The sequence below is a fragment of the Crinia signifera genome, chromosome 1, assembly GCF_055691185.1.
Source record: "Crinia signifera chromosome 1, ASM5569118v1, whole genome shotgun sequence".
NCBI classification, from domain to species: Eukaryota; Metazoa; Chordata; class Amphibia; order Anura; family Myobatrachidae; genus Crinia; species Crinia signifera.
In genome coordinates, this window is record NC_139217.1 from 464688348 (window position 1) to 464818624 (window position 130277).

The 130277-nt window shown below is 51.2% G+C and overlaps 3 protein-coding genes across 5 annotated transcripts; 2 read left to right on the forward strand and 1 right to left on the reverse strand.

Annotated features, from left to right (window-relative positions):
* Positions 1 to 342: 342 nt before the first annotated feature.
* LOC146023085 (elongation factor 2-like) lies at positions 343 to 59115 on the forward strand. Its single transcript, XM_083155335.1, has 15 exons — positions 343 to 429; positions 5031 to 5245; positions 9826 to 10007; positions 13584 to 13795; positions 13899 to 14080; positions 28444 to 28549; positions 28637 to 28750; positions 44303 to 44441; positions 44706 to 44901; positions 45455 to 45713; positions 46190 to 46297; positions 47000 to 47353; positions 47474 to 47656; positions 49050 to 49182; positions 58785 to 59115. The coding sequence occupies exons 1-15, from the start codon at positions 427 to 429 to the stop codon at positions 58976 to 58978; spliced, it is 2580 nt and encodes an 859-aa protein (XP_083011461.1). The 5' UTR covers positions 343 to 426; the 3' UTR covers positions 58979 to 59115.
* A 17900-nt stretch (positions 59116 to 77015) lies between these two features.
* On the reverse strand, positions 77016 to 105473 carry PIAS2 (protein inhibitor of activated STAT 2). 3 transcript variants are annotated; one of them, XM_083155336.1, is made up of 14 exons: positions 105310 to 105473; positions 100276 to 100747; positions 99769 to 99853; positions 97903 to 97953; positions 97720 to 97810; positions 94650 to 94784; positions 94371 to 94476; positions 92785 to 92858; positions 88990 to 89150; positions 88541 to 88674; positions 86994 to 87162; positions 86669 to 86805; positions 82561 to 82598; positions 77016 to 77844 (listed from the first exon to the last, which is right to left on the reverse strand). In XM_083155336.1, the coding sequence occupies exons 1-14, from the start codon at positions 105331 to 105333 to the stop codon at positions 77689 to 77691; spliced, it is 1833 nt and encodes a 610-aa protein (XP_083011462.1). In that variant the 5' UTR covers positions 105334 to 105473; the 3' UTR covers positions 77016 to 77688. The 3 variants fall into 3 exon arrangements, with proteins under 3 accessions (XP_083011462.1, XP_083011463.1, XP_083011464.1); XM_083155337.1 differs by having other exon boundaries at positions 77016 to 77841; positions 105310 to 105472; XM_083155338.1 differs by having other exon boundaries at positions 77016 to 77815; positions 105310 to 105471.
* A 6879-nt stretch (positions 105474 to 112352) lies between these two features.
* ATP5F1A (ATP synthase F1 subunit alpha) lies at positions 112353 to 121342 on the forward strand. The gene is made up of 12 exons (XM_083155339.1): positions 112353 to 112524; positions 113768 to 113846; positions 115071 to 115240; positions 115912 to 116085; positions 117081 to 117247; positions 117738 to 117886; positions 118082 to 118233; positions 118446 to 118670; positions 118751 to 118858; positions 118945 to 119089; positions 119173 to 119323; positions 121117 to 121342. Exons 1-12 carry the CDS (start codon positions 112465 to 112467, stop codon positions 121193 to 121195), a joined length of 1659 nt encoding a protein of 552 aa, XP_083011465.1. The 5' UTR covers positions 112353 to 112464; the 3' UTR covers positions 121196 to 121342.
* The last annotated feature ends 8935 nt before the right edge of the window (positions 121343 to 130277 follow it).

Here is a 130277-nt window from a genome sequence, read left to right on the forward strand (position 1 = left end):
ACCTGGATCATGCAGAGCACACCTGGATCATGCAGAGCACACCTGGGCGCTGCAGAGCACTCCTGGATCATGCAGAGCACACCTGGGCCCTGCAGAGCACACCTGGATCATGCAGAGCACACCTGGGCCCTGCAGAGCACACCTGGATCATGCAGAGCACACCTGGGCCCTGCAGAGCACACCTGGATCATGCAGAGCACACCTGGATCATGCAGCAGGCTCAGCATTGGCTGATGCAGGGTTTGGTCCTCTCTCTGCCAGCATCTGGTTGTCATGATTACAGAGCTGGCCACACCCCACATCCCCAAGTACCACCACGTGACCCCTCCCTGTCATCCCGCAGTGACGTCACCCTCCTCCTCCTTCTCCCGAGTCCTCCATCAGTGAGGCGGCTTCTCCCGGGGACCGGCAGACATCGGCGGCGCCATGGTGAGTCCCGGCGCGGAAAGGGCGCTGTTCAGGGTATAGGTCCCCTCGCCATGTTACCGGAGCCCTGCCCAGCAGCAGCTGTGACCCCGGGGCACCCTCAATGTCACCCCCATCTGCTCTGCGGCACCTGCCCGGCTCCTGCTGCGTCACCTCAGACTGTCCCAGGGTTGTACCACTCCTCCTGCCTATCTGTGCCATGATGTGGTACCACTACTGCTGCCTATCTGTGCCATGTGGTACCACCACTACTGCTGCCTATCTGTGCCATGTGGTACCACTACTGCTGCCTATCTGTGCCAGGGTGGTACCATTACTGCTGCCTACCTGTGCCATGTGGTACCACTGCTGCTGCATATCTGTGCCAGGGTGGTACCACTACTGCTGCCTATCTGTGCCATGCTGGTACCACTACTGTTGCCTATCTGTGCCAGGGTTGTACCACTCCTCCTGCCTATCTGTGCTGTGCCAGGGTTGTACCACTACTGCTCCCTATCTGTGCCAGGGTGGTACCACTACTGCTGCCCATCTGTGCCAGGGTGGTACCACTACTGCTGCCCATCTGTGCCAGGGTGGTACCACTCCTCCTGCCTATCTGTGCCAGGGTTGTACCTGCTGCCTATCTGTGGCAGGGTGGTACCACTACTGCTGCCTATCTGTGCCAGGGTGGTACCACTACTGCTGCCTATCTGTGCCATGCTGGTAACCCTGCTGCTGCCCATGTGTGCCAAGGTGGTACCACTGCTGCCCATCTGTGCCACGACGGTGGTACCACTGCTGCTGCCCATCTGTGCCATGGTGGTACCACTGCTGCTGCCCATCTGTGCCATGGTGGTACCACTGCTGCTGCCCATCTGTGTCATGGTGGTACCACTGCTGCTGCCCATATGTGTCATTTGCTACCACTGCTGCTGCCCATCTGTGCCATGGTGGTAACACTGCTATCAGTGCCTTGCTGATACCACTGCTGCTACCCATCTCTGCCATGGTGATACCACTGCTATTGCCCATCTGTGCCATGGTGATACCACTGCTACCCTTCTGTGCCTTGCTCATACAACTGCTGCTACCCATCTCTGCCATGCTAATACCACTACTGCTACCCTTCTGTGCCATGCTGATACCACTGCTGTTGCCTATTTGTGCCAGGTTGGTACCACTGCTACTGACTATCTGTGCCATGCTGATACCACTGCTGCCTATCTGTGCCATTGTGATAAGAGGGGGGCACACTGCTGTCTGTACCATGGTGATAAGAGGGGGGCACACTGCTGCTCTCTGTACCATGGGGATAAGAAGGGGGCACACTGCTGTCTGTACCATGGTGATAAGATGGGGTACACTGCTGCTGTCTGTACCATGGTGTCAAGAGGGGGGCACAATGCTGCTGCCTGTACCATGGTGATAAGAGGGGGTACACTGCTGCTGTCTGTACCATGGGGATAAGAGGGGGTACACTGCTGCTGTCTGTACCATGGGGATAAGAGGGGGTACACTGCTGCTCTCAGTACCATGGTGATAAGAGGGGGTACACTGCTGCCGTCTGTACCATGGTGATAAGAGGGGGGCACACTGCTGCTGTCTGTACCATGGTGATAAGAGGGGGGCATACTTCCACTGTCTGTATCGTGGGGATAAGAGGGGGGCACACTGCTGCTGTCTGTACTGTGGGGATAAGAGGGGGGCACACTGCTGCTGTCTGTACCGTGGGGATAAGAGGGGGGCACACTGCCGCTGTCTGTACCGTGGGGATAAGAGGGGGCACACTGCCGCTGTCTGTACCGTGGTGATAAGAGGGGGTTATACTGCTGCTGCTGTCTGTACCATGATGATAAGAGGGGGGCACACTGCCGCTGTCTGTACCATGGTGATAATAGGGGGGCACAGGGGGCACACTGCTGTCTGTACCATGGTGATAAGAGGGGGTTACACTGCTGCTGCTGTCTGTACCGTGGGGATAAGAGGGGGGCACACTGCCGCTGTCTGTACCATGGTGATAAGAGGGGGGCACAATGCTGCTGTCTGTACCATGGTGATAAGAGGGGGCACACTGCTGCTGTCTGTACCATGATGATAATAGGGGGGCACACTGCTGTCTGTACCATGGTGATAAGAGGGGGGCACTACTGCTGTCTGTACCATGGTGATAAGAGGGGGGCACACGGCTGCTGTCTGTACCATGGTGATAAGAGGGAGGCACACTGCTGCTGTCTGTACCATGGTGGTAAGAGGGGGCCACACTGCCGCTGTCTGTACCATGGTGATAAGAGGGGGGCACACTGCTGCTGTCTGTACCATGGGGATAAGAGGGTGCTGCTGTCTGTGCCATGGTGATAAGAGGGGGTCACACTGCTGCTGTCTGTACCATGGTGATAAGAGGGGGGCACACCGCTGCTGTCTGTACCGTGGTGATAAGAGGGGGGCACAATGCTGCTGCCTGTACCATGGTGATAAGAGGGGGGCACACTGCTGCTGTCTGTACCATGGTGATAAGATGGGTGTTAGCACTATAACCTCGGGTGACGTTGCTGGTGTTGGCTTAGTCACCTCAGTTTAGGTGCTGCTGGTGATGGGTGTCGGCACTGTGACCTCGGGTCATGTTGCTGGTGTTGGCTCTGTCACCCTGGTTTAGGTGGTGCAGGTGATGCGTGTCAGCACTGTGGCCTCAGGTCATGTTGGTGTCGGCACTGTGACCTCGGCTTAGGTGCCGCTGGTGATGGGTGTTAGCACAGGATACGGTCGATTGGTCGACCTAAAGATGGTCGACAGTCATTAGGTTGACACCACTAGGTCAACATACTGAATGGTCAACATGGTCTAGGTCGACAGTCAAGAGGTCGACATGTGGTTTTTCACAGTTTTTTGAGCCGACATGCGGTATTTCATGCCCTACATCCACTAGGGCACGGTGGGAGAATAAAATAGTGTGCCGAGCGCAGCGAGCCATGTGAGGGGACACAGTGCACTTAAAACTGTGTCCATGTTCAGTGAAAAAACAGTGAAAGACCCATGTCGACCTTTTTCACTGACGACCTAGACCATGTCGACCTAATGCTTGTGTCGACATAGGCCCCTGTCGACCTTCCAGTATGTCAACCTAATGACTGTCGACCATCTTTAGGTCGACCATACAATCCACACCTGTCGGCACTGTGACCTCGGGTCATGTTGCTGGTGTCGGCACTGTGACCTCGGTTTAGGTGCCGCTGGTTATGGGTGTCGGCACTGTGACCTCGGGCCACGTTGCTGGTGTCGGCACTGTGACCTCGGTTTAGGTGCCGCTGGTGATGGGTGTCGGCACTGTGACCTCGGGTCATGTTGCTGGTGTCGGCACTGTGACCTCGGTTTAGGTGCCACTGGTGATGGGTGTCGGCACTGTGAACTCGGGTCACGTTGCTGGTGACGGCACTGTGACCTCGGTTTGGGTACCGCTGGTGATGGGTGTCGGCACTGTGACCTCGGATCATGTTGCTGGTGTCGGCACTGTGACCTCGGTTTGGGTGCCGCTGGTAATGGGTGTCGGCACTGTGACCTCAGGTCATGTTGCTGGTGTCGGCACTGTGACCTCGGTTTAGGTGCTGCTGGTGATGGCTGTCAGCACTGTGACCTCAGGTCATGTTGCTGGTGTCGGCACTGTGACCTCGGTCTAGGTGCAGCTGGTGATGGCTGTCAGCACTGTGACCTCGGGTCATGTTGCTGGTGTCGACACTGTGACCTCGGTTTAGGTGCCGCTGGGAATGGGTGTCGGCGCTGTGACCTCGGGTCACGTTGCTGGTGTTGGCACTGTGACCTCGGTTTAGGTGCCGCTAGTGATTGGTGCAGCAGTTCCATCTATTGCCTGACATACACATAACAGAGATGCAATGCCAGGAACGATACCATACAAGACACGGTGCTCCCTGGCAGTGCTGGCACTGGCCATTTGCTCTCCTCTGTGAATCAGGTTATGGGCATTAATAATGCAGACACGGGATCTTCAGCTGCCCAGTAACCCTGATGACAGAAGTCACCATCACCCTGGGGCAGATTCATGTAAAGGCACTGCGGTACGTAGTTATCAATGGGTTAATGCACTTTGTGAGCCACAATCGGTTGGCCACAAATTTCACAGTGTAAAATCGTGGGTGACATTAAAGCGAGCATTGGTGGCTATTTTGTGCCAGCCCACCACCCTGATTTGTACAATGGCAACAGGCGGGCATTGCGCCAATGTTACATGTTATTTCTGCGGTAAGGGACCTCGATAAAGTGCCTGAAAAAGGGGGATATCACTCTGATCTCCCCAAATGACCACTATGAAAGCAGGTGAGGACCATCAGCAAAGCATTCCTGCTAATTCAATTGTTGCTATTTACCTTCATACAATCTATAAGCCGTCGCTGCTGCACATATGCGAGACGCCGGAATAAAAGGACCGCCACATCATCTTCCCGGTGGTTCTTGCAGCGCCGCTGTAGGGTGTGTGATGTGGGGCCCTCCATTGCGTGCCCCTCACCAGGCCCAAGGTGGAGTTTGTGTTGTCTCCTACCTGAGAGCTCCAGAGATTCCCTGTATATGCTATGCCTCTTCCCTGTGTACTTACCTCACTGTCTGTCTCCACACAGGTGAACTTCACGATAGACCAGATCCGGGCGATCATGGACAAGAAGTCCAACATCCGGAACATGTCTGTGATTGCTCATGTTGACCATGGCAAATCCACTCTAACAGATTCCTTGGTCTGCAAAGCTGGAATCATTGCCTCTGCCCGAGCCGGCGAAACGCGCTTCACAGACACGCGCAAGGACGAGCAGGAGCGCTGCATCACCATTAAATCCACGTAAGTGCCGCTGGCCTTCTTCAGGTTGGGTCACAAGTTATCGTACCATTGGATGTGCGGTTCCAGTGACGCAGTGTTTGTGTGTTCGGGGGCAGTGCCAGCATCACCCTCCAGCCTGTACACCCTCTGCCTTCTCGTATGCTCCATCCAGCCTATCACCTTCCTGTAAGAGATCCGTAACGGATTGACCATCTGGAATGCCAGTAGTACCGGTCATCCTGCCAGCTCTGCCTGCCAGGCTGCTTCGTCACTGCCTCGCCAGGTGATGTGAGAGTTGGTGCGACTGTTTATGTACAAGGCACACTACTGTGTGCACTATGTGTAAGCAACACTACCCTGGCCATTATGTGTATGTTGCACTACTGTGTGCACTATGTGTAAGCAACACTACCCTGGCCATTATGTGTATGTTGCACTACTGTGTGCACTATGTGTAAGCAACACTACCCTGGCCATTATGTGTATGTTGCACTACTGTGTGCACTATGTGTAAGCAACACTACCCTGGCCATTATGTGTATGTTGCACTACTGTGTGCACTATGTGTATGCAACACTACCATGGCCATTATGTGTATGTTGCACTACTGTGTGCACTATGTGTATGCAACACTACCCTGGCCATTATGTGTATGTTGCACTACTGTGTGCACTATATGTAAGCAACACTACCCTGGTCATTATGTGTAGCACTACTGATGGCATTATGTGTAAGTGACATTAACATGGGCCTAGATGTGTAAAAATCACTACTACTGAAGACATTATATATAAGGAACGCTGCTACTGTAGGCATTATGGGCCCGATTCTGGTTCCCTCGCAAAGGAAAATTCCTTCTCAAATGGACAAAACCATGTGCACTGCAGGGGGGGGGGGGCAAATTTAACATGTGCAGAGAGAGTTAGATTTGGGTATTTTGTTTCTGTGCAGGGAAAATACTGACTGCTTTATTTTTACACTGAAATATAGATCTAACTTTGAAGTAAAATCCCACCCAAATCTAACTCTCTCTGCACATGTTACATCTGCCCCACCTGCAGTGCATATGGTTTTGTCCATTTGAGAAGGAATTTGCCTTTGCGCGTGAACCAGAATAAGGGCCTATGTGTATAAGGGGCGCTACCGTGTGGCGTAATGTGTATAAGGGGTACTACTGTCTGAAGTAACAATACTGTGCTCGGCTGTGTGTCATGAATAAGGTATACACCCATTGTGAAAACACACCCCTTTTTTGTGTTGCGTGTGCTGTCTCTTTTGTACGGCATGTGATGGAGGGTGGGTATAAATGTAGTTTGCAGGGGGACGCCGGACACCCTAGCATCGGCCCTGGACAGGTTGCCTGACGTAAGATTGCTTGGAGAACCCATTGCTCCGGCTGTGACCAGATGCAGACTAGAATGTCTTCTACAACTGCCGGTCAGCAGAGTCAGTGCGCACGTCCTCCCCTCCCCCAGGCCGTGGCCGGCAGATACTGTGTCTCCGGCTTTCCGAGGAATACATTTCATCCCTTCACTCCACCTTTTTTTAGCTCCTCTTTGCAAGCTGAAGCCTGTGGATAGGGAGTCGGAGGCAGCGAGGGCAGATTATTTTTAGACTCCAGTTTCACAACCGGTGTCTGTGTGATAGCTGTGGTCCGTCACTTAGTGCTGAGACCTGGGGGCCGAGCGTCCAAATGTGCTGTATAAGAGAAACGAATAACCCCCCTGTCCCCACGCCCCATATGTCCCAGTCACACGACCAGTAGACTGTTTGCATTTTCAGATATACCCAGTGTGGGTAAGAGGTGGGCACGGTTTGCACCCTACAACCCCATAGTATGAGGTTTATATGTACAAGGGAAGGTGGGTTTGCTGCTGGGGATGTCGGTGTCTGGAATATGGCTGCTTGGCCATAATGCGACCGTCCTCCCAGTTCTTTGCCCAGCGCAGATCTGTCATTATTAAAAACCTAGAACGGGCATCAGATCACTCTGTAGTGCCCTCCTGAGTCACCCCAGAACGTCTTTAAGGGTTTATGTAGTGCTGCCAGTTTATGCAGCGCTGTACAGGAAATAGGGTTCCAGATGATTTACTAAAAACAGACACGTTCAAAATGTCGACCTGCATTATGCACATGGGCAAAATGTCGCCATTTTAAATGTGGGAAATGTTTTTTTTTGATAATTTTTTACATACATACATCCACGTAGGCATAGAAGGTAAAAAACGGTGTGCCCAGCACAGCGAGGCACCGAGCCCAGCACAGCGAGGCACCGAGCCCAGCACAGCGAGGCACCGAGCCCGCAGCGAGTCATGCGAAGGGGCGCAGTGCACTTATATGGCGACTTATGTCGATTGAGACACCCGAAAAAAAACAGGGAAAAAAATGCTTGTCGACATCGTGACTGTGTCGGTATTTGACTGTCGGTAAATCATATCATACCCCAGGGGGTACGAGTCATAGGGTTAACACCATAAAGGTCGACATACGTTAGGCTGACCACTAAAGGTCGACAGGGCTTATGTCGACACATGAAACAGGTCGACATGGCTACGGTCAGAAAGTCAACACAAGCATTAGGTCGACAATGGGACGGTCAACAGTCAAAAGAACGACATAAGGTTTCACAGTATTTTGCACGAATTTCGCTGCAAGTCGACATGAACCGTGCGGTCAGCATGGCGGCGTTAACCTGCTTACTGGGCTCCAAACACAGGCAACCAGGTCTGAATCGGGACCCCCGTCTTCGTACCTGTGCGGGGTTCCGCCTTATTGGCCCTGACAATAAGATCAGGGAGCGGACTTGGCCTTGGAACTTTTACCGTTCGCAGACGGATTCTCACATTAGCGCAAGGAATCAGGCTGCCGCGTTTATCTGTGTTATAAACCGGTAATAACTGTAGCAGAGAACGGGGCGATAACATGCGGCAGACTGAGACAGGTGTGTAACAGGACACCAGCTCCCCGGTGCCAGGCCGGCATGGAAACCACCATGAAACGTGTGAGGACAGCTGCACGTCACGTGTGTCCGTTCTCCGAGAGCCAGGTGTAATCACACAGTGAAGAACATGTGCACATCGTGTATAGAAGATCTGCAGTGTTTAGGTCAACAGGTTGACGCCAAATTGTCAACATGCATTACTGTAGGTCGACAGATACAAATGAAAGGTCGAAACAAGTGTTTTTTTTTCTGTGGTACTTGTTTCCTAGCACGGCCACAATCGTTGGGATCGTGTACCTTAAGTTAAGGTACACGATCCCAACGATGGACCCGATTTCCTTTGAAATCAGGTCCATTTTGCTTGCTAAGGTAAAAAATCGGGGGCATTGCGTCGGTCGGGACCATTAACGTTGGTCCCAACGCGACCGACGCGATGCCCCTGATTTTGCCATAGGCTTCAATGTTAGAATATTTTTTAACATTGAAATCGTGAGCATCGCGTCGGTCTTGTGCCATTATAATGGCACAAGATGAGATGGACTTGATTAAGTCCATCTCACATTGAAAAAAATTTGAAAAATGTGAAATGGGACAATATGACCCATTTCACATTATATATGGCCCCGTCATCACCCCACGATAGACGCCAACCCAAAGCGTGGCGAGGGGCGGCGGTGCGCGTCCTCCGACCTTTTCATTCCCCTACTATCCACGTCGGCGTGGAGTTGAGAATATATAGTATACGTCCCCAGGTATACGTGTCCCCTCGCGGGGCTCGCTGCGCTCGCCACACTATATATTCTCAACTCCACGCCGACGTGGATAGTAGGGGAATGAAAAGGTCGGAGGACGCGCACCGCCGCCCCTCGCGGGCTCGCCAAGCTTCGGGTTGGCATCTATCGTGGGGTGGGGTTTACGTTTTAAATTTTGGGGGTCTAGGGAATATTTTACATTGAATCCAATGTAAAATCGGGTCCCGGGACCCAATTCACATTTGATTCAATCAAAAGATCGGGTCGGTCGCGTCGATCGCATCGCATGCGACCAAATTGCATGCGATGCGATCGACGCGATTTTTCCGACACGACCACCCCGATATAAATCGGTGTGGCCGTGCTAGGAAACAAGTACCTTTTCTGTATTTTGGGGTCATATCTGTGTATGTTTGGTAATATTTCACCAACATCAGTAAAAACTTCTATCCTTTCACTTTCAACCATTGTCACTTTAACCGTATAAATCTGGTGACCCCAAGAACTGCCGACTGTCCATCTGTCGATCTTTTGTTACAGTTGACCTATATTGTCTGTCTTTCATGATGGTTAGCGAACGGATGGGTAGATGTAAGAGGGGCACAAGCCTCATACACACTACGCGAGAATTTAAAAGATATCACTTTGAAGGGCCCTTAAACATATAGGGCCTGATTCAAGACCAAGCAGCGGTCACCTCCCCTCACATGCAGCCAAAGAGGAGAGATATCGACCATCGAATGATTTCTCTCCCCTTCAGAAATAAAAGTCTAAACTGACATCAGACACTGGCCCCTGACAGCCATCGACCTGCCTGTGTTCCCGGTGTCCGCCCCCACCCGGCACCTCTGTCTTCTGAACATGCCGGTTGAATTTGCTACATACGGCCTTCTGTATTTGCATTGCAGGGCAATCTCCCTGTACTACGAGCTCCTGGAGAACGACCTGGCCTTCATCAAGCAGTGCAAGGATGGCCCCGGGTTCCTTATAAACCTGATAGATTCTCCCGGTCACGTAGACTTCTCTTCCGAGGTGACGGCGGCGCTCCGAGTTACAGATGGCGCACTGGTTGTGGTCGATTGCGTATCCGGTAAGTTCCCCAGTCCGGTGTATCAATGCTGATAGTATCGTATGCCTACCCTCTGCTGGTAACATACGCCGGGTCATCTGCGGTGCCCTGGGATCTCCCGACAGTCTGTTACACCTGGTCTGACACCCCCATCTTATAAGAGGCGTGGCTTTGTGGAAAGGGGCCTGACCTCACGGGGAGCGCTGCTGGCATTATAGGGGGTGTGCAGCTTGGCCTTCAGGAACTCTGCAGGACTGCCGGCTCCTCCTCAGTGACCGGAGCCAAGTGCTGCAGGTTAATGTCACAGTGCAGCACATGGCGCCTGTCACTGTGGAGGAGGAGTCGTCGTTTTGGTGTCAGAGAGCCTAATTCTGACTTGGGAGTAAAGCAAAACAACAATAAACTGCAGCAGTCTGCGCTGCAAGTGGTGCACATAAGTGTATTATGTTTGCATGCAGGATATATACTGCCTGCTTCTGCATGTAGCCCACACATGCTGGGCAGCTTTATGTTACACTGAACATGGACATGCCCCTCCCACATCTTTCTGTGCACATTACATCTGCCCCCTGCAGCGCTGCGTGGTTTCACTCAGGGGCACAGTTACTAATGCTGAGTACACACTAAGATGGCATGCCCGTAGATTCGAGGTCACACTGATCGTGGTTTATCCAAGTATACATATTGTACTTCAGATATATCTAGCTGGGTGCGGGCCGACATGATGTGTCAGTGAATGACGTTGTTCACGGATATATCATTTGTATCCACCCAGCACTTATATTGGGTTATATATTACGAATGCAGTCATTTTACAGACGGTCAAAATCCTGACATGTTCAAAATGCTGGCATTCATTACGCCGACATGGCCCAAATGCCGACTGTCAACATGACATTTAAAATGTCGACATGTCAGAGTCATGATTTTTTTCGTGATTTTTTTTTCTTTGAAACCGACTTGTTCTTACTTCATGATCTAAGTAAGTATAGAGTTAGATTATAGTAGTGTGCTGAGAGACGCTGTGTCGGAAGCACGGCAGCGCATCGGTACATATATACGGTGTTCTTGTCCACATAAACAACAAAAATGTTGCCATTTTGACATGGACAGCGTCCCCCCGCTTCGGGCAAGGGGCCTGGCTACACTCGGCACACTATTTTATTAAATCCAAAAATACACTGGTAGGCTAATTGGCTCCAAACAAATTAACCCTAGAATGTCTGTGTGTGCGTGTATATGTGGTAGGGAATATAGATTGTAAGCTCCACTGGGGCAGGGACTGATGTAACTGTTCACCTACTCTCTGTACAGCGCTGCGGAATATGTGTGCGCTATATAAATAACTGCTAATAAATAAAATCCTCCCACCACGCCGTAGTGGATGGTAGGGCATGAAATACCGCCTGTCGGCACATATTGGACCAAAAAGACTTGCGTCAACCTTTTGACTGTCCACCTTCCCATTGTCGGCCATGAGTATGTTGAACATTCAATGGTGTCGACCTACTGACTGTTGACCATAGGGTTTCGACCTAATGAATGTTGACCTAGACCTGGTCGACCCAGGGTCCGGGTACCTGGACGTATACTCTTCCCTCAGCATCATTCATGTAACCCAGGGGCAGATGTATTAAGCTCGGTGAAGTGATAAAGTGTCTGGTCTTTATCACCGGCCAATCAGCTCCTAACTGTCATTTTTCAAACCAAACCTGTAACTTCACAGTTAGGAGCTGATTGGCCGGTGATAAAGTACTAGCCACATTATCACTTCACCGAGCTTAATAAATCTACCACCCAGTTCCTTATTTGCTCCAGACAGAACGCTTATGATGAAGGAATCCCGTCTGTGCACGAGAGGATTATATTACACAGTGACCATCCAGTGACATTATCTGCAGCATCACTGACCCGGAGTCACGCACATAAACAACCAGCCAGGGATCTGTCCTTACTGCAGGAGCCAGTGTCTGGGCTTAGGACAGGGAGGGTGCCGGACGGGGTCCCGACAGTCGGAACAGCATGCCACACCTGGACAGGGATACATTCCAACTAGGGATGCCAATCCCGGGGCATTTTTTCAATCCCGGGATCCGGGATTGAAAAATGCTCAATTCTGGGATTCCCGGGATCCCGGGATTGGCATCCTTAGTTTGCTGGCATGTGCCCTATACCCACCCCCACACCGGCCGACCCGCAGATTTACTTACATTGGCAGGCGGGCGGCCGGGAGTGGTGTGGGTTCTGAGGTGCACGGTGCCGTCGGGCTCGTGCACCTCCTCATATCAGCACTGCAGCCGGGAGGAAGGCGCGGGCGGGCCGGCGTCGGTGAAGGGGCGGGCTGGCCGGCGCAGGAGAAGAGGTGGGTGCGGGCGGCCAGGAGGAGTGACACTGACAGCAGTGTGGGGCTGTGGGCGGTGTGCGTGGCCTGCACAGCGTGACCGTCACGCTGCGCAGGCCGCACGCAGGGGTCTGGAACAGTCGGGCAGCGTCTGAGCGAGTGTTCAGACGCTGCCCGGTATTAGACTGCGCATGCGCAGTCTAATACCGAAATCCCGGGATTGGATACTCCAATCCCGGGATTGAAATCCCGGACTTTTTAGGGCCAAATCCCGGGATCCCGCCGATTCCGATCCCGGGATTGGCCACCCTAATTCCAACCAGTAACATTCAGAAGATGCTCATATGACTCATAGGGGCAGATGTATTAAGCCTTAACAAGAGATAAATGCAAGGGTGATAAGGAGAGATAACGTCCAGCCAATCAGCTCCTTACTGACTTTTTTCAAACACAGGCTGTAACATGGCAGTTAGCAGGTGATTGGCTGGACGTTTATCTCTCCTTATCACCCTTGGATTTATCTCTTGTTAAAGCTTAATACATCTGCCCCAATGTGCCACCAGAGATCCAGATAGACGTCCTACTAAACCCGGAACCTCTTCCACAGTGCGATACGACAGAACGGTTATCTGTGTATAAACATAGGAACCACATTACTCTAAAAATACTTTAACAAAGGGTCTGATTCACAGATGGAGGCAGTGTCCGGGCGCAGTGGGGGGCCCATTGAGGTTCTAGGGGTCCATTTATTATTGTATGTTTGCGGCTATTGGGGGGGTATTCAATCTGGGGTCACGGCAGTCGAGCGGACCCTGTCCCATTCTCGGTCTGCTCAGCCGAGAAATCACAGGCGGGATTCAATGTCCCGCCTGCAGCGGGACGAGAAGGGGGCGTGGCCACGAGCTGCGGCCGGGAAGAGGAGGGCTGCGGTCGGGAGCGCGTCACTTCCCGGCCGTTCTGGGCAGAATGAGCCCACTGCTTGTGAAGTCGGGCTCGTTCTGACGAGATACCCTGTTCAATGCTGTCGGGGAAGACCGCATTGAATAGGGCCCCAGCAGCCATCTCCCCCATTGGGAGATGGTCGCCAGTGATTGAATACCCCCATAGTCTCAAATATTAAGTACCCCCTGTATGTAAGAAGGAGGGACCTGCTGCAATCCCTTCTTTTTGGGCTGGCAGCCACATCCCCTATAGGTTTCTATGGGGGATGCAAGGCTGCCCAATCATTCCGTCTTCTTTTTCTTCCTATGTTTAAGGCGTTTGTGTTCAGACGGAGACCGTCTTGCGGCAAGCCATCGCCGAACGCATCAAACCAGTCCTCATGATGAACAAGATGGACCGAGCGCTGCTGGAGCTGCAGCTGGAACCCGAGGAGTTGTACCTGACCTTCCAGCGCATAGTGGAGAACGTCAATGTCATCATCTCTACCTACGGAGAGGGGGAATTCGGGCCCATGGGGAATATTATGGTAATGTCTGGTCTGCATACAGTCAGTCAGTGCTCTGGTTGGTTGATCGTTCAGCCAATTGGAATACAGAGAGAAGTTATGAATGATTTCTGTGTATCGGCAGATTGACCCGGTGATTGGCACAGTCGGCTTTGGCTCTGGTCTGCACGGCTGGGCCTTCACCCTGAAGCAATTCGCAGAGATGTACGTGGCCAAGTTTTCTGGCAAGGGCGATAAGTCGCAGCTTCCCTCGGCCGAGCGAGCGAAGAAGGTGGAAGACATGATGAAGAAATTGTGGGGAGACAAGTACGTAGGCGCATTCCTGTTGCTATTGAATCTCCATAGACACTAATAGCATTTGCTCCACCAGACCCAGGTCTGAGTTTTTTACAGACCCGCCCAGAAAACGGCAATTGTCCGTCCCGTCCCCCCCCCCCCCCCTAACGCCAGCTACTTGTCAAATTGCGAGTAGTTATTTTTGCTATTTGGGCTCATGCAGGCGCCCTACAATCCGTAAGCATGCAAAGATATTTGATAATCGAACGGACTGCAAATTTGCACAATAGCGATCAGCTCTGAATCAGCCCCAACGTTCGGTCAGGTTATTTCAGCCTTGACACTACAGCAAGACAAATTCAAATCAGCATAGTAATTAAACGGTGAGGGGTAAATGTCCGGAGCTTGGAGACGTGATATCTATCCTCATAAAGACCGGTGTGCGCAAGGTGATAATGCTCCAGCCAATCAGCTGATAACTGTCAATTTACATATTGCAGCTGATTGGCTGGAGCATTATCACCGCACACATAACCGTATTTATGGGGATCGATACCACTTCTCCAAGCTGCAAACTTTTACCCCTGAGTCATGTCCTCCAGATGTAAATTAGTGATGGGGAAGAGGCGGCCCAGGGGCCTCGTACAGCCCTCCGAGCCCTCACTCATAGCCCCGATCTCTTCCTGCTTTGTTGTCCTGTTTGTTTCTTGTTGCTGGTAATCCTAATGTAAAAGGTCTACTGATCTGTTACTACAGATGGGTATATTCTCATTGATTTAAATATATTATATTTAAGTTCCCACTAAGATTAAGAGCAACTTTTGAAGATTGGTTGGTAGGGGCACCTACTGCCCCCCCCCCCTCCCCCCAAGGCGTGTTAAATTTATGTGTACCCCTCCTCTCTATTCGAAATATCCACAGTACTTATGAGTGGAGTGGAAAAGAGCAGAAAATGTGTCCGGTCAGGAATCGGGTCCCTCTGTGTCTGGCCGCTGGCTGTGTACTGTCTCCGGTAGCGGAGGAGTAGTGTGCGGTCAGGAATCGGGTCCCTCTGTGTCTGGCCGCTGGCTATGTACTGTCTCCGGTAGTGGAGGAGTAGTGTGCGGTCAGGAATCAGGTCCCTCTGTGTCTGGCCGCTGGCTGTGTACTGTCTCCGGTAGTGGAGGAGTAGTGTGCGGTCAGGAATCGTGTCCCTCTGTGTCTGGCCGCTGGCTGTGTACTGTCTCTGTAGCGGAGGAGTAGTGTGTGGTCAGGAATCGGGTCCCTCTGTGTCATGGCCACTGGCTGTGTACTGTCTCCGGTAGCGGAGGAGTAGTGTGCGGTCAGGAATCGGGTCCCTCTGTGTCAGGCTGCTGGCTGTGTACTGTCTCCGGTAGCGGAGGAGTAGTGTGCAGTCAGGAATCGGGTCCCTCTGTGTCTGGCCGCTGGCTGTGTACTGTCTCCGGTAGCAGAGGAGTAGTGTGCGGTCAGGAATCGGGTCCCTCTGTGTCTGGTCGCTGGCTGTGTACTGTCTCCGGTAGCGGAGGAGTAGTGTGTGGTCAGGAATCGGGTCCCTCTGTGTCTGGCCGCTGGCTGTGTACTGTCTCCGGTAGTGGAGGAGTAGTGTGCGGTCAGGAATCGGGCCCCTCTGTGTCTGGCCGCTGGCTGTGTACTGTCTCCGGTAGCGGAGGAGTAGTGTGCGGTCAGGAATCGGGTCCCTCTGTGTCTGGCCGCTGGCTGTGTACTGTCTCCGGTAGTGGAGGAGTAATGTGCGGTCAGGAATCGGGCCCCTCTGTGTCTGGCTGCTGGCTGTGTACTGTCTCCGGTAGTGGAGGAGTAGTGTGCGGTCAGGAATCGTGTCCCTCTGTGTCTGGCCGCTGGCTGTGTACTGTCTCTGTAGCGGAGGAGTAGTGTGTGGTCAGGAATCGGGTCCCTCTGTGTCATGGCCACTGGCTGTGTACTGTCTCCGGTAGCGGAGGAGTAGTGTGCGGTCAGGAATCGGGTCCCTCTGTGTCAGGCTGCTGGCTGTGTACTGTCTCCGGTAGCGGAGGAGTAGTGTGCAGTCAGGAATCGGGCCCCTCTATGTCTGGCCGCTGGCTGTGTACTGTCTCCGGTAGTATAGGAGTAGTGTGTGGTCAGGAATCGGGTCCCTCTGTGTCTGGCCGCTGGCTGTGTACTGTCTCCGGTAGCAGAGGAGTAGTGTGCGGTCAGGAATCGGGTCCCTCTGTGTCTGGTCGCTGGCTGTGTACTGTCTCCGGTAGCGGAGGAGTAGTGTGTGGTCAGGAATCAGGTCCCTCTGTGTCTGGCCGCTGGCTGTGTACTGTCTCCGGTAGTGGAGGAGTAGTGTGCGGTCAGGAATCGGGCCCCTCTGTGTCTGGCCGCTGGCTGTGTACTGTCTCCGGTAGTGGAGGAGTAGTGTGCGGTCAGGAATCGGGTCCCTCTGTGTCTGGCCGCTGGCTGTGTACTGTCTCCGGTAGCGGAGGAGCAGTGTGTGGTCGGGAATCGGGTCCCTCTGTGTCTGGCCACTGGCTGTGTACTGTCTCCGGTAGCAGAGGAGTAGTGTGCGGTCAGGAATCGGACCCCTCTGTGTCTGGCCGCTGGCTGTGTACTGTCTCCAGCAGTGGAGGAGTAGTGTGCGGTCAGGAATCAGGTCCCTCTGTATCTGGCCGCTGGCTGTGTACTGTCTCCGGTAGCGGAGGAGTAGTGTGCGGTCAGGAATCGGGTCCCTCTGTGTCTGGACGCTGGCTGTGTACTGTCTCCAGCAGTGGAGGAGTAGTGTGCGGTCAGGAATCAGGTCCCTCTGTATCTGGCCGCTGGCTGTGTACTGTCTCCGGTAGTGGAGGAGTAGTGTGCGGTCAGGAATCGGGTCCCTCTGTGTCTGGCCGCTGGCTGTGTACTGTCTCCGGTAGTGGAGGAGTAGTGTGCGGTCAGGAATCAGGTCCCTCAGTATCTGGCCGCTGGCTGTGTACTGTCTCCGGTAGCGGAGGAGTAGTGTGCAGTCAGGAATCTGGTCCGTCTGTGTCTGGCCGCTGGCTGTGTACTGTCTCCGGTAGCGGATTAGTAGTGTGCGGTCAGGAATCGGGTCCCTCTGTGTCTGGCCGCTGGTTGTGTACTGTCTCAGGTAGGGGAGGAGTAGTGTGCGGTCAGGAATCGGGTCCCTCTGTGTCTGGCCGCTGGCTGTGTACTGTCTCTGGTAGCGGAGGAGTAGTGTGCGGTCAGGAATCGGGTCCCTCTGTGTCTGGCCGCTGGCTGCATACTGTCTCTGGTAGTGGAGGAGTAGTGTGCGGTCAGGAATCGGGTCCCTCTGTGTCTGGCCGCTGGCTGTGTACTGTCTCTGGTAGCGGAGGAGTAGTGTGTGGTCAGGAATCGGGTCCCTCTGTGTCTGGCCGCTGGCTGTGTACTGTCTCCGGTAGTGGAGGAGTAGTGTGCGGTCAGGAATCGGTCCCTCTGTGTCTGGCCGCTGGCTGTGTGCTGTCTCCGGTAGTGGAGGAGTAGTGTGCGGTCTGGAATCGCTTCCTCTGTGTCTGGCCGCTGGCTGTGTACTGTCTCCGGTAGCGGAGGAGTAGTGTGTGGTCAGGAATCTGGTCCTTCAGTGTCTGGCCGCTGGCTGTGTACTGTCTCCGGTAGCGTAGTGTGCAGTCAGGAATCGGGCCCCTCTGTGTCTGGCCGCTGGCTGTGTACTGTCTCCGGTAGCGGAGGAGTAGCGTGCGGTCAGGAATCGGGTCCCTCTGTGTCTGGCCGCTGGCTGTGTACTGTCTCCGGTAGCGGAGGAGCAGTGTGTGGTCAGGAATCGGGTCCCTCTGTGTCTGGCCACTGGCTGTGTACTGTCTCCGGTAGCAGAGGAGTAGTGTGCGGTCAGGAATCGGACCCCTCTGTGTCTGGCCGCTGGCTGTGTACTGTCTCCGGTAGCGGAGGAGTAGTGTGTGGTCAGGAATCAGGTCCCTCTGTGTCATGGCCACTGGCTGTGTACTGTCTCCAGCAGTGGAGGAGTAGTGTGCGGTCAGGAATCAGGTCCCTCTGTATCTGGCCGCTGGCTGTGTACTGTCTCCGGTAGCGGAGGAGTAGTGTGCGGTCAGGAATCGGGTCCCTCTGTGTCTGGACGCTGGCTGTGTACTGTCTCCAGCAGTGGAGGAGTAGTGTGCGGTCAGGAATCAGGTCCCTCTGTATCTGGCCGCTGGCTGTGTACTGTCTCCGGTAGCGGAGGAGTAGTGTGCGGTCAGGAATCGGGTCCCTCTGTGTCTGGACGCTGGCTGTGTACTGTCTCCGGTAGTGGAGGAGTAGTGTGCGGTCAGGAATCAGGTCCCTCTGTATCTGGCCGCTGGCTGTGTACTGTCTCCGGTAGCGGAGGAGTAGTGTGCAGTCAGGAATCTGGTCCGTCTGTGTCTGGCCGCTGGCTGTGTACTGTCTCCGGTAGCGGATTAGTAGTGTGCGGTCAGGAATCGGGTCCCTCTGTGTCTGGCCGCTGGTTGTGTACTGTCTCAGGTAGGGGAGGAGTAGTGTGCGGTCAGGAATCAGGCCCCTCTGTGTCTGGCCGCTGGCTGTGTACTGTCTCTGGTAGCGGAGGAGTAGTGTGCGGTCAGGAATCGGGTCCCTCTGTGTCTGGCCGCTGGCTGCATACTGTCTCTGGTAGTGGAGGAGTAGTGTGCGGTCAGGAATCGGGTCCCTCTGTGTCATGGCCACTGGCTGTGTACTGTCTCCGGTAGTGGAGGAGCAGTGTGCGGTCAGGAATCGGGTCCCTCTGTGTCTGGCAGCTGGCTGTGTACTGTCTCCGGTAGCGGAGGAGTAGTGTGCGGTCAGGAATCGGGTCCCTCTGTGTCTGGCCGCTGGCTGTGTACTGTCTCCGGTAGTGGAGGAGTAGTGTGCGGTCAGGAATCGTGTCCCTCTGTGTCTGGCCGCTGGCTGTGTAATGTCTCTGGTAGCGTAGGCGTAGTGTGCGGTCAGGAATCGGGTCCCTCTGTGTCTGGCCGCTGGCTGTGTACTGTCTCTGGTAGCGGAGGAGTAGTGTGCGGTCAGGAATCGGGTCCCTCTGTGTCTGGTCGCTGGCTGTGTACTGTCTCTGGTACCGGAGGAGTAGTGTGCGGTCAGGAATCCGGTCCCTCTGTGTCTGGCCGCTGGCTGTGTAATGTCTCTGGTAGCGTAGGCGTAGTGTGCGGTCAGGAATCGGGTCCCTCTGTGTCTGGCCGCTGGCTGTGTACTGTCTCTGGTAGCGGAGGAGTAGTGTGCGGTCAGGAATCGGGTCCCTCTGTGTCTGGTCGCTGGCTGTGTACTGTCTCTGGTACCGGAGGAGTAGTGTGCGGTCAGGAATCGGGTCCCTCTGTGTCTGGCTGCTGGCTGTGTACTGTCTCCGGTAGTGGAGGAGTAGTGTGCGGTCAGGAATCGTGTCCCTCTGTGTCTGGCCGTTGGCTGTGTACTGTCTCCGGTAGTGGAGGAGTAGTGTGCGGTCAGGAATCGGGTCCCTCTGTGTCTGGCCGCTGGCTGTGTACTGTCTCTGTAGCGGAGGAGTAGTGTGTGGTCAGGAATCGGGTCCCTCTGTGTCATGGCCACTGGCTGTGTACTGTCTCCGGTAGCGGAGGAGTAGTGTGCGGTCAGGAATCGGGTCCCTCTGTGTCTGGCCGCTGGCTGTGTACTGTCTCCGGTAGCGGAGGAGTAGTGTGCAGTCAGGAATCGGGCCCCTCTATGTCTGGCCGCTGGCTGTGTACTGTCTCCGGTAGTATAGGAGTAGTGTGTGGTCAGGAATCGGGTCCCTCTGTGTCTGGCCGCTGGCTGTGTACTGTCTCCGGTAGCAGAGGAGTAGTGTGCGGTCAGGAATCGGGTCCCTCTGTGTCTGGTCGCTGGCTGTGTACTGTCTCCGGTAGCGGAGGAGTAGTGTGTGGTCAGGAATCAGGTCCCTCTGTGTCTGGCCGCTGGCTGTGTACTGTCTCCGGTAGTGGAGGAGTAGTGTGCGGTCAGGAATCGGGCCCCTCTGTGTCTGGCCGCTGGCTGTGTACTGTCTCCGGTAGCGGAGGAGTAGTGTGCGGTCAGGAATCGGGTCCCTCTGTGTCTGGCCGCTGGCTGTGTACTGTCTCCGGTAGTGGAGGAGTAGTGTGCGGTCAGGAATCGTGTCCCTCTGTGTCTGGCCGCTGGCTGTGTACTGTCTCTGTAGCGGAGGAGTAGTGTGTGGTCAGGAATCGGGTCCCTCTGTGTCATGGCCACTGGCTGTGTACTGTCTCCGGTAGCGGAGGAGTAGTGTGCGGTCAGGAATCGGGTCCCTCTGTGTCAGGCTGCTGGCTGTGTACTGTCTCCGGTAGCGGAGGAGTAGTGTGCAGTCAGGAATCGGGCCCCTCTATGTCTGGCCGCTGGCTGTGTACTGTCTCCGGTAGTATAGGAGTAGTGTGTGGTCAGGAATCGGGTCCCTCTGTGTCTGGCCGCTGGCTGTGTACTGTCTCCGGTAGCAGAGGAGTAGTGTGCGGTCAGGAATCGGGTCCCTCTGTGTCTGGTCGCTGGCTGTGTACTGTCTCCGGTAGCGGAGGAGTAGTGTGTGGTCAGGAATCAGGTCCCTCTGTGTCTGGCCGCTGGCTGTGTACTGTCTCCGGTAGTGGAGGAGTAGTGTGCGGTCAGGAATCGGGCCCCTCTGTGTCTGGCCGCTGGCTGTGTACTGTCTCCGGTAGTGGAGGAGTAGTGTGCGGTCAGGAATCGGGTCCCTCTGTGTCTGGCCGCTGGCTGTGTACTGTCTCCGGTAGCGGAGGAGCAGTGTGTGGTCAGGAATCGGGTCCCTCTGTGTCTGGCCACTGGCTGTGTACTGTCTCCGGTAGCAGAGGAGTAGTGTGCGGTCAGGAATCGGACCCCTCTGTGTCTGGCCGCTGGCTGTGTACTGTCTCCAGCAGTGGAGGAGTAGTGTGCGGTCAGGAATCAGGTCCCTCTGTATCTGGCCGCTGGCTGTGTACTGTCTCCGGTAGCGGAGGAGTAGTGTGCGGTCAGGAATCGGGTCCCTCTGTGTCTGGACGCTGGCTGTGTACTGTCTCCAGCAGTGGAGGAGTAGTGTGCGGTCAGGAATCAGGTCCCTCTGTATCTGGCCGCTGGCTGTGTACTGTCTCCGGTAGCGGAGGAGTAGTGTGCGGTCAGGAATCGGGTCCCTCTGTGTCTGGCCGCTGGCTGTGTACTGTCTCCGGTAGCGGAGGAGTAGTGTGCAGTCAGGAATCTGGTCCGTCTGTGTCTGGCCGCTGGCTGTGTACTGTCTCCGGTAGCGGAGAAGTAGTGTGCGGTCAGGAATTGGGTCCCCCTGTGTCTGGCTGCTGGCTGTGTACTGTCTCCGGTAGCAGAGGAGTAGTGTGCGGTCAGGAATCGGCTCCCTCTGTGTCTGGCCGCTGGCTGTGTACTGTCTCTGGTAGCGGAGGAGTAGTGTGCGGTCAGGAATCGGGTCCCTCTGTGTCTGGCCGCTGGCTGTGTACTGTCTCCGGTAGCGGAGGAGAAGTGTGCGGTCAGGAATCGGGTCCCTCTGTGTCTGGCCGCTGGCTGTGTACTGTCTCCGGTAGCGGAGGAGTAGTGTGCGGTCAGGAATCGGGTCCCTCTGTGTCTGGCCGCTGGCTGTGTACTGTCTCTGGTAGCGGAGGAGTAGTGTGCGGTCAGGAATCGGGTCCCTCTGTGTCTGGCCGCTGGCTGCATACTGTCTCTGGTAGTGGAGGAGTAGTGTGCGGTCAGGAATCGGGTCCCTCTGTGTCTGGCCGCTGGCTGTGTACTGTCTCTGGTAGCGGAGGAGTAGTGTGTGGTCAGGAATCGGGTCCCTCTGTGTCTGGCCGCTGGCTGTGTGCTGTCTCTGGTAGCGGAGGAGTAGTGTGCGGTCAGGAATCGGGTCCCTCTGTGTCTGGCCGCTGGCTGCATACTGTCTCTGGTAGTGGAGGAGTAGTGTGCGGTCAGGAATCGGGTCCCTCTGTGTCTGGCCGCTGGCTGTGTACTGTCTCTGGTAGCGGAGGAGTAGTGTGTGGTCAGGAATCGGGTCCCTCTGTGTCTGGCCGCTGGCTGTGTGCTGTCTCTGGTAGCGGAGGAGTAGTGTGCGGTCAGGAATCGGGTCCCTCTGTGTCTGGCCGCTGGCTGTGTACTGTCTCTGGTAGCGGAGGAGTAGTGTGCGGTCAGGAATCGGGTCCCTCTGTGTCTGGCCGCTGGCTGCATACTGTCTCTGGTAGTGGAGGAGTAGTGTGCGGTCAGGAATCGGGTCCCTCTGTGTCTGGCCGCTGGCTGTGTACTGTCTCTGGTAGCGGAGGAGTAGTGTGTGGTCAGGAATCGGGTCCCTCTGTGTCTGGCCACTGGCTGTGTACTGTCTCCGGTAGCAGAGGAGTAGTGTGCGGTCAGGAATCGGACCCCTCTGTGTCTGGCCGCTGGCTGTGTACTGTCTCCAGCAGTGGAGGAGTAGTGTGCGGTCAGGAATCAGGTCCCTCTGTATCTGGCCGCTGGCTGTGTACTGTCTCCGGTAGCGGAGGAGTAGTGTGCGGTCAGGAATCGGGTCCCTCTGTGTCTGGACGCTGGCTGTGTACTGTCTCCAGCAGTGGAGGAGTAGTGTGCGGTCAGGAATCAGGTCCCTCTGTATCTGGCCGCTGGCTGTGTACTGTCTCCGGTAGTGGAGGAGTAGTGTGCGGTCAGGAATCAGGTCCCTCTGTATCTGGCCGCTGGCTGTGTACTGTCTCCGGTAGCGGAGGAGTAGTGTGCAGTCAGGAATCTGGTCCGTCTGTGTCTGGCCGCTGGCTGTGTACTGTCTCCGGTAGCGGAGGAGTAGTGTGCGGTCAGGAATTGGGTCCCCCTGTGTCTGGCTGCTGGCTGTGTACTGTCTCCGGTAGCAGAGGAGTAGTGTGCGGTCAGGAATCGGCTCCCTCTGTGTCTGGCCGCTGGCTGTGTACTGTCTCTGGTAGCGGAGGAGTAGTGTGCGGTCAGGAATCGGGTCCCTCTGTGTCTGGCCGCTGGCTGTGTACTGTCTCTGGTAGCGGAGGAGAAGTGTGCGGTCAGGAATCGGGTCCCTCTGTGTCTGGCCGCTGGCTGTGTACTGTCTCCGGTAGCGGAGGAGTAGTGTGCGGTCAGGAATCGGGTCCCTCTGTGTCTGGCCGCTGGCTGTGTACTGTCTCCGGTAGCGGAGGAGTAGTGTGCGGTCAGGAATCGGGTCCCTCTGTGTCTGGCCGCTGGCTGTGTACTGTCTCTGGTAGCGGAGGAGTAGTGTGCGGTCAGGAATCGGGTCCCTCTGTGTCTGGCCGCTGGCTGCATACTGTCTCTGGTAGTGGAGGAGTAGTGTGCGGTCAGGAATCGGGTCCCTCTGTGTCTGGCCGCTGGCTGTGTACTGTCTCTGGTAGCGGAGGAGTAGTGTGTGGTCAGGAATCGGGTCCCTCTGTGTCTGGCCGCTGGCTGTGTGCTGTCTCCGGTAGTGGAGGAGTAGTGTGCGGTCAGGAATCGGGTCCCTCTGTGTCTGGCCGCTGGCTGTGTACTGTCTCCGGTAGCGGAGTAGTAGTGTGCGGTCTGGAATCGCTTCCTCTGTGTCTGGCCGCTGGCTGTGTACTGTCTCCGGTAGCGGAGGAGTAGTGTGTGGTCAGGAATCGGGCCCCTCTGTGTCTGGCAGCTGGTTGTGTACTGTCTCCGGTAGTGGAGGAGTAGTGTGCGGTCAGGAATCGGGCCCCTCTGTGTTTGGCCACTGGCTGTGTACTGTCTCCGGTAGCGGAGGAGTAGTGTGTGGTCAGGAATCTGGTCCTTCAGTGTCTGGCCGCTGGCTGTGTACTGTCTCCAGTAGCGGATAAGTAGTGTGCAGTCAGGAATCGGGCCCCTCTGTGTCTGGCCGCTGGCTGTGTACTGTCTCCGGTAGCGGAGGAGTAGCGTGCGGTCAGGAATCGGGCCCCTCTGTGTCTGGCCGCTGGCTGTGTACTGTCTCCGGTAGCGGAGGAGTAGCGTGCGGTCAGGAATCGGGCCCCTCTGTGTCTGGCCACTGGCTGTGTACTGTCTCCGGTAGCAGAGGAGTAGTGTGCGGTCAGGAATCGGGTCCCTCTGTGTCTGGCCGCTGGCTGTGTACTGTCTCTGTAGCGGAGGAGTAGTGTGCGGTCAGGAATCGGGTCCCTCTGTGTCTGGCCGCTGGCTGTGTACTGTCTCTGGTAGCGGAGGAGTAGTGTGCGGTCAGGAATCAGGTCCCTCTGTGTCTGGCCGCTGGCTGTGTACTGTCTCCGGTAGCGGAGGAGTAGTGTGTGGTCAGGAATCGGGTCCCTCTGTGTCTGGCCGCTGGCTGTGTACTGTCTCCGGTAGCGGAGGAGTAGTGTGTGGTCAGGAATCGGGTCCCTCTGTGTCTGGCCGCTGGCTGTGTACTGTCTCCGGTAGCAGAGGAGTAGTGTGTGGTCAGGAATCGGGCCCCTCTGTGTCTGGCCGCTGGCTGTGTACTGTCTCTGGTAGTGGAGGAGTAGTGTGCGGTCTGGAATCGGGCCCCTGTGTCTGGCCGCAGGCTGTCCCCGGTAGCGGAGGAGTAGTGTGCGGTCAGGAATCAGGTCCCTCTGTGTCTGGCCGCTGGCAGTGTACTGTCCCCGGTAGCAGAGGAGTAGTGTGTGGTCAGGAATCGGGTCCCTCTGTGTCTGGCCGCTGGCTGTGTACTGTCTCCGGTAGCGGAGGAGTAGTGTGCAGTCAGGAATCGGGTCCCTCTGTGTCTGGCCGCTGGCTGTGTACTGTCACTGGTAGCGGAGGAGAAGTGTGCGGTCAGGAATCGGGCCCCTCTGTGTCTGGCCGCTGGCTGTGTACTGTCTCTGGTAGCGGAGGAGTAGTGTGCGGTCAGGAATCGGGTCCCTCTGTGTCTGGCCGCTGGCTGTGTACTGTCTCCAGTAGCGGAGGAGTAGTGTGCGGTCTGAAATCGGGCCCCTCTGTGTCTGGCCGCTGGCTGTGTACTGTCTCTGGTAGCGGAGGAGAAGTGTGCGGTCAGGAATCGGGCCCCTCTGTGTCTGGCCGCTGGCTGCATACTGTCTCCGGCAGCGGAGGAGTAGTGTGCAGTCAGGAATCGGGTCCCTCTGTGTCTGGCCGCTGGCTGTGTACTGTCTCTGGTAGCGGAGGAGAAGTGTGCGGTCAGGAATCGGGCCCCTCTGTGTCTGGCCGCTGGCTGTGTACTGTCTCTGGTAGCGGAGGAGTAGTGTGCGGTCAGGAATCGGGTCCCTCTGTGTCTGGCCGCTGGCTGTGTACTATCTCCAGTAGCGGAGGAGTAGTGTGCGGTCAGGAATCAGGTCCCTCTGTGTCTGGCCGCTGGCTGTGTACTGTCTCCAGTAGCGTAGGAGTAGTGTGTGGTCAGGAATCGGGTCCCTCTGTGTCTGGCCGCTGGCTGTGTACTGTCTCCAGCAGTGGAGGAGTAGTGTGCGGTCAGGAATCGGGTCCCTCTGTGTCTGGCCGCTGGCTGTGTACTGTCTCTGGTAGCGGAGGAGTAGTGTGCGGTCAGGAATCGGACCCCTCTGTGTCTGGCCGCTGGCTGTGTACTGTCTCCAGCAGTGGAGGAGTAGTGTGCGGTCAGGAATCAGGTCCCTCTGTATCTGGCCGCTGGCTGTGTACTGTCTCTGGTAGTGGAGGAGTAGTGTGCGGTCAGGAATCGGGTCCCTCTGTGTCTGGCCACTGGCTGTGTACTGTCTCTGGTAGCGGAGGAGTAGTGTGTGGTCAGGAATCGGGTCCCTCTGTGTCTGGCCGCTGGCTGTGTGCTGTCTCCGGTAGTGGAGGAGTAGTGTGCGGTCTGGAATCGCTTCCTCTGTGTCTGGCCGCTGGCTGTGTACTGTCTCCGGTAGCGGAGGAGTAGTGTGTGGTCAGGAATCGGGTCCCTCTGTGTCTGGCCGCTGGCTGTGTACTGTCTCCGGTAGCGTAGTGTGCAGTCAGGAATCGGGCCCCTCTGTGTCTGGCCGCTGGCTGTGTACTGTCTCCGGTAGCGGAGGAGTAGCGTGCGGTCAGGAATCGGGCCCCTCTGTGTCTGGCCGCTGGCTGTGTACTGTCTCCGGTAGCGGAGGAGTAGCGTGCGGTCAGGAATCGGGCCCCTCTGTGTCTGGCCACTGGCTGTGTACTGTCTCCGGTAGCAGAGGAGTAGTGTGCGGTCAGGAATCGGGTCCCTCTGTGTCTGGCCGCTGGCTGTGTACTGTCTCTGTAGCGGAGGAGTAGTGTGTGGTCAGGAATCGGGTCCCTCTGTGTCTGGCCGCTGGCTGTGTACTGTCTCTGGTAGCGGAGGAGTAGTGTGTGGTCAGGAATCGGGTCCCTCTGTGTCTGGCCGCTGGCTGTGTACTGTCTCCGGTAGCAGAGGAGTAGTGTGTGGTCAGGAATCGGGCCCCTCTGTGTCTGGCCGCTGGCTGTGTACTGTCTCTGGTAGTGGAGGAGTAGTGTGCGGTCTTGAATCGGGCCCCTGTGTCTGGCCGCAGGCTGTCCCCGGTAGCGGAGGAGTAGTGTGCGGTCAGGAATCAGGTCCCTCTGTGTCTGGCCGCTGGCAGTGTACTGTCCCCGGTAGCAGAGGAGTAGTGTGTGGTCAGGAATCGGGTCCCTCTGTGTCTGGCCGCTGGCTGTGTACTGTCTCCGGTAGCGGAGGAGTAGTGTGCAGTCAGGAATCGGGTCCCTCTGTGTCTGGCCGCTGGCTGTGTACTGTCACTGGTAGCGGAGGAGAAGTGTGCGGTCAGGAATCGGGCCCCTCTGTGTCTGGCCGCTGGCTGTGTACTGTCTCTGGTAGCGGAGGAGTAGTGTGCGGTCAGGAATCGGGTCCCTCTGTGTCTGGCCGCTGGCTGTGTACTGTCTCCGGTAGCGGAGGAGTAGTGTGCGGTCTGGAATCGGGCCCCTCTGTGTCTGGCCGCTGGCTGTGTACTGTCTCTGGTAGCGGAGGAGAAGTGTGCAGTCAGGAATCGGGCCCCTCTGTGTCTGGCCGCTGGCTGCATACTGTCTCCGGCAGCGGAGGAGTAGTGTGCAGTCAGGAATCGGGTCCCTCTGTGTCTGGCCGCTGGCTGTGTACTGTCTCTGGTAGCGGAGGAGAAGTGTGCGGTCAGGAATCGGGCCCCTCTGTGTCTGGCCGCTGGCTGTGTACTGTCTCTGGTAGCGGAGGAGTAGTGTGCGGTCAGGAATCGGGTCCCTCTGTGTCTGGCCGCTGGCTGTGTACTGTCTCCGGTAGCGGAGGAGTAGTGTGCGGTCAGGAATCGGGTCCCTCTGTGTCTGGCCGCTGGCTGTGTACTGTCTCCGGTAGCGGAGGAGTAGTGTGCGGTCAGGAATCGGGTCCCTCTGTGTCTGGCCGCTGGCTGTGTACTGTCTCCGGTAGCGGAGGAGTAGTGTGCGATCAGGAATCGGGCCCCTCTGTGTCTGCCCGCTGGCTGTGTACTGTCTCCTGTAGAGGAGGAGTAGTGTGCGGTCAGGAATCGGGCCCCTCTGTGTCTGTCCGCTGGCAGTGTACTGTCTCCGGTAGCGGAGGAGTAGTCTGCGGTCAGGAATCAGGCCTCTCTGTCTCTGGCCGCTGGCTCTGTACTGTCTCCGGTAGCGGAGGAGTAGTGTGCGGTCAGGAATCGGGCCTCTCTGTGTCTGGCCGCTGGCTCTGTACTGTCTCCGGTAGCGGAGGAGTAGTGTGCGGTCAGGAATCGGGCCTCTCTGTGTCTGGCCGCTGGCTGTGTACTGTCACTGGTAGCAGAGGAGTAGTGTGCGGTCAGGAATTGGGCCCCTCTGTGTCTGGCTGCTGGCTGTGTACTGTCTCCGGTAGCGGAGGAATAGTGTGTGGTCAGGAATCAGATCCCTCTGTGTCTGGCCGCTGGCTGTGTACTGTCTCTGGGGTTCCTGCTAACGCCTGTGGGATTAATGCCGCTGCTTCCTCCACCCGTGTCAGCGCAGGGCAGATGATCCCTGATGTCTGAGGGCAGCGCAGGGCAGAGGATCGCTGATGTCTGAGGGCAGCGCGGGGCAGACGATCGCTGATGTCTGAGGGCAGCGCGGGGCAGACGATCGCTGATGTCTGAGGGCAGCGCGGGGCAGACGATCGCTGATGTCTAAGGGGCAGCGCGGGGCAGATGATCGCTGATGTCTGAGGGCAGATGATCGCTGATGTCTGAGGGCAGATGATCGCTGATGTCTGAGGGCAGCGCGGGGCAGATGATCGCTGATGTCTGAGGGCAGCGCGGGGCAGATGATCGCTGATGTCTGAGGGCAGTGTGGGTATCTATCAGTGGATTACTGATGGGCAAAAGAACAAGGAGACCCTGATGATGCTGCAGACGGGACCGGAAGTGACGCAGCGTGGTTCGTCTCCATGGCAATAGGAGACTTCTTCCGCCATCAGGAGACTTCTACCATTACCCCTACCGGTCTGCAGGGTAACCCCAGGGGGGTACAAGTACCTCGGGTTGGGAACCACTGCTCTAGTGCATAGATTATGCCCATTATGGCTACACCCCTGTTCTAGTTCCGCAGAGCACTAACGCATGCGATCACTTTTGTATATTTAGGTATTTTGATCCAGCCGCCGGCAAGTTCAGCAAATCTGCCACCAGCGCCGACGGGAAAAAGTTGCCGCGTACATTCAGCCAGCTGATCCTGGACCCCATCTTTAAGGTATAGGACACTTAATGCCGCCTTTAGCAGAACGGGTTATTTAGGCCATAGTACGTGTTCCGCTGAGTCCATGCTCCCGCATTGCAGGTGTTTGACGCCATTATGAACTTCAAGAAGGAGGAAACGGCCAAACTGATTGAGAAGCTGGACATCAAGCTGGATGCAGAAGACCGGGAGAAGGAAGGAAAGCAACTCCTCAAGGTACCGTGTCCTGGCCAGGAGCAGAATGGGGATTGGTCAGAATGTGCAAGTGGGAATCTGTATCCTGCGTTCTCATTGGACTAAATGAATAGGCACGCTACTATAGGGTAAGACTAAAAGTCTCTGTTTCCTCCTTTTACTATATAAACTCCTATTGCCAGGTAGGGCTCGCGTTGGGACCATGTGTGTAGTAGCGGGCCTCATTGGGACTGTGTGTGCAGTAGCAGGCCTATTTGGGACTGTGTGCGTAGTAGCAGGCCTTGTTTGGGACCCTGTGTGCAGTAGTGGGCCTCATTGGGACCATGTGTGTGTAGTAGCAGGCCTTGTTTGGGACTGTGTGTGTGGTAGCGGGCCTTGTTTGGGACTGTGTGTGTGGTAGCAGGCCTCATTGGGACCCTGTGTGCAGTAGCGGGCCTCATTGGGACTGTGTGTGTAGTAGCGGGCCTCTTTGTGACTGTGTGTGTAGTAGCAGCAGGCCTTGTTTGGGTCCATGTGTGGAGTAGCGGGCCTCGTTTGGACTGTGTGTGTGTGTGTGTGTGTAGTAGTGGACTTCATTGGGACCCTGTGTGTAGTTGCGGGCCTCGTTGGGACTGTGTGTGTGTAGTTGCGGGCCTCGTTGGGACTGTGTGTGTGTGTAGTTGCGGGCCTCGTTGGGACTGTGTGTGTGTAGTTGTGAGCCTCGTTGGGACTGTGTGTGTGTAGTTGCGGGCCTCGTTGGAACCCTGTGTGTAATAGTGGGCCTCGTTGGGACCCTGTGTGTACTAGTTGGCCTTGTTGGGACCCTGTGTGTAGTAGTAGGCCTCGTCGGGACCCTGTATGTAGTAGTCGGCCTTGTTGGGACCCTGTGTGTAGTTGCAGGCCTCGTTCGGACCCTGTGTATAGTAGTGGGCCTTGTTGGGACCCTGTGTGTAGTTGCGGGCCTCGTTGGGACCCTGTGTGTAGTAGCGGGACACATTGGGACAGTGTATGTAGTAGCGGGCCCCGTTGGGACCATGTGTGCAGTAGCAGGCCTCGTTGGGACCGTGTGTGTAGTTGCAGGCCTTGTTTGGGACTGTGTGTGTAGTAGCGGGCCTCTTTGTGACTGTGTGTGTGTGTAGTAGCAGCAGGCCTTGTTTGGGTCCATGTGTGTAGTAGCGGGCCTCGTTGGGACTGTGTGTGTGTGTAGTAGTGGGCTTCTTTGGGACCCTGTGTGTAGTAGTGGGCCTCGTTGGGACTGTGTGTGTGTAGTTGCGGGCCTCGTTGGAACCCTGTGTGTAGTAGTGGGCCTCGTTGGGACCCTGTGTGTACTAGTTGGCCTTGTTGGGACCCTGTGTGTAGTAGTAGGCCTCGTCGGGACCCTGTGTGTAGTAGTGGGCCTCGTCGGGACCCTGTGTGTAGTAGTGGGCCTTGTTGGGACCCTGTGTGTAGTTGCGGGCCTCGTTGGGACCCTGTGTGTAGTAGTGGGCCTCATTGGGATAGTGTATGTAGTAGCGGGCCTCGTTGGGACCGTGTGTGTGTGTAGAACTATGCAACATTGGGACCATGTACCTCTTTGGGACCCTGTGTGTAGTAGCGGGACTGGTTGGGACCGTGTGTGTAGTAGCGGGCCTCGTTTGGGACAGCGTGTGTAGTAGCGGGCCTCTTTGGGACAGTGTGTGTAGTAGTGGGCCTAGTTTGGGACCCTGTGTGTAGTAGCGGGCCTCATTGGGACCCTGGGATAATAAGGTGCGCTGCTAACAGCAGCTGGTTAAGGGATTGTCAGTCCCTGATATATGGACAAGTAAACAAAGAGTTAACCAGCGCTGGCTTGTTTCTCAAATAAAGTGACGGTTTCTTTCAAGTTAAAAAATTTAATAAAGTAAAAACATACATATAATAAATGTGTAGACACAAGAATAACTGTAATGAATAAAGTTAAAATAATTTGATACCCTTGTAGGACATTTGAGGACTCCTATAGCCGGGATGCTTTGTTCCACAGCTGCTCCTAAGGAAGCTGGGTGTTTATACCCAGAGAAACGCGCAGAGCTTCTCAAACCTATATTCCCTTGACACCACTGGACTCCTGGGGAATACTGCTTATTTACAAGCTCCACTGGACATGGGTTTCATTCTCTACCTGGTCATCCGGCATCTAACACGTTTGGATTGGACATGCAGCAAATACCACAAACACACCAAGGTTTACCGGACCATAATTCCATTGCTCTGCAAACTGCATGAGGATTCGGCCACCTTGCAATTACATGCTGCTTAATAGAGACATTCCCACAAGTGGAACAAAGCATCCCGGATATAGGAGTCCCCAAATGTCCTACAAGGGTATCAAATTATTTTAACTTTATTCATTACAGTTATTCTTGTGTCTATACATTTATTATATGTATGTTTTTACTTTATTACATTTTTTAACTTGAAGAAACCGTCACTTTATTTGAGAAACAAGCCAGCGCTGGTTAACTCTTTGTTTACTCATTGGGACCTTGTATGCAGTAGCGGGCCTCTTTGGGACAGTGTGTGTAGTAGCGGGCCTCGTTGGGACCCTGTGTGTAGTACTGGGACTCATTGGGACTGAGCGTGTAGTAGACGGCCTCGTTGGGACCCTGTGCGTGGTTGCAGGACTTGTTGGCACGGTGTGTGTAGTAGCAGCACTTGTTGGGACCATGTGTGTATTAGCAGTACTCGTTGGGACCGTGTGTGTAGTAGCGGGCCTCATTGAGACCGTGTGTGTGTGTGTGTTTAGAAGCGGACCTCGATGGAACCACGTGTGTAGTAGCAGGCCTCGTTGGGACCGTGCATGTGTGTGTAATAGTGGGCCTCATTGCGACCGAGTGTGTAGTAGTGTGCCTAATGAGGAGTGGGTGCGCAATAGTGTGCTTTGTTTAAAGCACGTGTGTAGTAGTGTGCCTCATTAGGAATGTGTGCCGTTTTAGGAGCTGGTGCGTAGTAGTGTGTGTCATTAGGAATGTTTGCGTCATTGGGAGCAGGTACGTAGTAGTGTGCCTCATTAGAAATGTGTGCTTCATTGGGAGCGGGTACGTAGTAGTGTGCCTCATTAGAAATGTGTGCCGTTTTAGGAGCGGGTGCGTAGTAGTGTGCCTCATTAGGAATGTGTGCGTCATTGGGAGCGGGTACGTAGTAGTGTGCCTCATTAGAAATGTGTGCTTCATTGGGAGCGGGTGCGTAGTAGTGTGCCTCATTAGGAATGTGTGCCGTTTTAGGAGCGGGTGTGTAGTAGTGTGCCTCATTAGGAATGTGTGCGTCATTGGGAGCGGGTGTGTAGTAGTGTGCCTCATTAGGAATGTGTGCTTCGTTGGGAGCGGGTGCATAGTAGTGTGCCTCATTAGGAATGTGTGCCTCGTTGGGAGCGGGTGCGTAGTAGTGTGCCTCATTAGGAATGTGTGCGTCATTGGGAGCGGGTGCGTAGTAGTGTGCCTCATTAGGAATGTGTGCCGTTTTAGGAGCGGGTGTGTAGTAGTGTGCCTCATTAGGAATGTGTGCTTCATTGGGAGCGGGTGCGTAGTAGTGTGCCTCATTAGGAAAGTGTGCCGCTTTAGGAGCGGGTGTGTAGTAGTGTGCCTCATTAGGAATGTGTGCCGTTTTAGGAGCGGGTGCGTTGTAGTGTGCCTCATTAAGAATGTGTGCCGTTTTAGGAGCGGGTGCGTTGTAGTGTGCCTCATTAGGAATGTGTGCCGTTTTAGGAGCGGGTGTGTAGTAGTGTGCCTCATTAGGAATGTGTGCCGTTTTAGGAGCGGGTGCGTTGTAGTGTGCCTCATTAGGAATGTGTGCCGTTTTAGGAACGGGAGCGTAGTCGTGTGCCTCATTAGGAATGTGTGCCGTTTTAGGAGCGGGTGCGTAGTAGTGTGCCTCATTAGGAATGTGTGCCGTTTTAGGAGCGGGTGTGTAGTAGTGTGCCTCATTAGGAATGTGTGCCGTTTTAGGAGCGGGTGCGTTGTAGTGTGCCTCATTAGGAATGTGTGCCTCGTTGGGAGCGGGTACGTAGTAGTGTGCCTCATTAGGAATGTGTGCCGTTTTAGGAGCGGGTGCGTAGTAGTGTGCCTCATTAGGAATGTGTGCCGTTTTAGGAGCGGGTGCGTAGTAGTGTGCCTCATTAGGAATGTGTGTGTCATTGGGAGTGGGTGCGTAGTAGTGTGCCTCATTAGGAATGTGTGCCGTTTTAGGAGCGGGTGTGTAGTAGTGTGCCTCATTAGGAATGTGTGCCATTTTAGGAGCGGGTGCGTAGTAGTGTGCCTCATTAGGAATGTGTGCCATTTTAGGAACGGGTGCGTAGTAGTGCGCCTCATTAGGAATGTGTGTGTCATTGGGAGCGGGTGCGTAGTAGTGTGCCTCATTAGGAATGTGTGCCGTTTTAGGAGCGGGTGCGTAGTAGTGTGCCTCATTAGGAAAGTGTGCCGCTTTAGGAGCGGGTGCGTTGTAGTGTGCCTCATTAGGAATGTGTGCCGTTTTAGGAGCGGGTGCGTAGTCGTGTGCCTCATTAGGAATGTGTGCCGTTTTAGGAGCGGGTGCGTAGTAGTGTGCCGTTTTAGGAGTGGGTGCGTTGTAGTGTGCCTCATTAGGAATGTGTGCCATTTTAGGAGCGGGTGTGTAGTAGTGTGCCTCATTAGGAATGTGTGCCGTTTTAGGAGCGGGTGCGTAGTAGTGTGCCTCATTAGGAATGTTTGCCATTTTAGGAGCGGGTGCGTAGTAGTGTGCCTCATTAGGAATGTGTGCCTCGTTGGAGCGGGTGCGTAGTAGTGTGCCTCATTAGGAATGTGTGCCATTTTAGGAGCGGGTGCGTAGTAGTGTGCCTCATTAGGAATGTGTGTGTCATTGGGAGCGGGTGCGTAGTAGTGTGCCTCATTAGGAATGTGTGCCGTTTTAGGAGCAGGTGCGTAGTAGTGTGCCTCATTAGGAATGTGTGCGTCATTGGGAGCGGGTACGTAGTAGTGTGCCTCATTAGAAATGTGTGCTTCATTGGGAGCGGGTGCGTAGTAGTGTGCCTCATTAGGAATGTGTGCGTCATTGGGAGCGGGTGCGTAGTAATGTGCCTCATTAGGAATGTGTGCCGTTTTAGGAGCGGGTGCGTAGTAGTGTGCCTCATTAGGAATGTGTGCCGTTTTAGGAGCGGGTGTGTAGTAGTGTGCCTCATTAGGAATGTGTGCCGTTTTAGGAGTGGGTGCGTAGTAGTGTGCCTCATTAAGAATGTGTGCCGTTTTAGGAGTGGGTGCGTAGTAGTGTGCCTCATTAGGAATGTGTGCTTCATTGGGAGCGTGTGTGTAGTAGTGTGCCTCATTAGGAATGTGTGCCGTTTTAGGAACGGGTGCGTAGTAGTGTGCCTCATTAGTAATGTGTGCCATTTTAGGAGCGGGTGCGTAGTAGTGTGCCTCATTAGGAATGTGTGCGTCATTGGGAGCGGGTGCGTAGTCGTGTGCCTCATTAGGAATGTGTGCCGTTTTAGGAGCGGGTGCGTAGTCGTGTGCCTCATTAGGAATGTGTGCCGTTTTAGGAGCGGGTGCGTTGTAGTGTGCCTCATTAGGAATGTGTGCCGTTTTAGGAACGGGAGCGTAGTCGTGTGCCTCATTAGGAATGTGTGCCGTTTTAGGAGCGGGTGCGTAGTAGTGTGCCTCATTAGGAATGTGTGCCGTTTTAGGAGCGGGTGTGTAGTAGTGTGCCTCATTAGGAATGTGTGCCGTTTTAGGAGCGGGTGCGTAGTAGTGTGCCTCATTAGGAATGTGTGCCTCGTTGGGAGTGGGTACGTAGTAGTGTGCCTCATTAGGAATGTGTGCCGTTTTAGGAGCGGGTGCGTAGTAGTGTGCCTCATTAGGAATGTGTGCCGTTTTAGGAGCGGGTGCGTAGTAGTGTGCCTCATTAGGAATGTGTGTGTCATTGGGAGTGGATGCGTAGTAGTGTGCCTCATTAGGAATGTGTGCCGTTTTAGGAGCGGGTGTGTAGTAGTGTGCCTCATTAGGAATGTGTGCCATTTTAGGAGCGGGTGCGTAGTAGTGTGCCTCATTAGGAATGTGTGCCATTTTAGGAACGGGTGCGTAGTAGTGCGCCTCATTAGGAATGTGTGTGTCATTGGGAGCGGGTGCGTAGTAGTGTGCCTCATTAGGAATGTGTGCTTCGTTGGAGCGGGTGCGTAGTAGTGTGCCTCATTAGGAATGTGTGCCATTTTAGGAGCGGGTGCGTAGTAGTGTGCCTCATTAGGAAAGTGTGCCGCTTTAGGAGCGGGTGCGTAGTAGTGTGCCTCATTAGGAATGTGTGTGTCATTGGGAGCGGGTGCGTAGTAGTGTGCCTCATTAGGAATGTGTGCCGTTTTAGGAGCGGGTGCGTTGTAGTGTGCCTCATTAGGAATGTGTGCCGTTTTAGGAGCGGGTGCGTAGTCGTGTGCCTCATTAGGAATGTGTGCCGTTTTAGGAGCGGGTGCGTAGTAGTGTGCCTCATTAGGAATGTGTGCCGTTTTAGGAGTGGGTGCGTTGTAGTGTGCCTCATTAGGAATGTGTGCCATTTTAGGAGCGGGTGTGTAGTAGTGTGCCTCATTAGGAATGTGTGCCGTTTTAGGAGCGGGTGCGTTTTAGTGTGCCTCATTAGGAATGTTTGCCATTTTAGGAGCGGGTGCGTAGTAGTGTGCCTCATTAGGAATGTGTGCCTCGTTGGAGCGGGTGCGTAGTAGTGTGCCTCATTAGGAATGTGTGCCATTTTAGGAGCGGGTGCGTAGTAGTGTGCCTCATTAGGAATGTGTGTGTCATTGGGAGCGGGTGCGTAGTAGTGTGCCTCATTAGGAATGTGTGCCGTTTTAGGAGCAGGTGCGTAGTAGTGTGCCTCATTAGGAATGTGTGCGTCATTGGGAGCGGGTACGTAGTAGTGTGCCTCATTAGAAATGTGTGCTTCATTGGGAGCGGGTGCGTAGTAGTGTGCCTCATTAGGAATGTGTGCGTCATTGGGAGCGGGTGCGTAGTAATGTGCCTCATTAGGAATGTGTGCCGTTTTAGGAGCGGGTGCGTAGTAGTGTGCCTCATTAGGAATGTGTGCCGTTTTAGGAGCGGGTGTGTAGTAGTGTGCCTCATTAGGAATGTGTGCCGTTTTAGGAGTGGGTGCGTAGTAGTGTGCCTCATTAGGAATGTGTGCCGTTTTAGGAGTGGGTGCGTAGTAGTGTGCCTCATTAGGAATGTGTGCTTCATTGGGAGCGTGTGTGTAGTAGTGTGCCTCATTAGGAATGTGTGCTGTTTTAGGAACGGGTGCGTAGTAGTGTGCCTCATTAGTAATGTGTGCCATTTTAGGAGCGGGTGCGTAGTAGTGTGCCTCATTAGGAATGTGTGCGTCATTGGGAGCGGGTGCGTAGTAGTGTGCCTCATTAGGAATGTGTGCGTCATTGGGAGCGGGTGTGTAGTAGTGTGCCTCATTAGGAATGTGTGCTTCGTTGGGAGCGGGTGCGTAGTAGTGTGCCTCATTAGGAATGTGTGCGTCATTGGGAGCGGGTGCGTAGTAGTGTGCCTCATTAGGAATGTGTGCCGTTTTAGGAGCGGGTGTGTAGTAGTGTGCCTCATTAGGAATGTGTGCTTCATTGGGAGCGGGTGCGTAGTAGTGTGCCTCATTAGGAAAGTGTGCCGCTTTAGGAGCGGGTGCGTAGTAGTGTGCCTCATTAGGAATGTGTGCCGTTTTAGGAGCGGGTGCGTTGTAGTGTGCCTCATTAGGAATGTGTGCCGTTTTAGGAGCGGGTGCGTTGTAGTGTGCCTCATTAGGAATGTGTGCCGTTTTAGGAGCGGGTGTGTAGTAGTGTGCCTCATTAGGAATGTGTGCCGTTTTAGGAGCGGGTGCGTAGTCGTGTGCCTCATTAGGAATGTGTGCCGTTTTAGGAGCGGGTGCGTTGTAGTGTGCCTCATTAGGAATGTGTGCCGTTTTAGGAATGGGAGCGTAGTCGTGTGCCTCATTAGGAATGTGTGCCGTTTTAGGAGCGGGTGCGTAGTAGTGTGCCTCATTAGGAATGTGTGCCGTTTTAGGAGCGGGTGTGTAGTAGTGTGCCTCATTAGGAATGTGTGCCGTTTTAGGAGCGGGTGCGTTGTAGTGTGCCTCATTAGGAATGTGTGCCTCGTTGGGAGCGGGTACGTAGTAGTGTGCCTCATTAGGAATGTGTGCCGTTTTAGGAGCGGGTGCGTAGTAGTGTGCCTCATTAGGAATGTGTGCCGTTTTAGGAACGGGTGCGTAGTAGTGTGCCTCATTAGTAATGTGTGCCGTTTTAGGAGCGGGTGCGTAGTAGTGTGCCTCATTAGGAATGTGTGCCGTTTTAGGAGCGGGTGTGTAGTAGTGTGCCTCATTAGGAATGTGTGCCGTTTTAGGAGCGGGTGCGTTGTAGTGTGCCTCATTAGGAATGTGTGCCTCGTTGGGAGCGGGTACGTAGTAGTGTGCCTCATTAGGAATGTGTGCCGTTTTAGGAGCGGGTGCGTAGTAGTGTGCCTCATTAGGAATGTGTGCCGTTTTAGGAGCGGGTGCGTAGTAGTGTGCCTCATTAGGAATGTGTGTGTCATTGGGAGTGGGTGCGTAGTAGTGTGCCTCATTAGGAATGTGTGCCGTTTTAGGAGCGGGTGTGTAGTAGTGTGCCTCATTAGGAATGATACCATTTTAGGAGCGGGTGCGTAGTAGTGTGCCTCATTAGGAAAGTGTGCCGCTTTAGGAGCGGGTGCGTAGTGGTGTGCCTCATTAGGAATGTGTGTGTCATTGGGAGCGGGTGCGTAGTAGTGTGCCTCATTAGGAATGTGTGCCGTTTTAGGAGCGGGTGCGTAGTAGTGTGCCTCATTAGGAAAGTGTGCCGCTTTAGGAGCGGGTGCGTTGTAGTGTGCCTCATTAGGAATGTGTGCCGTTTTAGGAGCGGGTGCGTAGTCGTGTGCCTCATTAGGAATGTGTGCCGTTTTAGGAGCGGGTGCGTAGTAGTGTGCCTCATTAGGAATGTGTGCCGTTTTAGGAGCGGGTGCGTTGTAGTGTGCCTCATTAGGAGTGTGTGACATTTTAGGAGCGGGTGCGTAGTAGTGTGCCTCATTAGGAATGTGTGCCGTTTTAGGAGCGGGTGCGTAGTAGTGTGCCTCATTAGGAATGTTTGCCGTTTTAGGAGCGGGTGCGTAGTAGTGTGCCTCATTAGGAATGTGTGCCTCGTTGGAGCGGGTGCGTAGTAGTGTGCCTCATTAGGAATGTGTGCCATTTTAGGAGCGGGTGCGTAGTAGTGTGCCTCATTAGGAATGTGTGTGTCATTGGGAGCGGGTGCGTAGTAGTGTGCCTCATTAGGAATGTGTGCCATTTTAGAAGCGGGTGCGTAGTAGTGTGCCTCATTAGGAATGTGTGCCATTTTAGGAGCGGGTGCGTAGTAGTGTGCCTCATTAGGAATGTGTGCCGTTTTAGGAGCGGGTGTGTAGTAGTGTGCCTCATTAGGAATGTGTGCCGTTTTAGGAGCGGGTGCGTAGTCGTGTGCCTCATTAGGAATGTGTGCCGTTTTAGGAGCGGGTGCGTTGTAGTGTGCCTCAATAGGAATGTGTGCCGTTTTAGGAGCGGGTGCGTAGTAGTGTGCCTCATTAGGAATGTGTGCCGTTTTAGGAGCGGGTGCGTAGTCGTGTGCCTCATTAGGAATGTGTGCCATTTTAGGAGCGGGTGCGTAGTAGTGTGCCTCATTAGGAATGTGTGTGTCATTGGGAGCGGGTGCGTAGTAGTGTGCCTCATTAGGAATGTGTGCCATTTTAGAAGCGGGTGCGTAGTAGTGTGCCTCATTAGGAATGTGTGCCATTTTAGGAGCGGGTGCGTAGTAGTGTGCCTCATTAGGAATGTGTGCCGTTTTAGGAGCGGGTGCGTAGTAGTGTGCCTCATTAGGAATGTGTGCCTCGTTGGAGCGGGTGCGTAGTAGTGTGCCTCATTAGGAATGTGTGCTTCATTGGGAGCGGGTGCGTAGTAGTGTGCCTCATTAGGAATGTGTGCTTCGTTGGAGCTGGTGCGTAGTAGTATGCCTCATTAGAATTGTGTGCTTCATTGGGAGCGGGTGCGTAGTAGTGTGCCTCATTAGGAATGTGTGCTTCATTGGGAGCGGGTGCGTAGTAGTGTGCCTCATTAGGAATGTGTGCCGTTTTAGGAGCGGGTGCGTAGTAGTGTGCCTCATTAGGAATGTGTGCTTCGTTGGGAGCGGGTGCGTAGTAGTGTGCCTCATTAGGAATGTGTGCGTCATTGGGAGCGGGTGCGTAGTAGTGTGCCTCATTAGGAATGTGTGCCGTTTTAGGAGCGGGTGCGTAGTAGTGTGCCTCATTAGGAATGTGTGCTTCATTGGGAGCGGGTGCGTAGTAGTGTGCCTCATTAGGAATGTGTGCTTTATTGGGAGCGGGTGCGTAGTAGTGTGCTTCATTGGGAGCGGGTGCGTAGTAGTGTGCCTCGTAAGGAATGTGTGCCGTTTTAGGAGCGGGTGTGTAGTAGTGTGCCTCATTGGGAGCGGGTGCGTAGTAGTGTGCTTCATTGGGAGCGGGTGCGTAGTAGTGTGCCTCATTAGGAATGTGTGCTTCGTTGGAGCTGGTGCGTAGTAGTGTGCCTCATTAGGAATGTGTGCCGTTTTAGGAGCGGGTGTGTAGTAGTGTGCCTCATTAGGAATGTGTGCGTCATTGGGAGCAGGTGTGTAGTAGTGTGCCTCATTAGGAATGTGTGCGTCATTGGGAGCGGGTGCGTAGTAGTGTGCCTAATTAGGAATGTGTGCCGTTTTAGGAGCGGGTGCGTAGTAGTGTGCCTCATTAGGAATGTGTGCCGCTTTAGGAGCGGGTGTGTAGTAGTGTGCCTCATTAGGAATGTGTGCCGTTTTAGGAGCGGGTGCGTTGTAGTGTGCCTTATTAGGAATGTGTGCCGTTTTAGGAGCGGGTGCGTTGTAGTGTGCCTTATTAGGAATGTGTGCCGTTTTAGGAGCGGGTGCGTAGTAGTGTGCCTCATTAGGAATGTGTGCCGTTTTAGGAGCGGGTGCGTTGTAGTGTGCCTCATTAGGAATGTGTGCCGTTTTAGGAGCGGGTGCGTTGTAGTGTGCCTCATTAGGAATGTGTGCCGTTTTAGGAGCGGGTGCGTAGTAGTGTGCCTCATTAGGAATGTGTGCCGTTTTAGGAGCGGGTGCGTAGTAGTGTGCCTCATTAGGAATGTGTGCCGTTTTAGGAGCGGGTGCGTTGTAGTGTGCCTCATTAGGAATGTGTGCCGTTTTAGGAGCGGGTGCGTAGTAGTGTGCCTCATTAGGAATGTGTGCCGTTTTAGGAGCGGGTGCGTAGTAGTGTGCCTCATTAGGAATGTGTGCAGTTTTAGGAGCGGGTGCGTAGTAGTGTGCCTCATTAGGAATGTGTGCCGTTTTAGGAGTGGGTGCGTAGTAGTGTGCCTCATTAGGAATGTGTGCCGTTTTAGGAGCGGGTGTGTAGTAGTGTGCCTCATTAGGAATGTTTGCCGTTTTAGGAACGGGTGCGTAGTAGTGTGCCTCATTAGGAATGTGTGCCGTTTTAGGAGCGGGTGCGTAGTAGTGTGCCTCATTAGGAATGTGTGCCTCGTTGGAGCGGGTGCGTAGTAGTGTGCCTCATTAGGAATGCGTGCCGTTTTAGGAGCGGGTGTGTTGTAGTGTGCCTCATTAGGAATGTGTGCCGTTTTAGGAGCGGGTGCGTAGTAGTGTGCCTCATTAGGAATGTGTGCCATTTTAGGAGCGGGTGCGTAGTCGTGTGCCTCATTAGGAATGTGTGCCGTTTTAGGAGCGGGTGCATAGTGGTGTGCCTCATTAGGAATGTGTGCCGTTTTAGGAGCGGGTGCGTAGTAGTGTGCCTCATTAGGAATGTGTGCCGTTTTAGGAGCGGGTGCGTAGTAGTGTGCCTCATTAGGAATGTGTGCCGTTTTAGGAGCGGGTGCGTAGTAGTGTGCCTCATTAGGAATGTGTGCCGTTTTAGGAGCTGGTGCGTAGTAGTGTGCCTCATTAGGAATGTGTGCCGTTTTAGGAGCGGGTGCGTAGTAGTGTGCCTTTATTAGGAATGTGTGCTTCATTGGGAGCGGGTGTGTAGTAGTGTGCCTCATTAGGAATGTGTGCCGTTTTAGGAGCGGGTGCGTAGTAGTGTGCCTCATTAGGAATGTGTGCTTCATTGGGAGCAGGTGCGTAGTAGTGTGCCTCATTAGGAATGTGTGCTTCATTGGGAGCGGGTGCGTAGTAGTGTGCCTCATTTGGAATGTGTGCCGCTTTAGGAGCGGGTGTGTAGTAGTGTGCCTCATTAGGAATGTGTGCGTCTTTGGGAGCGGGTCCGTAGTAGTGTGCCTCATTAGGAATGTGTGCTTCGTTGGGAGCGGGTGCGTAGTAGTGTGCCTCATTAGGAATGTGTGCTTCGTTGGGAGCGGGTGTGTAGTAGTGTGCCTCATTAGGAATGTGTGCGTCATTGGGAGCGGGTGCGTAGTAGTGTGCCTCATTAGGAATGTGTGCGTCATTGGGAGCGGGTGCGTTGTAGTGTGCCTCATTAGGAATGTGTGCTTCATTGGGAGCGGGTGCGTAGTAGTGTGCCTCATTAGGAATGTGTGCCGTTTTAGGAGCGGGTGCGTAGTAGTGTGCCTCATTAGGAATGTGTGCCGTTTTAGGAGCGGGTGTGTAGTAGTGTGCCTCATTAGGAATGTGTGCTTCATTGGGAGCGGGTGCGTAGTAGTGTGCCTCATTAGGAAAGTGTGCCGCTTTAGGAGCGGGTGCGTAGTAGTGTGCCTCATTAGGAAAGTGTGCCGCTTTAGGAGCGGGTGCGTAGTAGTGTGCCTCATTAGGAATGTGTGCCGTTTTAGGAGCGGGTGCGTAGTAGTGTGCCTCATTAGGAATGTGTGCCGTTTTAGGAGCGGGTGAGTAGTAGTGTGCCTCATTAGGAATGTGTGCCGTTTTAGGAGCGGGTGCGTAGTAGTGTGCCTCATTAGGAATGTGTGCCGTTTTAGGAGCGGGTGTGTAGTAGTGTGCCTCATTGGGAGCAGGTGCGTAGTAGTGTGCCTCATTGGGAGCAGGTGCGCAGTAGTGTGCCTCATTAGGAATGTGTGCCGTTTTAGGAGCGTGTGCGTTGTAGTGTGCCTCATTGGGAGCAGGTGCGTAGTAGTGTGCCTCATTAGGAATGTGTGCATCATTGGGAGCGGGTGCGTAGTAGTGTGCCTCATTAGGAATGTGTGCTTCGTTGGGAGCGGGTGCATAGTAGTGTGCCTCATTAGGAATGTGTGCGTCATTGGGAGCGGGTGCATAGTAGTGTGCCTCATTAGGAATGTGTGCCTCATTGGGAGCGGGTGCGTAGTAGTGTGCCTCGTTAGGAATGTGTGCCGTTTTAGGAGCGGGTGCGTAGTAGTGTGCCTCATTGGGAGCAGGTGCGTAGTAGTGTGCCTCATTGGGAGCAGGTGTGTAGTAGTGTGCCTCATTGGGAGCGGGTGCGTAGTAGTGTGCCTCGTTAGGAATGTGTGCCGTTTTAGGAGCGGGTGTGTAACTAACTGAAACAAAGTTCATTTGACAAGTAAACGAGGAGGAGGGGAATTTGCAAGACTCCAGTTCCATCTATGAAGTCCAGCTCGGAGCATGTAAGGCACACGCGTGTTATTGGTGCACTTGGCGTGTGATAAGCCGGACACTGTGTAATGCATGTGGCTCTGCCCCTGCTGTGTAAGATCTGTCCTTTCTCTTCGTTCTTCTTCCTTTGATCACTGTTCTCTTCCAGTCTCCCATCAGCCATTGCTCAGAGGCGCAGTGAGGACTGGGTGGCTCCCGCGTCACGTACACTTATCCTCCCTTTGTTGCAGGTGGATCATATCTAACGTGTTATTTATCCGTCTCTGTTTTCTCCTCCTCTAGGAAGGCAGCAGTAATAAGACTTTGTGGCAGGCAGGATGCCATTTTATTTCAGGCTCTTACATTTGTCATCAGTGGACCCCCCCAGGCGTAAGCAGACGTCCCCCCCTCGGTACCCAGGATTCCATAACTGACAAAGGTGTGACCATATTCGACTAGTGGGGTACAGCACTATGGGGGCTATATTCTCACTCCTTACTCAGAACATGATATTAAGTTGTTTTTAAGTAATTGCTACATAAAGGGCACTATTCCTACACAGACAACAGCCACAGTAAATTCACCAAGAACCAGTGACATCACTGAGAATGCAGCCTATCCGTTCTCCAAGAACCAGTGACATCACTGAGAATGCACCCTGTCTCTACTCCTTGAACCAGTGACATCACTGAGAGTGCAATCTATCCGTTCTCGTAGAACCAGTGACACCACTGAGAATGCAGCCTATCCATTCCCTGAGAACCAGTGACCTCACTAAGAATGAACTCTGTCCGCACTCCTTGAACCAGTGACACTGAGAGTGCAGCCTATCCGTTCTCCTAGAACCAGTGACATCTCTGAGAGTGCAGTCTATCCGATCTCATAGAACCAGTGACATCACTGAGAATGCACCCTGTCCGTTCTCATAGAACCAGTGACATCACCAAGAATGCAGCCTATCCGTTCTCATAGAACCAGTGACATCTCTGAGAGTGCAGTCTGTCTGTACTCCTAGAACCAGTGACATCACTGAGAGTGCAGCCTATCCGTTCTCCTAGAACCGGTGACATCATTGAGAACACTAAGAATGCGTTCTGCCTGGTTGCTGTCACTGGTTCCTAAAGGTCATCATCCAGACCTGAGTAATATGTATCAGTATCTCAGCTTAAGAGCAGGCTCAGCTTAGGAGCAGGCGGTATTTGTACAGAAATTGCTGTGAATAATGGTGAGAATATGGCCCCCAGGAGCACAGTGCTGTATATCAGGGATTTATGATCACGGGGATGCCAGAATCTGTGTCTGGCGGCTCCAATCTGTCACTTGGTGCTGAATACCTGGGAGAGGAGCAAATTTGGAGCACCGGTGAGGGCAAAGGTGTATTATACACTGTATTGTGTTGTACTGCCCAATAATTAATAAAAGTAGTTTAAAAACAAATAATTTTAATAACATACATTTTCTGCCCAGAAATGCTGCTGCCCGAGACCGCTGCCCCAGAGGAGTAATCCTGGTGTTAGCCCTTAAAGCCCCAAAAAGCCTATACTGGGTATACCCGTATCGATGTGCCCACATACACCTTTACACCAATCCTGGCTCATCAGGTCCCTGCGACGTGGCATACAGTGCGTCCTTTCTTCCAAAAGAGGTGTCTTAAATGCACTTATAAAAACCGCAAGTAGCTGCAAAATGACAAATGACCGTTATTAGGTCGTTCTAAAACTACGGCATGCTGGGACTTGTAGTTTCACAATGGCTGGAGAGCCACAGGTTGCCTACTCCCGCACTAGGTGTATGAGGACACATTGGTACTGTGGAAATATCTACATTATTTCATGGTAACACCCTGGCTTAGTCTCCATAAGACTCTGTGCCTCAATCCGGTCTCACTCGGGTGTTCTGGGGTATAGATCGGTGATAGGTTGGGCACATGGTGCCGGCAGAGGTTGTGTGTAGGTCCTGGACACTGAAGAATGCTGCTGCTAATCTCTTTCCCCCATAGTAATGTAACGTTTGGTACTTGGTACGAGTCATCCTGTTTTGCTGTACCGCAGGCTGTCATGCGACGCTGGCTGCCGGCCGGAGACGCCTTGTTGCAGATGATCACAATCCATCTGCCCTCCCCTGTGACGGCACAAAAGTACCGGTGTGAACTTCTGTACGAGGGGCCGCCGGATGACGAGGCTGCTATAGGTAAGGTCACCAACAGGGACACTTCAGCAGAGAGCGGCTCTGGTGCATGTCAGATAAGGGGGTTTTATCCGCTCCAAAATAGTTTGGGAACCACTGCCCTAACCCCTAAGTCTCTGGTACGCAGGTCAGGAGAGCCCAGCCTTGTATGACGTACCAGATAGCGTACTGTAATCTATGCCGCTCTGTAAGGACCTCTGTAAGGTGTGCGGCAATGTCTGGAGATGTTCTAGAACTTAATCAGAACCATTTAATCCTGTTATGTAGGTGTGAAAACTTGTGACCCTAAAGGGCCCTTAATGATGTACATCTCCAAGATGGTGCCCACCACCGATAAGGGACGTTTCTACGCCTTCGGCCGCGTGTTCTCCGGGATTGTATCCACAGGCCAGAAAGTGCGTATAATGGGCCCCAACTACACGCCGGGGAAGAAAGAAGATCTGTATCTGAAGCCTATCCAGAGGTAGGTCCAACATCTGAGAACCAGACACTGAAGAGGATTGTTAGAACCAGAGAACATTTTATGTGCATTTCTCCATCCGAAATCTAGGGACAGAGATTTACTAAGAGGTCAGCCTCAGGAGATGGGGCTCCAGCAAGGAATAGGTCTAGGGTCCTCCTACGTGACCTCTGCCCCCACGTCCTGCAGGAGTGAGACAGGTTTTGAAATATTCTGCACATTCCACACCTGTTCCCCATCTGCGGACCAGGGCTGTCTGCTTCAGCGTGTCCAGTTCTAGTCTCATCCGGTGGCTGAAACACTACCAGTCCGGAGAAGTTTTATACCATGGGGTAAATGCAGTATCCTGGGAGATGCAATCATCAGTGGGTCCAGCAGATGTTCTAAAGGAGCAATGATTTATAAGGCCAGACCAATCTAGTTTTGGCTTTTATATGATTCCGCCAATGAAATATCGTCTCTCTGGGAACTCGCTGATGCTGCATCTCACGGGCTGTTGTCCGTATCAGCCCTGCTCCAATCTCTGTACATGACCCGATCCTGTCTCTACTCACAGGACCATTCTCATGATGGGTCGTTACGTGGAGCCTATCGAGGACGTTCCTTGCGGCAACATCGTGGGCCTTGTTGGCGTTGACCAGTTCTTGGGGAAGACCGGCACAATCAGCACCTTCGAGCACGCCCATAACATGCGGGTGATGAAGTTCAGTGTTAGCCCCGTCGTACGAGTGGCCGTGGAGGCAAAGAACCCTGCAGACCTCCCGAAGCTGGTGGAGGGACTGAAACGCTTGGCCAAGTCTGACCCCATGGTTCAGGTACAATGAGCCGCGAGCCGCTTCTATTTAACATTTTAGGAGGGAGTTCCCACCTGGACCAGACATTTCATAACACAGCCATTCTAGGCAGCGCTACACTTTGTTGCTGATAGCACCTCCCCCTTGTGTGATGTCACTTGTTCGGGGGCCGGCGCAGGATGGCAGAGAGTCCTGCTCTGGTACTGATTGATGGCTGCTTATGGACAAACAGAGAAACCCTGCCAATCAAAGTGTGATATCACTCATACGGAGCTGATTCAGATAGAGAAGCACCCCCCTCTAAAAATCTGCCTATGAGTGAGCGTGTGCGCGACGGAGCGTAAATGTGCGAGTATGGTAATGTGATGTCATCAGATATTAGTAATCCAGGTTATTCTAGTGGTAGCGCCAAGCATGTCATCAGTGTTATCCCTGCTGGTGATCCTGGCCTGTCAATGACGATGGATAATGTTTTTTTTTTTTTTGTATCTCTTTAGTGTATAATTGAGGAATCTGGAGAACACATCATTGCTGGCGCTGGGGAGTTGCACTTAGAAATCTGCCTTAAAGATCTGGAAGAAGATCATGCATGTATTCCTATTAAGGTATGAGCGCCCTCTTACCGCTTTGTCTGCCTGTTATTACCAATTATGTATTTCAATCAAGGTATGGGCGCCCTCCCACTGCTTCATACCAATTTGTGTGCAGATATTGCTGTAGTCATGCACTGAATATAGGTGTGCGGCATATCATTTTAATCAGCAGAAGCTGCTTGTGTGTCGTATCTATAATTTTGTGAATAAGATGCATTGTAATGGTAAAAGTTGCATCCAAAGATGCTTAGATCCACTAAGTCATTCAGTGCTCGCGCTCTATGTGTAACACGACATAGCGCACTGAGGATAGATGTATGTGGACACATCTGTATTACATTACAATGTTGGTTGAGCTCTCTGATGACCTCCATACTATGTATTGTAACACATAGGCGGGTGATTCAGTTGTTTCCCCAATTGCTGTCTCTAGTGGACACCCAAAGGAGCAATTCAATTGTTGCTCAGTTCAGCAGCTTCCTAGGACCGCAAGCAAAAATGTGTGAAAACTCTGTGGTTAGCCGATATCCGTGGCTGAACCTGGTCTATTTGAGTGCGCTAATAAATGGGGTATCTGGACTTTAAATCTACATGCATTAGGTCGAAAAGGTTGACACAGCAAATAGTCATCGTGAGTTTTTCATAATTTTTTTCATTTTTTTGTACTTTCTCATATTTCCCGTTCATGATGAAGTTTTTGTGTCCCCTGCACAGAAATCGGATCCGGTTGTGTCCTACAGGGAGACCGTGAGCGAGGAGTCTGACCAGCTCTGCCTGTCCAAATCCCCCAACAAGCACAACCGCCTGTACATGAAAGCCCGGCCCTTATCCGACGGCCTGGCGGAAGACGTTGACAAGGGAGATGTCAGTTCCCGGCAGGAGCTGAAGCAGAGGGCCCGTTACCTGTCAGAAAAGTACGAATGGGACGTGGCGGAAGCCAGAAAGATCTGGTGCTTCGGCCCCGATGGGACAGGACCCAACATCTTAGTGGATGTCACTAAAGGTGTCCAGTACCTCAATGAGATCAAGGACAGCGTTGTCGCTGGATTCCAATGGGCCACCAAAGAGGCGAGTGCTTTATCCGTGTCAGCCGTTCCTGTGCTACCGAGGCCCCTAAATGCTGGAGTAAGCTAGGCGATGGTTATTGTATTACACAGCGGCGATATATGCTGTATGATGTCCCCGCAGGGAGTTTTGTGCGAAGAGAACATGAGAGGCGCCAGATTTGACATCCACGATGTCACCCTACATGCAGACGCAATCCATCGTGGCGGTGGTCAGATCATCCCCACAGCCAGGAGAGTGCTGTATGCCGCGGCCCTCACAGCCCAGCCCCGGCTGATGGAACCCATCTACCTCGTGGAGATTCAGGTGAGAACTAGGTAGTTGCAAGAGCAAATGTGATGTCCTTCTCAGTCTGTGTATGGTCGTACTGGGGGCTACTGTCCATCTGGTGCTACAGGTGGTGAGGCCAAGTCTTCATGTTTTCTTCTATGGCACCCAACGTCATGCCCCTTTAACTACGCACCGCCGTAGACGTGCATGGTTCGCATTGCCCATACTGTGCTCCAGAATTTTTTAATTTAACATTTTATTTAATTAAACTGTCTAAGCATTTGGAGCCCTCTCCATACAGCAGGTTAGATAGATGGTTTGGTTCTGTCATCCAACCTTGATAAGTACATGAAGAACATCTAGTGGACTGGTGACGACTGACCTCAACGTGCGCCACCATCAGCATCAGTTTGGCCCCCAGTGGTCACAAGTTCCAAGAGCTGAGAGACCAGATCCATCTAATGAGGTCACCTGCCTTCCAGCCAAATTTATCACCTTGCCTGAAACCCCAAGGTTTGGATTTGCCCAGGTATGGATGGACCCCTTATGGCCTCAATTTGTTTTAACAATCTGTACTCAAGCGTGAATATCCTTAAAGCCTGGGCTGCAATGACATAATTTGGGAAACACTGCATTATGGCACAGGTTCTCAAATCCTCAGTACCACACACAGTGCATGTTTTCCGGGTCTCCTCACAGAATAACAAGTGAAATAATTAGCTCCACCTGTTGGGCTTTTCAAATGTGTCCATGAGTAATGACTACTGGGTGACCTGGGAAATGTGCCCGGGAGTAATGAGTGCACCTGCTGGATGACCTGGGAAATGTGTCAGGAGTAATGAGTACACCTGTGCACCCACTGGGTGACCTGGGGAATGCACCTGTGAGTCATCATTACACCTGTGCACCTTCTGGATGACATGGAAAATGTGTCAGTAAGTAATGAGTACACCTGTGCACCCGCTGGGTGACCTGGGGAATGCACCTGTGCGCCCACTGGGTGACATAGAAAATGTCTCAGCGAGTAATGACTGCACCTGTGCACCTGCTGGATGGCCTGGGAAATGTGTCAGTGAATAATGTCTACACCTGTGCAGCAACTGGGTGACCTGGGAACTGTGAGCTGTTTGGGGTGAAAACCACGGCTTATGGTTACTTGTCTTTTGTAACCGACCTGGAGCTCTGATCATTGCACTGGCAGCTACTATACAGCAGGCATGTCCAAACTATGGCCCTCCAGCTGTTGTAAAACTAAAAGTCCCATCATGCCTTGCCACAGTTTTGCTTCTAGAGGATGCGAAAACTATGGCAAGGCATGCTGGGATGTGTAGTTTCACAACAGCCGGAGGGCCACAGTTTGGACATGCCTGCTATACAGGATGTGAACGTGCCCAGAAGCTGACGTCTCTCTGTCCTCCTGTCTGCACAGTGCCCGGAGCAGGTGGTTGGTGGGATCTATGGCGTCCTGAACAGGAAGCGAGGACACGTGTTTGAGGAATCCCAAATTGCCAGAACACCCATGTTTGTAGTAAAAGCCTATCTGCCCGTCAATGAATCCTTCGGTATGTTCTTAAAGAGCCCATGTGTATTGCACTGACCACATATAATAATAATAATAATAATTTTATTTATATAACGCTCTTTCTCCAATAGGACTCAATGCGCTTAACAGATAGAATCAACATAATATAGTACAGAAACCATGAAATACAAAAAATAATAATAATAATTTCCCATGGGCACGCCCAGCATTTCATGGACTTTCCCATGCAAATGGCAGCGTGACACCTGCAGCTGACATCATCGGATTTCATACAGCTAGGCGCCGCAAATCTGAGTCAGCAGAGTGAGACTTAGATTTGCCAGCACATAAGAATTCATTCCATGGTTGTCGTGCATAAACAGTGTGGATTGGTGGGCACAATGATGACATCATCTAAAAGCATCCGTTGCCTGATGGACACAATCCGCATCCGATCGCCATATGTAAAATGGGGGTCTCTGGCTGAGACCTGGTTTGAAAAAGTGAAATTCCCGTCTCCTATGCCTGAAACAAGGAATTTGGTACTTACCGATAATTCCCTTTCTCCGAGGCAGCAGGGGACACTGCAGTAATGACGTATGAGATAGAGTGGGTGCGTAGGAGGAGTCGGCACTTAAGTGAAAATTTCGTCTGTGGCTGGCTCCTCCCCCCTCTATCTCCCTCCAGACACCAGTCTTAAAAAACGTGACCGAGAGATAAAGGAGACAGGCAAGTAGAAACCACAGACTGTAAACCAAGAACAATAGGTAAACACCTTTACCACAGACATGCAATCATGCAATCAACAAACAGAGAAAAAATACAATCTGTACAATACAGAACTAGCAGGACCCCCAAACAATCATGGCAGGAAAGGCACTGCTAAACAAAAAGGAACCAAAGCGCTGGGTGGGCGTGCAGTGTCCCCTGCTGCCTCGGAGAAAGGGAATTATCGGTAAGTACCAAATTCCTTGTTTCTCCTACCGCAGCAGGGGACACTGCAGTAATGACGTATGAGATGATACCAAAGCCACTACACCCGGGAGGGCGAGCGCTGAGGATCTTGTAAGACAGCTCTGCCAAAAGAAGAATCTTCCCTGGCAAACCTATCAAACTTGTAGAACCTAGCAAAGGTGTTGGAGCCTACCCACGTGGCGGCTCTACAAACCTGAGTCAGTGACACTCCCCTGGCAGCCGCCCAGGAAGTACTGACCGATCTGGTAGAATGGGCAGAAACATTCTGAGGCGCCTGAATGCCGGCCCTTGCATACGCCTCCTTGATAGTCAGGCACAACCACCTGGCCAGAGTCTGCTTCGACGCTGGCCAACCCTTCTTTTCTGCCCCAAACAAAACAAATAAAGACTCCGTCTTCCGAAAAGAAGCAGTCCTCTCCACATAGATGCGTAATGCTCTTACAACATCCAAACTTTCAGAAGACCCGGACAAAACCGGAACCACTATCGGCTGGTTCACGTGAAAGGAAGAGACTACCTTGGGAAGGAATTTAGGATTAGTCCTTAGCTCTGCACGGTCTCTGTGAAAAATCAAAAACGGAGGACGACAAAGCAGAGCCCCCAGCTCTGAAACTCTCCTGGCTGACGCCAATGCCAATAACATCAAAGTCTTCCATGTTAACCACTTCAAGTCCACTGAATCCAGTGGTTCAAAAGACTCAGATTTGAGAAATTCCAACAGGAGCCCCAAATCCCAAGGCTCCGTCGGAGGAACATACGGCGACTGCAACCGTAAAGCCCCCTTCAAAAACGTCTGCACCTCCGGAATGAGTGCCAATTTTTTGTTGAAAAATACCGACAAAGCGGAAATTTGGACCTTAATCGAACCTAATCGAAGGCCCTTATCCAGCCCCGCTTGAAGAAATTCCAAAAGGCGAGCTAGCTGAAAGACCGCTCTCTCCACCTTCTTCCTCTGACACCATGCCACATAAGACTTCCAGATACGATGATAATGCTTGGAAGTTACCTCCTTCCTAGCCCTAAGCATGGTGGGAATTACTGTCACTGGAACACCCCTCCTTTTTAACAGGTCGGCTTCAACAGCCACGCCGTCAAACGCAGCTGCGTCAAGCCTGGGTAGGCGAACGGTCCTTGCTGCAACAGATCCTCCCTGAGAGGAAGACGCCACGGACGATCGGCCTGAAGCAGCTTCAAGTCCGAATACCAAGCCCTTCTTGGCCAATCTGGGGCTATTAATATCGCTGAAGCTGACCCTCTTTTTATCCGTTTGAGTACCTGTGCTAACAAAGGAAACGGAGGGAAGATGTAGATGAGGTTGAAATCCCAATGAATTGAGAAAGCATCCACCGCCCAGGCTCCCGGGTCTCTCGATCTGGCACAGTAAAGAGGAAGTTGGTGATTCAGTCTGGACGCCATCATGTCGATCTGAGGCGTCCCCCACCTCCGCGTGATGAGTTGGAACACCTCCGGATTTAGGGTCCATTCTCCTGGATGGAAATCCTGGCGACTTAGGAAATCCGCCTGCCAGTTCTCCACTCCCGGCAGGAAGACTGCTGTGAGATTGGACGCATAAGCTTCTGCCCATTGTAAAATTGGACGAACCTCCTTCATTGCTGCCCTGCTCTTCGTCCCGCCCTGCCGGTTTATATAAGCAACCGCGGTCGCATTGTCGGACTGGATCATTATTGGCAGACCCTTGAGCAGGTCCTGGGCCTGAAGGAGTGCCAACCTGATGGCCCTGAGCTCCAGAATGTTGATCGATAACTTGGCCTCCTGGACAGACCAACGACCCTGAAAAGTATAACCCTGGGTCACAGCTCCCCAACCTCTCAGGCTGGCATCCGTTGTCAGAATAGTCCAAATGCACGGTCTGAAACTTCGGCCCTTCAACAGATGAGAAGTTGACAGCCACCAGTTCAGAGACAGACGCGCTTCCCTCGAAAGAAAAATTCTCTTGTGGATCTCCAAGTGGGATCCCGACCACTGGGACAGAAGGTTTTCTTGAAAGGTTCTTGTGTGAAACCGTCCATATGGTAGAGCCTCGAAAGAGGCTACCATCATTCCCAGTAACCGCGTGCACGTGTGCGCTGACACCCTTCGTAAAGACAAAACCTGTCTCACCATCTTTTGAATTGCTCGCACTTTGTCCAACGGAAGCGAAACCGTCTCGTTTTCTGTATCCAAAATGAGACCCAGGAACTTTAATTTCCTTGACGGTGTTAGATGAGACTTCTTTAGATTTAGAATCCAACCATGGTCTACCAAGAATTTGCAGGCTACCATGGCGTGCTCTACCAGCTTCTCCCGACTTGACGCTTTGATTAGCAAATCGTCCAAATACGGAATAATTGTTATTCCTTGGAGCCTGAGTGCTGCAATCATACACGCCATGATCTTTGTAAATACTCTGGGAGCCGAAGACAGGCCAAAAGGAAGAGCCTGAAACTGGTAATGGCAATCGTCTATTGCAAATCTCAGAAAACACTGATGGGGTTCCCAAATTGGTACGTGCAGGTACGCATCCTTGATGTCCAATGACATCAAGAATTCTCCCCTTTCTAGAGACGCCACCACGGACCGAATGGACTCCATTTTGAACCGCTGATAACAAATATGGAGGTTTAAATCCTTTAAATTTAGGATAGGCCGCACCGAGCCATCCGGCTTGGGCACGACGAAGACGCTGGAATAGAAACCTCCGCCCTGCTGTGAAGCCGGGACTGGGACCACTACTTTCGCGTCTAACAGACCCTGAATGGAACCACGCAGAGCCTGACATTCCTCCTTTTTCCTTGGCAGACCTATCCGAAAAAATCTTGAGGGAGGGGTCGACGCGAATTGCAGTTTGTATCCCTGGGAGACGCTGTCCAGCACCCATGCATCCCTGCAGTGGGCCCTCCAAATTTTTGCAAACTGCAACAGACGCGCGCCCACAATGGAATCCCCCACGTGGGCTGCGAGACCGTCATGCCACTGGTTTGTCAGTGGCCTTGGTATCTGGCCTGCGGGCAGTGGCGGCCGCAGTAGAGGCCACTCTGGCACCTCTTCCTCTGCGGCCTCGGAAGGAAGAAAAGCCTCCTCTTGTCTTACCTCTGAAACCTGATGAGCCCCGAAAGGCCCGAAAGGAAGGCGCCACAAATTGGCGCTTAGGAGGCGGCGCTGAAGATGGTAAAAACGCAGACTTGCCCCCCGTAGCCTGGGCAATAAGCTTGTCCAGCTCCGCACCAAACAGCATATCACCTGAAAAGGGCAGAGCTTCAACCGCCTTCTTTATTTCCGCCTCAGCCTGCCATGGCCGGAGCCAAACCGCCCTTCTGGCCACAACAGCTGAAGCCGAAACCTTAGCTCCAAGGGACGCCACGTCTGCAGACGCTTCCCCAATATAAGTGGACGCATCTCTGATAAATTCCGCCAAGGACAATAAATCCTCCTTAGGGCTGTCCTGTTCCAAACCAGACACTAGCTGAGACGCCCAAACCTCCATGGCCCGAGCCACCCAGGCGGAGGCCAGCGCAGGTCTTAACAAAACCCCTGCTGTGGAGAAAATAGTCTTTAAAGAGGTATCCAACCTCCGATCAGGTGCCTCCTTCAAGCCGACCGCCCCTGGAACTGGAAGAGTCGACTTCTTTGAAAGCCTGGAAAGAGACACATCCGGCGTAGGCGGAGCCTCCCATTTTTCCCTGGATTCAGGGGAGAAGGGATAAAGAGATTTTAAGCGAGAAGAAATCTGAAATTTCTTATCCGGAGTTTTCCAGATATCTAACAATGGATTATCCAGCTCAGCCGAGTCTGGAAAATACACTGGCGCCTTCTGCACACGGCCAAAGATAGAGACCTGAGGCGGAGCCCGCGTCTCTTCTAGATTTAGAGTAGACCTTACAGCCCTGATAAGGCCGTCCACTCCCTGAGCGTCCTCTTCATCCAAAACCTCCTGAGGAGAATCCTGAACCTGTGGCGTTACATACTCACCATCCTCTAAAACCTCTAACCCATCATCATCATCTGCATGATGAGGGATAGCCAAAGACACCCCTGCCTTCCTTTTGGCAGCTACCTGTGAAGGAGGCATCCTCTGTGCAGTGCCAGCCAGCGACTGAGACAGAGAATCCACCGAAGAAATAAGTGTCTTGGCCCAACCAGGTTCCGCAGCAGCCATGCTAGAAAGCTGAGACTGCATGCGCTCCCTGTCCTTTCTAGAGGCCACCAATTCAGCAGTTAAATTAGCTAACACACTGTGAATAGGATCCACAGCAATAGGAGTCTGAGGAACAGATGCAGAAGCCTTTGATAAATCATAACAGGGAGCACAGAGTGAAACACCCTTAGTGTGCTGTGTATATTGTCCCTTGCAGCTTTTACAAGCATACAGCTTAACAGCTGCCTTGGAAGAAGTACCCTTCCCAGCCATAACTGCCCAGGTGTCCCAGTAACCACAGAGACACACCAGCTCACCTCAAACACACACACCCCAAACACCCCTTAGAGCTCAATCTCCTAATAAAGAACAAAGCCTAGAGTCTGGGTGTCAACAGGGAGAGAGGAGCCACAACTCTCCCAATGCGTGTGTGTGTGTGTAGAAAACCTCCGTTACTCACAGTACCCTGTAGCAGCGGAAGACAGCGCTGAATGAAGCCTCAGGAAAGCGAACCAGCCTGGAGACTCTGTGTAGCAGCAGTCACCTCTCCTTAATGGCGTCCGCGCGGAAGAAGGACCTCCCACAAGCCACTCTTCCCGCGCCCGCCGGATATGATGACGTCATCGTCGCGCTGCCGACGCGACGATACTGCCCGGCCAGCGCGCTCTCTCTAGCCGCCCCCTGAAATCTCCTTGCTCTGGCTGAGGGGGAGAACGCCGTGGACCCGTAACGCTAGCCGCAAGCAGCTGCGGCGGGTCCCCGAAGCCGATGCTCCGGTGGCTGGGTACTGGAAGGTAGCTGCACGCAGTACCGACCAGACCCTCCAGAGCTCCAACGAAGCAGGCACCCTCCGGGATGCCTGTATCAGTGTAAAAACGAACTAGAAAATAAAATACACAACTAAAATCCTAGTCTCCTGCGGAGACCTTGCCGAGGATACCGACTCCTCCGGCACTTTTTTAAGACTGGTGTCTGGAGGGAGATAGAGGGGGGAGGAGCCAGCCACAGACGAAATTTTCACTTAAGTGCCGACTCCTCCTACGCACCCACTCTATCTCATACGTCATTACTGCAGTGTCCCCTGCTGCGGTAGGAGAAAAGGGCAGAATCTCTTATATATTTGGCTACATCTGTCACTCAAAGTGTGTCTGGAGATATAACCCTGGGTGGAGCCTCTGACTCACATGACTGACTCACATGACAGAGAACCAGCCCAGTGAGCCCACAGACAGTGCCAGACACCCTCTGCCTCTCCATGTTACACAGCAAAGACACAGCTACTCCCCAGACACACCAGGTGAGCGCCCCACACCGCCATACCTCCCAACATGACCCTCTCCAGGAGGGACAGAATGCTCTGTTTGTGGACTTCCATCTTAATTTATGATTGTCATCACCTGTCATTTTAAACAGGGTAATTGATAAGAAAGGTGTTTAAGCACAGGTGATGGTAATCCATAAATTAAGAAGAAAGTCCAGAAACAGAGCAATGTGTCCCTCCTGGAGAGGGTCATGTTGGGAGGTATGCACCTCCCTCCACCACCCCCCCCCCCCCACCCCCACCACCCCCCCCCCATTCACCGCAACCCCACAATTAAATGGCACATGCAAAACACTGACATGGCTATGGTCGACAATGAAAAAGGTTGACAAGATTTATTTTTCACTTTTTCAATGTTTTCATATTCATTCTCATGTGTCGACATGGACACCAATGAAGTGCCACACTTATGTCAACATTTACATGTGTTGACCTTTCTGTGTTGATTTTTTCTTGTGGCGATTCGCGGCGACACCCCCTCCTGCAATTCGCAGCACACCCTCCGCAATTCGCGGCGACTCCTGCGATTTGCGGCCCCACCCCGTGACACCCCACCTCCTGCGATTCGCGGCACCCCACGACCCCCCCTCCCACGATTTGCGCCAACCCCCCGGGCCCCCCCTCCCGCAGTTTGCGGTACCCCCCACCCCCGCGACCCCCCCTACCGCGATTCCCCCCCCTGACCCCCCCCTCCTGTCATTGCAGCAACCCCCCGCCCCCGCGACCCACCCTCCCACGATTCACTGCAACCCCCCGCGTCCCCCCCTCCCACGATTCGCGGCACCCACACCCCCCCTGCGACCCCCCCTCCCGCATATCACGGCATCCACCCACTGCCCCTCCTCCCATGATTCGCGGACACCCCTCACCTCCTCCCCCCCCTCCACCCCCGCTCGCGATTCACGGCAACCCCAGGATTAAATGGCACATGCAAAACACTGACACGGCTATGGTCGACAATGAAAAAGGTTGACATGAGTTTTTGAAGATTTTTCTTTTTTGAATGTTTTCATATTCATTCTCATGTGTCGACATGGACACCAATGAAGTGCCACACTTATGTCAACATTTACATGTGTTGACCTTTCTATGTTGATTTTTTCTTGTAGCAATTTTTTTCCAGTGACAACTATTTGCACGTCAACCTAGGCATCATCAACCAATTCTTTGTATAATATATAACACCTGTTCTGTTTTACTGTAGGTGTTTTAAGTCAGACCTTTTACTGCTACTATTACTGTTTATGTAAATGCATTCTGAATGACAGCAACATCCTACCATCCTTCTATAAGAATATATAACCAACTAGGTGATTCATCGCGCCCCGTGCCCCCCCCCCCTCCCGCAATTCACGGACCCCCCTCCCACGATTCACGCCCCCTCCCACGATTCACATCACCCCTCGCACACCCCCCCTCCCGCAATTCGCAACCCCCCCCCTCCCGCAATTCACGCCCCCTCCCACGCTTTGCGGACCCCCGCCCTCTCCCGCGATTCGCGGACACCTGCGCCCCCTCCCTCCCTTGATTCACGGCACCCCTAAGCCCCTCTTTAGTCCCCCGTATACTCACACACCCCTATCACTACCCAGCTTCCTGCTCTCCTGAGCCGTAACTTCCACCACTGGGGAGTCGCTGACGCTGTTTTGCCCACATGCCCCTATCATGCCTCATAGCCCAGCCTCCTGCTCTCATGCACCCTAACTCCCACCCAGTACATACCTCCCAACAGTCCCGATTGTCAGGGCCTGTCCCGATGTCCCACCCGCGGGCGGCAGTGTCCCGCGGTGTGGGGGGGCTGTTGGGAGTCCCCCCTGTCAGCTGCTAAGCAGCGGGGAATAAACGCTGTGCGCGTGCGCACAGCGTCTATTCCCGCAGCCAGGGGGCTGGGGGCATGGCTAGAGGCTCACAGAGCCTCTGGGTCATGCCCCCATAGCGGCAAAATGGGGGCGTGGCCTCGCGGAAGAGCCGTGAGTATAGGCCACGCCCCAAATTAGGCCACGCCCCGAAAATTTCAACGCGCCTCCGGCGCGCAGCAGCAGCGTCCCGGCTGCTGCAATGCCAAAGTTGGGAGGTATGCAGTAGGAGGAGACACTGACTCAGGGCCACCATCCTGTACTGCCACACTGGACCCTCACCCACTGGCAGAAACTGCACAGTATCTCCCACCCTCCTCTTTAGTTCCCCTTATGGCCAAACACCCCTATCACTACCCAGCCTCCTGTTTTCCTGTGTCGTGACCTCCGCCAGTGGGGAGCCGCTGACTCAAAAACACTCTACTATACTATTGCACACACACCTAAACAACATGCACACACAGCCCCCCCCCCCCCACACCCACAAATGTCACTGTCAATGCACATCTTACTCTGTAACCGCTTTTTAATTAAACAAAACAATATACACCCCCTTCCACATCATATGCTCTCTATTTAACACATTTCACCTATAACTCAAGTTGCAATACAGGCCATCTTTCATACAATTCTAACCATCTTTCTCATATACAAATGTTCACAAATTAAGGGGGCGCAGCCCCTTACGCCGGTGTGAAGAGCGCCCGTAGGGCGCGATGAATCACCTAGTTATCCTATATACCTGCAGCACGCAGGAGGCGAGCATGTGGATATCTAATGATACCTATGGGTTAGTGGTGGGCTACAGATGGAGGCAGTACTTATTTTTGGTAAATCCTGAGTGTGCTATTGCGGCACGGAGATGGCCCCTGGGCGGGAATAGGAAAGGAAGGGTGAGGCAACAATACTAAATCACATAGAGTCCGTGTCATTGACTTCACATGGCGCAACCGGACTGCGACATAAGTTCCCGAATATAAAAATCTACTGACCGCACCATCAGTATAGTCTCCAATAATAGTTCAGGACAGTAATCTGGAGCCTATCAAGCGCTTAAAACTCTAAAACACATCCAAAGACATTCGGCCTTATTCAGAGTTAGACGCCATTTGGAGCAAGTTACGTGGTCAGGAATAAATGTGGATTGGCATCTATATTAGGACTGAATGCCCCTCCCCCTATATGACAACTTAAAAAAATAGCCACAGTCACTATTAGCCCACATACAGTATGCACCAGCCCTATCTGATGAGACCCAGCATTATTCCACGTGACTGTGGTCTCTATGGCGGCTAGGATTTGTGTGTATCATGCGTATGCCAATCATATTCTCATGACCTCTCCCCCTTTGACAGGTTTCACTGCTGATCTCAGGTCTAACACCGGGGGGCAGGCTTTCCCGCAGTGCTTGTTTGACCACTGGCAGATCCTACCTGGCAACCCAACAGAAGCCACCACCCGCCCCGCCCAGGTGGTTGCGGAAACCCGGAAACGTAAAGGTCTGAAGGAAGGGATCCCGCTCCTGGATAACTTCTTGGATAAATTGTAACCAGAACGGTCCACACGGTCTCATGTAGCATTACGCAGCACAGGCGAGGATGCCGGCGGCTGAGCGGACACCGCACACCATTTGCCCAGCAGAATAGAAAAAAAAAAAGTACAAAATTAATAAAATCTATAAATGTTTTCGGTGTGGTTTTATTGTGCAAGATTATTCAGAACAATCACCTAGTTGTCTATCGGCATCCCGTGTTGTGGCTTCTTCCATAGAATTACGGTGAGTACACACTTGCTGATCCCTATTCAATCGGCATCGAATAGCATGGCGAGCCCAACGCACGCATGCAATTTTGACTTTATAGTTCAGATCGGTACTAAATAGTTATTGCTGCAGGGGGCGTGGCTTGGCCGGCACTGGAAGCGGGCGCGGGGAGTATGAGCTCCGTCTAAATCCTGTACTTATATCCTGCCCCGGGCCCCGCAAACGAAATCTACATACCCCTGCTGCCTCTGGAGACGCTCCTGTATCTCCTGCGCTACCCGCAGCTCTACTGGACAGCTTGAGGAGTCCTGGATCGGCGAAGACTGCTGTCCCCCGTGCATCTGCTTCGAGCGCGGGCGCCATCTTGAATCCTCCAACGGTTTGAGGTCCAGGTGCCCGACTGTGATACTGTCGCTGCCTGGTCGACTGGTTTGGTAGGGGACGGCCGGTGACTCTCTGGAGTTTAGCGGGAGAGAGTGGGAGCTGTCTCCCTGGGGACACGCCGCTTGGCCGCACGGAGGGGCTGGAGTCCCACTGCTTGCCTGTCTCCAGAGCTGCGAAGCCTATATAGTCCTTCTTCTCTGCTGGGCCCGGCAGGTACTTCTGCCTTATATCTACAAGAATCTACAAAGGGACTCTCTCTATATATTTATACACCTCCTCCGGCCACATACCTGGCAAGTACTCCTTACTTTGACTCTTAAAATCCTACATCCTCTGATATATCCCGAATGAGCAGGATGGAGGGGGCACTGTGCCAGATCCTGCAGGCTATTGCTTCCTCTACGGACAGACTCATTACCAAGCTTAAAAATCTGCAGCAATGTGCGGTTTCTACTCCCTACACTAATGCCACTTTTACTATGGTGCCAGAAGTAATTGCAGCACCTTTGAGCTATGACACCACAACCTGCATGGCTTCTACCACCCGGGATAAACACCCACAAGATCCTGTTTCAATAATTGGAAACCTACCTACAATTCTGCCTTACTGTTCTATATTCGTGGACGCTTACCCAGGACTGTCCCACCTTCCTACAATATATTCAACATCAATTTGGAATTGCTCACACTCCTATGATGGAACCTATCCTGCTTCTCCTCTAGCTGCTGGCATTGACTCTATGGCCTTATACTTTCCTGGTTTTGACAAATGGCCAGACTGATAACATACACCACATTTTTATTCGAGATGTCTCTTGCTGTTCACTATATGTTTTATAATTTTTGAAGTTTGCCAGACGATATCTCTGTCTAATTAGGGCCGCAGGCTTATAGCCCTCCATATACTTTAATCTTTTAATATCCTGTGTCACAGTTATTTCTTGGGGGGGAGATAAATTAGCATAGTTAAATGGGGGGGGGGGGGGGGGGGCACAGTTAAGGGAACCAGGTACACCTCAGTTGGGGCCGGGTAGTACAGGGTGGGGGGTTATAGGGGTGGGTTGTTTTGGTCGTTTGGGGAGGGAGGTTTGTTTTGGCTTAATATACAAATATTGGGCAGATTTATTTAGCTACTATAAATATTACTGGCATATCACTACCACACTACAGACCACCCGAGAGAAGGGTGACTGTTATTTATATGTGTACATGTCTGATATATGTACCACCTATGTTATATATGTATATGGGGGGGGGGGGTGCTTGTTATTAAAAAAAAAAAAAAATTATAAAAATTATTGAATTTAAAAAAAAAATAGTTATTGCTGCACGGTCTGTTTGTCTATTCGATTTCAGCTGTACAAGAGCGCACATCGGCATCGAATAGGGATCAAAAGCTTAAAACCATGTTCGATCTCCATTCGATGTCTATGCGATATCGATTAGATTTTGACTATATAGTTAAAATTGATTGGAAAATCTCACCGTGTGTACACATCATCAGGATCCCGGATGGTGTGCACACTTGGTTGATTGTAAGTCAGTCCTTCTTCCTACGGATATAGACCTACATCATTGCGCTGGGTGTCACTGAGAGGCCTGGCTTGTTTTCCAATTTATATCGCAGACGCAGCCAATCATCATGCATTCTGCTGCACTGGAATTTGTTTTAAACATGTACAAAGTTGCAGATGATGTATAACATTAGCATGTTCGAATACAGAATTGGGAATAATAAGGAACTAGAAAATAAGTTGTTCACTAACAGGCCTATACCTAGAGATCACCTTGAAAAAAGGGTGACACCGCGATCCCTCCCTTACGCTCAGTAAGTTTAAACAGTTCATGTTTTGTCATGTTATTTGGTTATATTTCATTGTGCATATTAATATGTTCAGGCGTTGGACTGAGTAATGTATCCTAGTGTGCTCTGGAAGTTGAACTGAGGAATTCTGGGATGCAGAAGGGAGAAGCCTGTCTCTCAAAGAAGCCTTGCTCCTGCGGACCCTCCTACATCCCATGGTTGAGCTGTGTCACCAGGATGGACTCAGAGAAAGGGATTAGAACGGTAAGTTCTTACAAAAATCCCCTTTTCTCTTTCGTCCATCCTGGTGACACAGCTCAACCATGGGACGTTCAAGAGCCGGTCCTTTGGGAGGGTACGCTCAGGCTCGCAGTTCTCATCACTACTTGCCCAAATGAAGCGTCCTCTGACACAAACTCAGGGAACCTGTAGAATTTGGTAAAGGTATGAACAGAGGACCAAGTGGCAGCCCTGCATAACTGCTCCACTGTAGCCCCATAAAACACAGCCCAAGAGGAATCAACTGACCTGGTGGTATGGGCATTAATCCTGGAGGGAATCGGTCTGCCTACCTTAGTGTAAGCAAAGGCAATCACCGACCTTAACCATCTGGCAATGGTCTGCTTAGAAGCTGGCCACCCTCGCTTATGCACGTCATATAGTACCAAGAGCAAATCAGTTTTGCAAAAATCCTTTACTCTGTCTACATAGAACCTTGTCCAATCTCTTCAGCTTGTCCCTATTTCTCGCCTCCTCTGGAGCACAATCTCCTGGTTTAAATAGAAATTTGTGACTACCTTAGGTAAAAACTTTGGCACTGTTCTGAGAACAGCCCTGTCCTCATGGAAAACAAGAAACGGAGACTTGCAAGACAGGGCCCCCAATTCTGAAACCCTCCTAGCCGAGGGCTATGGCTAACAGAAATGTAAGTTTCCAAGAAAGATATTTAAGATAAGCCGACCTTAAAGGCTCAAATGGAGGTTTCTGTAGAACCGACAACACCAGAGGCGCCACCGGCTACCTATAAGGAGGTTTAAGCCTCATAACTCCCTAGAAGAAGGTCTGTACTTCTGACACCAGAGACTCTTTTCTGAAAGAATATGAATAAAGTGGACAGCTGTACCTGCAAAGACTGCAGGCTAAACCCCGCTGAATAAAATGTAGAACCTTGAACCTAGAGGTGTAGACTTTCTGATGTTCACACCACCTGATATAGATTTTCCAAACCCTATGGTAATTAGCTGCCGACACAGGCTTCCGAGCCCTGAGCATGGTTTGGATAACCGCTTCTGAGAAACCTTTCTTCCTCAATAAGGAGGTTTCAAAAGCCAGGCCGTCAAATTGAGCTAGGTCCTGGTGTAGAAAAGGTCCTTGTCTGAGTATGTCTGGCCGAAGAGGAAGACGCCAGGATTCCGTCGACAGCCTCAGTACTGTATGTCTGAATACCAAGACCTCCTGGGCCAATACGGAGCAATCAAGATGATTTGTACCCCGTGTCCTCACTCTCTTAAGCACGTGAGCAATTATGGGAAACGGAGGGAATACATACAAGGCTGATACACCATGGAACTATCATGGCACCCACTGCCCACGCCAAGGGAACCCTGCTCTGCGAGCAGAACCTAGGAACCTGACAATTTTGTCTGGATGCCATCAAGTCCACTTCTGGGAGCCCCCAAAGTGCTACTTTTTCCTGAAAAACTTCCTGATGCAATGCCCATTCTCCTTCCTGCTGAGGAAGTCTGCCTCCACATTCCGGATCCCCGGAATGAACACAGCTGAGAAAGCTGGAATTTTCACTTCTGCCCACTGAAAAATCCATGAGACTTTCTGCATGGCCATCCTGCTGCGAGTACCCCCTTGATGGTTGAGATAAGCCACAGTTGTGGCATTGTCCGATTGTATGCGGCTGGATGACCCCTTCAGGAGGTCTTCCGCCTGTAGGAGTGTCTTCCACACTGCCCGGAGTTCCAGAATGTAGATCGGCAGTTCTGAACGCACTGGACCACAGACCCTGGAATCTGAGGTGTAAGGCCACTGCCCCCCAGCCCCTAAGACTGGCATCGGTCGTGATGACCAACCAATCCCATGAGTGAAGGGAGCGCCCCAATTGAAGAGAATTCCAGATCCATCCACCAGATCAACGAGTCCCTTGTCTCCCGAGACAGTAACGGTGTTTCCTGTTTCATGGATTTAGGGTTGCCGGACAAACTGGACAGAATGTTCCATTAAAAAGGTCTTGAGTGAAACCTCGCATACTGCAGGGTCTCGACAGTTGCCACCATTTTGTCCAACAGCTTCAAACTCTGCCAGATAGATGGATTCGGCGACTGAAGAATTGACAGCACCAACTGGCGAATGTCCACCGCTTTGGACTCTGGGAGGAAAACACGATGTAGATGTGTATCCAAGATCACACCCAAAAAACTAACATTTCTGAGTGGGCGTTAAGTGAGATTTTGGAAGATTTAACATCCACCCATGGTCTCGGAGAAACTGCGTTGCAATCGTCAGATGTTCCTGCAACTTCTCTGCCGCTGCCATGACAGCCATAACTTTTGTGAAAACTCTCGGTGCTGTGGCCAGTCCGAAAGGTAGAGCCTGAAACTGTAGATGAGTTTCCCCTATTGCGAAACGCAGTAAAGATTGATGTTCCCTGCATGTAGGCACGTGTAGGTAAGCATCTTGGATGTCCACTGATGCTAGAAATTCTCCAGGTTCTATGCGTAAAAGCACTGACTGCAGAGATTCCATCCTGAAATGGTCCGCTCACAGGTTTAAAGACTTCAGGTTTAGAATGGGTCTGAAGGAACCGTCCTGTTTGGGGACTAAGAAAATAATGGAATAAAATCCCTTCTTTGTTTCCTCCTGAGGCACCGGGATCACCACTCCCTTCTCGAGAAGTGACGTTGCGGCCTCCAAGAGGGCTTTTCGCAAGCGAGCTTCTCGTGGCGGGGGTGTTGGGAGAAATCTCTTTGGGGGAGCTCCCCTGAGATTGATCCTGTAACCCTGAGAAATGATGGGAGAGAACCCAAGGGACTTATATATAGTCCTTCTTCTCTGCTGGGCCCGGCAGGTACTTCTGCCTTATATCTACAAGAATCTACAAAGGGACTCTCTCTATATATTTATACACCTCCTCCGGCCACATACCTGGCAAGTACTCCTTACTTTGACTCTTAAAATCCTACATCCTCTGATATATCCCGAATGAGCAGGATGGAGGGGGCACTGTGCCAGATCCTGCAGGCTATTGCTTCCTCTACGGACAGACTCATTACCAAGCTTAAAAATCTGCAGCAATGTGCGGTTTCTACTCCCTACACTAATGCCACTTTTACTATGGTGCCAGAAGTAATTGCAGCACCTTTGAGCTATGACACCACAACCTGCATGGCTTCTACCACCCGGGATAAACACCCACAAGATCCTGTTTCAATAATTGGAAACCTACCTACAATTCTGCCTTACTGTTCTATATTCGTGGACGCTTACCCAGGACTGTCCCACCTTCCTACAATATATTCAACATCAATTTGGAATTGCTCACACTCCTATGATGGAACCTATCCTGCTTCTCCTCTAGCTGCTGGCATTGACTCTATGGCCTTATACTTTCCTGGTTTTGACAAATGGCCAGACTGATAACATACACCACATTTTTATTCGAGATGTCTCTTGCTGTTCACTATATGTTTTATAATTTTTGAAGTTTGCCAGACGATATCTCTGTCTAATTAGGGCCGCAGGCTTATAGCCCTCCATATACTTTAATCTTTTAATATCCTGTGTCACAGTTATTTCTTGGGGGGGAGATAAATTAGCATAGTTAAATGGGGGGGGGGGGGGGGGCACAGTTAAGGGAACCAGGTACACCTCAGTTGGGGCCGGGTAGTACAGGGTGGGGGGTTATAGGGGTGGGTTGTTTTGGTCGTTTGGGGAGGGAGGTTTGTTTTGGCTTAATATACAAATATTGGGCAGATTTATTTAGCTACTATAAATATTACTGGCATATCACTACCACACTACAGACCACCCGAGAGAAGGGTGACTGTTATTTATATGTGTACATGTCTGATATATGTACCACCTATGTTATATATGTATATGGGGGGGGGGGGGTGCTTGTTATTAAAAAAAAAAAAAAAATTATAAAAATTATTGAATTTAAAAAAAAAATAGTTATTGCTGCACGGTCTGTTTGTCTATTCGATTTCAGCTGAACAAGAGCGCACATCGGCATCGAATAGGGATCAAAAGCTTAAAACCATGTTCGATCTCCATTCGATGTCTATGCGATATCGATTAGATTTTGACTATATAGTTAAAATTGATTGGAAAATCTCACCGTGTGTACACATCATCAGGATCCCGGATGGTGTGCACACTTGGTTGATTGTAAGTCAGTCCTTCTTCCTACGGATATAGACCTACATCATTGCGCTGGGTGTCACTGAGAGGCCTGGCTTGTTTTCCAATTTATATCGCAGACGCAGCCAATCATCATGCATTCTGCTGCACTGGAATTTGTTTTAAACATGTACAAAGTTGCAGATGATGTATAACATTAGCATGTTCGAATACAGAATTGGGAATAATAAGGAACTAGAAAATAAGTTGTTCACTAACAGGCCTATACCTAGAGATCACCTTGAAAAAAGGGTGACACCGCGATCCCTCCCTTACGCTCAGTAAGTTTAAACAGTTCATGTTTTGTCATGTTATTTGGTTATATTTCATTGTGCATATTAATATGTTCAGGCGTTGGACTGAGTAATGTATCCTAGTGTGCTCTGGAAGTTGAACTGAGGAATTCTGGGATGCAGAAGGGAGAAGCCTGTCTCTCAAAGAAGCCTTGCTCCTGCGGACCCTCCTACATCCCATGGTTGAGCTGTGTCACCAGGATGGACTCAGAGAAAGGGATTAGAACGGTAAGTTCTTACAAAAATCCCCTTTTCTCTTTCGTCCATCCTGGTGACACAGCTCAACCATGGGACGTTCAAGAGCCGGTCCTTTGGGAGGGTACGCTCAGGCTCGCAGTTCTCATCACTACTTGCCCAAATGAAGCGTCCTCTGACACAAACTCATGGAACCTGTAGAATTTGGTAAAGGTATGAACAGAGGACCAAGTGGCAGCCCTGCATAACTGCTCCACTGTAGCCCCATAAAACACAGCCCAAGAGGAATCAACTGACCTGGTGGTATGGGCATTAATCCTGGAGGGAATCGGTCTGCCTACCTTAGTGTAAGCAAAGGCAATCACCGACCTTAACCATCTGGCAATGGTCTGCTTAGAAGCTGGCCACCCTCGCTTATGCACGTCATATAGTACCAAGAGCAAATCAGTTTTGCAAAAATCCTTTACTCTGTCTACATAGAACCTTGTCCAATCTCTTCAGCTTGTCCCTATTTCTCGCCTCCTCTGGAGCACAATCTCCTGGTTTAAATAGAAATTTGTGACTACCTTAGGTAAAAACTTTGGCACTGTTCTGAGAACAGCCCTGTCCTCATGGAAAACAAGAAACGGAGACTTGCAAGACAGGGCCCCCAATTCTGAAACCCTCCTAGCCGAGGCTATGGCTAACAGAAATGTAAGTTTCCAAGAAAGATATTTAAGATAAGCCGACCTTAAAGGCTCAAATGGAGGTTTCTGTAGAACCGACAACACCAGAGGCGCCACCGGCTACCTATAAGGAGGTTTAAGCCTCATAACTCCCTAGAAGAAGGTCTGTACTTCTGACACCAGAGACTCTTTTCTGAAAGAATATGAATAAAGTGGACAGCTGTACCTGCAAAGACTGCAGGCTAAACCCCGCTGAATAAAATGTAGAACCTTGAACCTAGAGGTGTAGACTTTCTGATGTTCACACCACCTGATATAGATTTTCCAAACCCTATGGTAATTAGCTGCCGACACAGGCTTCCGAGCCCTGAGCATGGTTTGGATAACCGCTTCTGAGAAACCTTTCTTCCTCAATAAGGAGGTTTCAAAAGCCAGGCCGTCAAATTGAGCTAGGTCCTGGTGTAGAAAAGGTCCTTGTCTGAGTATGTCTGGCCGAAGAGGAAGACGCCAGGATTCCGTCGACAGCCTCAGTACTGTATGTCTGAATACCAAGACCTCCTGGGCCAATACGGAGCAATCAAGATGATTTGTACCCCGTGTCCTCACTCTCTTAAGCACGTGAGCAATTATGGGAAACGGAGGGAATACATACAAGGCTGATACACCATGGAACTATCATGGCACCCACTGCCCACGCCAAGGGAACCCTGCTCTGCGAGCAGAACCTAGGAACCTGACAATTTTGTCTGGATGCCATCAAGTCCACTTCTGGGAGCCCCCAAAGTGCTACTTTTTCCTGAAAAACTTCCTGATGCAATGCCCATTCTCCTTCCTGCTGAGGAAGTCTGCCTCCACATTCCGGATCCCCGGAATGAACACAGCTGAGAAAGCTGGAATTTTCACTTCTGCCCACTGAAAAATCCATGAGACTTTCTGCATGGCCATCCTGCTGCGAGTACCCCCTTGATGGTTGAGATAAGCCACAGTTGTGGCATTGTCCGATTGTATGCGGCTGGATGACCCCTTCAGGAGGTCTTCCGCCTGTAGGAGTGTCTTCCACACTGCCCGGAGTTCCAGAATGTAGATCGGCAGTTCTGAACGCACTGGACCACAGACCCTGGAATCTGAGGTGTAAGGCCACTGCCCCCCAGCCCCTAAGACTGGCATCGGTCGTGATGACCAACCAATCCCATGAGTGAAGGGAGCGCCCCAATTGAAGAGAATTCCAGATCCATCCACCAGATCAACGAGTCCCTTGTCTCCCGAGACAGTAACGGTGTTTCCTGTTTCATGGATTTAGGGTTGCCGGACAAACTGGACAGAATGTTCCATTAAAAAGGTCTTGAGTGAAACCTCGCATACTGCAGGGTCTCGGCAGTTGCCACCATTTTGTCCAACAGCTTCAAACTCTGCCAGATAGATGGATTCGGCGACTGAAGAATTGACAGCACCAACTGGCGAATGTCCACCGCTTTGGACTCTGGGAGGAAAACACGATGTAGATGTGTATCCAAGATCACACCCAAAAAACTAACATTTCTGAGTGGGCGTTAAGTGAGATTTTGGAAGATTTAACATCCACCCATGGTCTCGGAGAAACTGCGTTGCAATCGTCAGATGTTCCTGCAACTTCTCTGCCGCTGCCATGACAGCCATAACTTTTGTGAAAACTCTCGGTGCTGTGGCCAGTCCGAAAGGTAGAGCCTGAAACTGTAGATGAGTTTCCCCTATTGCGAAACGCAGTAAAGATTGATGTTCCCTGCATGTAGGCACGTGTAGGTAAGCATCTTGGATGTCCACTGATGCTAGAAATTCTCCAGGTTCTATGCGTAAAAGCACTGACTGCAGAGATTCCATCCTGAAATGGTCCGCTCACAGGTTTAAAGACTTCAGGTTTAGAATGGGTCTGAAGGAACCGTCCTGTTTGGGGACTAAGAAAATAATGGAATAAAATCCCTTCTTTGTTTCCTCCTGAGGCACCGGGATCACCACTCCCTTCTCGAGAAGTGACGTTGCGGCCTCCAAGAGGGCTTTTCGCAAGCGAGCTTCTCGTGGCGGGGGTGTTGGGAGAAATCTCTTTGGGGGAGCTCCCCTGAGATTGATCCTGTAACCCTGAGAAATGATGGGAGAGAACCCAAGGGTCCGGGGTGGAGTGATTCCACACATCCCGAAACTGCAGGAGGCAACCCCCCACTCTGATCCCAAAACAGGGAGTCTCTGCCCCGTCATGCTTAGGACTTATCCTCCCTTTTGGAAGGGTGTTTCTTTGCAAAGGTCCCGAAACGGGATCTGGGCGCCCTTCCTTTGCCAGAGGGAAACTTTCCCCTACCTGTTTGTCCTCTAGTGGAGGAATGGCCTATATGCCCCAAACCTAGACACTGAGTGCTTAGATGTGGTGGGAAGAAACGTGCTCTTTCCCCCTGTGGCTTGCTTGATAAGGGAATCCAGTTCCGCCCCAAAAAAAAGTTTCCCCTTAAAAGCCAATTCTTCTAGAGACTTCTTGGACTCACTGTCAGCTTCCCAAGCCTTAAGCCAGAGAGCTCTCCTAGCTGCCACAGAGGTGGCTGACACCTTTGACGTCATCTTGGTGCCTTCTTCACCAGCCTCACAAACATACTCCGCTGCTTACTTCAGCTTGTCTGCCAAAGCAAAGGCTTCTGTGTCAGGCTGAAGCTGATTACACAAGGCATCAGCCCACTTCATCATGGCCTTGGATACCCAAGCAGATGCAATAACAGGGCGTAAGGTAAAGCCCACCCCTTCAAACACAACCTTAAGACAGCCTTCAATCTTTTTATCCACGGGGTCTTTGAAAGCAGCACCTCCCTGTACAGGCAAAGCAGTGGTCTTGGACAACCTAGCCACAAGTGCATCCACCAAAGGGATCTTTTCTCACAATTTCACATGTTCCTCCGGCATGGGATACATGTTTGCAAATCTCTTGAGCATAAGAAGCCTTTTATCAGGCGTCTTCCATGCTTCCCCAAGTAATGCTATCATGCCCTCATCCGAGGGAAAAGTAACCGCGTCCCTGCGTAGTTTCTTAAATACACCCTGAACTGGCACTTTATCCTCATCTGAGTGATTCAATGTTGCATTTACTGCCAATATCAAATCCTCAATACCAGGGACAGAAGACTCAAATTCTTCCCTCTGGTCCCAAAATGTATCTTCAGTACATCCCCTTCATCTTCAGACTCTAAATTAAGAAGGGGAGGTGTGGATAAAGGGTACCTAGGTGAAGTAACTTCAGGAGCCTTAGACAACTGCTCCATAAAAGTATTCATTTTATGGACACTCTGAGCTGTGTCCTGCATAACCTGCAATAAAGCAGGGGAATCGGTACATCTGTCAGAATGAACTTAGGTCTACAGTCGTTAGGTCGACCCCACTAGGTCGACTGGCAGGAAGGTCGACCTGACTTAAGGTCGACATGGGCCAAGGTCGACATGACTTAAGGTCGAATTTGCATAAAGGTCGACATGAGGAAGGTCGACTGGTCATAAGGTCGACATGGGTTTTTCACTGTTTTTTTATCCGAATGTCGACACAGTCGACATGGACACAGTTGGCAATGAGAATCGGACCCTCGCAATGCTTCGGGCACGGTGGCTCGCTTCGCTCGCCACAGCTTTAATAACCTCCTCCTTACCCTAGTGGATGGTAGGGCATTAAATACCGCCTGACGGCACGTGTCGGCTCAAAAAACAGTGAAAAACCCCATTTCGACCTTATGACCAGTCGACCTTCCTCAAGTCGAACTTTATGCAAATTCGACCTTAAGTCATGTCGACCTTGGCCCATGTCGACCTTAAGTCAGGTCGACCTTCCTGCCAGTCGACCTAGTGGGGTCGACCTAATGACTGTAGACCTAAGTTCATTCTAATAGATGACCGCATCCCAAAGCAGGGTCCCCCTGAGATGGGGTAATAGAGCCCACAGAAGGTTGAGAGGAGGAAACGGGCCTAGGAGACTTAACAAGCTCATCTCTCTTCCTATTCAAAGCCTGTGCTAAGGCATTCATAGATCTCCCCAAGGCAGCGCCCACGCAGGTTCAGGCTGCTCAGACCTCTGGGCGTAAGCCCCACTGGGCACAGACTCGCAAGTGGGGCACAAATCCCCCTGATCCATCTGTTCAATAGTTAATTTAACTCCACAAAACCTGCAGTTATTTAACATGGCAGATGCTCCCTCCCCAAGAGCAGCAGCACTACACCTGTCTGTCATGATAACACACACAATGCACAATGTCAAGTGTTTGTACAGAATAATATACATCCCAGTACTTACCTGTCTATTGAAATGGACTCACTAGTCACTAGGGGAAGCGCTGCCCTGGAGAAACTTTCCACTCAGCTCTGCAGTGTCAAATCCTCCTTCAGCTCCGCACAGTGTGGAGAGAAAAGGCAACAGAACAGAGTGCAGGAAGAGACCAAGTCTCTGCTTCAGCGGGGAGGGAAGCCTTTTGGCGCAATCCCCCTTCAGCCGCTCCTACCAAGTGCTTCTCCTTACTCCCAGTGTCTCCCCTCAGTTTGGGACCACTTGGAAGCATCCAGCTGAGCTGGACTCCTGTAATAGGCATCAACTCCCTAAGGATTTCTGCCTATAAGCCTGGTAAAATGGCGGGGCCATAGTGGGGGGTCCGTCCCCCAAAATCCCCCCCTACGCAGGGAGCCGGTTCAGGACTCACCCCAGGGCCCAGGAAACCTCCCTTTATGGAGGTTATAGCGCTGTGCAGAGAGGACAGACAGCTGACGTGCTTCTGCCAGTGTAAAGAAACTTCCCCTGGAAGTTTCACACTGTAACCTGTCACTAACTAAGAGAATATTAGGTACTTATGAGTTATCTGGGCGCCCGATTTTTTGATTGTATGCCTTAAGTTAAGGCATACAATCAGATGCGATGCGATATCGCATCGCATCGCATGCGACCATCGGATGCGATGACCCGATTTTTCCATAGGAATCAATGTTAAAATGGACTGAGTCCATTTTAACATGGAATTCAATGGGAAAAGGGGTCCTTTTCATACCCCTACTATCCAAGTGGGCATGGAGTTGGATATAAACCTGTGGCGAGCGTAGCGAGCCACCGAGCCCGAAGCGTGGCGAGCGAAGCGAGCCCCGCGAGGGGACGGTATTCTGTGTCCCCTCGCGGGGCTCGCTACGCTCGCCACGCTTCGGGCTCGGTGGCTCGCTACGCTCGCCACAGGTTTATATCCAACTCCATGCCCACTTGGATAGTAGGGGTATGAAAAGGACCCCTTTTTCCCATTGAATTCCATGTTAAAATGGACTCAGTCCATTTTAACATTGATTCCTATGGAAAAATCGGGTCATCGCATCGCATCGCATCCGATGGTCGCATGCGATGCGATGCGATGTGCCCGATCCGACCCGATTTAGAAATCGGGCGCCCAGATAACTCACAAGTACCGAATATTAATAAAAAAACAAACTCCTAGCTACTCTACAAACGGCTGCACCCACTCCGGTGGGCACCTAAAACAAACTGAGGATTGCTGGGATGCAGAAGGGAGGAGCCTGCCTCTCAAAGAAGTTAGCATAGGTGCCTTGCTCCTGCGGACCCTCCTACATCCCATGGTTGAGCTGTGTCACCAGGATGGACGACAGAGAAATAAACTTTGTGTTAATACGCGTTGGTGTGACCTCATTAGCTATACTTGTAGCTGCCACAACTATCACAGTGGACCTACTGGTGAGCACCATACCCGGGTTATTTTATATTCCACCTCTCCCAGTAAGGTTAGATTTTTAACACCTGTGGCATACTACATAGCTTTTTGTACATTTCTGTAAATGTTTTATATATATATATATATATATATATATATTTTTTTTTTTTTTAGTTATTTATATTTGAAAATAAAATACTTTCTATACGATAACATCTGAGCAATTTTTGGCCATCGGTAGGAGACAGCAAAGATACCTTGATGTGAGGATTCCCTACATGTGCATTTAAGTCTTCATGTAAGCATCTTAAAGCACATGAATTTTTAAAAGATACCTTTATGTGTATTTCCAACATCTCTTTACAGTAAGCTTCATGTAAGCCTCGGTTACTGAACTATAGGCACCAAAGGTGTATCCATAGAAGAGACACATCACAGACCATATACTATAGGTGAATCCACCCTTTATGAACATTATATGCATTACTGAACTTTAATTTGCGTATGAGACCTACTACACTATAAGGTCCTTTTATGTATTTTTTTCATTTCATGTACGGGAAAACCACAATACGTCTCTAAAAATTTGTCAGTTTTTGGATTCTGGAATTCATGTATACTTGCTGTTTGTATTGATATAGATGGCGCAACCGTAGGTGGTTATACTTTGTATATTTTCAAGGCCTAGACTTGGGACACGCGGGCATGTACTGAGGCTCGAGGAAAATTCTGGAACTCATTGCCGGTGGGGTGGTTACAGCAACTACTGTTACTGAATTTAAATCAAAACTGGAAGCATTTTGGCCACTAAGGGAATCCTATAGATATGACTCACTCACGTCAGTAGTTACACGTCAGATAGGTTGAATTCGATTGACTGGCTTTTTTTTTTCAACCTTAATTACTATGTGACATATTGAGTGACGAAGACACCTGGTGCAGAGGAGCCGTTTGGTGCGACGGAATCCACGTCTTGAGAATACAGATCAGTAGGCGTCACATGACTACTCCAAATCAGTGCCACTGTTTCTGAACATGTAAAGCAGCACTCTGGCATTGTAACGGGAGGGAGGCTTGGAAGGGGCGACGTCTATTCCAGGAAGCACATGTTGTGCAAGAGGATTGCAGTTACAGGATAGAACTGTATATCTAGGACATACAGACAGTGGCGTAACTAGACATTTTGCTCCCCCCAGCCGAAAAAAATTATGGCGCCCCCCACCCCCTTCCATTTTCTGTTTTGGTGGGGAGTTTGTTAGTGTGTAGGGGGCTTAATATTCACAGTCAGTGCATGTAGACGGTGTAACAAAAAAATTGTGTGCATTTTGACAAAATTACTGGTGATAAAGGCATATCTCGTTAGGTGAAATATAACAAATTTTTAGATGTTTGCTTATCTCCATTATAGGATTTTTAGGCATTCAAACAAACATAAGCTAAATTTAGATATTTCTGGCAAACACAACAGGGCATATGTCACAGTTTGCATGAGAATAACATACCAGCTTTATTGATATTTTGACTGAGGTGTTAATACCCCCCCCCCCCCCCCCCCCCCCCTTCTTTACGTTGCTCCCTCACTACGGTCATTGAACATAACAGTGCTTGGAACCTTGCTTACATAAATCATCAGAGAGCACTTCCTGTGCATTTCTACATATATATTCAAGCAGTCATTTGCAAAACCTGGTGATTTACTTATACTCCGTCTCCCCCACTTGCAGGGATAGTGACAGCAATGCACCGATCTGAGGAAATAATCACTGGCTTGACCTATGGCTGTTTGTTATGTGTAGCCGCGGCAGTGTACGTTTTGGAGATTGGGGGGAGAACGATAATTTGTTCTGCTGCCTTGAGTCAGTACCTGCCAGCAAGAGAAAAAGAAGGCTAGGGAGCTACTGCTGATGTGCAGGGTCCTGGACCTGCAGCACACAGACATACCTAGTTCTGGATGAGACGAAGGCAATACAGCAGCAGCTACATAGAGAACACTTCCCTGATGCTAACAGAGCCGTTCACCTGATCCGGGCGCAGCAAATCACAAGCTAGCTCTGAAAAACTTATGCTGATGCTGCTGGAAAATCAGGGCAAAGGATTGAGGCGGGTCACTGAGTGTCTCCCGACAGAGAAGTGTATGTATCCTATTTCTTATTGGCTGCTGCAGCAGCTCACACACAGCACTCCAACCTTTTTTCAGCTGTGACCCTGCGCCCTAATGGTGCCGGCTCCCCCCCGCGACCACTTGGGCTGCCTAGCGTTAGTTACGCCACTGCATACAGACGAGGATTGCTGCTGGTTCCTGGCGTCTATAAGCTCACACAATAGCCGCCTGCACATAGGGGATGTGTGCACACTTTACCTGATGTAAATGAGAACTCTGACTTAAATTTTGATAATCTGCCACCAAGGAGTTAAGCCAATACACACTGGGTGATTTTGAGCTGAAAGCCACCCAGTGGGTATTGCCTGGCAATGAGTGCTGCTGCTCACTCCGCATCATCATTGTTTTACCAGCAGATGAGCGGCTTTGTGGACGGCACTGCACAGCGCTGCGCTAAGCAAATCTGTCCATCCCCTGCTGACAGCGCCGGGCAGGGGGAAAAGCGGCTCAGCGTGTATGCACTGAGTGGCTTTCCCTCCAGCGATAACCGCAATCATCGCTGTCCATACACGCTGGGCATAATCGCCCAGTGTGTATAGACCTTTGGAGCAATATAAAGTACCAACAAATCAGTTTCTAACTATTGACAAGATGAGTTTGAAAACGGAGGTAGGAAATGATTGATACTTTAGCACTCTGCGAGCTGATACCTTCCGTTCCCCTCCCCTTATGTCTAAGGAATGTCAGCACAGAGGGAATAATGAGACGAGGTGGTGTATGTGTACACATTGCAGGAGCTGGTGCACATATACGCGCTATATGAGTACTGTGTAATAGTGTCTGTTTGCAGGCTGGCCTCTCTAGCTGTTAGTGTATAGAGGATACGGTCACTAGATAGGCAAGTATTAGGTCGATATGGGGTTAGGTCGACATGGGGAAGGTGGACAGTAAAAAGGTCTGTGGTTTTTCACATCTTTTTTTGAGCCGACAGGTGATATTTCATACCATCAAGTAGGGCGTGGTGTGAGAATAAAATAGTGTGCCGAGCCCAAAGCATGCTGGTGTGATTTTTGGTGCAATCCATGTTAAGTGTTGACATCCGGGACAAAACAGTGAAAAAAAAACTTTTCGCCCTAACCATGTCAACCTTGTGGTGTCGGCCTAATGCTGGTCTATCCAATGATCCCATTCCGTGTATAGAGCAGTGGTTCCCAAACGCTGTGCTGTGGCACCCTTAGAGCACTTGCAGGCGTGCCCTGGGTGGGTGGTCCAGGACCAATTCTAATTATTTATGGTCAATTTAATTGGTGAAACCAGAGATTGTGGCTTCCAATAATAAAATATGCGCACAAACACAAGCGAATACGGACCCTCATTACATAACTGAATATAAGGATGATGATATATAAACACAATATTTGAATATTTTATTTTTACAATTACTTAAAGCAACGTTTGGACTACGGGTGGCAAGGAAAAAAAATAATAAATACTCTAGGGCGCCGTAATTCTAAAATGTTTGGGAACCACTGGTATAGAGGCTTCTGTACATCACATCGCGCCACCTAGTGTCCTTACCTTATTGCTGCAAGATAGACTCATTTCAAAGAGATCATGTTATACCCCTTTCACATCACAACTAATTACCGGGCACAAGGTGGTCTAACCCCGTAATTAGTGCGTTGTGAAAGGTGTTACCATGTCCCGTAAACGGGTAGCACACAGCGGCACTACGAACCAGTAAAAAAAGCAGAGTTCTTACTGGTTTGTTGCAGTGTTGCATGGCGGTGCTAACGAGTTGAGCGACCATTTCCCATTCACAGTATGGAGAGGGCAGCGCTTGGAGTGACGCCAGCTCTAAGCGCTGCCTCCCTCCCCCCCCCCCCTCACGGCACGCTGACTCCCTGCCGCGCCCCTGGATGATGTCAGCGAACCGGTGGGGATGTGAACATCTCAAAAAGCAGTTTCGCGCCGGGACTGAACCGTTTCAAAGTCCTGATGTGAAAGCGGTATTAGTGACCGGGGGCTATTTATTTATTTATAAACGAGACTGGCTTTTAAGAAGACATTGCTACTCGTGCATGGAACCTCAACCCATAAGCCACACCCACACGTGTACCTCAAATGCTATACAGTCACTAGTCCAACTGTTCACCTAACTGTGAGGTCCCAACTGCCGGACATTTTGACCGCATCTTTTTGTAGGCACTTACCAGTAAATGTGTATGGTTATAAATGAATTGAAAAAAAAGACGAGAAATATGACAATACGGCATGTGAGTTGTGTAAAACTTTATCAGTATACAGAACATAGCAGCCAACAGTCCTAAACAATGGGGACTGTAACAGGAAGAAACATTGCATCAGATTGGGGGGGGAAGTGCTTTAGAAATGGCAAATTAATTGCTTTCCCACCTAAACCATGGTTTGGGCCCAACAACTCCATGCAGATCCCAATGTTTAGGTAACGAAGTATGCGGGATTCCGCTGAGCCGACTCAGTCCTTACGCCTAGCCCAGCCTATTTCAGTAAGAGCCACACCCACTGCACTGGTGGCCCCACCCATAAGTGCATCTTAGCCTATGCCAAGTAGCAGCACGGCTCTAGGGCGGTGAAACCTTGAGTTGGATGATGCAGAAGTGACTTTTGCTACATTAGTTATAAAGCACATGCAAATCAAGTAATCCGGAGAGCAAAATAAAAATCAGGATAGAAGATAATATCTCTTTATAAAAATACTTATTTACAATAAATTCATCTTTAGTGATATATTTACATAAACTCAAAATGTGCAACTCGCAGAACAAACAAAACGTCCGCCCGGTTCCTTCTCCGAGAACCAAATGATAGACGTGACCCAGCCGTCGCTGAGGTGTTACTCTGTACACGGATCAATAAATAACAGTGGTCGCCGGTGGCTGCCGGAGGCGTCTGGAATCGGCCGGGTTCCTTAGCGTTGCTGGCGCCCCTTTATCGCTGTGATCTTGCCCGAGACGCTGTCAGCGCTGGATTCAAGGTGGTTGCTTGAGGTTTTGGCTTTGCCATGAGCGAGCCTGGCTGGGAGACCCGAGTTGAGACTATCCAAAAACATAGGGGGATAGTACTGCTTGGAATAAATGGTATTCATAAGAACAATATCACCTCATTGTCACAATACTACACTCACGCTACCTCCGTCCCCATGGCTACAAGTGACTGCTTACACCCCGGGGAAATTAACCATACGGGGGATGATGGGAGACACATGAGCTACCCATACACCAGTGGGTTATTAGGGCAATGCCCCAATCCCTTGACACTTTAGTGCTGTCGGCAGGTACTTGGTAATGTACGCAGGCCACACTGCCGCCTAGTCCTGGGCACATGCCGTGCTGCCCTCCCACCTCCATGAGACCGCCCACCCACCCAGGCTGCGTTCGCCCGCTAACCCGCCCGGTTCCATCGGCCGCACCACACATGTGAATAAATATGCAGGCGGCCGGGGCGGGTTTTTGTACTAGGGAAACCAATCCCGGGATTTCTGGGATTGGTCAATTTTGAATTCCGGGATTGAAAAAAAAAAAGGGGTACTTGTGGAGTATCACGGCTCCCATCGTATGGCATCGTATGCCATATGTAGTGGCATACGATGCGATACGATGTTTTACCGATTTGTGACCATTTTTGCTCAAAAATCGTATGCCATCGAATGGCATCGTATGCCATATGGAGTGGCATACGATGGCATACGATGCGATACGATGTTTTACCGATTTTTGACCATTTTTGCTCAAAAATCGTATGCCATCGAATGGCATCGTATGCCATATGTAGTGGCATACAATGGCATACGATGCGATACCGATTTTTGACCATTTTTGCTCAAAAATCGTATGCCATCGAATGGCATCGTATGCCATATGTAGTGGCATACGATGGCATACGATGCTTTACCGATTTTTGACCATTTTTGCTCAAAAATCGTATGCCATCGAATGGCATCGTATGCCATATGTAGTGGCATACGATGCGATACGATGTTTTACCGATTTTTGAGCATTTTAGCTCAAAAATCGTATGCGATCGCATCGGATGCCATATTTTCATAGTGCACCACCCCCACTATCAACGTCACCCGAAGCGTGGCGAGCGCAGCGTGGCGAGCGGCGGCGGTACGCGTCCTACGACCTTTTCATACCCCCACTATCCACGTCGGCGTGGAGTTGAGAATAGAATAGTGTGGCGAGCGCAGCGAGCCACCGAGCCCGAAGCGTGGCGAGCCCCGCGAGGGGACGCGTATAGCTGTGAAGGTATCCGCTGCGCTCGCCACGCTTCGGGCTCGGTGGCTCGCTGCGCTCGCCACACTATTCTATTCTCAGCTCCACGCCGACGTGGATAGTGGGGGTATGAAAAGGTCGTAGGACGCGTACCGCCGCCCCTCGCGGGCTCGCTGCGCTTCGGGTGACGTTGATAGTGCACTATGAAAATATGGCATCCGATGCGATCGCATACGATTTTTGAGCTAAAATGCTCAAAAATCGGTAAAACATCGTATCGCATCGTATGCCATCGTATGCCACTACATATGGCATACGATGCCATTCGATGGCATACGATTTTTGGGCAAAAATCGGTAAAACATCGTATCGCATCGTATGCCACTACATATGGCATATGATGCCATTCGTTGGCATACGATTTTTGAGCAAAAATGGTCAAAATCGGTAAAACATCGTATCGCATCGTATGCCACTACATATGGCATACGATGCCATTCGATGGTATACGATTTTTGAGCAAAAATGGTCAAAAATCGGTAAAACATCGTATCGCATCTTATGCCATCGTATGCCACTACATATGGCATACGATTTTTGAGCAAAAATGGTCAAAAATCGGTAAAACATCGTATCGCATCGTATGCCACATGCGATGCGATGCTATTTTTAGCATACGATCTGCATACGATGCAGGTCGTGGGAGCCGTGATACTCCACAAGTACCAAAAAAAGCCCCGGGATAGGCATCCCTAGCGTTCACCAAACATGGAAGGCAGCTCAGATGGGAGTGACAAGAGACACTGGAGGAGATTTATCAAAGCTTGGTGAGAGATAAAGTGGGGAGAAAAAGTATCAAGCAATCGGCTACAACCATTTCTCAAACAGCCTGTAAAATGACAGAAGCTGATTGGATGGTACTTTATCTCCAAGGTTTGATCGATATCCGCCACAATATGGGTAGGTATTGCGCAGTTGCAGGGGTTGCCAAAAGACGGAACAGACAGAGACGTCCAGAAACACTGTCTGTGTTCCGTCGCCTTCACTAGAAGGTGAATTTAGACAAACCATTATCTACTACACGATTGTGAAGACCCAGGAGACAGACAGGAGGTGACAGCGCTGCCTCGTGTGACCTCAATTCTAAAGTTGCCTATGTACTAAGTCTTGGTCTTAAAGTGAAGAGAGGTACAGTAGTAGCCAATCAGCTGCCAACTGCCGTATTACCAGCGATGTGTGAAAAATGACAGTTAGGAACTGCTTTCATTGCTACTTTATCTCCGTCCACTTTTTCTTTATTTCTCCAAGTCTTAGTACATAGAACCTAGATAAACTATTGTGATGATGAAATCCCTCTGTGACAATTATACCGATATTGCAACAACGAGAGAGAAAATAACGACGAATATTTTAGTTCTCATATGTCCAATATGGGATCATAGTGTTAGTAAGTCGCTAGTTACACCCTGACTGCAGCATGAATATGGGGGAGTGCATTGGGCAGCGCACCATAAGGAGACGGGAGTGCATTGGGCAGCGCACCATAAGGAGACGCGAGTGCATTGGGCAGCGCACCATAAGGAGACGCGAGTGCATTGGGCAGCGCACCATAAGGAGACGCGAGTGCATTGGGCAGCGCACCATAAGGAGACGCGAGTGCATTGGGCAGCGCACCATAAGGAGACGCGAGTGCATTGGGCAGCGCACCATAAGGAGACGCGAGTGCATTGGGCAGCGCACCATAAGGAGACGCGAGTACATTGGGCAGCGCACCATAAGGAGACGGGAGTGCACTGGGCAGCGCACCATAAGGAGACGCGAGTGCATTGGGCAGCGCACCATAAGGAGACGCGAGTGCATTGGGCAGCGCACCATAAGGAGACGCGAGTGCATTGGGCAGCGCACCATAAGGAGACGCGAGTGCATTGGGCAGCGCACCATAAGGAGACGGGAGTGCACTGGGCAGCGCACCATAAGGAGACGGGAGTGCACTGGGCAGCGCACCATAAGGAGACGCGAGTGCATTGGGCAGCGCACCATAAGGAGACGCGAGTGCATTGGGCAGCGCACCATAAGGAGACGGGAGTGCACTGGGCAGCGCACCATAAGGAGACGGGAGTGCACTGGGCAGCGCACCATAAGGAGACGGGAGTGCATTGGGCAGCGCACCATAAGGAGACGGGAGTGCATTGGGCAGCGCACCATAAGGAGACGGGAGTGCATTGGGCAGCGCACCATAAGGAGACGGGAGTGCATTGGGCAGCGCACCATAAGGAGACGGGAGTGCATTGGGCAGCGCACCATAAGGAGACGGGAGTGCATTGGGCAGCGCACCATAAGGAGACGGGAGTGCATTGGGCAGCGCACCATAAGGAGACGGGAGTGCATTGGGCAGCGCACCATAAGGAGACGGGAGTGCACTGGGCAGCGCACCATAAGGAGACGGGAGTGCACTGGGCAGCGCACCATAAGGAGACGGGAGTGCACTGGGCAGCGCACTATAAGGAGACGGGAGTGCACTGGGCAGCGCACTATAAGGAGACGGGAGTGCATTGGGCAGCGCACTATAAGGAGACGGGAGTGCATTGGGCAGCGCACTATAAGGAGACGCGAGTGCATTGGGCAGCGCACTATAAGGAGACGCGATTGCATTGGGCAGCGCACTATAAGGAGACGGGAGTGCATTGGGCAGCGCACTATAAGGAGACGGGAGTGCATTGGGCAGCGCACTATAAGGAGACGGGAGTGCATTGGGCAGCGCACTATAAGGAGACGGGAGTGCATTGGGCAGCGCACTATAAGGAGACGGGAGTGCATTGGGCAGCGCACTATAAGGAGACGGGAGTGCATTGGGCAGCGCACTATAAGGAGACGGGAGTGCATTGGGCAGCGCACTATAAGGAGACGGGAGTGCATTGGGCAGCGCACTATAAGGAGACGGGAGACGGGAGTGCATTGGGCAGCGCACTATAAGGAGACGGGAGTGCACTGGGCAGCGCACTATAAGGAGACGGGAGTGCACTGGGCAGCGCACTATAAGGAGACGGGAGTGCATTGGGCAGCGCACTATAAGGAGACGGGAGTGCATTGGGCAGCGCACTATAAGGAGACGGGAGTGCATTGGGCAGCGCACTATAAGGAGAGGGGAGTGCATTGGGCAGCGCACTATAAGGAGACGGGAGTGCATTGGGCAGCGAACTATAAGGAGACGGGAGTGTTGGAGGTGAACAGCCAAATAACCAGGGTCAGATTACTGCGCAATAGGTGCTCCGTATGGTTCACACCAATGATCCTAGATAGGGCAAGTGGTCATCAATGGCGAACGGAAGACCAATGGTCTCACTGAGAGCACAGGGAGGGATCCTGCGAGATCCCCTCCACATGAGGGGATCAGGCCAACATAACAGTAACCAGAAACATACCAGATGACTGTCTTACAGGAACTTGTATTTGTAGCTTTAACTGAGAATGAACATTAAAATTGGCAATGGGTGAGCTGGTCCAGGGAATCACACAAATGGCAGGTATGTAACTACGTTCTGAGACAGAGAAGAAGCCACATTTACCTGAGAATCAACAGGAACTAAGGAGAGGAAATCCAAACCTAGAGAAGGGAGAGAGGTCAGAGTCACGTTACAGGATCATATCCCTATGGTAATAGGAGGAAGGAGTGTGGAAGGTATGGGCACAGTACAGCTAAATACATCCCCGGGCTACGAAGGCAGCAGGAGGGGACATGCACTGACTGCAGCAGCGCTGGATCCCCCTTCAGCCTCATTCACAGCACAGCAGGGAGAAGACGCCTCAACACACAGAACAGGACTTAAGAAATCATCTAAGTGAGCTGATAACAGTCTAATGCTTGCTAAAATGGTGCCCATACACTAGGGCGATATTGCATACAATCACTCGATTTCCACAGCATCAGTGCGATATATCGCATTATTGTAGGCACATCGAATGTGTCCCCTGATGCGATGTGCTGCCATACAGGTCCATTCTAGCATCTCAGGATATTATGTGCAGCACCTCATATATAGCATCAGTTTATATACCCCCAGGTAGCCCAGCCCTCATCACATCACCTGATCTCAGGTCACATGGGGTATGCACAGCGAATGAGGGAAGAAGCACTTCAGATGCAATTTATCGCATGGAAATTGAAGCGTGATGTCAAATTGCCCTAGTGTATGGGCACCATAAGGGTCATCCGACATGCCTGGTCCAGCATCTAATTAGCATGTACAACACTGCGTGACCGGGGGTTTCAGGCGTAACTCATTTTGCTTGAAGGGCGTCACTAATGAGTCCGGTGGGCAGCATTTTAACCCTTTGAGCGCCAACACTGCTGTGAGAGATCCTCAAACTATCCGCTAAAAATGCCGGCGTCACTCACAGCGACTGCTCTTTTTTTGGGTGCAATATTTAACTAAACTTCAATTGAATGGACTCGGCCGTATTTGTATTTATACTATAAGAACCGTCGCAGTGAGCGGCGCTGCCATTTTTAGCGGATATTTTGAGGATCTCTCACAGCAACATTGGCAATCAACGGGTTAAAATACATCCAGAGTTTTGTGCACATGCCCTTATTATGTGCAGAGATTCTATGCTGTGCAGAGGAGAACCGCCCCAGTGCGACACCGCCCTACAGCAGCAGAGAACCGCCCCAGTGCGACACCGCCCTACAGGAGCAGAGAACCGCCCCAGTGCGACACCGCCCTACAGGAGCAGAGAACCGCCCCAGTGCGACACCGCCCTACAGCAGCAGAGAACCGCCCCAGTGCGACACCGCCCTACAGCAGCAGAGAACCGCCCCAGTGCGACACCGCCCTACAGCAGCAGAGAACCGCCCCAGTGCGACACCGCCCTACAGGAGCAGAGAACCGCCCCAGTGCGACACCGCCCTACAGGAGCAGAGAACCGCCCCAGTGCGACACCGCCCTACAGCAGCAGAGAACCGCCCCAGTGCGACACCGCCCTACAGGAGCAGAGAACCGCCCCAGTGCGACACCGCCCTACAGGAGCAGAGAACCGCCCCAGTGCGACACCGCCCTACAGGAGCAGAGAACCGCCCCAGTGCGACACCGCCCTACAGCAGCAGAGAACCGCCCCAGTGCGACACCGCCCTACAGCAGCAGAGAACCGCCCCAGTGCGACACCGCCCTACAGGAGCAGAGAACCGCCCCAGTGCGACACCGCCCTACAGGAGCAGAGAACCGCCCCAGTGCGACACCGCCCTACAGCAGCAGAGAACCGCCCCAGTGCGACACCGCCCTACAGCAGCAGAGAACCGCCCCAGTGCGACACCGCCCTACAGGAGCAGAGAACCGCCCCAGTGCGACACCGCCCTACAGGAGCAGAGAACCGCCCCAGTGCGACACCGCCCTACAGGAGCAGAGAACCGCCCCAGTGCGACACCGCCCTACAGGAGCAGAGAACCGCCCCAGTGCGACACCGCCCTACAGGAGCAGAGAACCGCCCCAGTGCGACACCGCCCTACAGCAGCAGAGAACCGCCCCAGTGCGACACCGCCCTACAGGAGCAGAGAACCGCCCCAGTGCGACACCGTCCTACAGGAGCAGAGAACCGCCCCAGTGCGACACCGCCCTACAGCAGCAGAGAACCGCCCCAGTGCGACACCGCCCTACAGCAGCAGAGAACCGCCCCAGTGCGACACCGCCCTACAGGAGCAGAGAACCGCCCCAGTGCGACACCGCCCTACAGGAGCAGAGAACCGCCCCAGTGCGACACCGCCCTACAGGAGCAGAGAACCGCCCCAGTGCGACACCGCCCTACAGCAGCAGAGAACCGCCCAAGTGCGACACCGCCCTACAGGAGCAGAGAACCGCCCTACAGCAGCAGAGAACCGCCCTACAGCAGCAGAGAACCGCCCCAGTGCGACACCGCCCTACAGGAGCAGAGAACAGCCCCAGTGCGACACCGCCCTACAGGAGCAGAGAACCGCCCCAGTGCGACACCGCCCTACAGGAGCAGAGAACCGCCCCAGTGCGACACCGCCCTACAGCAGCAGAGAACCGCCCAAGTGCGACACCGCCCTACAGGAGCAGAGAACCGCCCTACAGCAGCAGAGAACCGCCCTACAGCAGCAGAGAACCGCCCCAGTGCGACACCGCCCTACAGGAGCAGAGAACCGCCCCAGTGCGACACCGCCCTACAGGAGCAGAGAACCGCCCCAGTGCGACACCGCCCTACAGGAGCAGAGAACCGCCCCAGTGCGACACCGCCCTACAGCAGCAGAGAACCGCCCCAGTGCGACACCGCCCTACAGCAGCAGAGAACCGCCCCAGTACGACACCGCCCTACAGCAGCAGAGAACCGCCCCAGTGCGACACCGGCCTACAGCAGCAGAGAACCGCCCCAGTGCGACACCGCCCTACAGCAGCAGAGAACCGCCCCAGTGCGACACCGCCCTACAGCAGCAGAGAACCGCCCCAGTGCGACACCGCCCTACAGCAGCAGAGAACCGCCCCAGTGCGACACCGCCCTACAGCAGCAGAGAACCGCCCCAGTGCGACACCGCCCTACAGCAGCAGAGAACCGCCTCAGTGCGACACCGCCCTACAGCAGCAGAGAACCGCCCCAGTGCGACACCGCCCTACAGCAGCAGAGAACCGCCCCAGTGCGACACCGCCCTACAGCAGCAGAGAACCGCCCCAGTGCGACACCGCCCTACAGCAGCAGAGAACCGCCCCAGTGCGACACCGCCCTACAGGAGCAGAGAACCGCCCCAGTGCGACACCGCCCTACAGGAGCAGAGAACCGCCCCAGTGCGACACCGCCCTACAGGAGCAGAGAACCGCCCCAGTGCGACACCGCCCTACAGCAGCAGAGAACCGCCCAAGTGCGACACCGCCCTACAGGAGCAGAGAACCGCCCTACAGCAGCAGAGAACCGCCCTACAGCAGCAGAGAACCGCCCTACAGCAGCAGAGAACCGCCCCAGTGCGACACCGCCCTACAGGAGCAGAGAACAGCCCCAGTGCGACACCGCCCTACAGGAGCAGAGAACCGCCCCAGTGCGACACCGCCCTACAGGAGCAGAGAACCGCCCCAGTGCGACACCGCCCTACAGCAGCAGAGAACCGCCCCAGTGCGACACCGCCCTACAGCAGCAGAGAACCGCCCCAGTACGACACCGCCCTACAGCAGCAGAGAACCGCCCCAGTGCGACACCGCCCTACAGCAGCAGAGAACCGCCCCAGTGCGACACCGCCCTACAGCAGCAGAGAACCGCCCCAGTGCGACACCGCCCTACAGCAGCAGAGAACCGCCCCAGTGCGACACCGCCCTACAGCAGCAGAGAACCGCCCCAGTGCGACACCGCCCTACAGCAGCAGAGAACCGCCTCAGTGCGACACCGCCCTACAGCAGCAGAGAACCGCCCCAGTGTGACACCGCCCTACAGCAGCAGAGAACCGCCCCAGTGCGACACCGCCCTACAGCAGCAGAGAACCGCCCCAGAGCGACACCGCCGTACAGCAGCAGAGAACCGCCCCAGTGCGACACCGCCCTACAGCAGGTAGAGAACTGCCCCAGTGCGACACCGCCCTACAGAGGCAGAGAACCGCCCCAGTGCAACACCGCCCTACAGCAGCAGACTCTGGGCTTTTATAGACCGCTGAATAACGTCACTAGTTTCCACGGAACATACCTGGTATGTCTGCGGAGAGTCCAGAGATGGTGGGGTGACGGAAGGGATTTGAGTACTCAAGCATGGAGGGGTGCAGCACCGCCGCCGCGCTGCCCATTTTCGCCAACATCGCTGTGGACTGCTCATAGGACAGCACCCTTTGGTAAACAAAATGATTTATTCATTAAGGAAAACCCCAGATATAACCAGGACCTCCCCAGATTCCCTGCTATGCTCTGCTGGTCGCTGAAGACGTCTGGCACCAAACGTCTATGCAGATGGAAAACCACCAACATCCTCAGTAAGCAGAGTTAGTAAAGTAAAAACATGTAAATAAACTTCGCACCCTTTCAGCGGGTGCCCCGGGGAGTCCGGCACGTACAGACATTTCTTCTTGGCCGCCGGCTCATCCTCCTCTTCAGAAGAGCTGTTGATGGTCAGGTCTATGACTTCTGCCTTTTTGCTGGTCTCCTTGGGCTCTTTCACTGTGTATATCTTACTGATAACTCCGGACCCTGAGACACAGAGGAACAACTAAGACACATAGAGGCCTGTTCTGTTTGTACACTGGGATGACGAGCGATTGCCAATCACAATCAGCAGGCGAGGCGAGCGGGTAGTGTGTGCTACTGGTGGGCTAAACGACTCATGAAGATAGGACGAGCCCCCAAGTATAACGGAACCAAATGTGTGCACAGTACTGAAGATTTACCATGTGCAAGGGTGGAACATATAATGGGATAAGGCCGGCAGGTCAACAATACAAAGGTAGACAGTTAATAGGTTGACAGGCCATATAGGTCGACACATGAAAGGGATCGAGATACCTTAGGTCGACATGGTCAAAAGGTTGACTCATGAAAAAGGTCGACACACCCTACCCAAATCTAACTCTTTGTTCTTGTTACATCTGCCCCACCTGCAGTGCAACATGTCCCGCGAAAACTGCCGCCTTGATAACAGGCGTGAATTAGGCCCTTAGTGCTGATTACCAGCCCCTGGGTGTTGGAGTCACCACACAGCGCTGCCGTCACTAATCAGCATCACCAGCAGGGGTCAGTGGAACCCCGTTTCCCAACAAATATAAACCAGTACCTTTATTTCCAGACTTATAATACTACATCTCTTACATATTTAGCTCATCCCGTGTATATAACGTTCCCACCCAGCGGGATACACAAACCCACCCCCACTAGGGAAAAGACCAGTGTTCTACACACCACCACCCCCTTGACATCACCTCCCCCCGCCCAGCCAGCAGCCAGGGCTACAGTACACACCAGGGCTACCCCCCCCCCCCCCTCTGCCAGCACCCCACCCCAGACCCCTGCAACCCCCCTCCCGCGATTTGCTGGGGGGGAGGGGCAGAAGCGGCAGTGTCCCCCACCCTCCTCTTTATTGCCCACACACCCCTATCACTACCCAGCTTCCTGCTCTCCTGTGTCGTGACCTCCACCAGTGGGGAGCCGCTGACTCAAAAACACCCTACTATACTATTGCACACACACACACACACACACACACACACACCTAAACAACATGCACACACAGCCCCCCCCCCACACCCACACCCACAAATGTCACTGTACCATCCACACTATCAATGTACATCTTACTCTGTAACCGCTTTTTAATTAAACAAAACAATACACACCCCCTTCCACATCATATGCTCTCTATTTAACACATTTCACCTATAACTCAAGTTGCAATACAGGCATCTTTCATACAATTCTAACCATCTTTCTCATATACAAATGTTCACAAATTAAGGGGGCGCAGCCCCTTACGCCGGTGCGAACAGCGCCCGTAGGGTGCGAGGAATCACCTAGTAGAGGAATATTTCAGCTGAAGGCTGGTGGGTCGTAGCACCGCTGTATAGACATACTGTACCTTCAATGTGCGGATATGGGGAGCTTGGTGAGGTCACCGGCTCTTTCTTTGGTCTCATAGGACACCAGGAGCCATCCTGCTGGAACTGGATCTCATCCACGTCTGAGCAGTGATTGAGAATCTCCATGAAGAGCCTGCGGGAACATGCAGAGATCATCTATTGGTGTATGGATCCTGCATGCTATAGGGTTGTGCGTTACAAGACAGGAGGTGTCATCTGTCTACCCCCCCCCCCCCCCCCCTCTAGCCACTCGCTTTACAGTTACATGAAGCAGAGAGCTAAAACTGAGACCCCTCCGCCAGCCCCCGCAGAGAGAGCGAGGCCACCCCCCGCCAGCCCCCACAGAGAGACCGAGTCTACCCTGCCAGCCCCCTCAGAGAGGCCTCGCCCCCGCAGAAAGAGGCTAGTGGGACCCTTACCACTGACCTGTGAAGACATTTGCACCTACCCATCTAATATTAGGCTTTCGTAGTTGGCCTTCTTATCACAGACAGGGCAGATCCAGGTGGGCTTCTTCTCATTCATTTGCAGGTAGAGTACAGCGTCGAAGCACTGCAAGTGCGTGCAGGTGACCGCCCGGCAAGGAAACGTCAGTCTCATTTTCCCAAGCTGAAGAGCGCAATATTTCCAAAATGCTCAATCAGTTAGATCTAGAACTTACTGAAATAAGAATCATTTCTGCTGCACAAAATAACACAGAAATCCACCCACAAATGAAACCCCATTAATCGAACACGACCTGTATTTGCAGCAGTATATTAGGTATAAAACAAATATCAAAATATAGAACATTAGTGGTCACATTACCGCTGCTATTTCTCAGTTTAGTGAATGGTCTAGAATAACTGCTTGGACACACAGGGTAATCTACCAATATAAAACTAATTACTGTTAGAAGACGCAAGCAAATGTCTCACTGGGAATGAAAATGTGACTGGTGAGAAGGAATTTAGTAGCATCTCTGCAATGGAGTGCTGGATCAGGGTATGCAGGGTCCACCAGACTCCAGGGGTGTGGCCAGCCCCTATAGAGGCGTGGCTAACCATTAGGGAGTGTGTCGTCTGGACCTCTTGATAAATGTATATAGTACATACAGTTAATACATGCAGGATAGCGTACCAGATAACAGCAATGCATTGTAGTCCTGCGCAGTAATATGGAACACATATAGGGTGAAATTTATTAGGATGAGAGATTCAGAAAGTGAGAGACCTGGTAAGAAATGCCGGTACTTCTGTAATATCTGGGCTCCTGTTTTTCTTATGAGACCGCGTCCGCTCACCACGCTTCGGGCACGGTGGCTTGCTGCGCTCGCCACACTGTATAAAATCAACTCCATGCGTAGTTGGATAGTGGGGGTATGAAAAAAATGGGTGCATTTAACATGGGAGACCAGATAATACATAAGTACTTAAAAGCGGCAATCATTGACACTGCAAAATCAAACTGGTTTTGCAGTGTCAAGGATTACCGCTTTAAAAATAAATAAATGGAGATTTCTTACCAAATCTCTCATCCTATTAAATTTCTCCCACCCCTAACAGAGCGCTACCGCCTTTGCCCATTTCTAAGGGGAAAAAAAATGCGCCCTGGCCCTTTAGGACACGGGGACATAAACTGAAGAATCAAGTCACCGAAGAAATCAGAAGAGTCTTAACTTACTTACAGAAGCCTATGGCTTCTTTCAACATCCCACGCGCCCCTTTCTCCTGCTGTCTGGGCAGCCACCTCGTATGCTCCCCGGGGGGCAGTGACCTCCTTCTAACCTGGCAACAATGACTTCCACTTCTGGGTGCAAGGAGGAGGACAAGCAGCTCAGGAGTCACTGCAGCCGTCAGCAGCAGGAGGCTCTCCGGCGTAGGAGGTGAGGGAGACCCTCTCACACAGCGACTTTGCACAGGGCGGCTAGTTCTCACAAGAGCTGTCCTTTGTGTTACTAATCGCTATGTTAATACTTATGTGATTAGTTTCATTGCAATGCAGGGCGGGATTTAATAAGCCTTGAAAAGTGATAAAATGGAGAGTGATAAACCACCAACCAATCAGCTACTACCTGTCATTTTTCAAACACAGCCTGTGATATGGCAGCTAGGAGCTGATTGGCTGGCGATTTATCACTATTCAAGCTTAGTACATCTGGCCCTTAATGAGAAAGAAAGGACTACCAAACTTTCCAGGAAAAAATGTACCGGACCAGGAGCCTAATTCAGGACTGATCGCTAAACAGAGAATTCGCAAATCTAGAGAATATTGACGACCGTGCACGTGCGCCTGCATATTGCCAATGCTTTGACTGACAGGAAGCCAGCAATTGGGGGCTTAAACATAGCGTTTTCTGGGTGTGTGCAGGCGTTTTAGAGAAGAGTATCTGACCGCAGGTGCTCTTCCCATGTTCCAAGATATGCGAATGGGTCTATGTATGCATTGCAATCTGCGATGCATTCTTACAGTTGCAATGGATGTTTTTACTTTCTGTCTGGGTGGTGGTGTTCTGCTCACATGAACGGCTATTGCTCTCATCAGTGACCCTGAATCAGGCCCCAGAAACGAGACGTGCCTCAAAAATTCCTCTGATGTAAAGCAAGGGCAAAGGACCCTCCTTCCCAGGTCTATCAGTCCCAGATTAATGAACAGGCTGTAAGGGGGTAAGCTGGGCAATCCACCATAGTACAGCCCCTACCAAACAAGTCCCAAAAGTTGAACCTTCTAAACCAGGGGTGGCCAAAACTGTCCACAAGATCTACCAACGGTGCATGTTTTCCAGGCAACCTGTGGATCTATAGTAGGAATGAATGCAGCATGTTTTAAAATGTGACAGTTAGTAATGACTACAGCTGTGCACCAGCTAGGTGATCTGGGCCATGTGACAGTAATGACTACAGCTGTGCACCAGCTAGGTGATCTGGGACATGTGACAGTTAGTAATGACTACAGCTGTGCACCAGCTAGGTGATCTGGGACATGTGACAGTAATGACTACAGCTGTGCACCAGCTAGGTGATCTGGGACATGTGACAGTTAGTAATGACTACAGCTGTGCACCAGCTAGGTGACCTGGGCCATGTGACAGTAATGACTACAGCTGTGCACCAGCTAGGTGATCTGGGACATGTGACAGTTAGTAATGACTACAGCTGTGCACCAGCTAGGTGATCTGGGGCATGTGACAGTTAGTACTGACTACAGCTGTGCACCAGCTAGGTGATCTGGGACATGTGACAGTTAGTAATGACTACAGCTGTGCACCAGCTAGGTGATCTGGGCCATGTGACAGTAATGACTACAGCTGTGCACCAGCTAGGTGATCTGGGACATGTGACAGTTAGTAATGACTACAGCTGTGCACCAGCTAGGTGATCTGGGCCATGTGACAGTAATGACTACAGCTGTGCACCAGCTAGGTGATCTGGGCCATGTGACAGTTAGTAATGACTACAGCTGTGCACCAGCTAGGTGATCTGGGACATGTGACAGTTAGTAATGACTACAGCTGTGCACCAGCTAGGTGATCTGGGCCATGTGACAGTAATGACTACAGCTGTGCACCAGCTAGGTGATCTGGGACATGTGACAGTAATGACTACAGCTGTGCACCAGCTAGGTGATCTGGGACATGTGACAGTTAGTAATGACTACAGCTGTGCACCAGCTAGGTGATCTGGGCCATGTGACCGTAATGACTACAGCTGTGCACCAGCTAGGTGATCTGGGAAATGTGACAGTAATGACTACAGCTGTGCACCAGCTAGGTGATCTGGGACATGTGACAGTTAGTAATGACTACAGCTGTGCACCAGCTAGGTGATCTGGGGCATGTGACAGTAATGACTACAGCTGTGCACCAGCTAGGGAGTCTGGGACATGTGACAGTAATAACTACAGCTGTGCACCAGCTAGGTGATCTGGAAAACCTGGACCGGTGGTAGATCTAGAGGTCGAGTTTGGTCACCCCTGGTCTAATGTGTACCCAGCTTAAGCCAATTAGTCCAAACCTCCACTACCTACCTCCCTGGCAGGACAAGCAACCTTTCTAGCTATCTAGTAAGGAGATTAAAGCTCTCATAGTAGTTGACATGGAGTCAGGTTAAAGCTTCAGCTTTGGGTTGTCCTGACTCCCCGAGGACACCTGCGCTGACACAACCCTGTACTAAGAGACAGAAATCTGACAAACGGCAGCTCTTCGTAGCAAAGGTTTCAATACAAGGGAAAAAAGTGAATGTACTTACTAAAAAGTCGTACTTACAGGGCACATCAACGAGACTCGCAGGCTGGTCGTGGCTATTTCACTGTCCGGATCAGCCGTCAGCTTCTCCTTTACTGAGAAACAATCAGCACATAGAACAGGGTTAAGGAATCTAATAGGATCTAGCTCTAGGCTTACCATACTGCCCCTAGTGCGACACTCCTGAATTACACAGGTTCTGTGGCTGGCTGACTTCAGGCCTGTGTAATTCATGAGTGTCACAGTTTAATGGGATAGTACGGTAAGCCTGTACATACAGACGCCTGCTTTCGCTTTTTTCCAAGGTTTTCATTAAATAGCGTCTTATTTGAAAAACGAATAGGAAGCACAATCAGCTTCTGCTGATTAATAGGATCCACGGCATGTCTATATTCTGTGGGCAGGTGCCGCTCTACCTGCATACGGAATGCTATGTTACACTGTTTAGGTGCCATTACATTAGGGCCCTTTATACTTGATTCTGCCACATTGGGCCAAGAAAATCGGGTGAAAAGTGTCATATGGTATGTGTGTTCCCTCCGATTCTGATCAGATACACGGTCCCGTACCCATTGGAGATCGCCACTGCTGCAACAAGGATTGGTCGGATTCTGCAGCAGCCAATGGCACATTGTATGCAAACGGAGCGCATACAATATATCGTATATACGATCCCGTCACCCGCGTGCATTAGCTGCGAGGACACATGCAAGACTGCATGTGATACCTTGGCTAAATTTATGGGGGACTTTACGTTCTATTTCTTACGCAGTTACAGCTGCATTTAAACACAAAATATAGGCATGCTGCATATCATTTGCAGCAGAAGCTGCTTGTGCGTCCTACTTAAATCGGTAGAACAAAAAAAAAAGGACGCCCGGCACCAGAGTCACACATTGGCCCTTATTCTGATTGATTCGGCGTATCTGTGCATCTGCGACCGCTTCGCAAGTCCGAACACGGAGTAAGGTCCCTGCAGAAAACGATCAGTCAGAACCGTCCGAGCAGGGGGTGGAGAGGGGCGTGAAGGGCTGTTTGGGCTCATTACCATATGCGTAGCGTTCCCATGCGGCCGTGACGCACGTGTGGGGGGCGGACAGCTGACATAGCCGGATGGCAGCTGCCCGCCCATATCCCTGCTTTCATACGGAAAAATGTCCGAGTGGTCTGGAGCCGGCGACCATCGGAGGATGAGGGAGGTTCCCACAGATGGGGGAGGTTCCCACAGATGGGGGAGGTGTTCACATGAAACATCCACTCGTGGTCTGTACGCTCGGCGTCTTACGCGTTCAGACGGTGTGAGCGATCCGTACGCTAGGGTGGCTAAGAACACTCGGTTCCTGTCCGAAAATACGCATCTGTCGGAGTCAACTAGAACAAGGGCCATTATGTAAAACGTGACTTGTCTTGCATGGAGGACAGATATAGGAGGACACATCTGCATCGCTCACTGCTAAGTCTTATGCCATCTCTATAAAAGCCTGAATTAGTGACATCCCTTATACGCAGCAGTACGTGCTACTTTCCCCTGTGAACATAGGCATTAATGTAATGTGGCATGTTACCAGTGACACGCCAGGACAAGGTATAATACACCAAGGACTCACTCAGTGCTCGGGAATGATCCGGGTTCCTGATGCCTTTCATCTTTAGCTTCTGTAACAGCACTGCCGATGTCAGCTGCCGCACCAAGTACACGGACATGGAGTAATTCTGCATGGGGGGGGGGGGAGAGAACAAAGGCAGATGTTTCTAAAGGGTGATAATCTCAGGCAACAGATGTAGAAGAGAGCTGAGGGACATTCTCCATTATGTGTAGGGATGACAGGAAGTGACACAACAACAGACCACCAGCCAATAGGCAACCTTTCTGGGGACGCACCCACCTTTCCTATCTCGGAGGCCCAGGAGATGGAGACTTGGTTGGGCACCGCAGAAGACAGTCGAACTAGAGATGTGATGTTCAACGGCCAGCCCGATCGCTTTTGTTCAACGCCATTTTTTGGAGGCGGAGCACATCCCTACGCCGGAGAACAGTACTCACGTTACAGAGTGCACAGGTGAGGAACACAAACATCAATGTTGTTACCATGCCTAGTATAGTTCTATTAACTATATGTTACACGATTACCAATGTCACCCAATTTCTAACTGTGAAGGGTTATGTGAGTTCATGGACTGCAGAAACTGGATTCAAAGAACACAAAAAGGTTTATCGAACAGTTTTTGAGAGAAGAACCAGCAAATCAGCTTCTGTCATTTTACAGGCTGTATTTGAAGAGTGAGTGTTAGGAGCTGATTGGTTAGTACTTTCTGTCTCCAATGTTTGATACATCTGCCTCTTGTTTGTATACCCAATAGGTCCGCCTCGATCATATGCCATGACTAATACAAAACAAAAGCAAGCAACTAGGGGTTTCACCATTAGATGGTAGTACAGTCACATTTAACAAAACAAAACCAGAAAAATGCCAGTCGCACAGAGGAGTAAAAATATTGTTTTTCAAAAACCCCTCATTTATTTTAATTTTTTTTGGTCCTACGAAGCTTGTTTTGCGAAGCGTACGCAGACCTGTATTCCAGTGTGTGCGCACCCCTGTTTCCCTTTCCCCATGAATGTATTTTGAGTTTGTACCTATACTGCAGCGTTATCCACGGACACCAGTTGCCACTGGGGCCGTTGAGCCAGAGAAGCGATGTATGACGTCAGTCACCGCAGTTCTCTGCCTCTGATCTGGGCGGATGGGAGAGCAGCGGTGGAACTTGGAACACGCGGACTTCTCCCCCTCCATCAGCAGCTATTGTAGCCTGAGCTGCCTCCCCGAGCAGTGAGGCATCAGGGGACAGAACGCAACTGGCACCGGGTGCTGTCACAGGCGTGGTGGGATCCAACGACAGCACACCCGTCGGACAACTCTGGGTAACGGGAACAGCCCTCCAATATGCATATTATTTAAAACGTCTGCCTCATACTGTATTACCAGCAAGAAATATCAGCATACTGTGAAACATACTTTCCCTGTTCCTTGCCATTAAAAAGCCCATTATCTAAAGAAATCAGTATTCCTACATAAATACGGGCCATATACTAATGTGGGGTACACACCACGACGACCCGCTCACGATGCACATTGTGAGCAGGTTGTCAGTGTTTCTTCAGACACGCTTACGATGATGCGTGGGGGCACGACCCGCTCACGATGTGCACCGTGAGCGGGTCCGATCCGATGGCGACCCGCACCCGGCTGTATGGTCGTTCAGATCCTACCTGCAGCAGGTAGGAACTGAATAACGACCGACCGACCTGCGGGACCGCGCATCGGATCGGTATCGGTCCACACCAGGACAGAAAAGGGCCCAATCACCTCACAATCTACATCCAATCGGTCGGAATTGGATCTAGATTGATGGGATCGGACCCCTGTCGTCCTGGTGTGTACCCAGCTTAAGTGTCCAGTTACAGGAACACAAAAAGAAAATATTACAGTAAAAATGCATTGTAAACTGATGATAATGCTTCAATAAAAGATTTATCAAGAATATTGGGGAAGGCAATACGGTGGGGCCCCACTGTGCAAGGATCTAGTATCCTTTTTATATTTGCACTGTCCGTGTCTATGTATTGTGTCAATATGTCGCAACATTTTATAAAGCATCTTTGAATAAAAAAAGTTAAATTTTATTAAAACTCTCCTCCAGTGCACCACACAGTGACACTCTTTTTCCTGTCCTTTTCCTAATTTCAGTCACATTTAACATAGAAATCCATTTTCTAAAAAAAACATGTTGTGGAGGTCAGAGGTCATTATGACATACTGTATACTGATTGGTTACCAACGAAATTAACCATATAGTGTCCACGTGTATGTGTGGTAGGGAATGGACAAATATTCTCTGTAAAGCGCTACGATTATATATCTAACTACTTAGTCAGATGCTTGGTTGCATAGGGAGAGGAATCAGTAGCAGAAAAAAAGACGTAATAATGCCACTTTATAGGTCATTGGTACGACCTCATCTGGAATACTGTGTCCAGTTCTGGAGACCATATCTTCAGAAGGATATAAATACATTGGAGAGTGTACAAAGAAGGGCAACTAAAATGGTTCATGGCCTACATCACAAAACTTACCTGGATAGACTAAAAGATCTTAACATGTATAGTTTAGAGCAGAGAAGGGAAAGGGGGGACATGATAGAAATCTTCAAATATATCAAGGGTTTTAACATAGTACAGGTGGGAAATTTTCTTTAAAGGAAAACAAGTAATAAAACACGAGGACATGCACTGAAACTGGAGGGAGGTAGGTTCAGGGGAAATGTTAGAAAGAATTACTTCACAGAAAGGGTAGTGGATAAGTGGAATAGCCTCCCATCAGAGGTGGTAGAGGCTAAGACAGTAGAACAATTTAAACATGCTTGGGATAGGCATATGAATATCCTTACAAAGAAATAAAGATTAAAAAGGGTTGAGTTTACCTGAAGGGTAAAAAAAAGGGGCAGACTAGATGGGCCAAATGGTTCTTATCTGCCGTCAAATTCTATGTTTCTATGTTACTTCTCACCATTATGAGGTGAAGTACCGCAACTGACCACTAGAGGCCACTAAACGGCCCAAAGCGAAAGCAATTTTTTCTGGGACTGCAATCTAATGACCGGATAATTCTGTTGCAGATTCACTGATAAAGTGACAAGGCAAAAATAAACAAAAATGGGTTTGTTGTTCAGTTAAGGTAACATCAATTATAGTCCATTGTTATTTTTATTGACCTAGGTAAGGGCTTAGCTCTGTATGAAGCCATAACTTCAATCATTTTGTAACTATTGCCGGCCTACAAAACCTCCCCTCCCACTTCCAAAATAAAACAGGTTCCGTAATCCTCACATGGAAAATCCTATAAACCATTCATTGGATAAATGTTTTTTTTATAAAGTCCCTTCTTATAACTAACTCACCGGCAGAGGAAAGAGTTTCCCGTTGACTTTAACGCACAGGCTGCTGGGATAGTTATCCTCCTGGGGACAGCTTGTCTCTGCTAGGCACAACCTGCATCCAGAGGGCAAATACAGCACAGACATCAGCCATACAATTCATGTAAGACGCAATGCAATACGTAGATGACTGGGGAAGGACTGTACCTCAGCTGCACCTGTACTGAATAGTCTCTTCTCCCGCCAGGCATATAATCCCTGTGGACAGAAAGGAGAACGGCTGCTGAGTTTACGTTTCTCATACATGGTCTATGCTACACACAGGATGTATTCCGAGCTGTCCTGCCATTCTGAGGCTATACAGTCGTTCGGTCGACATGCATCAAGGTAGACACACCTGAAGGTCGACATGAGGTGAGGTTGACACATGCAATAGGTCAACATGGACTAGGTCGACACCAAAATGTCGGCATTGACCAAAAGTCGACATGACTATGGCCGATACATAAAACGTTGACATGTTTTACACATTTTTTTTTTCCCATTTTTATGACTTTTTCATACTGTATAATCCAGGTGGACTACAATTGGGAACGGTAAGGTGTGCCGAGCAAAACAAGGGTACGCGCTACACTAATTGGGGGTCCATGTTGACAGGCGTCAACATTGGCACAAAAACACGTGAAAAACTCACGTTCACCTTTTCACGTTTCCAACATTTGACTTCTTGCATATCAACCTTTTGTCTGTCGACTTAGTGCATGTTGACTCTTTGACTGTCTACTTAGACACTATAGACCAGGAATGCCCAAACTGTGGCCATCCGGTGGTTGTAGAACTACACAACCCCAGCATGCCTTGCTATAGTTTTAGCATTCACTGGTACTCTTTACTTAGATGGGCGCCAGCGATTGAAATCGCGGGCGTCGGGGGTAAAAATCGCGGTCATCGCGGGTAAATCGGGATGCCCGCGATGACCGCGATTTTCCCATAGGGAACAATGTTAAAAAGGCTGATTGACCGCGATTTTACTGTTAAATGCCTCAATGGACCCGATTTGGCCATAGGAATCAATGTTAAATGGGCCACAGAGCCCATTAACCCTTAAATGTCCCCCCCAATTTTTAACGCCACCCCACGATCCACGCCAACCCGAAGCGTGGCGAGCGCAGCGAGCCCGCGAGGGGCGGCGGTACGCGTCCTCCGACCTTTTCATGCCCTACTATCCACTAGGGCGTGGAGTGAGAATAGAATAGTGTGGCGAGCGCAGCGAGCCACCGAGCCCGAAGCGTGGCGAGCGCAGCGAGCCCCGCGAGGGGACGCGGATACCTTCACAGGTAGACGCGTCCCCTCGCGGGCTTCACAGGTGTCGGCGTCGCCACGGACACCTGTGAAGCCCGCGAGGGGACGCGTATAACTGTGAAGGTATCCGTGTCCGCTCGCCACACTATTATATTCTCACTCCACGCCCTAGTGGATAGTAGGGCATGAAAAGGTCGGAGGACGCGTACCGCCGCCGCTCGCCACGCTTCGGGTTGGCGTGGATCGTGGGGTGGCGTTAAAAATTGGGGGGGACATTTAAGGGTTAATGGGCTCTGTGGGCCATTTAACATTGATTCCTATGGCCAAATCGGGTCCATTGAGCCATTTAACTGTAAAATCGGGTCCATCGCGCCTTTTAACATTGATTCCTACGGGAAATCGGGAGCATCGCGTCGCGGGCATCGCGGGTACATTTATGGCCGGCCGCGACGCGACCGACACGATTTCCATGTTTAACATGGGTTTCAATGGGAAATCGCGGGCATCGCGTCGGTCGCGTCGCGGCCAGACATAAATGTACCCGCGATGCCCGCGACGGGCGCCCATCTAAGTAAAGAGTACCCATTCACTAATAGCAAAACTGTGCAAGGCATGATGGGACTTGTGGTTTTACAACAGATGGAGAGCCATAGGTTGGACATGCCTATTATAGACCGTTCAATCGTCATCCATATTAAACAGTCATAACCTTTACATCTGCAGATGTGGAAAACCCAGCACATTGGATGGAGGACTGTCCGTGCCTCTTACCTGGAGATGCAGATTTCTCGCACCTGCTGTGGGGTTAATGCAAAGATAAAGAATTTCTCCTTAAACCTCTGCGTAGTGTTCTGAACTGAAATCAAAGAAGCCGGAAGTCATTTATTATTGAACAAGCAAGAAACACAATGTATACCCGGTTAGTTCTATAGTGCACATACATTTCTACAACAAGTACACCTGCGCTTCTAGCACAGTATGGTCTGTAACCGAGATACAGACCAAAGTGTGCTACAAATACAACAGACAGTGACAACTCAAGCAGAAAAGGAACTGCACAGGTTCTGAAAGGTGCGGGGTGTTAGTATGAACACTGTATAATCTCTATGCTGACCTATTAAACCTTTGTATGCGTAATGCTGCTTAAAGGAGATCAGTGAAGAAGTTCCAGTGAGGACAGCCTGTGCCAAACCCTAGCTCAGGAATAAGCAACCAGCTGCTGTGAAACTACCCCTGCCAGCATGCCCTGCCACAGCTGTACTCTAAAGAGGTCTTTACCCAGACTAGTTGGCTTGATGAGGACATCGAGAACATCGTAGAAAGGAAGACTTTGGAGATGGACGTCTGGATGTACCGGTGGAACTGGACTAGCCAGCGGCGGCATATCAAAGTGAGGCTTCGTATCCTGCAGAAGCACCGTGCCTAGAGGAGAAGCAGGGGAGTGAAGAGCCAGGGATGTAGACGGTAAGGAGTGGATCCCGGCTACGGCAAGGTCTGAATCCGCCGAAGAGTTGCTGTCCAAGTTTAAGACTGTCGGTCTGATGGAGGACAAGCCCGGGATACCTTCTAAGGTACGAGGAAACCTCCTTCTATACAGCTCCTTGATTTTATTCTGAACAGCCGGACTGCAGCCATTTTTCAGCAGTTGGAGGGCCCTCACGAGAAGGTCATGCTTGCGTCCGCTTTTGTTGCGGCCAGCAAAACCCAACAGTACCTGGAGTTCCGACACTCGAAAACTGGACACCATGTTCTGAAACAAGAAAGCAGGCTGTCAGAATGCTGCAGGGAAGCCGGAACACAAGCTAACACTAAACTTCTATAAATACCCAAGGACCATTGCAGAAGAGAAGATATGGAACACTTTATAGTCGTAGACGTCTAACCACGCATTGCCCTATAGTATGCGGTGTTGTACTGATCACTTAAGGACAATATACAGCAGTCCTGGGGAAACCCAGTAGGTTCTGGTGCTTAACTTCTGGGAGTAACTGCTACGGTCTGTGGATGCATGGACAATCACTTACAAGGCATAAAAAAAAAAGCCAGTGTTCAGCCGGCATCCCACATGGCCGCAGAACCTGGGCGGCATTACATCCTATAAAGCCCCAATCGCTGGTTTATCAACAAGCATTAACACTCAATGTGGATTGTAAATGATGTCCCAACTGTCATTTTTCCAACACATGACAGTTATAAGCAGATAGGCTGAACACCCTATATTCTATACAAGTTTTAGCACTCATTGACTAACAAACCCCATTAAATATATTATATACTACCCTATTTATAAAATCAGATGATCTTCATCAATGCTAATAGCTGCCTCTCATCTTATTTAACAGCTCAGGATACACAGGGGGTGACAAATCCCAAGTTCATGGAAGTGCTAGAGACGCGTCGCTGCCCGTTAATGGGAGGGACGTTTTTGCCGTCTCCTTTCCTGCTTGTTGCTGTATGCAAGATGGAGCCCAGCTCAATACCTGACAATCACCGATCACGTCACATCTGTTTCTGGCAATGTCTAACTGCCCCTAAGGCCAAAGTGGTAAACCACTAACAGGCACCTTTCGTACTTGTCTTGGTGTTCAACAATAAAGCAACGGCAGTTATCAAAAGGGGTTGTGGTTTGTCCCCATCTGTATATCCTGATCTGTAATATTTAGTTTGTAAGCTCCCGCAAGCAGGGCCCTCACTCTTTATGTGCTTTTCTTAGAATATACCTCTGCCACCCAAATAATTGCTTCAGTGTCCGGTCACCTTATGCAACTGTCTTTATTTACCATGTACTTGTCCTAAATTGCCAGATAATGTCATTTATTTTCTTGTTTTTTGCACATTTATCTATTGTTAGGCACATCGGAACCTTGTCACAGCGGAACCTGGCCACGTCTGCATTTTATAAAACAAACACCTGTAGGTAGAGGAGTTTTTTTTTCCATTATAACCACAACAATAATAACCACAACACAATTTAATTTCGGGAACACTGCGGGTCTCCAGTAGGAAAAAAACGGTTCTAACATGTACACAGAATCTAATTTACAGCCACGGTAATACAACTGAAAGCCGTGGAAGGACTTGTGTGTCTACAGGCCTATAACACGGACAGTCACATGTAGTATGATTGTGAGCGAGCTCAGGAAATGGCAATATTGGGCTATATCAGTCACCTGCAGCTCTCCTGCCGCTGTGGGACTCTGAATCACAGCATAGTATTAACAAGGTATTTATAGTGGCTTCATAATGCCCCAGGGGAGCATGTCATGGTTCTTAGAAGGCTGCCTCGTCTCTGTGGTAAGGCCCAGCTTTCTCTGCTGATACAATCAGCGTAACAGACACAATCACATTGCACAGCACATACAGGTGTGTGTCTATACTCCCCGGCGTGGCATTGCTGTGATGTCGCTGGTGGTACTTATCTGTGAGACTGCTAGGACCCAGATGAAGAGGCTGGAGCTGCCACTAGGAGGCGGTAAGAAGCCACTAGACTGCAGGTTCTCAAAGTCGGTCCTCAGGACCCCACACAGTGCACGTTTCGACAGTCGCCTCACAGAATCAAGTCAAACAATTACCTCCACCTGTGAATCTTTTAAAATGTGTCAGTGAGAAATGAGTGCACCTGTCGGGTGACCTGGAAAACATGACCTGTGTGGGGTCCTGAGGACTGAGTTTGAGAACCCCTGCACTAGACCAGCAGGGGCAGTTTGTAGACAGTTCATCATGTCAAATCATTATCCATTTAAACATGATGAATGTCGACATTGGCACCTTGCACTACTGTGGACCTCAGGACACCCTGAAAGGTACTGCCCGAGATAACCCCTATCGGTTTGTTCCATACTTTAATCAACAGAACGAAAACACTGGGTTCTTTCCCCTACTCTGCACCACAAGATACCCCATCAGCTCCTTTTCATAGACTGGGCCGCAAGAACCCCTCCTCCTCCCAATCTCTGAGCCACAGCACACCTGAGCCCTAGGGTACCCCTTGCATGTCCCTTCCCTCATGTGGGCCACAGAATACCCCCCAATCTCTGGGACACAGCACACCTGAGCCCTAGGGTAACCCTATCAACTTCTGTACCTAGACTGGGCTAGAGGACAGCACACCTGAGCCATAGGGTAGTCCATACACCTGCATGATGCGGGAGGCACATCTCCACACCACCCCTGTACAGGTGTACACATCCCCCCTACCCCACCGTACAGGTGTACACATATCTCCCCTCACCCCGTACAGGTGTACACATCTCCCCCCTCACCCCGTACAGGTGTACACATCCCCCCACAGGTGTACACATCTCCCCCCTCACCCCGTACAGGTGCACACATCTCCCCCCTCACCCCGTACAGGTGCACACATCTCCCCCCACCCCCGTACAGGTGCACACATCTCCCCCCACCCCCGTACAGGTGCACACATCTCCCCCCACCCCCGTACAGGTGCACACATCTCCCCCCACCCCCGTACAGGTGCACACATCTCCCCCCACCCCCGTACAGGTGCACACATCTCCCCCCACCCCCGTACAGGTGCACACATCTCCCCCCACCCCCGTACAGGTGTACACATCTCCCCCCACCCCCGTACAGGTGTACACATCTCCCCCCACCCCCGTACAGGTGTACACATCTCCCCCTCCCCCCACAGGTGTACACATCCCCCTTCCCCCACAGGTGTACACATCTCCCCCCCACACCCCATACAGGTGTACACATCCCCCCCCACAGGTGTACACATATCCCCCCCATACAGGTGTACACATATCCCCCCCATACAGGTGTACACATATCCCCCCCATACAGGTGTACACATATCCCCCCCATACAGGTGTACACATATCCCCCCCATACAGGTGTACACATATCCCCCCCATACAGGTGTACACATATCCCCCCCATACAGGTGTACACATATCCCCCCCATACAGGTGTACACATATCCCCCCCCATACAGGTGTACACATATCCCCCCCCATACAGGTGTACACATATCCCCCCCCATACAGGTGTACACATATCCCCCCCATACAGGTGTACACATATCCCCCCCCATACAGGTGTACACATATCCCCCCCCATACAGGTGTACACATATCCCCCCCCATACAGGTGTACACATATCCCCCCCCCATACAGGTGTACACATATCCCCCCCCATACAGGTGTACACATATCCCCCCCCATACAGGTGTACACATATCCCCCCCCATACAGGTGTACACATATCCCCCCCATACAGGTGTACACATATCCCCCCCCCATACAGGTGTACACATATCCCCCCCCATACAGGTGTACACATATCCCCCCCCATACAGGTGTACACATTCCCCCCCATACAGGTGTACACATTCCCCCCCATACAGGTGTACACATATCCCCCCCCATACAGGTGTACACATATCCCCCCCCATACAGGTGTACACATATCCCCCCCCATACAGGTGTACACATATCCCCCCCATACAGGTGTACACATTCCCCCCCATACAGGTGTACACATTCCCCCCCATACAGGTGTACACATATCCCCCCCATACAGGTGTACACATATCTCCCCCACCCCATACAGGTGTACACATATCTCCCCCACCCCATAAAGGTGTACACATATCTCCCCCACCCCATACAGGTGTACACATCCCCCTCCCCCCCCACCCCCCGTACAGGTGTACACATCTCCCCCCCACACCCCGTACAGGTGTATACATCCCCACCCCCGTACAGGTGTACACATCCCCACCCCGTACAGGTGTACACATCCCCACCCCGTACAGGTGTACACATCTCCCCCCACCCCCGTACAGGTGTACACATCTCCCCCCACCCCCGTACAGGTGTACACATCCCCCTCCCCCCCACCCCCCGTACAGGTGTACACATGTCCCCCCCACAACCCCGTAGAGGTGTACACATCTCCCCCCCACACCCCGTACAGGTGTACACATCCCCACCCCGTACAGGTGTACACATCCCCACCCCGTACAGGTGTACACATCTCCCCCCCACACCCCGTACAGGTGTACACATCCCCACCCCGTACAGGTGTACACATCCCCACCCCGTACAGGTGTACACATCCCCCTCCCCCCACAGGTGTACACATCCCCCCCTGTACACATCTCCCCCACACACACCCCGTACAGGTGTACACATCTCCCCCACCACCTCTTTCAGCCTGCCATGATGACAGCCCCGCTCCGCCCACACCCAGCAGACCCGTCACTGGGGCTCTCCGGACACTACAGGGTTACACGTCAACCACAGCTGCACACCGGCAGCCTCACCCTCTTCCTGCCCCGCTCTCACCCGCAGCTCCTCGGGATCCGCCATTTTCTCCCGGCACCGTCCGTGACCATCCTGAGCGGCAGCTGACTGAGCCGGACAGCAGCAGCAGCGGCGCGTCACGTGACGTGTCGGGGATCGGGTAGCGGCCGGGAGGGGGCGGGGCGGTTGAGGGGGGACGCGCGCAAAGTGGCAATCCTCGTGCACAAGCCGAGCCCTGGAGTCTCCGCCCACCCGCCGCGCGCTCCCGCGGCTCCATCGCTGTTGCGTCGGCCGATCCCATCGAATCGCCCGCTCACGTGACCGACGCGGTCGTGCCAGGACTCGGAGCAGGCGGTGCTGCTCGCTGCTGTTGAGGATGGTTACGCGCTAGGCTAGGGATGGCCATCGTTGCCATTGCCATCGATGGTTACCATCGATGGCAATAGTGCAGCAGACCATCTCTATGGTATTAATATATGACTGACCAGTGAATGACCATCGATATTTTTACATTTCGATGGTCATCCATTTTGGTTGACTTGCCTGTGGGCCAATTAAAATACGGGGGCGGGGCTTTACGGGTGCACTTTGAAAAAAACAGCGGTTTTGCTGCACCATCGATGGAGGGAAACCATCTGGTTTTCCCCATTTATGGCAAAAGTATTATGTAGGGTACACACCAGGACGAACCGCTCACGATGCACATCGTGAGCGGGTCGTCAGTGGCTCGTCCGACCCGCTCACGGTGACGCGGGGGGGGGGGCACGACCCGCTCACGATGTGCACCGTGAGCGGGTCCGATCCGATGGCGACCCGCACCCGGCTGTATGGTCGTCATTGAGATCCTACCTGCAGCAGGTAGGATCTCAATAACGACCGACCCACCCGTGGGACCTCGGATCGGTATCGGTCCACACCAGGACAGAAAAGGGCCCAATCAGCACACAATCTACATCCAATTGGTCGGAATTGGATCTAGATTGAGGGGATCGGGCCCTAGTCGTCCTGGTGTGTACCCAGCATTAGACATCGGCCATACACCATCAATGATTTCAAATCATCGAAAGTCAATGGCCATCATTACTCCCAACTGTCAATACCTCCCAATCTTTGCATCCCACCCGGCGTCGGCAGTCTCCAAAGTTGGGAGGTACAAGAACTTGTGTACTCACTATTGCGTACTACTGCATGCGCCATCTTCCGGTCGGCCCTACTGCAAACTGCAACACCCCCACCGTGGGACAGTCAAAAAAAAACGTGACTGTCAAGTGAAAATTGGCACAGTGGGGAGGTATGGTAAACCCGAAACCTAGGCACACATTACCCAGAACAACATCGCAGGTGACCTAGAGCGTTGAGCACGCAGTAATGCACCAGTGGTTCTCAAACTCAGTCCTCAGGACCCCACATAGTTCAAGTTTTCCAGGTCACCCAGCAGGTGCACAGGTGCATTCATTACTAATCGACACATTTTAAAACATCCACAGGTGGAGCTAATTATTTCACTTGTGATTCTGTGAGGAGACCTGCAATACATGCACTGTGCGGGGTCCTGAAGACTGAGTTTGAGAACCTGTGCATTAGACCAGTGGTTCTCAACTTTGGTCCTCAAGGACCCCCAACAGTGCACGTTTTCCAGGTCACCAGACGGGTGCACAGGTGCACTCATTACTCACTGACACATTTTAAAAGATCACAGGTGGAGCTAATTACTTCACTTGTGATTCTGTGTGGAGACCTGCAAAACATGCACTGTGTGGGGGTCCTGAAGACCGAGCTTGAGAACCTGTGGGCGTGATTTGTTGTTTTGATATGGAAAACCATGCCAATATCATCTGTGTCCCCAGCCTATCGCTGTGCCAGCCTCATAGGCAAGGTACACACCAGTGCTGCATACTTGCCTACCTGACCCTCTCCATGCGGTAGAAAATGCTCTTTCTGGACTTCCCTGGTAATATATGATTGCCATCACCTGTGGTGACACCTTTCTTATCAATTACCCAGCTCCCCACAGGTGATGGCAATCATACATTACCAGGGAAGTCCAGAGACAGAGCATATTCTCCCGCATGGAGAGGGTCAGGCAGGCAAGTATGCAGTGCTGGTGGGCGAAGTGCGGGTCTGTTGCGGTGCAGGGGCTGATCACTCAGGACGACCCATATGTATTAATAAAAAAGAAGAAACTGTTGGAGCTGCTGACATAATGAGTTACAGCACAGCTTCAACCAATGGAAAATAAGAATGCAATCAACAACACGGGTTGGACCAGGCTTATTTGTGCGGCGTGAAAGGGCCATTTGAAAGAATCCAAGTCAAGCAACACGGCATTCCAATTTGGAATAAAAGAAGGGTTTTACCTGGGTCAGACCTGGCATTGTAAACGGGTAACCCGGGTTGAGCGACTTGAGTCCCGTTCACACTATAACTAGGACTGGAGGCAGCAACAGCTCAAAGAGCTGCAACCCCCCTCGTGTGACATCACGCTGTGGGGGCCAATTATCCCAAATGCCGGGTTACTCCTGGGATGGACCCGTGTCCAAATCCCAGTTGCGACCTGGCATTTGCAATGTGAAAGGGGAATAAGTGTGCATAATGGGTGACCTCAGTCCCTGAACAAAAATGCAGGAAAGGGGGAAGCGGGACAACATGCAAACATAGCAGCTTACCGAGCACCTGAGACGCCGCCCCGCCAAATACCCGCCCCCTGCCGCCGATTCCCCTCGTTAACATATGAGGGGATGTGTAACGAAAACACACCCCCTCACATGCCTCCGCTGCAGCAGAGATTGCTCGCTGGTCAGTCACCACTGAGTGATTTCTCCTCCGCAAATAGAAGTCAGTGAAAACTGACAATTATCTGCATGTGGCTGGGCGAAGGGTTATGGTCAGTGTTCCCTCTAAGCTGTGCGCACGTGCACGCACACACAACTCGACGAGCGTGCGCAGAGACATGACAACAGAGCGCACAAAGCAGCAGTGGTCCCTTTTTGCAGCTGTGGACTCAATTAATGTGTTTCACCCATTAACTACATTGTGTGCTGTGTTTTGAATGTTTAAATGTTTAATATCATTTTGAAGTAAAGTTAACACAAATGCTGAATGTAATTTTCCAGTTACATATAAGTGACGCACAAAAATTTTAATTTCCTTCCAAAGTTGCACAGCCAAAGTCTTTTGCCGCACACAGACTTCGTAAAATTAGAGGGAACATTGGTTATGGTATATTAGTGTCTAGGTCTACAGTCTTATGGTCGACCACTAATGGTCTACAATCACAAGGTCGACAGGGTCCAAAGGTCAAAAGCCAAAAGGTTAACAGGGTCAAAAGGTCGACATTGAAAATATCGACATGGAAAATGTCAACAGGAGTTTTTAATGTCTTTTGGTGTCTATGTCGGCATAGGTCAACATGGACACTGTCTAAGTGTACCGCATCCTATCGCATGGCTCGCTGCGCTCGCCATGCTTCGGGCTCGGTGCGTCGCTGCGCTTGGCACACTATTATATTCTCCCTCCACGCCGTAGTGGATGGTAGGGCTTGAAATACCACGTCAGCACATGTCGGCTCAATTTTTTTTTTTTAAGCATATCAACCTTTCCCCTTGCTGAACTTTTGGCTGTCGACCTATTGACCCTGTCAACCTATTGGCTGTCGATCTTTAGATTCTGTCGACCTTTGGACCCTGTCGACCTTTGGACTGATGACCTTTGGACCCTGTCGACCAATAGTTGTCAACCTATCATGAGGCATGTCCATGAAACGCCGGGTGTCCACCCCGGAACGCCCCCTGCCTGTCAATCAGGCAGCGAGCTCCCCGGCGAAATGAAATGAAATTTTCACTGTAGGCCCTCGCTGTGGGTGTCTACCAGAGCCGAATTTCCCATTAGGCACGTGAGGCACCGGCCTAGGGGCGGCACATGTTTGGGGGCGGCACTTGGATGCCTGTGATAGTACTGTCAGCCCAAAATGTACCAATAACTGCAAAATATCCACTGTACTGTACTATATTCCATCTTAAATAGAGTGTAAATGGATAGGACATGCAGATACTGCCCCTATAAACTGTCCTACTTAGTAAACATTATTGTTGTGCCTAGGGGCGCCCTCCTCCCTAAATCCGCCCCTGGTGTCTACACATGTGCATTAACTCCTACTCGCAGAGTCCCCCCACCATCGGGGACAGGGCAGAATTTTGACATGAACATATGTGAATGAGCCCCTTAGTGTGTTACTTGTTGTGGGTGACCAGCGGATTGCTCTGCTTTTCTCCTTTTGCGATCGGCTCCGGAACGTTCTTTCTTATACCCCTTTTACACCGCCGCAAAACCCTGGGTCTTCGGCGGGTCAGACCAGGGTCAGCGGCAGTGTAAATGGGACACGCCCATGTCCCTTTACACGGGACTTCTACCCAGGTCCTGACCTGGGTAGAACACGGCTAGGACTTGGGTAGAGGGCGGTGTAAATGGGTACGCCGGGTCATCCGACCTTGCTCCCATTTACATCAATGGGGGAAGTGCAACCTGCGGACCGCAGCATCCGCAGGTTGGACGGGAGGGCACAGACAGCCTGCGCTGCTATCTGCTATACTCTGCCGACAGCAGCGGTGGCGGCAGCGGAGTAGGTGAATGGATGCCTGTGTGCGGCATCCATTCACCTCCCGGATGACAGCTGAGGGGGTGCACGGGGGCAGCCTAGCAGCTTACCTTGGTGCTGGGCTGCCCCCAGCACACCGATCGGTGTATCCGGCGGGGATCACCGTAGTTCCGGCTCTTGGAGATTATATTATCTCTAAGCGTCGCCTCTGTCTACACTGCGGGTGGTCACCGCAGTGTAAACAGTGTAAATCCCGGATCCGACCCGGCTTGGATCCTTCTTCCAAATGCTGGGTCGGATCTGGGATTTTTGGTGTAAAAGGGGTATTATTTATTTGATGCACATATCAATTGAAGAATACAATTGTTCTTTAATTAAAAATGATTACCAGACTGTCCAGAGTAATTCTGGGCGGGTGGTGGTAACCCTTCGGGAGGGGGAGCCAAGTTTCAGAAGCCTCCCGTTATTTCCGGGAGGGTAGGCAAGTATGGCGTCATATCTCCCAACTTGTTAGTCGGAGACTCTGCACACACCGAAGGCAACGGGGTATGGCCTATGCTCACAATGCTCCAGTGAGGCTACTATCCCTGTTTTTAGTGCTGTGGGGGCATGTCCCCAGCCCCTCTGTGTCCGGGAATAGATGCTGTGTATGCACGCTGGGCAGGAGGGACACCCAACTTTATGCCCATCATCTTTCTTCTATAGTTTTATGTCATACAAATGTACAAGAAAGACGATATATAAAGAAGACGACGGATGAGTACTTTGTTATTAGCCCTCCCCAGGCACGCCAGCTGTGGTTACAATGTGTTACTCCAATGCTGTTTGCAGCATTACCTTGCTTGGGGTGAAGCCGGTTTAGCATGGACCGTATATGCAAAAAGCATAGATGACAGATGAACCCCACCAGAAAGTTTGCAACCAGCATGTTCCCTCCTGTGCACAGGACACAACGAGGATCAGGGTCCCCTCTATTCCTCAGGTTGTTCTCCCCCAACTTGCGCTAGGGTGACCACCTCATCCCTTTAATTCCAGACACATTAATTACACAGGTTCTGTGGCTGATTAAAACTAACTGAAATGGAGTCTTGAAGTCAGCCAGCCACAAAACCTGTGTAATTAATATGTGTCCGGAATTAAAGGGATGAGGTGGTAATCCTAATTTGCGCCCCTCGGATCCCTGGGGAGCCCTCACAACACCTCCCCCTGCAGCAGCCGGGCGCCTGTGCCGACTCTCTGACAGTGTAGCCCCCTCACAGTCCCACCGTACTCTCAGCAACGCTTCTCCCCAGTCTTGTCAGCCCGCACATGTCCAGTGAGCGTTTTCAGGGTCATTTGTTATGGCACTACAATACGATTTATTACACTTGCACCACTGCCCTCCACCCCCTTGCTCATCATTTTCCTTATGAATTTGATGCCATACAAATATACAAGGTAGTTCAGTAAGTAATGTAACAAGCCCTCTTCTGTAAGTCCAGCGTGAGACTTAAGGTTCATATACACTGGGCGACTATGCCCAGCGTGTATGTACAGCGATAATAGCGTTCATTGCTGCGGGGAAAGCCGCTCAGTACATACACACTGAGCGGCTTTCCGCCTGCCTGGCGCCGACGGAGGGGGAAAAAAGCGCTATGTAAAGCCGTCCTGAAAGCCGTTCATCTGCTGGTATAACCAGCAGATGAGCAGCTGTCCCGGCGATGTTGCGGGAGCGCGCAGCAGTGCTCACCGCTTATCGCTGGGCATACACACCTGCTGTTTTGAGCGACTTTCAGCTCAAAGTCGCCCAGTGTGTATGGGCCTTTATAAATATATAGGGATATTGGGCCTTATTCTGATTCACTCTTTCTGTCAAATTCCTTCTTAGATGGACAAAACCATGTGCACTGCAGGGGGGCAGATGTAAACTGTGCAGAGAGAATTCGATTTGGGTGAGTTATTTTGTTTCTGTGCAGGGAAAATACTGACTGCTTTAATTTTACACTGCAATATAGATCTCACTTTGAAGTAAAACCACACCCAAATCTAACTCTCTGCACAAGTTACATCTGCCCCACCTGCAGTGCACATGGTTTTGTCCATCTAAGAAGGAACTTGTCAGAAAGAGTGAACCAAAATAACCCCCATTGTTCGGCAGTAACTTGCTGGAGTCACGTAAAAAAAAAAATTCTCAGATGGGGTCCCAGAGCAAAATAGTTTGAGAACCCCTGGTCTAGTGGGTTTGCACCTTAAGATGGGGTGTGGGGGAATGTTAATGGCATATTTTGGCACTAGGGGCATCAGTGGGAGGCAGTTTTGTAATGGGAGCCTAAGGACATGGTGTGGGATCTAGGAGCCGGAGGTGACCCCAGTGGGGCACACGTGTCTGTCAGTGGCGCCATGACAGCAGTACAAGGAAGGAATGCCCCTGTCACCTTGTGTGTGGGAACAATAAAGTTGGGTGTAAAGAAGGCGCCGCAGCCGGGGGCGGAGCCGGGCGGTGGGCGGGCGTGACCTTCCCTTGACTAGCGCTGTGCCGGTCGGCCATTTTCTCAGTCTGCGGCGCGGAGAGGCGGACACCGGAGACCTCGCTCAGTAGCACCGTACACACCGCCGGAGGAACCATGCTGTCAGTCCGCGTAGCCGCCACCCTCGCCCGCTCCCTGCCCAAGCAGGCCGGCCTGGTACGTCCCTGGTCTCCAGCTCACCCTCACGGGCCCTGCCCTCGGCTCTGCAGTGACCAGTCATTCTCCTCTGCGGCCTGGTCTGCCTTTTGCGCCACGGCCACGGGAACCACTGCGCGCCGGGACATGAGGGGAGGGCGGGCTGTCGGGGCAGGCGAGGCTGGGGATCCCGTCTAGTCTAGGCCGCGGGCTGCTTCCGGTGAAGGTCACTGCGGGCCCCGGGTGTCCCTGTCACCGCCGGCCTGGATCATGGCTGGGGGAGTAATGCTAGTGACCTGGCGGCCCATGTGGCCGCTGTCATCTCATGCTGACAGCCGTGTGTGTGTGTGTGTGTGTATATATATATATATATATATATAATTACATTTGATGGATCAGCCAGGGTTATGTTTGTAGTTACTGTGCTGTATACAGGCTCCCTGCATTGGCTGTGGGTATGTAGTGTGCTGTATACAGGTTTCATCTTCTGTGATATATATATTGTACTAAATACAGACTACATTTACTTATAGTGCTAGCATATTCTATTACTGCTCTCTGCATAGCCTATGTGGATGTTTAGTATTGTATGCATTGCCTGTGATGGTATTGGGTACTGTATACAGGCTCTCGGCCGATATTGTGGGCGTTGGGTACTAATATACAACAGTGCTGTCAAACTCATGGCCCTCCAGCTGTTGTGGAACTACATGTCCCATCATGCCCTACTACAGATTTTATATAATGGATCGCTAACTGTGGCAGGGCACGCTGTGACATGTAGTTCCACAGCAGCTAGAGGGCCATGAGTTTGACACCACTGATATACAGACTCCTAGTCGCATAGACAGCCTGTGTATAGTACCCACATTGCCCATGTGGGTACTATACACAGGCTGTCTGCATTGCCTGTGTGGGTAATGGGTACTATACACAGGGTGCATATTGGGTACTTTATACAAGTTAATCATTGTCTTTGGGTATTGGATACTGTATACAGGCTCTCTGCTTTGCCTATGTGGATATTTGAATATATATATATATATATATATTTTCTGCATTGAGAATAAAAGGCTGAGGCCTGTCCACGTACAGTGTGTCTGAAATGCTGCAGATTGTCCCATCCTTCCTTACAAACCTCCTTGCAGTAGTCTCTGCCCTTCAGGCCTCTCCTTGCTCTTGTCCTTCACTGTAATTCCACCTGTAGCATGGCCTCCAGTAACTGGATAGACGTGAATAGTCCTATCTTTCTCCTCCTGTGTAGGTCTCCAAGAAAGCCCTCGGTGCAGCTTTTGTTGCTACCAGGAATATCCATGCATCTGGGACCTGGCTCCAGAAAACCGGTGAGTGTCTCGGTGACCTGTTTGTACTTGTTGCTGTTAGTGACAGCGAATGTCAGTATCAGACTACTCTGCAGTGTCAAGGACGACTCCTAGGCTGTGACATTCCAATGACTTTGGCAATATAAAAGTATTAACCTTCAATCTGAAGTGCTTAATCTGCTATTTATCGATCATCTCTTCTGTCCACCAAGTTTCAGCTGAATTATTGTTATATGGCTATACTTGGTCAGTGTAAAGTTATTGCTTCTCTCCAGCCACCCCTTCTGGGATATGCGTTTAGGCTTGACTGTAGCTACTCACTCTGCAAGAGTCTTATTGCATTCAGAACACCCCAAGGTGGTTTGGAACAGAGATTATTTGATTTTTGGCATGTTTTAGAATAAAGGTTTGTACATATTTATCCCAGCTCTGTCATAGGCACGTGCTTCTAATGTTGGTGAAAGATTTGGAGTTGTACAGAAGACTGACTGTGGCACGTATCTTGCATACCTTTTGCGTTGTATGAAACTACGGGCAATGCAGACTTGTGCGGTCAATGCGCCTCTACACTTGCAACTGAACTGGCGTAACTGGGCCTTAACTGTAGCAATTGCATCTGCAGACTATGCAGCGTTGTCACTGAGCATAGATGCCAGGTGTATAATACAATATGTAGAGTACCTGCTGGTGCTCTGCTGTGATGTGCACAAACTATATACAGATGTGTCAACTTACAACTAGCTTTCCTTAAGCGGCCTTTCTAGTCACACCATGACTAGAATGTGGTAGTGTTGAACATTTGTTCATGCAAATTTATTCATTAAAATGCAACTTATTCACAAAAATGATGCGACTAGGATGCACAAGCAGCTTTTGGCAATTCAAATATGCAGAATGCTTATATTCTGTGTATGAATGACTGTTTGCATATGAAATGTTAGTGTCAGTGACTATTCCTAGAATACGGTAAGGTAGCACTTGATGTACGGATGTGGTTGCACATAGAGTATACAAGATTTGTATTTTGGTGAAAAGACAGACTAATGGTGCTGCATGGGATCTGACCGCTCACTCACAACATGCATCTCCCACTGCGCAATCTGTACAGTGATCTGCTCACACTGCAAACTACAAATCGGCATCAGGCTAGAAATGTTGCAATGGGGATATTATATATTAGTTGTCTAATTTCTCTCAACATCTGTTGACTCTGTTCTTGAATGGCTGTCACGTGACTTATTACAGGCACAGCAGAGGTGTCGTCCATCCTTGAGGAGCGAATCCTTGGTGCTGATCTCAGTGCTGACTTACAGGAAACAGGCCGCGTGCTCTCCATTGGGGATGGTATCGCCCGTGTGTACGGTCTCAGGAATGTCCAAGCAGAGGAGATGGTGGAATTCTCTTCCGGGCTGAAGGTACGGTGCCGGTAGATACTAGTAGCAAAGTTTTCCGAATACTTATTTGCAGATGGGAGACTAATCGCCTGGCTCCTGAGGCAGCCTTTGTTAAGATACTCAATGCCGGCCCCTTTAAATCTACAGCAGGTGTGGTGACCACAAGCTGTGTAGTGTAAGCTACTGGACACATACATGAGCTTTGGCCAGGGCTGGGCAATTGCGACCCTCCAGATGTTGATGAACTACACATCCCAGCATGCCTTGCATCAGTTTCAGCATGGTCACATAGCAAAACTAATGCAAAGCATCCTGCGATGTGTAGTTCATCAACATCTGGAGTGCCGCAATTGCCCAGCCCTGGCTTTGGCAGAAGTCCCCTTAATATGGCAGTGTTCAGTTTAATCAGATGTTTGCTATTGTGGTGTCAAGGTAACGTTCAGTTCCTCCAGCTGTCACAGCGAGAGGGGTGCGTAGTCAGGGGAGTACAAGCCTGTGTGACCTAGTAATGATGGACTTGACTTCTCTAGCCGTATTGCATAGAAGTCCTGCTTTGCTATTGAAGGCGGTGTCACATCATTAAAGGGGGATTTATAGGGTAGTTTATGCATATGTACATTTTGTGGCGCTGTGTAGCATTGCAGCTGGTGTGGGGGAGAGAATGTAACACAATCTTATTTCCATAATACCAGGGTATGTCCTTGAACTTGGAACCCGACAACGTTGGTGTTGTGGTGTTCGGTAATGATAAACTCATTAAGGAGGGTGACATCGTGAAACGAACTGGTGCCATTGTGGATGTGCCTGTTGGTGAAGAGCTTCTCGGCCGTGTTGTGGATGCCCTGGGTAACGCTATTGATGGCAAGGTGAGTGCAACCTTTGTAGATTCCTGAACACATCAGTTTAGGCTATGTAAAGGGTAGCCGGTCCCCTGGGATCGAGGGCTCACTAGCACAATGTTTGCATAAAATAATTCCTTACTCTTTAAAAGGATCATTTTGTTCAATAAGCTAATTTGTTCTGATCAGGTATTGAATTATCTCCCATTGATTTCCTAAGGTTCAAAACAAATAATATAGTTTGTACCGTGTGGTTTATAGGGTAGACAGTGTTTAGGTTGAAATGGACGTAAGGTCATCATGAGTTTTTTGCGTTGCCGACCTGAGCATGTAGCACCAAAATTAGTGTAGCCCTATTTGGCACTCTAGTGCCCTGCTAGAACAGCCTGCCCGTCCACTCCCCACCGGTGCTCTAGGGGAAGCCGAGCGCCTTCAAAGAGTACCGTCCTGCCCCCTACAGAAATGTCATCCTTCCAGACCATGCTGGCCCTGTACCACAGCACCCTGCCCTGGTTGTAGAAGGAATGCTTCCCTCACAGGTGCCGTGGTGCACTTTACTTTACCAGATGTTAGACATGAGTTTCATCTTTTGACTGTCATGCTTCAACGTTTGAAAAAGTTGATGTTCTGCCGCCAACCTGTCGACTTATCTCAGGATCTTCTAAACGCTGGCTAGCATAGTTAATGTTTGTATCTTGTCAGCTTCTTGCTTTGGAAGCAGCGGTCTTGTGAGAATATTCACATGTAGCTTATTGATTTTTAGCCTTTATTATAGTGTGGCGCAAGTGGACTGTAGAAGTCCAGTACACACCCTAACTTAATCCATAAGGTTGCGCAGATAGCACCTCTGTAAGTGCAATGCTTCTCTGCAGTCAGCTGGCTGTGCTCATATTCCATAGGACTGGTGTAGATCATGTACTTTAAATCCCTTTTATGGTGTTAGAGTAGAAGTTTATCATAGTGTTGTTTAATGGCAGTTGAACTTGTGTAAAGATCCTGATTTTCATTTTCTTTATTAAAAGGGACCACTTGGATCCAAAATCCGCAGAAGAGTTGGCCTGAAGGCCCCAGGTATCATCCCCCGAATCTCTGTGCGGGAACCCATGCAGTCTGGCATCAAGGCTGTTGACAGTCTGGTGCCCATTGGGCGTGGCCAGCGTGAGCTGATCATCGGTGACAGGCAGACTGGGTAAGATTCTTCCTCAGGCTGATATGGCATAATGATTGAGACGACTTACTGTTCAGGGGTATCCTGCAACTGAGATCACAGCGTGTGGCTCCAAAACAACCATGCTTCTGGCCACGGACTTGCTGCTTTACCTGATAGTTCTAATTCATAGTGACCGCCCAGCACTGGCTAGCCTGGTTGATGTACATATTTACGGAGGTTGAGCTGTGCATTTATAGCCTCTTAAGATCAGCATAGCACTGTACAAATGGGAACAAACTCTAATTAACGTAGACTGAGAATAATCATGGATGTAAGAGGATACTGCTGGCAATCTAAGGAAACAGGAGTTTGGAACCTGGAAAAGGCTCACTTACCATCCATGTAACCATGCTTTGCCTGGGTAAATGTCCTAATCAGGAACATGCATGTGTTTCCTTCACATTACATAGACAGGACCCCTGTGAGTCACCTCATTAAATTCTAACTATAACAAATTCTACTTCTGTAGAAAAACCGCCATTGCAATTGATACAATTATCAACCAGAAGAGATTCAATGATGGAACAGAAGAGAAGAAGAAACTGTACTGTATTTATGTGGCCATCGGACAGAAGAGGTCCACCGTGGCCCAGCTGGTGAAGAGGCTGACTGATGCAGGTCTGTACAATGGTTTGCCCTACTTGTACCCTGTGTGTCTGTAATTGCTGTCCTGGTTTGGTCCCAAGTCTACTTTTGTGTACAAGTTTCAATCTGTTTCTACAAGATACTCTATCTGTATGACTAATCTTTAGGTCAGATCATTACTGGTTTCTTAATATTTAACACTGGTTGTGTTTTTTTCTTTTTGGACAGATGCCATGAAATACACAATTGTGGTGTCTGCCACAGCTTCTGATGCTGCTCCTCTCCAGTACCTGGCTCCATACTCTGGCTGCTCCATGGGAGAATATTTCAGAGACAATGGAAAACATGCCCTCATCATCTATGATGACTTGTCCAAGCAGGTGAGTCTTTCTGAGGTTGACCGTTGTGTACCGCCAACTAATCTGACTGAAATTCATGACCACATCTTACAATATAGAGCCAAGGCCTCCCCTAGATGTACAGAAGCCAGGTCTTTCTTTCCAGTAAACCTTCAATTCCAAACCAAAAATTTGTAGGTGTTACTTCTAGCAGTTGAAGGCTTTTTCCTGTAATTACTGTCTTGTCTTGCTAGGCTGTAGCCTACCGTCAGATGTCCCTGCTGTTGCGTCGTCCACCTGGTCGTGAGGCCTACCCTGGCGATGTGTTCTACCTCCATTCACGTCTGCTAGAGAGAGCCGCTAAGATGAACGATACCTTTGGAGGAGGCTCCTTGACTGCTCTACCCGTCATTGAAACACAAGCCGGAGATGTGTCCGCCTACATCCCAACAAATGTGATCTCCATCACCGATGGGCAGGTATGTGTCCACTGGAGCAGTTTCTGAAGGCTTTTTGTGCTCTTGTATGTTCTAGGTATTTATAGTTACCACTTTTGTAGATCTTCTTGGAGACTGAGCTGTTTTACAAGGGTATCCGACCTGCCATCAATGTCGGTCTGTCAGTGTCCCGTGTAGGTTCGGCCGCTCAGACAAGAGCCATGAAGCAGGTAACGTTGGACAACTGGGTTTGGAGCCATTAGAACGTGTTAGGTTTTCAGCTGAGGTTCGTTAAGTACTGATGTGTTCAACACAGGTGGCTGGTACCATGAAGCTGGAGCTGGCCCAGTACCGTGAAGTAGCGGCTTTCGCCCAGTTCGGCTCTGATTTGGATGCTACCACCCAACAACTGTTGAACCGTGGTGTGCGCCTGACCGAGCTGCTCAAGCAAGGACAGTATGGTAAGCAATACTCGTATGGTGCCGTGCCATTGCTGCTCTGATGCAGTCCTGGTGGTGACTGAAGATATAACTGTCTCTTGTAGTTCCCATGGCCATTGAAGAACAAGTATCTGTCATCTACGCTGGTGTGAGAGGTCACCTGGACAAGATGGACCCAAGCAAGATCACACGATTCGAGAGTACTTTCCTGGCCCACATTAAAAGTCAACACCTGGACCTGCTGGCCACCATTAGGTAGGGTATCCCGTCTAACCAGCTTCTGCCATTGTATCAAATTCTAGTATAACTCTGTGCCTAAGGGTGAAATGTTCTAAAGAGTGGTTGCTTTGGGCAACTTCAATCGGTGATTCATCACCTTTATAGTATGAACTTGTTAAATTCTGGCTGGTTGCTATAGGCAACTTCTCCACTCTGGAAGATTTGTAATATTGGTTATGCCTAGGTCGACACCTTGAAATGGTCAACAATGACAGAATACTGGCACAAGCTTAAAGTCTACACCCACAAGGTCGACGTGGTCAGTGTTTTGGGGGGGTGTATGCGGACATGGACACCATATAAGTGTTCCACGTCCCCTTGCAGGTTGAGCGAACTGTAGCTCGCTATGTTCTCACGCTATGCCCACTTGGATAGTAATGTCTAAACCAGTCGTCTACACCAAAAAACCTTGGGAGGTTTACCGTGCCCATGTTGACCTTAAGCTTGTGTCTACCTTCTGTCAATGCAGACTTATGGTATGTCAACTATTTCAAGGTGTTGACGTAAACATTGTTCACCCAGGGACCGTATCCTGGTAAATTGCCCCCTCTGTCTAGGAAAATGTGGGTCCATGCCCAGTCTGCGGCTGGTCCTGCAGGTTAAAGTCTCGCTCTCAAATTCTGAAATACTCATTGTTCCCTAGTAGACTTTATTGTAACTTGCAGCGGGTGATTTTTTTTTTTTTTTTATATATATAATGGCGCAGTTTACTCCAACGTCATTAAATACAAAAAATAGCTATTGTATAAGTTACTCCCAGGTTATGTTAATGAGTACTGACACTTTACTTCACGATTTATTTTGTCAACTGACCTTCAGAATGTGTATGAAACTTTAGTAAATTGGGTGTAGACATGGGTTTAGGGATGGCAAAAGTGTAACTGGCCATCGATATTGTAACTAGTCAATGGATGACCATCAATGTTTTTGCAAATTGATGGTCATCTATTTTTGGAGTGACCTGTGGGCCAATCAAAATGCAGGGGCGGGGCTTTGCAGGTGTCGGGTGGAGCTATCCTCCGTGTCCCTGCACTTTAGGGGAAAAAAGCAAAAACTAAACTATTCGTTTTAAGCTTGACATCGATGGTGGATGGTTCGCCCCCTTCGATGGCAAAACTATTCGACATCGGCCATAAACCATTGATTTCTAATCGTCGGTGGCCATCCCTACTTGTGTTACCTTCCCAAGATAACTCCATTATGGAATGTACATATTCCTAAATCTGGAAATACACTTCCGGTACCAAGAATATTTGGGATACCAAACCTGGATTATCTGCAGCTGATAATGTTGAGTTGGATGTGAGTTGTGCACCTTTATTATTGCTGTGCATGTTTTGTCCATGATCTTTGTTATGTTAAAATCTTAATGAGGAAAGTAGACCGTATGTATAAAGTCTGTCCTTGCATGATTTATGCATGGAACCATAAATGTATATTTAATGTTGAAATCATGGGTTATTGAACTGATCAGTGTTGCCCTAGGTTCTTGACTAGAGATCCATCTTTACTATAGGTGAGCACTCAAACTGATCATCGTTAATGGCTTTCCTTTAGTCCCTGGGGGGAGTGTCAGGGCTGGGACCACTCCCACTGCTTGGTCTGCCCCACTCTCAGTATCCATGCCACAGCACGTTATTGAGTTATATAATGCAGAACTGCCTGCTTTAGACTAATCTACCTTCTAATGCTTTCCTGTGTACAGGAGATGAAGCCTGAAGTAGTATCCTCTGTATTCTGATCTGTAAATGTCTGTCTCCCTTTCTCAGAACTGAAGGGAAGATCTCCGAGCAGACCGACGCAAAGCTGAAAGAAATTGTAATAAATTTCCTGTCTACCTTTGAATAAACCACCACCAGCTTGTGAGGCCAGTCTGTGGATGTCGCTGTTCCCGTGTGTACCTGGTTCCATTTCCAGTAAACTTATTGAAGCACTTGTGCTTTTAATGTACAGAAATTTCTCAATTGGAGAGTAAAATGTTCCATGAAAACTTTATTGCAGACTCCGTCCTCTTATTGCTCACAGCGGCGTTGCTGACTTCATTCGTACGCAGTGTCAATAGTTACACGGCTTGTGTGCTCCTCTGGACATAGTGCTAATGCTTTCCATGGGGCCGTTCTGGTTTACAGGTCACGGAGCCGGGTTCAGACCTGCTGCGAATTTGCAGCACAAGTGATTATTGGACGATTGAGCATGCGCATGGTACGCTGTATGTAGGAAGACAGCCAGCGAAGGCTCGCCTTCCCTGGCTGCTCACAGGGTGATTGACACCCTGCGGCTATTTGCGGTTGGTAACCCAAAGTTTTCTGGTAGTGCCCCAAAGACACAGGCATTCCCTAGCCTCTAGGAGGGAGGACCACTGGCTTCATCGGCTGCTTTCTTCTTCCGGTGTAGACTTGGCGCTCTCCACCGGGGCAATCCATTAGATGGTGAGTGACTACGAATGTATTTCCCTGTGCACAGCTGCACACGCATTATCAGCTGTGCACATGGTTGGATTTTTTGCAGCCGAGCGAGCTGGTCTGAATTGGCCCATTGTGTGAACCATACACACTTAGCGGTAGAATGCCAGTCACTGGCTCTGACCACCTGTGAATTATCTTCATATCTTTATCAGTGTTAGTTGTACCTGCATTACTGTGTGTGTGATATGCAAGCGTAGGTACAATCTCATAGCGGTGCTTCCTGCTAGTAGGCAATAGTCTTCTCGCTTACTGGTATACCATACTGCAGTGGTGGGGAACCTTTTGGGTTCCAAGAGCCGTTTGCATTGAGGCATAATGCCTCGGGGGGGCCATAAAAAAAAAGATAACTGTACAAATCGTGTTTCGGCAGCTGTCCCACGCTCCGGCTGTTGCCGCAGGATACAGGTCGCCGGTCTGTGTGGTCCGGCGGCTGTGCAAGGGAGTCTCATACCAGGGAGATTTCCCCTGTACTTGACTCGCTGTACAGCCGTCGGGCGGGCCACAAAGACCGGCACCGGGGGCTGGAGGTTCCCCACCGCTGCCGTACTGGTTTCTTTGACATGGCTGATTTGGTACACATGTACTTCTAGAAGACTGCAGAGAGATACCACAAGCTGTCAGATTGCAGAGCACATGGTGCAGATGTCCCACTGCGTATGTGTATCCAGAAGATGCAGTGTTCAGCCCTGGGCTTAAGTGCTATGCCAGTTACCAGTCGATTGCTACTAGTTATACATAGGAGCTACAAGCAAAGCGTCTGCACAGCTAAGGAGTGACTACAAGATGCGTACAGCTGGGCACGGTGCATACACATGGCCATTCATTTATGCAGTGCAGGAGCCTGTGTGACTCACACTCTGTGTGCAGAGAGGAGAGGTGATCCTCATTACTGCCTGGTGAAGCGCTTCAGTAAATGGCATGCTTTTCCTTCTAGTAGTCAAAGACTATAGATGCGTTTTAGGAGGCCGCTGCTTGAAGAGGAGCGCACAGTCTGTCCTACCCGACCAGCAGAATATGCAACCTAATCACCAGTGGCATAGAAGGAAGCTGCTTGTCTGCCCCAGTGTGGACAGTTGCCCAATGGGTGTATTTCCAGAATACCTCCTCTATAGTGACACACCGCTTAGCTGCCAGCATGTGCTACTGTACCATATCACATATGAATTGGTCCTAACTATAGGTATATCATTTGAAGAGAATTTCTCGGACAGTGTAAATGTTCTGGAAATAACCTGGCTTTACTGGGGGCTTGCATGGAGTGAACCAGTGGCACAACGGTCTGGCCTCCAGCATCCCAAAATTGGTTATTGCTGGGGCTTGTGGCTCTTACTGCCCCTGCTACCAGCGGCATGATCAAAACTGTTGTAGCAGTAGGCAGATTATTCTTCGTGGTACATCAAGGGCCACAGGCTAATGCTGGATAGTTGTGGGAGAATCTTCTAGCACCCGAGAGGTTAAACTTCTGCTCACAGGCTCCTCCCCTCTACCCCGCCACCAGGCAACTGTTTGTTTCAGTGCTGGCAGGAGCCGCATGCACCATGGAGAGGGTCTTCTATATGCAGCGTTACATTTAAATTTTTTACTTTTACACTGACTGTGGTGAGTGACACCAGCACTGCTGCTCCATCACCTGGGCCCGGCAGCTGCAGCACCACGCATCGGTGTGACCGCAGCCGTCCCTGGGCACTCAGGAGAACACATCCGCAGGCAGGACCTGGGACACAGGGATCATAGGTAAGATGCTGCCGGCAAGGAGCCGGCACATTGACTGGATGCGGCTGAGCATCCCAGCGTTGGGGACTGCCAGGGTTGTGCTGGCAAATAGATGGCTTGTGTGTTAACCGAACCGCTACTGTTGGACCACAAGGGAGGCATTGTGTGTGTGTGGGCGGCAGTACCACCCAGCGAGCACCTGATCCTTGCCACTGTACTGGCGCTGCATGAGACAGGATTCCCTGCCAGCCATTTGCTAGCGGGGTGGGGCTATCCTCACTCAGCCATTTCCCCAGGGACATTAGCCAGCACATCCCACGGTTGATTCCCGCCACTGATTCTTCCTGCTCTGTTACATGTGGCCAGGCACACTGAAAGCTTCTTAGCTGCCCGGAGATCCGCTGCTTCACTGCCAGAGAGCCTGGGCCTGTCCTCTCTGTATCCTCACGGGATATGGTCGTGTTGTCGACCGTCATTTAGGTCGACAGGGGCAAGCTCAATGCATGTGTCAACCTATGTATGGCCGATAAAACGATCCACACCCAGTTACAGAATGTGCTCCAGTCAACCATAGCAGTTTAAGAAGCGGAGTACCATTATTTTCTTTGCATCGTATGCTTTCTCTGTATTGTGTACAGCAGTAACACTATAACTTCCTGTATGTACTGTTAGCTGCCTGTCTATTTCACTGTTTAAAGCTGGGTACACATCTGTACAATCGTTGGGCCGTTCTTCCGTTCTGGGTCGGACGGCCGTTCAATTGTATAGGTGTGTACGCTGTGCCGATTCCCTCTACGAGCGATAAACGGCCAAAAACGGTCCTGTCGGTCGAAGGTTCAGTGCTGTTTAATTTTCATCCGACCAGACTGGCCCATATCGGAACAAAAGTGCAGTGTGTACGCACGTTAAGTGTATACAAAGCCTGATCATGTCTTCTAGGGGTAAATCCAGTAAAGGTGCCCATACACGTTACAGTTGTATACAATATCGCATCTTGGTTTTGCGATGAGATCTAGTACAAAAAAATATGTGCTACACATACTTTTTGTACTAGAGCTCATCGCAAAACCGAGATGCGATATTGTATACAAGAATTGTAATGTGTATGGGCACCTTTAAAACTGGGCCCCCAGCACTGCTTTCCTGCAGATCCTGTGATGCTGGCCTGTCCCGCCAGGACTGCATACAGGACGGCTTATGTGTAAGCTGCTGCAATGCGAAGGTGACACACTCAGCTTCAGCCTCCTCTCAGAGCCAGCTTGGGCAACGTCGCTCACACAGTTGCTGGCGCAGCTAGTAGATAAGCTTATCTGCACCGTCCCAGCAGACTGTGAGGATTCGGTATGAAATCCTGACGGTTAAAATCCCGACAGGGTCATAATACCGACAAGGACAAAATCCCGACATTTAAAATCCCGAAATGGCCAAAATTCCGACATTTAAAATCCTGACATATAGAATGTGTAGGTGAAACTGTCAACATGAGTTTGGGTCGACAGGTCATGAGGTCGACATGGGTGAACCGCAGCCCCTCGCATCACTCGCAATTCTTTGGGCGCGGTGCCTCGCTGCGCTCGGCGCATTATTTTATTCTCCCACCACGCCCTAGTGGATGGTAGGGCATGAAATACCACCTGTCGGGTCAAAAAAACAGTGAAAAAAAAACCCATGTCGACCCAAAGTCATGTTGAGTTTCATCTGTACATTCTCGTCCCTGACTGGATTGACCCTCCCTCCTCTTGGCGTTGGAACCACCGTGGTTGAGTGCATTATCCACCTCTGTTCAGAGCTTGCTAAACCCCTCACAGCAGGGGTTCCCAAACTTTTTGAATCACTGCTCCATATCGTGTCAGAAATTTTGTCTTGGCACCGCTAGGCCATTTCTGTGAAATCAAACTGTCCACTTAGGAAGCAACACTGATTGACAATCAATATCGCATGCTGTTGTGCAAATGGAATAGATCAGCGGTTCTCAAACTGTGGGTCCCGACCTTCTCAGCATGGGGTCGCGACTCTATTTTGCTGACCATCAGGCTGATGACTTTTTTAATCTCAGTCAGTGATTCAAGGAGTCTGATAAATCTGTTGATCTGTTGATAAAGCTGTTATTTTAGACTCCTCCCATCATTTAGTTCCTCCACAATGCTGCCATGTATGTGCTGTCTGCTGACTACACATGTGATGTGATGACCGACCTTCTGCAGTAACTTGCTGGGGTCCTGTCATTATTTTTATTGTCTGATGGGGTCCCAGAGCGGAATAGTTTGAGGATCCCTGGAATAGACAACAAGTGGAAATTATAGGCAATTAGCAAGACACCCCAATAAAGGAGATGTTCTGCAGGTGGTGACCTCAGACCACTTCTCAGCTCCTATGCTTTCTGGCTGATGTTTTGGTCACTTTTGAAAGCTGGCGGTACTTTCACTCTAGTGGTAGCATGAGACGGAGTCTACAACCCACACAAGTGGCTCAGGTAGTGCAGCTCATCCAGGATGGCATATCACCTGTGGCAAGAAGGTTGCGGTGTCAACCCACCCCCAGAGCAGCGGGTCTGCCCGCACCCCCCCCCCTCTCCGATCAGTGGGTCTGCCTGCAACACACACACGCACCTCCCCAAACTGGATGAGCGGGTCTGCCTGCACCCCCTTCTCGCTGGAGCAGCGGATATGCCTGCACCACCCCCTCGCTGGAGCAGTGGGTATGCCCGCCCCCACCCGGAGCGGCGGGACATACCAGCTGGTCCAGCGAGGGGGGGGGTGCGTGCAGACCCGCCGCTCTGGGGGGGTGCGGCCAGACCCGCTGCTCCAGGGGTGGGTGCGGGCGTAGCCCCTTACGATGGTGTGAAGAACGCAATGAATCACCTAGTATAATATACTAGCTAGGGATGCCAATCCTGGGGCATTTTTCAATCCCGGGGATCCCAGGATTGGTTTTCCTATTAACAAAAACATCCGGCCGCCCTGCATATTTACATACCTGGGCGGGTGCAGCCGGGATCCGGGTGGTGTGGCAGAGGCGGGCAGGCGGTGCACGGAAGTAAGACGGGCTGTGTGGCCGGGCGGCGGTGAGCAGTGGGGATGGAGCGGTGCGGCTGGGAATCTTGGGTCTGTTCAGCCTGCGCAGCGTGACTACTGACATCATGCTACGCTGCGCAGATCCGCGCGCCTTTGACGGGAGAAGCCAGGCAGCATCTGAGTAGGTGCTCAGATGCTGCCCGGCAATGGACTGTGCATGAGCAGTCTAATCTCGAAATTCCCGGATTGGAACCTCCAATCCTGGGATTAAAATCCTGCTGATTTTGGGGCCAAATCCCGGGATCCCGCCCATCCTGATCCCTGGATTGGGCACCCTAATACTAGGTGGCTCATGTCAAACAATGCATGTGGTGGTTTGCAGTAGGAAGAAAGAAGAACCGGTTCGTTTGTAGCCATATCGAGTAGCCAGCCAATCATCTTAAGGGCCTACACATGGGGAGATCCTAGATCGCTCAGAACACTTCAGCAAGATTGCTCAGCGCACAGCTTTGGTACACACTTGGGATGCACACACTTAACATGACAATTTATTAGCACTTACTGTTTAATTGCAGGGATGCAAACAGTTAAAGTGCTTCAGACACATTCCGTTAGCTTAGTGTAGCAGCAGCGTGAGAGGACGGAGGGCTCCGTAACCTGAGAGCACTGCAGGGTATAACAGTAGTGTTTGACAGCTTGTGTGGACGGGCTCTGAATGCTGTCAGTGTGTGAGCACTGAGCAGGGCAGGCATACTGCCTGTATACTCTGCTCGGAAGGAGGGAGGGACGGACGGGACTCCAGGCTGCCAGCGCTGCTGCCCAGAGTGGGACAGGGAAAGGTACAGTGGCAGCCGACGGCAGCGCTGAGCGCACAGGCAGGGCCGGTGCAAGGTTTCTTGGCACCCTAGGCAAAACTTCTGCAAAACTCCCCCCCCCCCCCTCCCTCCCAATGCCGCCAATTACACATTTTTCCCAGTCGGTCAGGAGAAAGTGCATAGGATGTAGGCTGTATCTCATATATATGTATACATTTCCCATAATAAAGTCTTGAAAAGGCCTTACATATATTAGAGAGAGAAAAACACATGTGCCCCCACATGTAAAAATAAATAGATAAACCAGCACATCCAGTCCAACCCATCACCACCACAATGTAGTATATTCATTAGCTTATGGAGGGGCTAGAGCAGGGGCGGCCAAACCTGTTCTCAAGATCTACCAACGGTGCATGTTTTCCAGGCAACCTGTGGATCTATAGTCGGAATGAATGCAGCAGGTTTGAAAATGTGACAGTTAGTATTGACTACAGCTGTGCACCAGCTAGGTGATCATGAAAACATGGACCGTTGGTAGATCTCGAGGACCGGTTTGGCCACCCCTGGGCTAGAATGTAGAGAAGTGAGGTATAGGGGCCGATTTATCACAGATCACATTTACAATGCGATCTGGGGAGAATGTTACTGCCCGGGATCGCATTGTAAATTCGATCCTAACGGCAGGATATATCATCCCTGACACGCATGGACAGGGCTCCGAAAGGAGCATGTCCCTGTGATGTCCTGAGCCGGGCCCGGGCGGTAGCCCAGTGACCCGAATCAATGCTGCCCAATGTTGATACTGTACATCGGCCAGCTTTGCATCCCCCATAGCAATCTATAGGTAGGGAGGGGATAGAGAGGCACAGGGCGGTAGGGAGGGGATAGAGAGGTGCAGAGTGATAGGGAGGGAATAGAGAGGTGCAGGGCGGTAGGGAGGGGATAGAGAGGTGCAGGGCGGTAGGGAGGGGATAGAGAGGTGCAGGGCGGTAGGGAGGGGATAGAGAGGTGCAGGGTGGTAGGGTGGGGGGAATAGAGAGGCACAGGGCGGTAGGGTGGTGGGAATAGAGAGGCGCAGGGTGGTAGGGTGGGGGGAATAGAGAGGCGCAGGGCGGTAGGGTGGGGGGAATAGAGAGACGTAGGGTGGGGGGAATAGAGAGGCGCAGGGCGGTAGGGTGGGGGGAATAGAGAGGCACAGGGCAGTAGGGTGGGGGGAATAGAGAGGCGTGGGGCATTAATAAGGAAATAAGACACCGGGCAGCAGGAAGGGAATAGGGAGAAGTGGGAGATAGGAAGGGGAGACACCACAGGTACCACAGCACATTTTAATAAATGCAGCGACAGTGAATCAAGGCACAAAAAGTAAATATCAACAGAAACAGCAGCTGGCTAATAAGCATACCATGACAGCCTGCTACTGACTATACAGCAAGTTGCAACAATGACATCCAGTAACTTTTAAGTACTGTAACTCTCCAATAAGAGGTCTGCTGAAAGGTGGGTACAGAGGTGCCAGTGTATTGTCCTGCCCCTGCAGGTGGCTTTGCCCAGGCTGTGGCCATCATGTGGGCCCTCACCTGCTGGTAGCCCTGCATACAGGACAGTACACTACATACACTGATTACATACATACATACATGTTTACATACATACAGTAAGTACTGTACATCAATCACTCTTACCGCTGGCATGGCGTGGGAGGTCACAGGTCCCGGCGCCTAGGCTGAGTGCTTCTGCTGCTGCTAATGATGGGGAAGCACTGCTCCCTGATGCTGCCGCCAGCAGGGGGTTATTGCATGGCCACTGAGGAGTTATTGCACAGCCGATAATTCTGCTGTTGCTGGTGGGGAAGGCAAGCCCTACTCTGTCCATGATGCTGCCACCGTCAGGATGATGCTGCATGCTGCTTTTGCCACACAGCCGCTGGGGCGTTACAGCACAGACCCTGTCTCTGCTGATGGGGAAGCCCTGCTCCGTCCCTGATGTTGCCGCTGGCTTCATAGCACAGCTAGCGCTATTGCTGGTAAGGACCGGGCGGCTGCTGCTTAATTGCTGGGCGCTTGTCCTCAATTCCCCCACCTTCAAATTAGGGATGGGTAATCATATGATGTTTCATCGGTAACATCGGATTTATGGTTCCAATGTTCGATGTTTAACCCTGCTATGTTAAGGATCCAATGTTTCATCAACATCGCTAGATTTCTCCCCCGATGTTTTTCTCAATCTTCCAATGTTTTTTATTTTGTGTGTCATTGGGGCAGATGTATTAAGCCTTAACAAGAGATAAATCCAAGGGTGATAAGGAGAGATAAACGTCCAGCCAATCACCTCCTTACTGACTTTTTTCAAACACAGCCTGTAACATGGCAGTTAGGAGGTGATTGGCTGGACGTTTATCTCTCCTTATCACCCTTGCATTTATCTCTTGTTAAAGCTTAATACATCTGCCCCAATGTGTGCTGCTTTCAATGCTCTGCAGCCAGCTCACTCTCTCCTTGATTTATATTCATTAAAAACTTAAGAGACTGATAAAAAAAACATTAACAAACATGACAGTATCACGGCTTTCATATGTGTGTGTGTGTGTGTGTGCGCTGCTGCTGTGGGTGGTAGCTGACAGTGAAAGACAGTCTGGCCAGCCATTAAGCAGCAGCACACAGGACAGCCCCACCCCTGCCTCACTGCAAATGGTGCTGTTAGTGAGTCACTGTCGCTGTCTGCTGTGGTGTTTCTAGCACAGGTCAGTGCTGATATACAGACCACAATGTGCTAGAAGCACTACAGCAGACAGCGACACCCCAGGCAGGGAAGAGGAACTGCATGGGTTTTCAAAGATAGTGGGTGCTAGAATGAACAGTATAATATGAAAGTCACTAGTAGTGACATTATGGTGAACTCCCTTCATATTTATTTATTTATTAAT

Coding starts and splice junctions, on each gene's coding strand:
- ATP5F1A (XM_083155339.1), top strand. CDS start 112,465: ATGCTGTCAGTCCGCGTAGCCGCCACCCTCGCCCGCTCCCTGCCCAAG. Junction 118,234..118,445: donor ATGATGACTTGTCCAAGCAG/GTGAGTCTTTCT, acceptor TTGTCTTGCTAG/GCTGTAGCCTACCGTCAGAT. Junction 118,859..118,944: donor AGACAAGAGCCATGAAGCAG/GTAACGTTGGAC, acceptor TGTTCAACACAG/GTGGCTGGTACCATGAAGCT.
- PIAS2 (XM_083155336.1), bottom strand. CDS start 105,333: ATGGCGGATCCCGAGGAGCTGCGG. Junction 94,477..94,649: donor GGGCCTCCGAGATAGGAAAG/GTGGGTGCGTCC, acceptor CCCCCCATGCAG/AATTACTCCATGTCCGTGTA. Junction 92,859..94,370: donor GGATCATTCCCGAGCACTGA/GTGAGTCCTTGG, acceptor ATTGTTTCTCAG/TAAAGGAGAAGCTGACGGCT.
- LOC146023085 (XM_083155335.1), top strand. Junction 5,246..9,825: donor TGCATCACCATTAAATCCAC/GTAAGTGCCGCT, acceptor TTTGCATTGCAG/GGCAATCTCCCTGTACTACG. Junction 45,714..46,189: donor AGTCTGACCCCATGGTTCAG/GTACAATGAGCC, acceptor GTATCTCTTTAG/TGTATAATTGAGGAATCTGG.